At 39.6% G+C, this 108,260-nt stretch overlaps 4 protein-coding genes and 1 long non-coding RNA gene across 10 annotated transcripts; 2 read left to right on the forward strand and 3 right to left on the reverse strand.

Annotated features, from left to right (window-relative positions):
* Nucleotides 1–6,885: 6,885 nt before the first annotated feature.
* LOC124281895 lies at nt 6,886–10,147 on the forward strand. Its single transcript, XR_006899997.1, has 3 exons — nt 6,886–7,483; nt 8,117–8,192; nt 9,963–10,147. It is a non-coding gene; the product is annotated as an uncharacterized LOC124281895 (long non-coding RNA).
* Nucleotides 10,148–27,077: 16,930 nt separating this feature from the next.
* On the reverse strand, nt 27,078–72,925 carry LOC124281843 (protein XRP2-like). 2 transcript variants are annotated; one of them, XM_046717841.1, is made up of 9 exons: nt 72,732–72,925; nt 42,684–42,801; nt 41,949–42,040; nt 41,281–41,453; nt 37,722–37,825; nt 30,526–30,654; nt 29,616–29,696; nt 29,202–29,301; nt 27,078–27,918 (listed from the first exon to the last, which is right to left on the reverse strand). In XM_046717841.1, exons 1-9 carry the CDS (start codon nt 72,812–72,814, stop codon nt 27,743–27,745), a joined length of 1,056 nt encoding a protein of 351 aa, XP_046573797.1. In that variant the 5' UTR covers nt 72,815–72,925; the 3' UTR covers nt 27,078–27,742. The 2 variants fall into 2 exon arrangements, with proteins under 2 accessions (XP_046573797.1, XP_046573796.1); XM_046717840.1 differs by lacking the exon at nt 72,732–72,925 and adding an exon at nt 58,132–59,027.
* Nucleotides 72,926–77,246: 4,321 nt separating this feature from the next.
* Nucleotides 77,247–78,632, reverse strand: LOC124281880. The gene is made up of 3 exons (XM_046717896.1): nt 78,528–78,632; nt 78,120–78,207; nt 77,247–77,494 (listed from the first exon to the last, which is right to left on the reverse strand). The coding sequence occupies exons 1-3, from the start codon at nt 78,630–78,632 to the stop codon at nt 77,277–77,279; spliced, it is 411 nt and encodes a 136-aa protein (XP_046573852.1). The 3' UTR covers nt 77,247–77,276.
* Nucleotides 78,633–78,643: 11 nt separating this feature from the next.
* Nucleotides 78,644–91,145, forward strand: LOC124281844. Of its 5 annotated transcripts, none has more exons than XM_046717845.1 (7): nt 78,644–78,705; nt 85,531–86,217; nt 86,694–86,796; nt 87,553–87,728; nt 89,581–89,733; nt 90,432–90,554; nt 90,994–91,145. In XM_046717845.1, exons 2-7 carry the CDS (start codon nt 85,556–85,558, stop codon nt 91,127–91,129), a joined length of 1,353 nt encoding a protein of 450 aa, XP_046573801.1. In that variant the 5' UTR covers nt 78,644–78,705; nt 85,531–85,555; the 3' UTR covers nt 91,130–91,145. The 5 variants fall into 5 exon arrangements, with proteins under 5 accessions (XP_046573801.1, XP_046573798.1, XP_046573800.1 ...); XM_046717842.1 differs by lacking the exon at nt 78,644–78,705 and adding an exon at nt 84,435–84,609; XM_046717844.1 differs by lacking the exon at nt 78,644–78,705 and adding an exon at nt 84,435–84,597.
* Nucleotides 91,146–92,483: 1,338 nt separating this feature from the next.
* On the reverse strand, nt 92,484–97,726 carry LOC124281845. The gene is made up of 6 exons (XM_046717848.1): nt 97,504–97,726; nt 96,803–96,991; nt 96,265–96,432; nt 95,471–95,691; nt 94,441–94,557; nt 92,484–93,410 (listed from the first exon to the last, which is right to left on the reverse strand). Exons 1-6 carry the CDS (start codon nt 97,615–97,617, stop codon nt 93,221–93,223), a joined length of 999 nt encoding a protein of 332 aa, XP_046573804.1. The 5' UTR covers nt 97,618–97,726; the 3' UTR covers nt 92,484–93,220.
* Nucleotides 97,727–108,260: the final 10,534 nt, after the last annotated feature.

A 108,260-nucleotide genomic window follows, 5' to 3' on the forward strand; every position in this document is an offset into this window, starting at 1 on the left:
CGGGTTTGATTAGTTTGTCCAATGTTTGCAATCATGTGTATGCTAAATTGTTTTAGCAGCTTAAACGTCATGTCTACCAGAGTTATTGTATATATTTATTGATTTTCTGGAATCGACAATCCGACCGTCTACTGACGGCAAAGAATTATTACAAATGTCATATTCCCCACGTTGCCACAGAGCGGCAAGGTCACGTCACCCTTCCAAGGGAGATAACTCTATACAGTGAGTTATTACGAGGTGGTTGTCATAGACTGAATTTTGTGAAAAGGGGAGGGGTTGAATAATTATAAGCATGAATTGAAAATGTCTTCCGAATAAATATGCAACGAATCAGTGGTTTGCTTGTTTAAAGAAGCAATCAATATTTTTAATGTGTTTTGCCTGTTTCGTATCCTGTAACTATGCAATATTTAGTGATCAAGACGTTATTTTTGTATTTCTACACTATACATACTTAGACCACACTGTTGATATGTGACTTCCATGTGTATATACAGCAGTGTTACCAGCATAGTGTATTTACAATGTAAATATGAAACCATGTACGGTTGCAACTTAAACAGACTTTACTATTCTGAGAATTGCAGGTCAGGCAATGACTAGTTCTTTTATCATCTTGCAGGATAATTATTGAAATTGAAAGAGCACTCTCATAGCATATCTATAATCTTCCCATATAAAACAGTATACCGTATTTCCTCTTTCAAAAGCGAATAAACGCCAGGTGGTTTGTTTATGCGGGGATTATCACTGTTGGTATGTTTACGATTTAGCTACTGGGGAGAAGGTTGAAAGAAATATTCACCAGGGCGTTCAGTGGAGGAAATATGGTATTTGATTCACAAGTGCCTATAAGATGGCGTGGTCGTGTGCTCAAAGCTCAGGTCACAAATCGGTGAAGTTAAGCAGCGTCGAGCTCGGAGAGTCCTTGGATGGGTGACCGTGTTTGGCAGCTTGACTCCTGAGAATTTCTAGGACTTGAGTCCTGCCCCACAACGAAGCACATGGACACATGTGGTCTCACCTTAGGTAAGTGAGTTTGTTCAAAATTGTCTCTGTTCACCCAGCAGGAAAATGGGTACCCGGTGGAAAAAGTCATATGACTATAACCTTCTAGCGCCTAACAGGCAGCTTGGGTTATCCGGGGTAATAATGTGCTGTGCCTTGATTGTTAGCGCTATGAGCATACCTAGAGTTTGGCGCTATATAAATGGACACATTATTATTATTAAGATGCGGATAGTGGATTTTGAATGACCGATGGATGCACACAATGACCAAGTCATGAACTACATGAACTACATGACTGGTTCACCCGAACTCACACTTTCACGATAGGTAAACCATAGGTAAACCTGAAAGTACAGATAATGACTGTAAATAGAATGTATTTTATCATACCCAAATACAAGACCTGTACAAAAAAACTAATACAACCCTACCAGCCCGAGAATTGATTGATATATTGTGTAGTATGTATAGTATATTCTGAAATTTAGTCAGAATAACCGCCATCGTGCGTTATGTTATATAAGTAACTGTATATGTTGGATTTTTCTGATATGAGCGAGTGAGAGACATTATTGAAAATGTATGTTGCATTTTGTTGTTGACGTATAGTGTGAAAATGTGATGTGTTGTTATTGTTATTCTTTAATAAACATTGTGAGTTCTATAAAGTGTATGTTTGTTGTTTATCAACGTTAACCATGAATATCAACACCTCAGGCACTCACTCACTCACTTACTCTGGCCCGTATTACCAGAATGTTGTTTGTCGGCAAATTTGTGCTGATCGCTCATTTAGTGTTCAGGCGGTGTGATAGCCTAGTGGTTAAAGCGTTCGCTCGTCATACCGAAGACCCGGGTTCGATTCCCCACATGGGTACAATTTGTGAAGCCCTTTTCTGGCGTCCCCACCGCCGTGATATTGCTAGAAAATTGCTAAAAGCGGCGTAAAACTATACTCACTCACACACTGTAAGATGCCATCAACGGGATTGGGTGGTCAGGCTTGCAGATGTGATTGTATGTAATCGTATCTAAGTTTAGATCGATGCTCATGGATTCCCCACATGGGCACAATGTGTGAAGCCAATTTCTGGTATCCCCCGCCGTGATATTGCTGGAATATTGCCAAAAGCGGCGTAAACCTAAACTCAGTCAGTCAGTCAGTCGATGCTCACGATGTCAACCACTGGATTTCTGTTCAAGTATATTATTAATGGCCTCTGTCATACAGCTGGCATGACGCTGATTATAGCTATGAAACGATGAACAAAGCAAACATGGCATACAGTGATATCTCAAAACGACGAAAATTGTAAGAAATCTCACTCACTCTACTTAAAAGAAATGTGACCTTTATCTAGCGTGTGGAGCGATCTGTCAATAGCCTACCACACTAGCAAGTGGGGCGTTGAAGACTCAGTGTGTTAGAGAAATAGTCTTTGAGTAAGATTGTTTGAGAAACATGATTCCTGGTTATGTGAACAAGTTCACACCGGGCCGTCACGAGACATTGTAGGACGCTTCGATATGTCGTCAAATCAGGATTACATTCATAACATAGCTGAACGAGGATAATTACGACGACTCTAGTCCTAGAGTAATAGAACTCCGTTGAGACTTATCTTATATTCACCATAAATTAAATACATCACAAATTGAAAAATGGATATCATTAATTCGATTGTAAGATATGACAATATGAATTATTGACGCCACTATATATTTGAATTTATCATAAATTAGTCAGTACTTTTTTCCTACAATGGAACACATAGTGAAACGGCGCCTCAGGTGAGGATTTTCTGCAATAACAATGATATCCACATTCGGGACCCACTCGTGTTATTCCGGGAAAAGTCCACTTGGCAGTTACGGAAAGGGCCGAGTGGAGACGAATGGGATATCCACACCTAAGTGAGTGATTAAATTTAGTATGAAACGTGAGTGTTTGCGTTTCTTCTGTAACTGGTTCTCTTTATATTAGTTAAATCCCCCAAGCAGACAAAACGCATACGCCAGTGCGTGTGCGTGTATGTGCCTGCATGTTTGTCCTGAAACCCTTTGAAGTGGAATAATTGAATGTGACTCTTGATAAGTAGCAAATGGATGGAAGATACTTATGTCCAGGTATGAAGGCGTGAATCAAATTCAGACACTATTTTCGCAATGACGCATACCTTCAGATCTCACCACCACAACTTACCGCTTACAAATATCTTCTTTTTTTCTGTCATTCGCTGAAATCTATTTCCAAAATGCTATAAAGTGTTTTCATGTGAAGACAGCATATTTCTAAATGATAGTGTTGAATACCTCTGGATGCCGAGTAAATTTTCAAACGCACATATTTCATAAATTTTGGATGACAGATATGTTTTGCGAAAATTGCGCTACGCTGGATCTAACCCACACAATGCAACAAAGCAGAGACTGTGAATATTTAATTTTAAGATTGAAAATACTTGTGAATAAAAGACATATTTGAAACATATACAGTGCTGCTGTTCGAGATATGTCATGCGTACATTGACGAAAGTACTATGCGAAAGCTTTATTGATTTATTTATTATATTATTTTCTGTTTTGTGTTGTTGTTATTGTTGCTGATGTTTTATTGTTTATTATTTCTTGTATTATTTATTAACTCCGTTATAGTTAAATTGAACACTTATCAGATGCTTTGAAAACAGCGTAAATTGTCTAGAACATTCATAATTTATAATGTTTTTCGGCAGATGCATAAAAGCACAAAATTTAGTTTTTCTAACAGGGAGAACAACAAGCATAATAATACAGAAAATTTACAAAGTCGGTTTTGGATCAAATCATCTCCCAACTGACCCCGACAGCCGCGTAGCAAGCCAATTCTTTCGTGTTAACCCGATAGGTTGGAAAGCTCTTTATCTAGATAGTATTGAGGACTTGCCCAACCTTTTGAACAAAAATCATGTGTAAGCCCGGTCTTATTTTATAATGGTAGCGACGCCCCTGCGCGAGTCTACTTCTAACAATGACAAAAATCTACACAGCCACAGGAATGCAGATAGCTGCTTAAAACGCGTCACGTGACGTGTAGCGCAATGACGTCATAGAACAGGCCTCCGGGCGCCCATAACGTTTCTAAGGCCGCAGTGTCAACACATCATGGAACCGGCTTCGGAACCTGCGGAGGTTCTGCCCAATGAGGAATCGCCGGCGCCCACAAAGCTGAGCCGCAAGGAACGGGTATGTAAGCGTTCGTGTTTAAGTCTGTTTGGATAGTTTAGACAGAAGATTTAAACCGCGAAATATAAACCATTCTCGGTATAGTGAATCTCCGTAGTTTTAACCTGTGTGTGGCATGATCACAAGCAACTTGTGAAATTTGTTTTCCAAAAATTTAAATTTCGCATTATCTAATTTAGCAATTTGTTGAAGGTTTTGTCTTTTCAGCACAGAAGTGTAAAGAGTATGATGGTAAACAGTCGCATTTCAGGGACGACCTTAAAATATTTACTCTTCATTGTCAATCATTCCTGCTCGTTGTAATTACTGCAGTGTGTGAAACTTAAACATTGTTTATGCAACTGGGTGCTATTATCAACGTTTAGATTGTCATACATATTTCAGCAGACAAAATATGTGCCTTTTGTTACATGATATCAGTGTTGTGATAAACAAACAACTGTTTTGTTTGTGTAGAATAGAATTACTTTGTTGCTGGTTTTGTTATTTATTTTGATTAACTGTCTAGATTTGATGCCAGCACTGCTGTAAAGACCAACATAACGTCGTTGTGCTGAACAGTGTTGTGGTTGACCCCTGCCAGTCTGATATGAACTAACCTCGTTTGTTGTGCATGTCTGTTGTGTTGTGGTGAACCGATGACTTTGGTGATTGTCTTTGGGTCATCACTTGTTCTTTGAACTATGGATATGTTGTGCTACCAAAGACGTTTCACTTGGAAAGCACTGACTATTTCTTTTATAAACAAGTATTTCGTGCCTGATTGACAACCCCCTGTGACTAATGTTTAATATCAATTAGTTTATATGATAAAAGTGTGCTTATTATTGACAACACTCTACTTCGGCGTATTCCATAATGTATGTAGCGACCTATGCTTGTCGTTAAAGGCGGCTAACGGGATCGGGTGGTCACGCTCGCTGACTTGTTTGACACATGTCATCGTGTCCCAATTGTGTGAGATCGATGCTCATGCTGTTGATCACAGGCCGCCGCAATATAGCTGCAATATTGCTGAGTGCGGCGTTAAGCAACAAACCAACCAACCATAATGTATGCAGCACATTCCTTGTGGTTAAATCGTCCGCTCGTCATGCCGAAAACCTGGGTTCGATTCCCGACGTGGGTACAATGTGTGAAGCCAATTTCTGGTGTCCCCCGCCGTAATATTGCTGGAATATTACCAAAAGCGACTCATTCACCTAACTTTGTCCAACTTAATGAGAAAGGTCCACAGCGATGTCTCGAACTTTTAACAATGTAATGTGATAATTCTATCTAAAAAAATAATTGGTTTCAGAAGAAAAAGCTGAAAATAACCGGTTTTGTGTTTTGCTACAAAATATGAGGCGTTGGGAAAGAAAAAAATAACTGTTAGACGAGTAAACATTAGACAATCTGCCGATGGTTACAGTAGAGAGAGACGCCGTGGCTGTTACAACCAACTTGACTCCAGTAAACAATGACATGTTTATGTTCAAGGGACATAACATACTCTTCACTGTCACGACAGATGTGGTTACATCGTTATACATGAATACGTTTAATGCTTCCACTTTCAGCCCTAACACGTGTGTATACCCACAGCTTCGTGCAAACACTTGAATATGTTTGTTTGACTATTATATATAAACAGTAAAACTTGGGCTACGTTGCCACACACTCTGGTGTGCGCGTGCAGAGTGCAAGTGACATACTCGTTAAATTTAATTAATACCAATTATTGATTTAACCATGAGTAAAGTAAATACTATTAACTGCAAATTTAGTTTGTATATTTTTTCTGTTATACATCAGTGAAATTAAACTTACGACTGTTCTTATAAATGCTTCAGATTCAAAAATGCAATCATGATCATTTTGCATCTCTGGTGCTATTTAGGCGCGGTGGAGTAGCCTGATGGCTAAATCGTCCTCTCGTCACGCTGAAGACCCGGGTTCGATTCCCCAGATGGGTACAATGGGTGACGCACATTTCTGGTGTCCCCACCGTGATAATGCTGGAATATTGTTAAAAGCGGCGTAAAGTCATACTCACTCACCCTGGTGCTATTTTGACCTTTTTTGTTGGTTTATGAGCATTAATAAGAAAAAATACAATGTTTCGTCACGTAAAGAAACACTTGACCTCACAATGTGCTCAGGTGACAGCGCTGTTGGGGTAACCTCACTGGTGACCTCTCTGTTGGCCAGTGTTGGGTGACCTCATTGCGCAGTTACTCCTCGTGAAAGCATGTCCCATTGTGCAATGTCATAAAGTGGAACTGATTCAGATTCTTCAAAAGACAAAACTAAACTAAAATATATATTTAATCTAAAATTATGTAAATTCGTCATTACAGTGAACACTCTGCATCGATAAGGTTGCAGTCTGTGCCTATTACTTTTGGTACTGTCTTTGGTTATACTTAAATAACATTGGATAACGCTGGTTGAATCAGGGCACCCGAATTCTAATGACTAACTGCACGTTGTGACATCGTACGATAATAAATCTCCATCTCCATCTTCCCGCCTTTGAGGCTGTTCCTACAACATAACTACTGTTACTTTACCCTCGTGAAACTTCACACGGAAAATCAAAACAAAATGATGATAGTTTGTTCAGTAACTTTTTTATTTTGGAGACAAGCATTATGAAACTTTTCCCGAGTTGGTTTGATGTTTTCATTACATTCTGCGTTGAAATGAATGTTTGATCATGAACCGATATGAAGTTAGATTGTGATTCATCGGTATCATTTAAATCCAAACAGACTAGACACGTGTATTCAGGACAGAGCGTTTGGGACTATTATATGGATGCTTTAAGTAATAAATGATCATCAGATGACGTTTCCAACGTAAACGAAAAATAATGATTTCTGGAACCACCAACTGAATATCTTATATTTATGACATACCAGTACATATATATTGTTTTCGCCAAGTTTCCTGGAGGAATCATTAGGAAAGAAATGTTTCATTGCATACAGGTAATGTCTTTCCAATTTTCATATTGATTAAAACAACCCCCACCACATTGCTTGGGAATAATGTTTATCATTTCATAATTTTACACGTCAGTTTAAACATTCTGTAATTTTATATTTGTGTAATCAATGATGTCGCTATGTAATATATCGGTAGATCGTGCAATGCTTCAAGAACCTGGCCAACTGCCTGTTCCCATGGAGACTGAGGAGAGTCGTCCCCAAAAAGTCGGCATCTGAGTCTGACTACGAAAACGAGGAGGAGAAGGAGAGTAAGTCGGATACCTCACTTGTCATCAACCAATCCACCAATCCCTACACCTGCCTATCTTACCTCCTACACTCCAAACATCCCCCTGCACCTATCCGCCAAGCCCTCCATACTCCACACACACACACACGTACACTCACTCACTCACTCACGCACGTTCTCACTCACGCACACACTCACGCGACCATACACACGCACGCGCACAAAGACACACACACCTGCATACCCTGTCTCCTACACCTGTCAATTCTTCCTCCCACATCAGTCTACCCTTCCTCCTACACCTGCCCACCATGCCTCTACATCTGTCCACCCTGCTTCCTCCACCTGTCCACTCTGCCTCCTACACCTGTCCACCCTTCCTCCTACACCTGCCTACCCTTCCTCCTACACCTGTCCAACCTGCTTCCTACACCTGTCCGCTCTGCCTCCTACACCTGTCCACTCTTTCTCATACACCTGCCTACCCTTCCTCGTACACCTGTCCACCATGCCTGTACACCTGTACACCCTGCCTCCTACACCTGTCCACTCTGCTTCCTACACCTGTCCACCCTGCCCCTAGCAGTTGCATGAATCTATATCACCCTGACTGTGTTCGATCATTGTTGTTCCTTGTCTGTCTGTATTTCAGTCGTGGAGTCTGCTGTCGCCCTAGCTATCAAGGCATCCCTCACCTCGGAGCTGGATGACTTATTGTAAACATCCAGGTAATACCAATACACACCCTAAACTTCCAGGTAATATAAATACATTATCTTCACCTGGACAATACTCTCTAATATCAATACATCACCTTCACCTGGACAATACTCTCTAATATCAATACATCACCTTCACCTGGACAATACTCTCTAATATCAATACATCACCTTCACTTAGACAATACTCTCTAATATCAATACATCACCTGGACAATACTGTCTAATATCAATACATCACCTTTACCTGGACAATACATAGAGGATATTATATGAGTGCCCATGTCATACTATGTTTACGACACGAGTGCCTAAATGTTGGTATTTCCCGAGCGAGAGCGAGGGATATTCAGATATTTAGACATGAGTGTCGTAAACATAGTATGATATGGGCACGAATATAATATTCTGTTTATTGCCGAAGTCATCAAATTGAAGAAAATAAACCCACATCTCCCGCATGTAGAACGCAACGTCACAGAAGAAATGTGACGTCATAGCCTTGTTCATGATGTGTCACCATGACAAAGTGATATTTTGCCCTAGGGCATCGTATGAACAATATTAACCCCAATATGTTCGCCCTCGTAGGTAATAATCTCTAATACTAATAGATCACCTTCGCCTGAACAATACTCTCTGTATCAATACATCACCTTCACCTGGACAATACTCTCTAATATCAATACATCACCTTTACCTGGACAATACTCTCTAATATCAATACATCACCTTCACCTGGACAATACTATCTAATATCAATACATCACCTTCACCTGGACAATACTCTCTAATATCAATACATCACCTTTACCTGGACAATACTCTCTAATATCAATACATCACCTTCACCTGGACAATACTATCTAATATCAATACATCACCTTCGCCTGGACAATACTCTCTAATATCAATACATCACCTACACCTGGGCAGTACTCACTAATATCAATACATCACCTTTACCTGGACAATACTCTCTAATATCAATACTTCACCTTCACCTTGACAATACTCTCTAATATCAATACATCACCTTCACCTGGACAATACTCTCTAATATCAATACATCACCTTCGCCTGGACAATACTCTCTAATATCAATACATCACCTTCACCTGGACAATACTCTCTAATATCAATACATCACCTTCGCCTGGACAATACTCTATAATATCAATACATCACCTACCTGGCAGTACGCACTAATATCAATACTATCAATACTTCACCTTCACCTTGACAATACTCTCTAATATCAATACATCACCTTCACCTGGACAATACTCTCTAATATCAATACATCACCTTCGCCTGGACAATACTCTCTAATATCAATACATCACCTTCACCTGGACAATACTCTCTCATATCAATACATCACCTTTACCTGGACAATACTCTCTAATATCAATACATCACCTTCACCTGGACAATACTCTCTAATATCAATACATCACCTTCACCTGGACAATACTCTCTACTATCAATACATCAGCTTCACCTGGACAGTACTCTCTAATATCAATACATCAGCTTCACCTGGACAGTACTCTCTAATATCAATACATCACCTTTACCTGGACAATACTCTCTAATATCAATACATCACCTTTACCTGGACAATACTCTCTAATGTCAATACATCAGCTTCACCTTGACGATACACTCTAAACATCCAGGTAAAATATGTCTTTTCTCTGTTCTGACTGACATTTGCTTTCAATATTCCACAATTACATCCAGTTCTCTGTTTAAATATTGTTCTTTACTTTCCAGATTTTAACTTAATAAAGAGAGTTATTTGTACCTGAAGAATCAGGACCAGTGGGATGGATACAAGCAGCCAAGTTTGTGCTTGGTGCAACTATCTGTATCAAGAAGGATTGTATGATGTGTATTTGAAGTTGGAACTGCGTGAAGGATTGAAGGAGAGGTCATCAAAGATTACTGTCTTGCAAATGTTCTTGTGTTTGAGACATGAAATATGAACATTTTTGTTGACTTAATTTCATTATTTTTACCCATGGTATATCTCCATTATTTCATGGTGCATTTAGATTATGTGTGTGAACCTCCTCATGAACCTATTTTATGTAAGCAGTTAGAAATGTATAATATCTATAAGCCAAAAAGAATGTTAAATGTCATTAATAACCAAGGAAAGATTTAAACTGTTGTATATGATGTGCCAAAAAGAATGTTATATGTTGTTAAAAATCAAGGAGAGATTTAAACTGTTGTATATCATATTCCCAAAACAATGTTATATGTTGTTAAAAATCAAGGAAAGATTTAAACTGTTGTATATCATATGCCAAAAAGAATGTTATATGTTGTTAAAAATCAAGGAGAGATTTAAACTGTTGTATATCATATGCCAAAAACAATGTTATATGTTGTTAAAAATCAAGGAAAGATTTAAACTGTTGTATATCATATGCCAAAAACAATGTTATATGTTGTTAAAAACCAAGGAGAGATTTAAACTGTTGTATATCATATGCCAAAAACAATGTTATATGTTGTTAAAAATCAAGGAGAGATTTAAACTGTTGTATATCATATGCCAAAAACAATGTTATATGTTGTTAAAAATCAAGGAAAGATTTAAACTGTTGTATATCATATGCCAAAAACAATGTTATATGTTGTTAAAAACCAAGGAGAGATTTAAACTGTTGTATATCATATGCCAAAAAAAATATGTTGTTAAAAAACAATGTTATATGTTGTTAAAAATCAAGGAAAGATTTAAACTGTTGTATATTTATAAGCCAAAAACAATGTTACAGTATATGTTTTTGAAAACCAAGGAAAAATTCAAGCTTTTACAGAATTTTCATTTTACAATTTTCATGTCAGTATTGCACTTCTGCAGAAAAAGATTATTTATAAATCACTAAACAAATTAAATTTATAGTAATACCAAAAATGTTTTTGTTTTGATCATTTAGACAATGTTTCTGTTTAAGTTCCCTAAAGTTAAAAACGTCCCCCCAAAAATTTGCTGTTTTTGTAGGGAGCCAGTGGTATGAGCAATTTTTATGTGATGTACATATTATTTGCATGTATTTAAGTAAAATATTTCCACAGTTCATAATGTGTGACAGTCTATGTGCTCATGCGTAAATTTGAGTTTGAATACTGGCAGCATGCATTTGTTACATTTCCATTATGCAAATGAGGGAAAGTCAATATTTTGGAGCTTTTATGTGTACAATGCCAGTTTGCAAACATGTTCAATGTTTTGAAGATTGTTTTTGATTGCCTAAGGTTTTCCAAAGGTATTTCATTGGGATAATCAGCTGAGCATACACATTTTAAAAGCCCAAAATAACTTTAAATATTTAAAATCCTGTAAAAAATTCTTGTTTATTCAGGTTCCAAAAGAGAAGAAAATGAAACAAAAACATTTTATATATTTTGTGGTGGATTGTTGTTATTTCACAGGTGTAAATAGTAGGATTGTTGTTATTTCACTGGCGTAAATAGTAGGATTGTTGTTATTTCACAGGTGTAAATAGTAGGATTGTTGTTATTTTGCAGGTGTAAATAGTAGGATTGTTGTTAGTTCACAGTTGTAAATAGTAGGATTGTTGTTATTTCACAGGTGTAAATAGTAGGATTGCTGATGCTTATTATTTCTTCACAGATTGCTGATTTCACCGATTGTTGGTGACATCATGTTGGGGTATCCCAGAAATGACAAGAAGTCATTGTGATTGCCTAAGGTTGTAATTGACAACATTTTATGCATATTCATTTAACATACACAGCTAAATGCTAAATTTAACAATAAATTTGTCTAAAATCAAGGAAATTTTTAAACTTATGTTTGTAAATGGTATAAATATTTGTAAATATTTCAATATTTTATTTTTGTTTTCAATTTTTGTGTTTGAACTTAATAATTATGATTCTGTATAACCTACGCTTTTACTATTGAGCATGTTTCAGTTAAGTGCATATTATCATATTGAGTGTCTTTTGTTGTCAGAATGTGTGAGGAGTTAAACTGGAACGATTAACATCAGTGTGTTTTACCAGCTTCTACACTCATCTGCCAGATGTGTCAAAGAGTGTCAGCTTATTTCTGAAGTCAGCACACATGTAATTCATAATTGGCAGCATGTGTAAATTCTCAACTTTATTACTGCAGTATTAATTTGTTGTTATAGTCAGGACCAGATATCCATGTACGTGCAAGGCCGAGATCTTAGAATTCATAGGTTGTATGCACATTTAATATATACACGTCTATTTAGAACATTGTCTGCATTCATTTAGAGTTAATCGTCAGGACACTACTTGTACAAACTTAGGAATTTAAATATTTCTGTTTCATGTATAAATGTAAGTTAGTGATAGTAGGAGTGCTAATATATTACTGTGAATTTTCATCATAAAATGTTTTATGTTGCATGAACAGATTTTATGATCTGAAAATATATTTTTAAAATTCATGTTCAGTGTTTGTCTTGAATACGGTCTGACGGTTGGTCAGTTGGTTTGTGTCTGACATCATCAAAGCAACTGAGCATTTGTACCTAGTTTTTTCAAAAGTTATCCTTTCACCGACTGAATGAGTGAGTGAGTTTAGTTTTACGCCACACTCAGCAATATTCCAGCTATATGGCAGCAGTCTGTAAATAATCGAATCTGGAGCAGACAATACAGTGATCAACAGCATGAACATCGATCTACACAATTGGGATACGATGAAATGTGTCAACCCAGTCAGCGAGCTTGACCACCCGATCCCATTAGTCGCCTCTTATGACAAGCATGGGTTACTGAAGATCAATTCTAACCTGGACCTTCACGGGTCTGACTGAATGAGTGAACAGTACTTGAACAGTATATCAGTTAAATCAAAGGTATTTGGGTATTATGCACTCGCTTAGGTTGGGCATTACCTTTTATCAAGTTACAAATCACATTGTTAGAAACTATGCAAATTAGTTTTTATTTATCAAAATCAACAATTTCTATGGAATTCACCTCGTATGAGCATTTCTAGAATAACTTTGTCCATCCACTGTGAAATATTTCCTTAAAAACGCTGTCAGTAAAATCATTGTAACAAAGCGTCTGGTCAAGTCTAGTTTCAACTTGTTGGCGGTCAAACAAAAGTGCAAATATGTTGTTGTATTCATGGCAGTTAGGCATCTGCTAACCAGCTAACTTTATCGATAATAGATACACCTGATTATGATAGACCAACCAATCATAATCGAGTATCATTCACTGTACAATACAGTGTTTCCACAAACAGATATGGCACTGAATCATAATCATTGTGAAACTAGTTTTGAACCTGTGACCACAGGATTCTGGAATACTACAGAGCTAATGGGGGCACCTTAGTCGAAAGGGCCCTTTTAACACTTTGGTGAAACTTATGGGTGTTCTGCTGGAGGATGAAGAACCAAGATCGAGATGAATAATCAGGACAATCCTTGAACTTGAACAACCCGTTTGAAACAAGCAACTCGGTGGCTTGTGTCACATGCAAAGACTTTGTCTTACCTGACCCGTGAAGATCCGGGTTACAATTGGTCTTTAGCAGCCCATGCTTGTCATAAGAGGCAACTAACGGGATTGAGTGTTCAGGCTCGCTGATTTGGTTGACAACAAGTCATTGTATCCCAGTTGTGTAGATCAACGCTGTTGATCATTAGATTGTGTGTTCCAGACTCAATTATTTTCAAACCACCGCCCCTCATAGTTGGAATATTGCTGACTTTGGCTTATAACAACAAACAAACACACAGCAAACGAAAAACATTCCAACATTTGAAACATGTGTTTTATTGTTGTTGCAGTCAGAAAAGCATCATGAGATTACAGTACAATAAAACAAGCAAGTAAAGATTCAGGAATGCAACCTTGAAATGATAAACAATCTTCATGCTCTGACTAAAACTGTTTGACTGAGCTGTAATGGCCTCAGCCACATCCACAGTAACACAACACAGGCATCAAGTATGGACGGCTACTGATTAAGACATTGTAAAATCTAACATCAAAACTGTAAAACATAGACGTGGGAATCCACATATTATAAAATAAATAACATAAAAAAATAATTTTCTAAACGAATTGTATGAGTAAACAACGTGTTAGGACCAAGTTGGGACATCCAATACCAATACAAAGCTGACATGACAGTAAAATCAAAACATTCATTGCCAAACATTTTGCATTTCAATGACAATCTAGTATGTCTATAAACTTCAAGACGGCAAAATATACATAATGCAAAGCATTGACACTTGTTAAAGGGTTGATAGGTAAATTGAAAAATCACATCAGCAATGAAATGTTTCTCTCTCTCTGCCTGTGCATCTTAAAGATGTGAACAAATTCTATTTTGGATGATGAATATTTTTTTCGTATCTTCTGAAAATCCCAAATATCTAGGCTGTATTGTTCACTGTCGTAAATATGGACCACAAGTTAATAACAAGTCTTTATCTGGTTGTGTGATCATTTAAAAATCAGATACTGCTGATGCTGATGAGAAACATTATTATGATGGCCTGACACTAATTCATAGTTCACTTGTTTGGAACTGTTGCCCTGAAGAAGTATTTCTTGACAGTAGGATTTCATAAGATAAATGATGGTAGTAATGGGGCCATGACTAAAAATACCGGTATGAACATTCTCCACACATTTCTTTTGCACCAAATATTCCCTTCAAGATCTGAGGTCAGTACTTAAATTTACAACATAGACAAACTCTATAAAACATCAGAAACGGTATAACGGTCTGTTTTGACATACGGCCATAGACTTGCACAAGTCTCCAAGGGAAAAACTAATAGTTTAAATGATAATTTCTAAAACATAATAAAAAACAGACTGAGGTACTTTCTGCTTATCCAGACTTGCCTCTTTGAAGGATTGAATTACTATGGGTTCAGCATTCAGTACTAATACGGCCACAGCAAATTGTTTATTGGTTAATAAGGGATTTTTCCAGAGTAAAATTTGAGAACAGACCTTTGTTGAAAACACTTTTAAACTGAAAAAAATTAATGATTTGGTTTGGTATGTTAACCATTCATTTTCAAAACAAACATAGGGCTGAGTCTAATACTGCCATTTTCACCAGTTGTGTATTTGAAACAAGACACAAAACTACAAGAAAATGTGAAGAAGTGACCACCAGAGTGAGTGAGTGAGTATGGTTTTGTGCCACTTTAAGCAATATTCCAGAAATATCACGGCGGGGGACACCAGAAATGAGTTTCACACATTGCACCCATGTGGGGAATCGAAGCTGGGTCTTCGGCGTGACGAGCTAACACTTTAACCACTAGGCTACCCCACCGCCCCAGAAACCACCGGGACAGAGTGGGATTCTGAATCAATAACTAACTTGTTGTGGCTAAAAGTAACTGAGATATGAGTCCATTGTTAAAGATTCCTTCCTCCAAGCATTATCTTTCCATTCATCGTGACTGCGTCAAAGATGACAAAAACATAATGGTCATTTACAATAATGAGATGAATAAATACCTAGTACCTCATGTGTCAACTAGGAAAGACAAACACTTCACATAAACCCAATTTGTCACTGAAACACTGAAATCAACACAAAATGTTCTCAGTGATGGTTGATGCTACAGCACCTTCTATTAAACAGAACTCATCACAAGACATGGAAAATACAATGGGATCATGGCACTGACATTTTAATGTATTTTTGATGAACCAAGTGATTTGGCCGGATGTCTTCAACCAACACCATTAAACACAATGAAATCAAATTACTAATGAAATATTGTTTTGAATTTTTCAACCACTACTTTGTTGATTTGATACTTACAGCCCTTATCAAGACCTGAATGATTTTAGCAAAAACAACTGGAGCATAGCTGTAATTGCCACTTGATTAAATGGCTAGAAATATGAATTTGTTTATAGTATTTATGATACCTGATATGTAAGTTCCTGAAGGCTTACGACAGTTTTAAACCACAATGAAATTACACAATTACAAATTTATACAAAGAATGAGAATAAACATTGCATCCTTCAAGTATGTCTATACTTATGAGGATAAGTCATCTGCATTACAGTTAACAATATGTATGAGTGGCAACTTGACCAAGCTAAGATGTATTTCTGAAATGTAATTTCACAATTATCCTTATGAAAAATATAATCATAAGACAACCCATTTCATTAAAAATAATTAATGTGATATTTTTAAGCATTTGCTCATGATTCATACATATTATTTTATCTTCAAAGACACACTAAATTAGATAACTGATAATTCCTGTGCAGTTCTTATTGATAATTCAGTAAATATTCCAACAATTACTTTTCACGAATTTGTTCTGACACAATTACCTCCCTTACAGTTTATGAAACCAGAGTTATCTCCCTTCATTCACACAACCTGACCGAAGTAATCACTTCCACCATTATTCAATATACAGGACCATGATTGATTCAGCTCAGCTCATGTCCCAAAGACAACGTGAAATACTGTGACACATAAAAACATACAAATATATAACAAATTTGTATCTACAAGGCAAAAATGTACATCAAAATATGTACATATTCATACAAAACATTAGTAGAAAACACATCCGAAAAGCTTGCTATCTCTCAATTACAGCTTGCACACAAAAGCATATATACTTAGCTTTCAAATCACTCTTTGACCTTAGTATTAATGAATATTACCATCCTCTAAATGTTTTCTTAGAACCACAAATTCACAACAGATATTAACTGGAAAGTGTGTGGAAACTATGTACAACAAAATGGGTCATACATTCAAAACTCATATCAAGAGATGAGATTACAGTTTTAAAAACATTTTCAACAATTTCATACAAAATATTTTTATATTTGAAATTTGTAAAGTTTTAATCCTGCCTCGATCACTGAATTCTTTTATATTGCTACACTTTATCCATCATGACATGACAGATTTACTGTGGAAATTTGAAAGTCCTTAACTACATTTCAGTAGTATATGTAACAACAAAATGAACACACGAAATACAATCACTAGTGATGTTGGTAGAGACAGACAAACATAGAATGTGCATATTATACATTTCCTGTTATTTGCATTTCAAGGTTCAACAAATCATCTGTCATATCACATTCTCAAACTTGCACAGTTCAGTAATCATCATCCTCATAATCTTCACCTTCTTTGCATGGTGGCTGTTTACAAAGGGCTATGTAGTATTAGGCTGCTTCCGACATTACATTGGAGAAACAAAAGCTTTTCAGTATGTAAGTACATTCCTGATCGTTTACTTGAGCAGAATGAAAGGAACATATTTTACACCAAATTCCTGGTACTGAGTGAATGATTTAGGTTTTATTCTTTTTGAACTTTATTTCCCTCAAGCTGTCTGAGTTAGGAGGAATACTGGAGGATGTCCAGAAGTGATGCTGATTGTTGCAGGGGTTCCTGTTTACTATTGTATAGAAGCCAAGAAACCTGGTGAGGAGAGGCGAGGAGAAGTGTGGAGAAGTCAGGAAAGGCTAGAAGAGGTGGTGAGGGGAGGCAAGGAGAGGAAAAGCGGGGAGAGAGGAGGAGAGGTAAGGAAAAGCGAGGAGAGGACAGGAGAGGTGTTGAGGAGAGGTCAGGAAATGCAAGGAGACGTGAGGAGAGGCAAGGTGTGGAGCGGTGGCGAGGACAGGTGGAAGGAGGTTCAAGATCACATCCACGATTATTGCACTTTCATAGCCCCATGCATGTATGGTTGCGGCTTCAAGTACTCGTCCGGATTTATGCCAGTGCTGACAGAGACAAGGGTCTCAGGGGTATGGTCAAAATGAAAACAAGGGTCATGAACAGGGATGTTCTGGCACACCCACGATCACCAAACCCTGGCAAGACTTTGTGGAGACTTTGTTCATCATGGTTGAATTTCAGAAGTATGTATAAATGGTGTAGACAGTCAGCGCATCAATCCATTTCAGTAAATGAAAAGTTACAACTGTTACCATAATCTTCAAATTTAGAAGGAATTCTATATTTTGAGTGATCTGATGAAACCAGAGCCAATTGTTTCCTTTTTTCTCAGATTCATAAAGAAATAAGATGAAAATGTCTAAATAGAAAGAAGACACCCCAAGATCCCCCAGATAATATGAAGGACTTTTGAGTCTATTAAGCTTGATGGACAGATTGTCAAAGTATCATAGTTTTTTCCCCGAACATACTTTCTTGTGTTTGCGGATAATATACTACATACAAGACATTTGTGATAATGAAAGTTCAATCATGTTCAATCAAAATGAAATGAATAACATGCCTTTGAACCTCACGATGAGACCTAATCATGTTTCAAGATCATGCAAGTAACTGCGACTACAATAAACTATCTACAATTGTTGGAACGGATTCCTCCTTGTTTGTTAAGAACATCTCCAAATCTCTCAACTTGATCACAAACATCCTGTCTCAAAGTTGTTGTAGGAACAACACATCTAATAAGTCGACTTTCAAAGTCAGTCTCTTGCGAAACAACACCCTCCTTAACAGGCATTGCTAAAACAAAATATTTACCGGATCCCTTACAAGTGAAAAATGACCATTAGATTCACATGTTCTCAAACTCAAGTCCCTACCCAGCCAGCCTTGGCATTCAAATGGTAATCCCCAAAATATAAAGACCAAAACATTTTTTCTCCCCGACAGAAAAATAACTTTATTACTTCATCAAAATGTTTGTCGCATTTCAATATGACGGATGATGAACTACTTTCTTGAGAAAAGATCAAATGAATTGCAAGTGCTTCTAAGAGTTGTCATACTTAAACTCATCTTCCTGACCCCCAACCATCCTCTCTGAAACTAAACGTCAGCCTATAAGTTCAGCTATATTATCAACATGTCATTTTCATTACCTCTGTTCCATCATGTTTCTATACCACCACAGTACTTTACAAGAAAAATATCCACGCTTTCTCTTGTCCAAATATTCTCAAACCAGATTCCCTCAACTTATATGGCACTGTGTACAAATAGTAACATGAGTGTGAAGTATTTGTCATCTCCATGGCAACACACAAACGATGTTTCCTTGTCCACACATTATCGGATCAAGTGGCAGCAGTCTGCACAACACAAGGTCTGCTCCCAACCACACCAACACCATATCAACATATTTAACAATAACTTCTAAATGTTAAGTACAAAAAATGTAATTTTCTGAGTAAAATTGATATTTTATACTTATCCTGACTCATGCTCTTTTGCTTGTCCCCTTCCTCTTGCGAACATAGTGGAACACTTGTATCTCCTTAATTGAAGCTCCCTTCAATGTAAAATCACTAATTGGTACTCACCCACGAGTTACCTCCCCTGCCGTAAGCGCGGGAACAGGTGTCGCCACCCTCTGGCCTCATGCTTCACTCTCTCCTGATTTTGCGAGCCCAACACTTGAATTTACAGGGAAATCCAAAGTGTTATGTGGGAGGATGGGAGGGTTAACCTCATGAGTCAGGATAAGTATAAAATATCAATTTTACTCAGAAAATTACATATTTTTCCTTATCCTGACTCATGCTCTTTGTTTGTAGAATCCAATCGGAGAGGTGGTGGGTAAACAGAATACTTTGGATTAATTAGTGATTTAAGTAAGTGATATTGTAATAATTTCATGGGAACTTCATAAGGCATTGAGACTTAGGATATTTCCTTATAATAATCCATAAATATATACACTATAAGTGGGGTATTACCTTACTAATATACTGATATATCAATATATATATATAAACTGCTACTCTAACGAAGCTGTACACTGAATATAACTCAGTATGAGCTTAAGGTTGAATAACCTAAGCTAAATATGTACATAGCCCTAGAACTCCATGGAGTTATAAGCTAGTGAATATATGTATCATATATCTAATAATCTCGTAAGGTGAATATTAACGCCTACGAGGGACTGTCAATTGCTGAGCTGCAGGACCAAAGGACCGAAATGATGAATGCCAGAGACGCCCTCGGTGGTGATATCTCTGAGATAGTGATTAGCAAACACCATGTTAGATTTCCAAAAGCATCCTTCCATAATTGTATTCAATGAACAGTTACCATGAAGGGCGAGGGTGGATGCCAATGCCCTGATTTCATGGGGATTTGATGCTGTTGGAGGGTCCAGTCCTGCTGCCTTATAGGCGCGAAAATGACAGTTCTTATCCATATTGATATGGTGGTACGAGAGACTTCTGTCTGATTTGTAGGCTTATAACGGGATGAACAATCTTCTGAGCTTATCTTCGCCTTGTTTTGGAAATCGACGTGAAATAGATTATGAGAGCTCTCAGACTGGGCATAGAGATAAGTCCAATGTATCTTGAGATCCAAGAATTGAGGATAGCGCAGGGATGTGAAATAACCTGTCTGGTTGACCTGGTAGTTGATTTTAGCCATGAAATCCCATCTTAATCCCAGGTGCTTCGTCTTTTGATTTTCATCAAACTGTATCCTCTCATAATCTAGAGCATGAATTTCAGATATTCTGGCTGCCGTATTAGCTTATAACAGGAAGACTGTTTTCTGTGAGAGAAATTCAAACGCTGTCGATTCCAATGGTTCGTAATCCTCACTTGTGAGGTGTCAGAAAACTACATTCAGATCCTGCTGGGCGGAATTTCCGCTTTGGTCCTCCAATCGAAAGCACGTGAGTAAGGCCAGTAACTCTGGTGTTCTTGTTAATTTAACACCCGCTCTCATAGAAATCACAGAACTAAGCGCCGCAAGATATGTTGACAATGTCGAGCCTTTTAAATGTTTGTTTTGCCGTAGTAACACAAATAGTCTGCCACTTGAGGATGCGTGAGCATCTCTCGCTGTAAAACCCTTTTGTTTGTTGCATAATTTTCAAACTTTGCCACTTGTCATCGCATAAGTTACGCTGAGTATCGTATGGCAAGCGTGACCGCTTTTGCCGCCCTGGTAGAATATCCTCTCTTGTTTAAACACATTTTAATACAGTCCATAATGCGAAGTTTGAATACTTCTGGGTTTCTGTGCACCTGTTTGGTGTGAGGATGTATTAACAGGTTTGGCGCTTTGGGTAGTTCTAGTGCCGGGTTGACCGATATCTTGTATTAAGGCGGAAACTCACGCCTGGCCGGCCAATAGGGCTGACCAAAGTGAGTTGTAGGCTCTGCGCTTGGTTGATTTTCTGTAATACTAGAGGTATTATTGCTGGGGCTGAAACGCTGCACGCATTGAGGCCTTCCCATGAAATGCTTAGAGCGCCTGTTGCCCATGCTTGTGGGTCTGGCACTGGTGACACGAATGTCGGTAGTTGATTGTTGAACCTTGTGGCTTAATAGATCTACTAGCGGCGCCCTATTTGCTTGATTATCTGTGCAAATATCTCTGTATTGAGCATCCATTCTGTCGGGCGACGGTAGATGTGGCCGAGAGAGTGCGCCTGCTAGTATATTCCTGGTTCCGGGAATGTGGCATGCTTTGACATGTAGATTTAGATCTTGGATTAATTCGAACAGTTGAAAGGTTAAATTCAAAAGGTTCGGGCGATCTCGCTGAGCCTTGTCTGTTCACATAAAACGCCACTGTCGAAGTTGTCGGTATGTATCATCAGGTGCGCATTCTGTAGAATGTTGCTCCAATGTCTTATGGCTGATTACAGCTTTCATCTCTAATGCTTATGTGGAGTTTGCTTTCTAGCTGAGTCCATAACCCTGATGCCGTCCCCGTTGGAGAGATGAGCTCCCCAACCTTGGAGCGATCGCCTACATATAGATGGGTCTTGAATTCCTGCTCTGCTAAACAAATCCCTTCGCAGACATTCGATTTCTTTGTCCACCATAATAGATGAGGTCTGAGATGTATCGGTAGACTGAATGGTTGTAGGTCGCCGAGATGTGTATTGATCGAAGACCTGTAACGGACGTGAACTGTAATCTGCCTATGACTGTCAAGTCTTGGGCTGATGTTAGAAGACCTAGTAAGCTCTGCCATTGTCGGCGGTAGCGTGACAGTAGAGCTGGTGGAATGATCTGTTGGATCTTGAGCCAACGGTCTTCTGGTACGACTATACGGTTGAGATTGGTGATAAATCGGATTCCTAGGAATTGCAGATCTTGGCGATGGTACTAGGTCCGACTTGTGTAAGTTTACTAACCATCCCAGCTGTGTTAGTAGCTTTATGATGTAGTTTAACTGTAGTTTGAGATGCTGTGGATCTTGATCTACTTGTATCCCGCCGTCGAGGAAGAACGCACTGCATGAGCCCCCCTTGACGATGTAGATAGATAACAATCGGTTTCGCTATCCTCGTGAATAACCATGGGGCTGATGCTATTCCGAATGGGAGTACTTTCCACTGGTAATGTAACCCGCCTAGCGTAAACCGAAGGTATTTCCTGGATTCGGGATGTATTGGGATGTGCAGATAAGCATCTTGTAGATCTATACTGCCCATGTAGTCCATGGGGCTTAATCATCTGTCCGAAGGCGTAGATGTATCATAGTGAACCTGGGTGGTTTGTTTAAGTAAGTCTTGTTGAATAAGCTCATGTTGTAAATGAGTCTGTATTTCTCCTTGGAGTTCTTCTTGGGTACTAGGAAAACTGGGGAGTAGAAACCTGGTTCGATGTTTCCTTGCTCTCTATTACTTCTATGGCCTGCTTGGTTAGGAGTAATGTAACCTCTTTAACTTTAGTAGTTGTTGTGCCTCTACCCTCGAACTTGTGAGGGTTGACTGTTAGTGGAGGCTTGGCCTGTAGTGGGATACTAAATCTGCTGAAGAATGTTGGAGACATAGGTGTCTTGAAGTATTCCCCAGTTTTCCAGTGTAGTTGAAGACGCCCACCCACTTGTGACGGTTGTACTGGAACGCTGGGGTGGAAGACTCCAGTCGCTCAACCTGTCTTTCAGCCGCTTATAGTTGCGGGAACCTCTGGGTGTCCTGCCTCGCCCTGACCCTCCTCTATAGTTGCCATATGGGCTTACTTAAAAGAATCTCTTCCCCTGAACTGGCAATCTTCCTGTCTCTAGCTCTTTGTAGGCCCGTGAATTTAGATCTCCTGAGTATCTTTGTGAAGTCTGTCGAATGACACTGGCTAGCTTGGTCCATCGATTTAATCATCAGGACTTCTCTAGAATCCTAGGTGACTTCTTTGGAGACTGTGTCTATTCCTCCACCAAATATGGATGGGGAAGACCACGGGCTGTATATAGTGGAGCTGTAAAGTTCTCACCCCAGTTGCAGGAAGCTAGAGGCCTTGACGACGAAGCTAAGGTCAGTGCTGCTGAGACAGACGCCAGATGATCTGTTAAAAACTGCTGGTCCTTCTTTGCATCAGTAGGGCCGAGTAAATCATTCTGTCATCTTCAGAGGTCGTGGTTCAAATCTGGAGATAAGTGTCTCATTTATTGTTCTAGATCTATTTAGACCGAAGAACATACGCCTCGCCATGGTTTCTATCTGAACCAATTTCCGATCATCAATCTTGTAGTAATTTGTTCTTGGCATCGAGAGATCAGCTTATAGTTCTCATCGATGTTCTTGGCGCTTTGAAGAAGGGTTCCATATTATGCGTGGAGAACTTCTTACGCTGAAATTTGGCAGATGTGGCGCCTGAACCTTGTGTGGCTTTGTTAAATGCTGTATCTAGGTTCTGAGGTACCGCTAATCGGGTCGATTGGGGTAGTGTAATAGCATCTGCGCATCTTCTTTCATCAGATAAGTCTGCTCTTTATTGCCACTTTGGAAGGTGATGAGAGATCTAGATTATTGACCATCCAATATCTTATCTCTGCATCTGAGAAAATAATTCCTCCATCATCTTCCATTCCATCATCATAGATAAGAGGTTGTTGCTCTTCTGATGTAGGGCTGTGTGGCTCTATCTCTATATCGCTTGACGCTTTGTGGAGATCTAGTTGTAGGCTTATGTGCAGACCTGTGAGGTGATCGACGGGTGATCGGGCGAGGTGATCGCCTTGGTGATCTATATCGATAGGTTGATCTTCTTGGCGATCTATGAGGGGACTGATAGCTTCGCCGCTCTTGTGTAGTCCCTTGCTGATCTTTTAGATGAAGACGATCTGGGTTCAGGTGTCCTTCGCTAACGCTTCGCAAGCTTCAGATGCGTCCGTCCTGGGGAACGATGATATGACCTTCGCCAAGGCTTCATGCGGTGGTCTGGTGATCAGATTCCATATCTGAGTATGACGTTGAAGAAGGTGATGATTCTTCCCGCCGCTGAAGGCCTTCGCTGGCTGTACATCTGGGTCCTTCGTCGAGGTGGTCTCAGTGACTTCCTTCGCCGAAGGCTGCATTGTCGGGGCTGCTACGCTGACAGATGGTGCCCCCTGGGGTGCTGTTCACGCTTGGAGCCTTCGCCAAGGCTCGACCCTGGGATGGCTGCTTCTCCAGTCTATAGTGGCCTTCCATCATAATCATGATCTGTTTCATAAGATCGCTTTGGGATGATCTGCGACGAGTAGATGGTGCCCTTTCTGCTGTGTTAGCGGTGGGGCCCTCAGCCATCTCGCCTGACATCAGTGTAGAGGCATCAGGCTGCTTGTTGATCTCTGCTGACGCCACTGTCGCTGTCACTGGTCGCTTCTTGTGGCGTGATGTCGGTATGATGATCGGCTGGTCATCGAGAGGCCCAATTCTGCTGCTGGAACGATCTCGCCTGAGAAAGTTCTCGATGACTTCGTGATTTCCTTTGGAGGAAGACGCTGCCCCTGGGGGTACGGGTCTGCGCTGAGAAGACGCTGAGGCCCTCTTGGACTTTGTCTGCGATGACTGGATGTCTGGAGAGGCCGGTCGCTTCTTAGAGGTGACGGACTGCATCCCACGCCCCTCTTCCGATGGGGTCTCAAGCAGAACACCAGACGGGAGGGGATCACTCGACAGCAGTTGACTGGATGGGCAATCCGGACGACGCCATGTCTACACTCTAGTTTGGCGCGACCTATCTGCAACACGCCTCAAGACGCAAAGATGGTATTTATCAAAGGCAGAATTGGTTAAATTTATGCAGTAACTGCAACGCGAGTCAAACGCACAAGGCGTGAAGTACAACTAGGGCATACCACATGCGGATCCGCGAGCGAAAACGTATCTACAAATAGTACAGTTTTTCATCAATGTAAAACTAGCTGAACAATCACGAACTCACGTGAATAAACAGTAGAAATAATGATTAATTATTAACGCAAATAACTGAAGGATACTTTAGCTATACCTTTATAGTAAACTATAAAAAGGTAACTAACTAAGAAAAACCAAAGGATATAGTGTGTAAGGAGACACAGGCTCTCTCACATCCTGCTCACTGGGCGAAGAAGGAGAGAGTGAAGCATGAGGCCAGAGGGTGGCGACACCTGTTCCCGCGCTTACGGCAGGGGAGGTAACTCGTGGGTGAGTACCAATTAGTGATTTTACATTGAAGGGAGCTTCAATTAAGGAGATACAAGTGTTCCACTATGTTCGCAAGAGGAAGGGGACAAGCAAAAGAGCATGAGTCAGGATAAGGAAAAATATAATACCTACCAACTGGTTCACATTTAGAGAGTGAGTGAGTGAGTTGAAATTGAAATGCCACAACGGCTATATTTCAGCCATATAGCAACTCATACTTGGATATCAACACTGTTGTTTTAGTCCTTTACAGTCAACAAATAATTTTCAAGTAAAACACAATAAATAAATTAACATTGTTCCTTTCCCTGGTCACCAATACACCTGGGTTGGTATATATTATGAAACAAAACATTCAGTTGATGCTCAAATAATAATCAAGGATAATGCCCTACTCAAATTGAAAAAAAAACACCATATGGTCCTGTGCCAAGTCTAAACCCAGAATATATACTTTAAAATGATCAATGAAAGACATTAAATGACCTGCTTCAGCTTATTAAACACAAGTGAAAGTGAAATCTAAACATGGTACATGTTTCAATAAAAGTACACTGAAATATATTCATAATTTGGCAAGGTAATTTTATTTCCCTTTTGATTTACATTATTTACTGAAAAACTATTCAAATACTATAATCAGTAAATGATTAAATTACATATGGAAAAATATTAACATCATAAACAAATATTATAAAATTCATATCTCCCAATATAACCATCCATAAAATCACTTTACTTCATTGAATAAGAGTACAAAAAATATGTTGATCATCGGATGAAAATATTTCTTTGCTAAAAAGGTCCAGGCTACTATAATTACTTGTGTTAGCAGTTTACATCTACAAAATACCTGAAGACAGAAAAAAACAAAACCAAAAAGATAAAAATTCAATGACGAAAGGACAAAATATGATGAGAACTCTTAGACTCACAGAAAGTATTTAATAAAATAATGACGAGCATTCATGCAAATGTGTGAGTGAGTGAGTGAGTTGTGTAAAATGCTGCTATAAACAGAATTCCAGTTATATCACAGTGTGTCAGCTCAAGGTAGGAAGAAGGCCCAATGTTTACCACTTCGGTGCAACCCACAAGCATGAGTTTGGTGCTGACAAACCTCGAAACATTGGGGCAAACCACAATCATAGGTTCCTAGATGCTGTTGTACAAAACAACCTTAGAGCTACGACTACCTTAGATCTATGGTAAGGTGTGGTAGTTATGGTCACCTTAGTGCTAAGATCCCTTCGTACAACGGCTCCCTGGGATGCATCTCTGCACAGCAAACTGCAGCAGAACATGGCCATCCACACCCCTTCAAATCATTATTAATGAAAACAGATTTGTACATATGAACGACATTTAGACAAGACACAATTATCATTCCTACTGAAAATGTTTTTAAGTGAGTGAGTGAGTGAGTTTAGTTTTACGCTGCTTTTAGCAATATTTCAACAATTTTGTGGTGGGCAACATCAGAAATGAGCTTCACACATTGTATCCATGTGATTGTTCGAACCCAGATCCTCCGTGTGACGATCAAACGCACTTACTAGGCTACCCCATTGCCCCTAAGTGACAAGCGGATCTCTAAAACAAGTAATTAAACTGGTCTTGCCACATGATTGGACGACTGACAGTAAAGATCCCTTCCTTTCATGCTGTGCAGACTGACTGACTGTTCCGTAGGACACTAAAGTTGCCTTCACATGGCAAACTAATGTTTGACAACACATGTTGTTGAAATTTAAAAGTTCTCAAACTCACGTTATCACACGTCAAACACATGTTGTCAAACTTTCATGTCATTTGAGCGCCACGTCTCTATCGGTGCGGTCACGTGACAATTTCGTTGACTGCGATTGGTTGTTTCAGAACAACTCAAGTTTGACAACACCGAAAGTTTGATAGAAAAGTTGGGGAGAATAGAGACCGATCCTATTTCTCAACAACAGTTTGACAACTCTGAAATTGGTGTTGGTGGCGAGTTGTTGGAATATTCACACTCTCAAACTTGAGTTTGAGAACATCTGTTGTCAAACTTTAGTTTGCCGTGTGAAGGCAGCTTAACATTGACATGTGTCAGGCACTCAGTGTATTGGTTGATAATCTGAAGATGGGTGTTCAGGGATCAAGGGATCACATGCCCATCTGCATGTCAGCGAAGTTGTAGAAGTTGTCAATCTGCTGCAGCGCCGCGGAAAGGTTCTGGCTCACGAACACCAGTCCAGTCGTCCCCTTTGTAAGATCCACAACTGTGTCTTGGCAGTGTTTTATTGCACCGGTTCCATTATACTCCAGCCCAATCACAGGACCTGAAACAGTTTAAAAACACAGTAAGGACTGACATGAACATGAGTTTAACGTCTCAGTCAGCACTATCACAGGTCCTGAACCAGTTTACAAACACAGTAAGGACTGACACTATTATGAGTCTAATGCTTCAATCAGCACTATCACGGGTCCTGAACCAGTTAACAAACACAGTAAGAGCCGACATGATCATGAGTCTAATGCTTCAATCAGCACTATCACCGGTCCTGAACCAGTTTACAAACACAGTAAGAGCACAATCATGAGTCACAGTATCACCGTCCTGAACCAGTTTACAAAACACAGAAGAGCTGATGATCATGAGTCTAATGCTTCAATCAGCACTATCACCGGTCCTGAACCAGTTTACAAACACAGTAAGAGCTGACATGATCATGAGTCTAATGCTTCAATCAGCACTATCACAGGTCCTGAACCAGTTAACAAACACAGTAAGAGCTGACATGATCATGAGTCTAATGCTTCAATCAGCACTATCACAGGTCCTGAACCAGTTTACAAACACAGTAAGAGCTGACATGATCATGAGTCTAATGCTTCAATCAGCACTATCACAGGTCCTGAACCAGTTTACAAACACAGTAAGGACGGACACTATCATGAGTCTAATGCTTCAATCAGCACTATCACAGGTCCTGAACCAGTTTACAAACACAGTAAGGACTGACACTATCATGAGTTTAATGCATCAATCAGCACTATCACAGCTTACCATGTGAGCCTTTAAACACCAGTGTGGACTAGAAAAACTATGATCGATATAATGAGCAGCCTAAAATGATACCAACAATAAGCATAGTTAACCATTTTGGTGAAACACTGGATACAAGTACTGTGCTGACAACCTAGAATCATAATCAAGACAAATCTGTGAAACGTCACAGGCTTCTGTGACTCCATAAAGCAACTTGCAGCAGCGAAGATGACTGATCCAGTGAGTTTATGTTCTTGGTGCACCTGACCCGTGAAGATCCGGGTTCAACTTAAGTCTTCAGTAACCCATGCTTGTCGTAAGAGGCGACTAACTGGGTGGGGTGGTCAGTCTCGCTGACCTGGTTGACACGTCATTGTATCCCAACTGCGCAATACGATGCTCATGCTGTTGATCACTGGATTGTCTGGTCCAGACTCTATTATCTACAGACTACCGCCATATTATTGCTGAAATTTTGCTGAGTGCAGCATTCAATCAATCAATCCTGGTGCACCTAAGGGATGCAACTCTGCACTGAGAGTTGCTTCAAAGCTGCCCTGCTGTTCCTACCTTGTTGTACCGCTAATGAGTAGGAATCAGTGCCAAACACTCGTTGTGCGTCTGTAGCCTGCATAGAGACCTCCTTCGTCTGCATCAGGGAACAGTCCGGCTGAGGAAGGAACAAGCATTGAGAAATATCAGTTTTCAGTTTCACAAAAATCATATCCTTTCAGAGAGGTAATTCATGGTAAATTAACATTGTCAAGTGAATTTGATACACTTTGTATAATGTTAAGAAGCTTTTAGAAGATTGTTGCCATTAGTAACTGGGAAACATGAAAACAATTATACAAAACTCACACGATTATTCTTCATCGTCAAGTGAATTTGATATGCTTACTGTAATCTATAATGCTAAGCAGCATTTTGAAGATTGTTGCCATTAATAACAGGTAAATATGAAAACAATTATAGAAAACTCACATGATTATTCCTCATCGTTTCTATAAATGAGATTGCCCGGTCGTGTGAGCCTCCATCATTGAAGAATATAATGAGACAAGACTGGAACAGAGAGGTGAAACTATGAAACACTGTGTGAACCTCCATCATTGATGAAAATACTGACACATGACTGGAACAGAGAGATGAAAAACTGATCTCATATCTCCCATCTGTTGTGATAAGTAGACCTCAACACATCTGGTGCAGCCAAAGTATGCTCCGTGGTCAACCTACCTGAATTTCTATGGAGCTGTCCTCAAAGAGGCACTGTATCTCAATAACTGAAATAACAGATTTTACTAAGACTAGTGATATCACACACAAGATAATCAAGGTTGAGAGATCACATCACCAGGACATCTACATCACATTTTATCTTACCTCACACATAAATGTCGCTTTCTGATTGGCTGAGCGCTCATCTATTATTTTCAATGTACCCCGCTTACAAGCGAGGTACATTTCAATGTACCCTGCTGTCAATGGCAATTCATTTGGTACTTTGTGGTAGTAATTCTTTATCTCGAATTACATTGAATCACGTATGATGTACGGAAATTACAGATGTTTTGCGAATGCAAATCGATGGAAGGGAGATAACTCTAAATCTGTTCTTGTCAGCAAAATCTAGCGATGGATACAAAAAGATTTGTACCCGTGCTTAAAACAATTCAAAATTAACATTAAGGTGTTCGGTAAGATAATTACGTTGTTCACTGGTCCCTCGGGGCCCATGGGTTGATGTACCCATGCCCCCCTCGTGACCAGTGAACAACTTATAATGTATCAGGGAAAAAATCACTGCTTCACATATACAATTCAGGATCCCAACATTTGTGCAACAAAAACTTTCTGTTGGTAAAACTGTTGGTATATCTAGTTTTCACACCTCATCTGATTTTTTCCGCCGTGTGCCAAGTGTGTAAGGGACACAACTCTTCCTAGCATCATATGTGATCTGTAAAGAGGCAAACTCGTCCCCCGTTGGCAGTGGAACATAGTCCTCAATATTCACATCCTGAAGTAAATAAAGACATGACTAAACATTTATCACTCATGTCCCAAGCATTACAATGATCACATACATTATTATTTCCTCCTGTACCAAACAGTTGCTTCTTGATTTCAGTAACTAGGAATATTTTGGAAAAACATGTAATTTTCTGAATAAAATTGATATTTTATACTTATCCTGACTCATGCTTAATGCTTGTCTCCTTCCTCTTGCGAACATAGTGGAACACTTGTATCTCCTATTGAAGCTCCCTTCAATAAAGAACAGACGTAAATTCACTCCTACCAAGAGTTATCTCCCCCGCTGTTTAGGTGGGAAACTGTGGCGCCACCGTCCCCACATGCCTCACTCTCTCCTGATTATGAGCCCGACACTTGAATTTGCAGGGAAATCCAAAGTGTCTAGTGGGGAGGCTGGGTGGGCTTACCTCATGAGTCAGGATAAGTATAAAATATCAATTTTTCCTTATCCTGACTCATGCTTAATGCTTGTAGAATCCGACGGAAAAGGCGGCGGGCAAGCTACTTTGGATTTCATAGAAGTATCCTTACAAGTACTGGGTCATGTTGCTTATGCTAGTCTGTCCTAGACGTGCATATAGACTTAAAGTAAAACTCTCCAGAGTGTAGGCTTTGTAAGTCATGAGATAAAAGGGGCGAGACTCCGTCTCAGCGCCTTATGGGACTGTCAATTGTTGTGCTACAACAAGTGAGCCGAAATGGTGAATGTCAGAGCCGTCCTCAGTGGCGACGTCCCTTTCAGGTAGTGGTTGGCAAACATCCTGTCCCATTTCCAGAAGCAGCCCTCCATTATCGTACTGATAGAGCGATTCCCATGTAGAGCGAGCGTTGATGTCAGAGCTCTAATTGCATGTGGGTTGGAGACTCTTGGAGGAAAAAGGCCTGCTGCTTTGTAGGCCCGTAGTATGACAGTTCTGATCCAGCTTGAAATCTTAGTGCGGCAGACCTCCGTCTGTGTCGCTGTCTAGATCGAGATGGAAAGACACTTGAATTTCCGTCACCTGTACCTGGATCTTTGTTGGTAGACTGTGGTCCAAGGACTGATGATAGTGTTGGGACGTGGAACTGTCTGTCTGGATGACCTGACAGTTGATTCTTTGCTATGAAGTCCCATCTCAGTCCCATATGCACGATGTTATGATTATCATCAAATCGTGTTCTCTCGGAGTTCAGAGCATGGATTTCCGACATGCTTGCTGCTGTTACTAAGGTTATCAGGAACAGCGTCTTCTGCATCAAGAACTCGAATGATGTTCTCTGTAATGGTTCGTAGATCTCACTAGTGAGATGTCGTAGAATTACGTTGAGGTCCCAGGCCGGAGCTTTAAATCTCTGATGTTGGTCCTCCAAATAAAAGGGTGTAGTAAGGCCAGTAACTCTGGTACTTTAGTCAGTTGCACTCGTCCTCATGGCGATAACTGAGAACAATGCCGCTAGGTATGTTGAGAGTGTTAACCCTTTTAACCGCTTCCTTTGTCTAGGTGACAAAGGTAGTACGCCACTTGAGGATGTGTCACTATCATGGTAGTGAAGTCGATCCTCGAAATGTATCATTTGTCTCAAAGCGTCACTACTTGTCGCGTGAAGACTTGCGTAAAGCTAGTGTGACTGCTTTCGCTACCCTGGCGAAATATCCTCTCTTTGTTCAAGCATGCTTGATACAGTCCATACGTGGAGCCGGAACACCTCTGGGTTGCCGTGCGCCTGCTTTGTGTGAGGATGTACTAGTAGATTCGTCCACTCTGGTAGTTGCAGTTGAGGCAGTCCTAGGTCTTTTATGAGAATAGGGGACCATATTCTCGCTGGCCAAAAAGGCGTGCCCCAAGTAGTTGTGGGTCTCTCGCCTGACTGATTTCTGCAATACCCTTGGTATTAGAGCTGGTGGAGCAAATGCGTAAGCGTTTAATCCTAGCCAGGAGATGCTTAGCGTGTCCGTTGCCCAGGCCCGTGGATCTGGTATTGGTGAGACAAATGTTATCAGTTGACCCTTGTGGCGAAGAGGTCTATTAATGGTGCTACCATCTCTTGTATGATCTGCTTGAAGATCTCTGAATGTAGCATCCAGTCTGTTGAGAATGGCTACATTGGACAAGATAGTGCATCTGCTATCACATTCTTGATCTTGGAATGTGGCATACTCTGATGTGGACATTCAGGTTGACTGTTATGCTGACCAGTTGAAAGCAGAGGTCCAGAAGGTTCGCCGACTTTGTTGATCCTTCTGCAGATGTAGACCGTCACTGTGGAGGTGATTGTATGTACCGTCAGATGAGCATTCTTCAAAATGCTGATCCAGTGGAGTATGTCGTTTATCACTGCTTTCATTTCCAGCATGTGGAATTGTAGATCTACACTGCTATGGTCCATATCCCAGCTGACACATTGTTGTCGAGGTGTGCTCCCCAATCTTGGAGAGATGCGTCCACATAGAGATGCGTCTTGTACTCCCGCTCTGATAAATAGGTGCGTCTGCGACCCTCCTATCTCTGAGTCCACCATATTAAATATGGATTTAATCTGTCCGAGAGTCCGAAGGGGTCCGGATCGTCCAGTTGTACATTCACGAATATCTGTAGCGGGCGTAGTTGTAGACTCCCTTCGCGTGTCATGTCTTGTCCTGACGTGAAAAGAAACAACAGACTCAGCCACTTCGTAGTAATTACGGAGAAAGTAGTGCTTGAGATACAAAGACTTGTATCTATATCCTACAATCTTGAAACCCTTGCTGTGTCTGTAAGGGAAATGAAGCGATGTCTGACTCTGTGACTGCCATCGTTGAGAAGTCTATATATAGTCGTCTGGCTGCCGCAACCTTAGTCAGGCCAACATATGTTGCTGCAAGTCGTCTGAAGAATCGTCTTCAATGATGACAGGGGAGGTCTCTAACCCCATGAAGGCAGCCAAATCACTAAGGTCCCATCTAACTGGACTGTAATGGAGGCGTTCCTTTGTTTGCTGACATGTTGTTGTCACTTGTAACCCATTTCTTGACCTGTGAACTACGTCCGACCTCTGCGCAGGGCGTTGTCTCTCGTGGTCCAATCAAAATAAAGCATTTTGATTCCTTAGGCTAGCCGCGCTGTGACGTCATCGGTGTAGCAGGAAAAAGGTCCTTGTAGAATCTAGTGCCGCCGTTAATATCTGATCAATTGTCGGTCTTGTCTGTAGCCTTCCGAAGTTACACGAGTGACCACGTGTATCGAGGGTTGAATGGTAAACGCGCGAAATATTTCGCCGCGTTATACCGATGTGTGTAGGCTGTTTTCCTGGCTGCTGTGACTTTTACTTCAATCCTGAAGATAATGCCGTCGCCCTTTATACAGAGGATCAACTGAAATCTTCACGTTGTCAGCTTGTAGACTGCATACATCAATGAAGCGTCATAATTGTAGAATTAATGCTGAACTTCTTGTAAATTCTGCTCAGGGAATCGTTGACGAGTATGTATTTCCCTAGCCGTAGCAAGGCTGCTGTTGAACCCCGCCAGTGAGAATATCTGCAGATCTGTACGAAAGTGAAGATCTCTATATGGCCATACGTCTTCTCATGTAGATATATCAATCTATGTGAATCTTGGATTCCGTCTGAAGATCTGTGCCGGTGATGAATTCGGGACAAGAGTACCCCTCTTGAACTGTATTACATGTTCTTCAGTCTGTGTACCGACGACGATCTTTGCCTTCTAGGATGACGCTACCTCGTGTCCTGGTTGAATAACCTTGAAGATCTGCGTAGCGATCTGCGTTGTGCTAGGCGTCGTTGATGCCCTTGATGTAGGTAGTCGGTCTGAAGATCCTTTATTAGGTTCTTATCTGTTGACAGTCTCTGAAGATCGCGCCATCCTTCGCGCCAGTAATACTGCAAATATATGGCCTGTGCGAATGCCTTCGCGCAGGCTCGGTGATGGTATGTAGCGTTCTGTTGAGAATCTCAGTACTGCAGCGTCTCTGCGTTGTATATGGCCTGCGCGAATGCCTTCGCACAGGCTTGTTGACAGCCTGTAGCGTTCAGTTGAGTGTGCAAGTTCTTCGTGGAGACCTGCGCGGAGATGAGTAACTGTGAGTTCACGAATGTCTCGGCGAATCCCTCGACGATCTGCATGATGCGGAAGCTATCTTGGATACTGTATCTGAAGTCCTTCGCGAACGCTGATCAGCTGATTCCACATCTGGGGTAATGGCGACTAGTCCTTCGTGAATGCCTTCGAGAACGCTGATTGTCCGATTCTGTATCCACGGATGGGTGATTCCTCCTTCGCGAACGCTGAATATCTGATTCCGCATCTGGTGAATGACGACTGGTCCTTCGCGAACGCCTTCGCGAACGCTGACGTCCGATCCGGGGATGGATGAATCCTCCTTCGCGAATGCCTTTGCGAACGCTGATCATCTGATTCCGCATCTGGGGAATGGTGACTGGTCCTTCGCGAACACCTTCGCGAATGCTGGTCGTCCGATTCTGTATCCGGGGATGGCGATTCCTCCTTCGCGAACGCCTTCGCGAATGCTGATCGTCCGTGTCCGCCGCAGGGGATGGTTGAGTCGACCTTCGCGCAGGCTGGCCTGTAGTGTAGATCTGCTGCCAGATGTCACGATGATGGAGGGTCCCTCAGAGACGATGTCTGCGTTGGAACCTTCGCGAAGGCTCGGGAACTCGTTGTGGGCTGTGACTTCTTCTCCAGGCCGTAACGCTGCTCCATCATCTCCTGCATAAAGTCACCCGGGTTGAAGGTCTGAGGTGGTAGTAGCGCTGCCCTTTCTGTGGTGATAGCGACGTGACCCACAGGACGCTCATCTGTTGTCATCGTAGATACCTCGGGTACCGTGGAGATCTGCGCTGAAGTCACCGTCTTGTGATGAACCTCTGGGAAGACGATCGGTTGAACATTGGAGAGTCCCTGTACCGTCAACGGAACAATCTCGGCAGAGAAAGTCCTTGTAGTCTGCGCAGACGTCCCCGTAGAGTTGGTCATCATCTGAGGGGTGTGTAGCCTTCTCTGGGTAGAGGATGGCGTCTATTCATCATCTGCGATGATTGTAGAGCTGCCCTCTCTGCGTTGATAGCGATATGGTCCGGGGCTCGCTCATCTGTCGCCCTCGGACTGCGTGCTGTATCTCTGGGATGATCAGCAGCGGCTCATCATGAAGCCCTCTCTCTGCCATCGGGATGATGTCTGTGAGGCTTCATTCTGCGTAGAGGATGGTGTCTTCTTCTACGTCTGCGTTGAGGGGTTGTCCGATGTAGAAGCCAACGTCTTCGAAGTAAAGGCGGACAACATCCCACGCCCATCCTCCGAGGACACCTCCGGCAGGTCACTTGATGGTAGTAAGTCGTCTAACAGCAGTAGACAGCTCGTGAGGGACTCAGCCAGTTTATCCATGACTTGGAAAGTCACCTGGATAGTCGATAGTACGTCTAAGTACAGAGAAAAATTATTTATTAAATTGAATTTCAATTAAATGCTGATAAAGACTACAGCTATAGCTGGAAGTACATGTTGTTGTGCAGCTAGGGCACAATCAATGCGGGTCTGTAGCAGCAAACCTAACCTACAACGAAAATAGGTTATCATGAAATGTAAACAACTGAACAAACACGGACAATTCCGAGAATAAACAGTGTTAAATACGATTAAATATCAAACAATATTGTTGAAGGATACTAACTAAACCTCTATAAAAGTAGAATAGAGGAGAATAATTAAGTAATTAAAGGATATAGTGCCGTATAGAAGACACAGGCGCTCTCACAACCTGCCCACAGGGCGAAGAAGGAGAGAGTGAGGCATGTGGGGACGGTGGCGCCACAGTTTCCCACCTAAACAGCGGGGGAGATAACTCTTGGTAGGAGTGAATGTACGTCTGTTCTTTATTGAAGGGAGCTTCAATAGGAGATACAGGTGTTCCACTATGTTCGCAAGAGGAAGGAGACAAGCATTAAGCATGAGTCAGGATAAGGAAAAATTTACATTCTTTATCTGGTATTTTTGTCTTAATGCTATTTATCATAAAACATTTACTGTTCGCACTCAGCATCAAAATCATCTATACTATATGTACTCATACCATTGTAACACATTTTATTTCATTTTTAAAATATTATCAATAGCTTCAAAGCAAGCCTATATCAGCTTATGTGCTTATATGTGACCTTCTAAACTTGATTACGATCCAAGGGTTGAATAAGGTTTTAGCAATATCACAGCTAAATCACTGTGGGGACACCAGAGACTTGATATTGCAAATATGTGGGTAGCATAGAAACAAACTGGATTGGGTCACCCACTGGCCTACATCCCACCCCCTACCCTCTAACCCCCACCACCAGTATGGAAACAACCTGGATTGGGTCACCCACTGGCCTACATCTCACCCCCTACCCTCTAACCCCCACCACCAGTACGGAAACAAACTGGACTGGGTCACCCACTGGCCTACATCTCACCCCCTAACCCCCACCACCAATATGGAAACAAACAAGATTGGGTCACCCACTGGCCTACATCTCACCCCCTACCCTCTAACCCCCACCACCAGTATGGAAACAAACTGGACTGGGTCACCCACTGGCCTACATCTCACCCCCTAACCCCCACCACCAGTATGGAAACAAACTAGATTGGGTCACCCACTGGCCTACATCTCACCCCCTACCCTGTAAGTTCTAACACCCACCACCAGTATGGAAACAAACTGGATTGGGTCACCCACTGGCCTACATATCACCCCTAACCTCTAACCCCCACCACCAGTATGGAAACAAACTGGATTGGGTCACCCACTGGCCTACATCTCACCCCTAACCTCTAACCCCCACCACCAGTATGGAAACAAACTAGATTGGGTCACCCACTGGCCTACATCTCACCCCTAACCCCCACCACCAGTATGGAAACAAACTAGATTGAGTCACCCACTGGCCTACATCTCATCCCCTACCCTCTTACCCCCATCACCAGTATGGAAACAAACCGGACTGAATCACCCACTGGCCTACATCTCGCCTCGTCACAATAATGTCCCCATAATGCCAGGTTAAGCTGGTACTCACCTCTGCAAGGAGGGAGAAGTTTGTTTCCCCTGGGGCGGGAGTAAAGTCATGGATGTTGCCCCAGTTATTGTTGAACACTGTCCTCTCTGCCGCCTTCATCTGACCTGCAAACAGACATGGGGAGCCGTGAACTTGCAGGCTATACAGACGAAACATTTTTTGTCCTATTTGTTTGCTGTTCATGGCGTCAGTCTGTAAAAAATTGAGTCTGGACCTGACAATCCAGTGATCAACAGCATGAACATCGATCTACACAGTTGGAATATGATGACATGAGTCAACCAAATAAGCAAGTCTGACCACCCAATCCTGTTAGCTGACTCTTAAGACAAGCATGAGTTGCTGAAGACCAATTCTAACCTGGATCTTTACAGGTTAACTTTTGTACTATACTTGCATAAATGAAAAGTGACTGTAATAACTGAATTTCACATGGGATGCAAAATGTCAATTAGAATCATTCAAACCAATTCATTTGTAGCTATGGTGGCACGCACATAACAGATTACTATCACTCAGTCACTAAGAACAAAAATGTTCTACAGTCATCCCTCGCCATAAAGCGGGTCTTGAGGTTCATGGATGACCCCACGCGTTATTAGACACCCGCGTTATAGTAACGATTACATAACGCGGAACAAAGGCCAAGTAAAATCGTATTTTCCATGGACATAACAAAACTGCTATTTCGTGCATTGTGCCCAGTCATCGTATTGTTGGAGGTGAAACACAAACAAACTTTGTTAATGAAAATAGATGTATGTACATGAAACTTGCAATCAAACATCACAAGACATGATAATTCAATTGTTGTTCCTGTCATGCTACCTGTTAGTCAACTAAGATGGAAATAGCAATCAGCTGGGCACAGATCGATGTTTTGGTCCAATGTACCGGTGATTCAGTTAAAAACGATCCGAAAATATAACATCAAAGAATTTCTATTCCATTATCAGAATAATTTATATGTCAAGCAGTTATTCTAACAGAGATCTTATATATTGCTATCGTATAAGTATAATGCATGTTTTCTACGAACATATTTAACTAATAATTAGCACGTTGAGTTACCTGGCTGGATACATTTTACGTAGGAGACAGTTTGACAAGTCACCGCTGACTTCCCGTGGTACGTGCCACTTTGATTGTAAAAACAAAATGTTCGCAATTAATTGTCAAATATGAGTTAAATGAGTCAATAACGCGGGTCTTGGGGTCAATGGATGACAAGGCTGTAATCTGTTCGTGATTGTTGAGAAAAATGTGAAATTGGTGCTATTCGCGGTAGGCATGAAAACCGGACCCTCACGAATGTGGTAAGCGGGCGTTGTATGGAATGAGGTAATGCCATTTCACTCACGGTTTCTCCGTTGTTATTGTAAAAAGTTTTAATGAATGAAAATGGGATTGAATTTAATTGAATTTAAACCGCCGCAAATTATCAAATCAAATTTAAAAAGTAATGAAAGTGAAGGTCGTAATTTAAGATGAAGTTAAATGTAAACAAAAACATGACGAGTCAACCACTCTTGATATCTTGCTCTGTAGTTGTTCAAACGCAAAAATAGTTTCAAGACTCATTTTGACCTTGACATGAATGTCTTAATGTATGAAATAAGCAAAAATAGTAATAAAGAAATTGCTTATTACAAAACATTCAAGGGAAGTCTTGAAAGTCTATGAAAAAAATCCAGTGAACTGTTCTTGAGATATCTCGCTGACAATCTTAACATGCAGTTTAAGATGCTGAAATCTTCAAAGTGTCGCCATGACCTTGAAACTTATGTGAAGGTCACCAACATCGACTGGCCCTTGCACCTTCCCCAGATGAAGCTTGGTGTCAAATATGAAGAGTGTCCAGTGAATGGTTCTTGAGATATCTCGCTGACAATCTTTACATGCAGCTTAACATTCTGAAACCTTTAAAGTGTCGCTGTGACCTTGAAAATTAGGTGAAGGTCACCAAAATCGACTGGGCCCTGCGCCATCCCTCGATGAAGCTTGATGTCGAATATGAAGAAAATCCTGTGAACGGTTCTTGAGGTATCTCGCTGACAACTTAACATGCAGCTTAACATGCTGAAATCTGCAGAGAGTCGCCATGACCTTGAAAATTAGGTGAAGGTCACCAAAATCGACTAAACACGCGGCAAGGGATAATAAAATGTGTTTTCTGACATCATACATTCTCGGATGGCGGGGCCACGGAGCAATGGGAGCCACGGATTAACCCACGGTTTAACCGAATCCGCGGTATTGCGGGGGATGACTGTATGTCCATGATGTTGCGAAGATTAACACTTTCAACAAACATTAACATTACAGTTAAATTACAGAATTATACAGAGCAAGTCAGCCAGCAAAGGAGGTGCAGTAACGGGCTACACTTTTGTAAAATACAACTCACGTGAGTAAGTCAGTCAGTCAGTCAGTCAGTCAGTGAAGATATCTGGTCACATCGGCAGTGTTTCAGGCATATAGTGACCAAAACAAGTTATACATTCATGACACATAAACAGAGAATATAAAAACATGTTGAAGATCCATATTAAAAACAATAAGAAAATCACAGATACAGATGTAAAACCAGCATGTAAATCTAAAACCATAGACAATAGAACATATAAAACAAGCCACAAATCATCAACAACTGAAGGTAGATCACCATACTAAGGACCATGGGGTCTTACGGTGCGTTTGGAGATTGTGCTATTTATATATTTTAAAAAACATATTTATCAAAATTATTTAGACAATTCAATTACTTTCACAAAAATAATCACCAAATGACCCGGTCAAAAAGATCCTTCATTGTTTTTACACTGAAATATTCATCCCCTGTGATGGAAAAATCAATACAGGCAAGCAGGACGTGCTTGACGGTGAATATTTCATCACAAGGGAAACAGATTGAGAGGACCCTCGCCTTTGAACAGGTACTCATGAGTATATCTAGAATGACCAACACGACAATGTCCCATAAAAACTTCTTCAAATCTGAACTAACAACTCAAAGATCAATACAAAACAAGGAGACATGGACATCAATCTGTTCCTATTTGGTTCCTGTTTTTTAACTCCACCACAACATTCATGTTCTGAAAATACATACCACATTTGGTTTCCCTATCCATAACGGTTATTGAGAAAATCTGTTCCCATTGAGGATAATGTACACTAAGACAAGAAAGGCATGACAAGGGCCATAACTCCGTAACAAACTGTAACACAGTTTCCTTTTTCGAACTCCATCAAGGTATTCATGTCCTGAGAAAATTTGTCCCCATCATCTCTGATGGACAGATCGACAGAGCTCAGACCTATATCTCCCTCCCACTTCGTGGCAGGGATAATAATCAATACAATAAATCTGAGAAAAAATCAAATATTTAACATTTTTCAAATTATTTCAAAATTTGTGCCAAGTGAATCAATGGAAGCTAATAATCATTACAACCCACATGGGTAGAATGTATGAATATTGCTAAAAGGGACATAAAACTTGACTCCCTTCAGTCACTCACTTAGGACAACATACTCCTATGTTCCTCCAACTTACTGTCCAGCTGTGGGTAGGAGCACTGGAAACAGCCGAACTTGACATTGTTGGTGGACTCGATGATCGGCTGAGAGCCACAACACAGAAACATGTCTAATCGGCTGCAGTCTCGAGTCCGGAACTGCTGGCAAGCAACGATGGCTTTGACGTCTTTGCAGTCACGGAAAAACACACTGAAACCAAGATGTACTTTGAACAAAAGGGTGTAGATTAAATATCACGTTTTCCTAGAATAATGCCATTTTTAATAAAGCTAGTGAAGAAAGCTCAAACTTTTGGCATAATCATGATTATATACTGTGTTACTACTGTTGGCCATATTAGAAAGCTTGCATCTTTCACATCATGGACAGCACCTATATAGAATTAGCATATGGTGGTCATGTATTCTACTGACCAGATTTCAATCAGCGGTCCAAGCTTGAAGCACAAGGTGACTGAATGGAACTACAGATCAGACATGGCCTAGAATGCTACATCACACTCTGATGGCATGCTGTTGAAGCTCATTATGTCAACCACCATTTTGTGTTGTCCAGATTTGATATTTACAGGCTACTGTCAAAGAGCCAGAATATTGCTGAATGGAGCAACAAACAAACATAATTATTTATCCATGCTTTGTTACAAAGGAGAAAGCAGTTGGAGCTGACATGATTCCGACAAACCTTGTTTTGATTGGTCCAAGGAACATCCGGCAGTTTGTGCAGTCATCTATGGTTATAGTTGCAGAGTGGTCAAACACATAGATGTTACAGTCCTAAAAGAAATGTAGAAATGTACAAAACAACAGCAACAACATTAACGATGACAACAACATGGAAGATAATAATCATTATCACTTTCATAATTAGCAGCAGTGTTAAGTCATATTTAGAACATATTCCCCTGGGTTAAAACGCACCTAACATCCATGATACCTTATCACCTACCGATCATGGTGTCACAACAATGCAACAGTGTACTTTCCTACATTCTCAGCTGGTTAGCTTGGTAGAGTAATGGTATGAATACACAATGACATTTAGAAAGTGGTCAAATATAACAGGTTATATACTGGACAAAATAAGTTAGGGATATTGGTATTTTTATGATTGATATTTTATCAGTGTGTCATTGAATAAATAGATCATTATTCATAATTTCAAAAATTACATATATGCCTAACTATTTTTGTCCAGTATATTTGGGATTACTCTTTCTGGGATGTACATATTCTAGTACTTTTGTTGGAAATTCAAACAAAAAATATGACATATATTGTTAAGTTATGAGTTCAATTTTCTACTGAAATTGGTAATAAAGCAGCAATAACATAACCAATAAAACCAGCTACACCACTGCTGTCTGTAATCTTAACAAACCTTACACATAAGTTACCATGATAAACCTATGGTAGTTACCTCACAGTTCTGTATAACAAGCTGTTGCCCATTGACAGTTCCTGGCAACCGACTGACAGTCTCATTCTTCAAGTTCTCTATGATGAAGTCTTTCACATTCACCTTAGCTCGCACGTCCCTGAAAAAAGTCAGTGAGTTTAGTTTTTTGCTGCTTTTAGCAATATACCAGCAATATCGCGTGGAAGACACCACAAATGGGCTCCACACTTTGTACCCATGTGGGGAGTCGAACCCAGGTCTTCGCCGTGACAAGCCTTTAACCACAACGCTACCCCACAGCACCCCTGAAATACATAACCACAGATGTTATGTTTGTTTCTTGTATATAAGAATATCTATATCACGAGGGTCCATGATACATTGATGTATCGCCACAAGAGACGATATATCCCGATACTACTTGAATACTACCGTATATGACCGTCTATAAGACGACCCCATAGATAAGACGACCCCCAAACTTGACCCTTAAAATCAGTGTCAAAATGGTATGTTTCATGCATAAGTCGATCCCCCCCGATGGGGTCCTAATCGCGGCAAACACAGACAACTGGCAGTTACCAATAATTATAACTTTGGTCCACATTATTCAAAGAATTCACAGTCATATATATTGTGTCTACTCACGGATCGAAACGAAGTGTAGTTGACAGAAAATGCATAATATATTTTACTTCTCTAAATATCATATTTATTGTAGCAACAAACTGGCTTGCTTATTTTACCCCATTCAACAATCACTTAACTGATTACCGCTTTTTCCATTGACTGCTAGTTTACAGTAACATCGGTAAAATGTGTGGATTTAAATGGCTTCCTCGATTTTACCCCATTCCATGTGCTGCATAACTTCTGCTTACCACGTTCATGAAGGTCCGTATAACCTTAGTGTTGATTATATATATATTTTACATAAAAACTGTAATTAAAATTACACAATGCTAGGATATATTTCTTTGGGTTAAATAATAGTATTCTGTATTATATTTTACTGATGACTGCGTCAGAATTCATCCCGTTATATTATTGTGCATGTTTGAACTTGTTCGCTTGGAAACGTGTGCACAGCTGATGGCTATTTCCGGCTCAAATACACACGGTAATCTTAATCTTAATTAATTTATCGAACAAAAACTGTAACTAAAATTACACAATGCTAGGATATATTTCTTTGGGTTAAATATGTAATTTTCTGAGTAAAATTGATATTTTATACTTATCCTGACTCATGCTCTTTTGCTTGTCCCCTTCCTCTTGCGAACATAGTGGAACACTTGTATCTCCTTAATTGAAGCTCCCTTCAATGTAAAATCACTAATTGGTACTCACCCACGAGTTACCTCCCCTGCCGTAAGCTCGGGAACAGGTGTCGCCACCCTCTGGCCTCATGCTTCACTCTCTCCTGATTTTGCGAGCCCAACACTTGAATTTACAGGGAAATCCAAAGTGTTATGTGGGGAGGATGGGAGGGCTAACCTCATGAGTCAGGATAAGTATAAAATATCAATTTTACTCAGAAAATTACATATTTTTCCTTATCCTGACTCATGCTCTTTGCTTGTAGAATCCAATCGGAGAGGTGGTGGGTAAACAGAATACTTTGGATTAATTAGTGATTTAAGTAAGTGATATTGTAATAACCCCTCATGGAACTTCATAAGGCATTGAGACTTAGGATATTTCCTTATAATAATCCATAGATATATACACTATAAGGGGTATTACCTTACTAATATACTGATATATCAATATATATATATAAACTGCTACTCTAACGTAGCTGTACACTGAATATAACTCAGTATGAGCTTAAGGTTGAATAACCTAAGCTAAATATGTACATAGCCCTAGAACTCCATGGAGTTATAAGCTAGTGAATATATGTATCATATATCTAATAATCGCGGGGGTGAATATTAACGCTTCACGAGGGACTGTCAATTGCTGAGCGAGGACCAAAGGACCGAAATGATGAATGCCAGAGACGCCCTCGTGGTGATATCTCTGAGATAGTGATTAGCAAACACCATGTTAGATTTCCAAAAGCATCCTTCCATAATTGTATTCAATGAACAGTTACCATGAAGGGCTTAGGTGGATGCCAATGCCCTGATTTCATGGGGATTTGATGCTGTTGGAGGGTCCAGTCCTGCTGCCTTATAGGCTGTAAAATGACAGTTCTTATCCATATTGATATGGTGGTACGAGACTTCTGTCTGATTTGTAGGCTTATAACGGGATGAACAATCTTCTGAGCGATCTTCGCCTTGTTTTGGAACGACGTAAATAGATTATGAGAGCTCAGTACTGGGCATAGAGATAAGTCCAATGTATCTTGAGATCCAAGAATTGAGGATAGCGCAGGGATGTGAAATAACCTGTCTGGTTGACCTGGTAGTTGATTTTTAGCGATGAAATCCCATCTTAATCCCAGGTGCTGTCTTTTGATTTTCATCAAACTGTATCCTCTCATAATCTAGAGCATGAATTTCAGATATTCTGGCTGCCGTGGCTAGCTTATAACAGGAAGACTGTTTTCTGTGAGAGAAATTCAAACGCTAATCGATTCCAATGGTTCGTAATCCTCACTTGTGAGGTGTCGTAAAACTACATTCAGATCCCAAGCTGGGCGGGAATTTCCGCTTTGGTCCTCCAATCGAAAGCACGTAGTAAGGCCAGTAACTCTGGTGTTCTTGTTAATTTAACACCCGCTCTCATAGAAATCACAGAACTAAGCTGCAAGATATGTTGACAATGTCGAGCCTTTTAAATGTTTGTTTTGCCGTAAGTAACACAAATAGTCTGCCACTTGAGGATGCGTAGCATCTCTCGCTGTAAACCCTTGTTTGTTGCATAATTTTCAAACTTTGCCACTTGTCATCGCATAAGTTACGCTGAGTATCGTAAGGCAAGCGTGACCGCTTTTGCCGCCCTGGTAGAATATCCTCTTGTTTAAACACATTTTAATACAGTCCATACGTGAAGTTTGAATACTTCTGGGTTTCTGTGCACCTGTTTGGTGTGAGGATGTATTAACAGGTTTGGCGCTTGGGTAGTTCTAGTGCCGGTTGACCGATATCTTGTATTAAGGCGGAAACTGACGCTCTGGCCGACCAATAGGGTGACCAAAGTGAGTTGTAGGCTCTGCGTTTGGTTGATTTTCTGTAATACTAGAGGTATTATTGCTGGGGCGAAACGCGACGTCGCATTGAGGCCTTCCCATGAAATGCTTAGAGCGCCTGTTGTCCATGCTTGTGGGTCTGGCACTGGTGACACGAATGTCGGTAGTTGATTGTTGAACCTTGTGGCGAATAGATCTACTAGCGGCTCTATTTGCTTGATTATCTGTGCAAATATCTCTGTATTGAGCATCCATTCTGTCGGGCGACGGTAGATGTGGCGAGAGAGCGTCTGCTAGTATATTCCTGGCTCCGGGAATGTGGCATGCTTTGACATGTAGATTTAGATCTTGGATTAATTCAACAGTTGAAAGGTTAAATTCAAAAGGTTCGGCGATCTCGTTGAGCCTTGTCTGTTCACATAAAACGCCACTGTCGAAGTTGTCGGTATGTATCATCAGGTGCGCATTCTGTAGAATGTTGCTCCAATGTCTTATGGCGCTGATTACAGCTTTCATCTCTAATGCGCTTATGTGGAGTTTGCTTTCTAGCTGAGTCCATAACCCTGATGCCGTCGGTTGGAGAGATGAGCTCCCCAACCTTGGAGCTGACGCTGCCTACATATAGATGGGTCTTGAATTCCTGCTCTGCTAAACAAATCCCTTCGCGAGACATTCGATTTCTTTGTCCACCATAATAGATGAGGTCTGAGATGTATCGGTAGATTGAATGGTTGTAGGTCGCCGAGATGTGTATTGACGAAGACCTGTAACGGACGTAACTGTAATCTGCCTATGACTGTCAAGTCTTGGGCTGATGTTAGAAGACCTAGTAAGCTCTGCCATTGTCGAAGTGGTAGCGTGACAGTAGAGCTGGTGGAATGATCTGTTGGATCTTGAGCCAACGGTCTTCTGGTACCGACTATACGGTTGAGATTGGTGATAAATCGATTCCTAGGAATTGCAGATCTTGCGATGGTACTAGGTCCGACTTGTGTAAGTTTACTAACCATCCCAGCTGTGTTAGTAGCTTTATGATGTAGTTTAACTGTAGTTTGAGATGCTGTGGATCTTGATCTACTTGTATCCCGTCGTCGAGGAAGAACGCACTGCGCGTTAGCCCTTGACGATGTAGATAGATAACAATCGGGTTTCGTTATCCTCGTGAATAACCATGGGGCTGATGCTATTCGAATGGGAGTACTTTCCACTGGTAATGTAACCCGTCCTAGCGTAAACCGGCTGTATTTCCTGGATTCGGGATGTATTGGGATGTGCAGATAAGCATCTTGTAGATCTATACTGCCCATGTAGTCCATGGGGCTTAATCATCTGCCGTAGCTGCGTAGATGTATCATAGTGAACCTGGGTGGTTTGTTTAAGTAAGTCTTGTTGAATAAGCTCATGTTGTAAATGAGTCTGTATTTCTCCTTGGAGTTCTTCTTGGGTACTAGGAAAACTGGGGAGTAGAAACCTGGTTCGATGTTTCCTTTGCTCTATTACTTCTATGGCCTGCTTGGTTAGGAGTAATGTAACCGCCTCTCTTAACTTTAGTAGTTGTTGTGCCTCTACCTCAACTTGTGAGGGTTGACTGTTAGTGGAGGCTTGGCCTGTAGTGGGATACTGAAATCAGCGTTGAAGAATGTTGGAGACATAGGTGTCTTGAAGTATTCCCCAGTTTTCCCAGTGTAGTTGAAGACGCCCACCCACTTGTGACGGTTGTACTGGAACGGCTGGGGTGGAAGACTCCAGTCGTTCCGAACCTGTCTTTCAGCGTTTATAGTTATGGGAACCTCTGGGTGTCCTGCCTCGTCCTGACCCTCCTCTATAGTTGCCATATGGGCTTACGAAAAGAATCTCTTCCCCTGAACTGGCAATCTTCCTGTCTCTAGCTCTTTGTAGGCCCGTGAATTTAGATCTCCTGAGTATCTTTGTGAAGTCTGTCGAATGACACTGGCTAGCGTGTCCATCGATTTAATCATCAGGACTTCTCTAGAATCCTTGGTGACTTCTTTGGAGACTGTGTCTATTCCTCCGTCAAATATGGATGGGGAAGACCACGGGCTGTATATAGTGGAGCTGTAAAGTTCTCACCCCAGTTGCAGGAAGCTAGGAGGCCTTGACGACGAGCTAAGGTCAGTGCTGCTGAGACAGACGTCAGATGATCTGTTAAAACTGCTGGTCCTTCTTTTGCATCAGTAGGGCCTGGTAAATCATTCTGTCATCTTCAGAGGTCGGTTTCAAATCTGGAGATAAGTGTCTCATTTATTGTTCTAGATCTATTTAGACCGAAGAACATACGCCTGCGTCATGGTTTCTATCTGAACCAATTTCCTCATCATCAATCTTGTAGTACTTGTTCTTGGCATCGGAGATCAGCTTATAGTTCTCATCGATGTCTTGCTTTGAAGAAGGGTTCCATATTATGCGTGGAGAACTTCTTGGCGCTGAAATTTGGCAGATGTGGCGTCCTGAACCTTTGTGGCTTTGTTAAATGCTGTATCTAGGTTCTGAGGTACCGCCACGTTAATCGGGTCGATTGGGGTAGTGTAATAGCATCTGCGTCATCTTCTTTCATCAGATAAGTCTGCGCTTATTGCCACTCTTGGAAGGTGATGAGAGATCTAGATTATTGACCATCCAATATCTTATCTCTGCATCTGAGAAAATAATTCCTCCATCATCTTCCATTCCATCATCATAGATAAGAGGTTGTTGCTCTTCTGATGTAGGGCTGTGTGGCTCTATCTCTATATCGCTTGACGCTTGTGGAGATCTAGTTGTAGGCTTATGTGCAGACCTGTGAGGTGATCGACGTGGTGATCGGGCGCAGGTGATCGCCTTGGTGATCTATATCGATAGGTTGACCTTCTTGGCGATCTATGAGGGGACTGATAGCTTCGCAAGCTCTTGTGTAGTCCCTTGCTGATCTTTTAGATGAAGACGATCTGGGTTCAGGTGTTCGCGAACGCCGCTTCGCGGCTTCTTGCAGTCGTCGGTCCTGGGGAACGATGATATGACCTTCGCGAAGGCTTGGCGTGTGGTCTGGTGATCAGATTCCATATCTGAGTATGACGCCGGAAGGTGATGATTCTTCCGCGCTTTCATGCGAAGGCCTTCGCTGGCTGTACATCTGGGTCCTTCGTCGAGGTGGTCTGTGACTTCCTTCGCGAAGGCTGCATTGTCGTGGCTGCTACGCTGACAGATGGTGCCCTGGGGTGCTGTTCACGTTGGAGCCTTCGCTGGCTCGGACCCTGGGATGGCTGCTTCTCCAGTCTATAGTGGCCTTCCATCATAATCATGATCTGTTTCATAAGATCGCTTTGGGATGATCTGCGACGTAGTAGATGGTGCCCTTTCTGCTGTGTTAGCGGTGGGGCCCTCAGCGATCTCGTCCTGACATCAGTGTAGAGGCATCAGGCTGCTTGTTGATCTCTGCTGACGCCACTGTCGCTGTCACTGGTCGCTTCTTGTGGCGTATGTCGGGTATGATGATCGGCTGGTCATCGTAGAGGCCCAATTCTGCTGCTGGAACGATCTCGCCTCTGAGAAAGTTCTCGATGACTTCGTGAGATTTCCCTTTGGAGGAAGACGCTGCCCTGGGGGTAAGTGCGAAGTCTGCGTTGAGAAGACGTTGAGGCCCTCTTGGACTTTGTCTCGCGATGACTGGATGTCTGGAGAGGCCGGTCGCCTTAGAGGTGACGGACTGCATCCCACGTCCCTCTTCCGATGGGGTCTCAAGCAGAACACCAGACGGGGAGGGGATCACTTCGACAGCAGTTGACTGGATGGGCAATCCGACGTGATCGGCCATGTCTACACCTAGTTTGCGTGACCTATCTGCAACACGCCTCAAGACGCAAAGATGGTATTTATCAAAGGCAGAATTGGTTAAATTTATGCAGTAACTGCAACGTGAGTCAAACGCACAAGGCGTAGTACAACTAGGGCATACCACATGCGATCCGGATCGCGGAAAAACGTAATCTACAAATAGTACAGTTTTTCATCAATGTAAAACTAGCTGAACAATCACGAACTCACGTGAATAAACAGTAGAAATACGATTAATTATTAACGCAAATAACTGAAGGATACTAGCTATACCTTTATAGTAAACTATAAAAGGTAACTAACTAAGAAAAACCAAAGGATATAGTGTGTAAGGAGACACAGGCGCTCTCACATCCTGCTCACTGGGCGAAGAAGGAGAGAGTGAAGCATGAGGCCAGAGGGTGGCGACACCTGTTCCCGCGCTTACGGCAGGGGAGGTAACTCGTGGGTGAGTACCAATTAGTGATTTTACATTGAAGGGAGCTTCAATTAAGGAGATACAAGTGTTCCACTATGTTCGCAAGAGGAAGGGGACAAGCAAAAGAGCATGAGTCAGGATAAGGAAAAATAATAGTATTCTGTATTATATTTACTGATGACTGCGTCAGAATTCGTCCCGTTATATTATTGTTCATGTTTGAACTTGTTCGCTTGGAAACGTGTGCACAGCTGATTGCTATTTCCGGCTCAGATACACACGGTAATCTTAATCCCTGCAAATAATACAATGCCCAGCAAAAACAACTTATAACTTAAAAGGTAAATAATCTTGTCTAGTGATGTTTAGTTGCAAATTTGACGTCTCTACTGACAAAGTCGTCTTCTGTTGTTTGTTCACGCGAAGTGATACGATGTTGTTTTCTTACCACTGGAAAAAAGTTTGACGAAAGCGTAACCCATGGATAAGACGACCCCCTTCTACAGACTGCTTTTTTGGTCCTCAAAATTCGGCTTATAGACGGTTATATACGGTACTTAAAGTTGTAAGGAGTATTGCATTAGGTATAGGAAGGGGAGTCTCTTTGAAATTCGTGTTAAGTTTAAAAGCAAATTGGTCCTTATGCGATTTTGTTTGTATCTGTTATCTTTGTTGCACAAATGAGTTGGTGTGTAAGTGAAAGAATGTGAAAAATACCACTATTTATTAACAACTCTGAACGATTTCTTAGCTTTGTTGAGAAAGAGAACAAAGATGAGATCAAATTTAGAAAGCAGACTTAAGAGTTTCTTTCAGTGATTCTGAATTCTGACATAAATTACACTGAATTGCTTGTGAAAGCATTGGTGTAGGAACACAACTTCCCAAGGGAAACTTCATTTTCAAAGTTACTTATATTAGATCAAGGTATACTGAATGTTAGACTGTACTTTCTTAAGCATTAAATGATGAGATTTTATTAGATCAATAGCTACATAGGTGTGTGTGAATGTAACACAAGTTTTGCTGTATAACAAATAAAGTTTCAGTCATTTTATTTGTCATATTTGTTCTGTTTTTTAGAAATTTAACATATCGGGATACGTATCGTATCGCCACCATAATATTGTGATGATAACCATCTCGCAGATTCCTTGCCAATACTTTCATGATATATCGTCTCACCTCAGTAAACTGGTATTGGGATATATCGTCTCGCCACTTAAAGGTCACATGCAACGTAAAACACAACTTTGCAGATTCTGATACCTTTCGGTATGGACTCTAAATAACAAATGATCAAAAATGCAAATTCAGCTTATAAAGTTGAAAAATAACGGGATGAAAAAAGCCCCACGAAATCGGAGTTCAAACGATTCACTAAATTCACCCCAGCTAGGGTTAAAAGTGGTTTCAACAGCTCATGGCGCATGCACAGTGAATAGGTTTGCTCAGTTTGGAAGGGGATGTCCGGATTACATGTATAAGTTCGCGAGGAGGAGTAGTCTAATCTTGGTTGTGTACACAAACAAAAAGTAAACAATCTAAATAAAAGTACATAAAAGAACCTTGTTAAGGATCTAGATCTTCTCAGATATCTGTCAACCAGTGAGGTGTTCGACATTTCAAGACGGAAAACCTTACTGGCGGTGAGTACTCATAGTAGACTTTGATGTGAGGTATTTTTCTAAGGTTCTGTCGATATTTCACAGTCGCGAGCTTTTTATATGTTATGACAGTAGATTACCGATTTAACTGTTTAAATAATTTCATTTGACTATTTCACCACACATTCTTCTTACCTAGTCACTTTCTCAGTTCGGTACTTAACATCAACGTCATTATTTAGCATTGTCAGAATTTCTAACTGTGATATAGATATGCCTTTTCACAGAAAAAACTCCATGTCTGTTTTATTGACACTTATGTGTCTGTCTGCCTGTCTGCTAATGACAATATGCAATACACAACTTCGATCACTGACCACATGCAATTTGAACTTAACACCTATCAGGCTAACAAAACGCATTGATGTATGGCTCGTGCACCCGAGTTCTGTCTCTGTCACATTATGTAACAAGTGTAGAAGTGAGCACAGCTCACATACCCCCGCTTCCCACTTTGGGACATGGAAATGACTGATATTGATATATATAATGTGACAAGGATCAGCAGCTCACAAGACTTTCTCCTTGACTCTACTAAACTTTATATACATGTTAGATAATAGTTTTGCCATGTACTGATTACAGTAATAATTTATGGAAACATTATTTTTTTGTGTTTTCCGTGGAAACCTGACATACAATTGAACTTGACTGTCTCATGTTGCACACAATGAAGTGGACATAGATGAAGATTGTTATTTTTTAGCACATGGCATATCTGTGGGTCATGATTAACTTGTGTATTAAGTTTGGTGAACCTAGCATGTATAGTTTCGATGATATGCTGTGGCCAGGTAACCATCAAACACATTTTGCACCAAGTCATGTTTCCATGGAAACATCAACAAAACAAATTCTGAAAAAGATTTAAAATAGCAAAAGGCACATCAATGGGTAATGATGAACATGTGTGTGAAGTTTGGTGAACCTAGCATGTAAACTTTAATAGATATGCTCCGGACAAAACCATCAAACACATTTGGCACTAAGTCGTGTTTCCATGGAAACAGCAAAAAACAAAATTCTGAAAAAACTTTAAAATAGCAAAAGGCACATCAATGGGTAATGATTAACATGTGTGTGAAGTTTGGTGAACCTAGCATGTAAACTTTAAGAGATATGCTACGGACAAAGTTTCTGGACGGACGGACTGAATGAACGCTATATACCCCCCGTTACTTCGTAGTGGGGGTATAATTACATAATGTAAGGTGTGATACTTGTACACATGACATGTTATGATGTCTGTTGATTGCAAAATGTTATACACAAAAAATGAGCATGTATTAACAAAACCCAACATCTCTATACACACACACAGAGTGTATTAGCAAACAAACTAGCCAATGAAAGTTTTCGTTACGCTTAAGTGCACACCCACCCACTCTGACTGGGTTCGGTATCCCGGGTGCTTTGTTTCGAGGGAAGTAAACCCAAGTACAAAATATTGCACTTTTGATTTGCGATTGTACGCTTATAATTTTGTCTATTTGATTTTTCATAATCAGCAATGTATATTACATGTCATGAATAAGTGATAATTGTGTTTTAATTAAGTTCTTATTTTTGGTTGCACGTGAACTTTAAACACGATACACAGCTTTAGAAGTGATGCTATCCATCAACCACGTCAGCAAGCCATCCAGCCCCATCAGTGACCTCTTACAGCAAAGTATGGTTGAGTTTGTTGTTTAATAGACAAGAAAAATAGACAAAAAATATGAAAAAAATCAACAATTTACTGTTAGTTCAAAAACATGATGAAAATATAACTACTTTCCTACAACCATGATCAACATAATCAAAACGTTATTAATGGATCTGATCACCAGGATGTTTCCACTCAGAATACACAAAATGAACCATGTTTTTAGCAACGCACAACTTCCCATTAATAATATAGAACAAACTTTATGGATAACAACTTCTTTTTATTCGTGAGTGCGACGTTTCGATACAGATTCTTGTACCGTTGTCAAGCAGGAATTCCTGTTTGACAACGGTACAAGAATCTGTACCTGTCAAGCTGGAATTGTCAAGCAGGAATTTCTCAAACGGTACAAGAATCTGTATCGAAACGTTGCACTCACAAATAAAAAGAAGTTGTTATCCATAAAGTTTGTTCTATATTGTACTTCCCAACTTCTAAAATGCCACTCAAAGAAGTTTCCCATTAATATGATAAAATTTGGGCAGTTTTGACATCAACTTTCATTTGTCAAATTGGACCAGACAATCCAATGATCAACAGCATGAGCATCCATCTATGCAACTGGGATACAATGACATGACCAAGTCAGCAAGCCTGACCACCCGATCCCGTTTAGTCGCCTCTTACGACAAGCATGGATAACTGAAGATCAATTCTAACTCGGATCTTCACGGGTCACAAGATTATTGGAATTTAACAAAGTAAACTGTAAGCTAATGGTCATTCAGAAATGCAAAACCATTCAAATTCCATAGCCCCAGTTTGTTTGTACATGCAAGAGACAAGCACTACTACATATTAACAAAAATTCTGCATTTTCAGCCCTACAATCATTAAGATTCAAGGTCGTGATGGCTTTCCCCCGACTTTTTTGAGGATTTGACAATCATGCACATAAACACTTGAACAGCTTGAACAGATACCACAGTTACAATATAGGGTGAATCTTGCATGTCTTGAGTGAGTTTAGTTTTACGCCGCACTCAGCAATATTCCAGCTATATGGCAGTGGAGTGCATGTCTAGACAGACCCTCATCTTGTACAGAGGTTACTTTTTTCAGAGAAATCAATAGCAATGACAAGCACTTAGCAGGCTGCGTTATTACAACACAACACAACACAACACAACACAACACAACTGGAGCAGAACATCGAACATCTTAATCAACTCCTGTGCAAGGTTGATCATATTGATTGCTATCATTTGTCAATAACAATGTAAACATGATGAATGTTCTGGGAAATAACTACTGCAAATCAGTACATCATGTCTATCTGTGCTATAACAGACAAGTTCATTTACAATGTATGTATGGGATACTGTATTAGATTCTTGACAAGAAATACATAGGTCCTGATTCAAGGTAGCCATCCAGTCTTACAATACAGTGCACAAAACTGTTTCATTACCCCCATATTTCAGACTTTTGAAACTTGTGATTGGGGTCCCTTGGACAAATTAGACAATTGTCAAAAGACCCCATATGTCATGAGGCCAAAAAAAATAAATGTTGTGGTTCCGATTTCCTACATTTCAGAACTAGGGTAGGTAGGTAGGGGTTTGGGGTTTTTGGCAAAATATTTTTACATTACTCAGATTACTCATGTGTCAGAAAATAAATTTCATTTATTATGAGGTGAGTAAAATTGTTAGGCTCGGCGGGAATATTTAGGGTCGGTCGGGAAATCGGAACCACAAGCTTTTTTTTTTAGGCCTGATTGGTCATTTTGAGTGAGTGTGTGTGGTTTTGTGCTGCTTTTAGCAATTTTCAAGCAATATCACAGTGGGAGACACCAGAAATGGGCTTCACACACAATACCCATGTGGGGAGTCGAACCAAAGACTTTAGTGTGACTAGCCAACCACTAGGCTATCCAACCACCATGGTCAGTTTGAAAAAACATTATGATGTCATCATGGTCATAGTGCTTAACATATCATAATTTGACTTTCTTCTTCATTGTATAGCATGGAATATTTACAGGTGTCAGTTGCATGGAATTTTTACAGGTGTCAGTAGCATGGAATATTTACAGGTGTCGGTTGCATGGAATATTTAAAGGTGTTGGTTGCATGGAAAATTTACAGGTGTCAGTAGCATGGAATATTTACAGGTTTATTATTATTTATTATTATGATACTTATATAGCGCACATATCCAGGCAACTAGTGCTTGCTCAAGGCGCTGATATTTTTTCCCTCGATCATCGGATGTCAATCTCAATGGCACATCGTATTATCAATCTCAACTCCCTGGGGAGTATACGACTCTTGCAGCCACTAGTAGCATGGTATATTTACAGGTATCAGTAGCATGGTATATTTACAGGTGTCAGTAGCATGGAATATTTACAAGTATCAGTAGCATGGAATATTTACAGGTATCAGTAGCATGATATATTTACAGGTGTCAGTAGCATGGCATATTTACAGGTATCAGTAGCATGATATATTTACAAGTATCAGTAGCATGGAATATTTACAGGTATCAGTAGCATGGTATATTTACAGGTGTCAGTAGCATGGCATATTTACAGGTGTCAGTAGCATGGAATATTTACAGGTATCAGTAGCATGATATACAAGATATTATACTATTAAAGCTTGTGGCCACACCAAGAATGGCCACTCTGGGCATAAATCACTGGGGCTTCCAAGTACACGTATAACTCTGGGCGATTTATTCCCATAAACATTGATCCAACACTCAATTACTCTCCTATTTCATGACAAACTAAATACATAAACTGGCCTTCCTGAAAAGGAGGTTCTAGTAAAACCCACATACCTAACATAAACGCATACATGAAGTAATTTAGCTCGCATTTCATGAAATGATACACTCTTCAGATCGTGTTTACATACACTTATCAAGGACATTGTAAACATGGCAATGTACATGTGTTAGACTAGGTAAACAGAAGGGATCATGATCACTTAATTTCCCTAGAACAGTTAATAAATTTGTTGTCTTTACTGGATCAGCTAATCAGACTCAGTGATTTTTTTATGCAAGTAATTGTATCCACATTGTGTAGATCAATGCTTGTGATGACAGTCACTGAACTGTCTGGTCCAGACTCAATTATTTACAGACTGCCATCATATAGCTTGAATATTGCTGAAAACAGCAATAAACAAACAAAATCTAAAGGGGGTACAAACAATACACATGCAAAATGACAAGTACAAATAATGGTAAGCATATCTCACAAGCCTGTGACCTTACTCCAGAATAGGACCTCGCAATCAATTTGTGTCATCGTAAAAGACTATTGATTAGATTGCCTCCTACCCACGTTAAGCCAGTTGCATTTTTAATGCATCAGTCATGAAATATTAATGAGGCTGTTTGTAGACATATGAGAACTCTCTGGAGGGACAATGGAACAGTTTGTTGTCATAAAACTGTATTTGGTAGTTAAGAATATACAAAGTGTAATGAGATGTCATAGAGATGGTCACATCATGTCAAACATTGTTACAATGAGTGACTGAAGCATATTTAACACTTTTTAATAAAACCATGCTTAAAACTCTCCTGGATCTATTGTGAGCTTTACATCTTCAGCTTACAATTTCTGTGCCAATTTCTCAACAAAAGTTACAAAGCAAAACAGAAACATATCTTTTTATCTTGCATATTTGGTATGTAGAGACGTTAGATATAGCCTTAAATTTCTTGACTGACTGACTGACTGAGTTTGGTTTTACGCCGCTTTTAGCAATATTCCAGCAACATCACGGCGGGGGACACCAGAAATGGGCTTCACGCATTGTACCCATGTGGGGATTCGAACCCGGGTCTCCGGCGTGACGAGCCAACGCTTTAACCATTAGGCTACCCCAACACCCTAAATTTCTTGAACTGAAGCAACATGTATTATCACTGTTAACATGTCCAACAACAGAACTCATCGACAATGTTACATTAGTTTGTTTTGTCATTTCATGCCTCATACAAGAATATTTGTCTCAAAATCTTGTCTAAACAGTTCTTTAGAAGTTACAAAATGGTGAGACACAAATACAAACATACAAATAAATCTGCTGCCAACCCAAACATAACAGCCATATCATTCATTTAACAATGTTTTTACTGATTACAAAATTATACTTATATCATGTATATAGCTCACTTGTGAAAATATTACTTCCTTTCAACTAATTAATTCAGTTACATAAGCATGCTAAGTAAGAGAATCATTGGCAGAAATATGATACTTAAATCCTGATAATCCTGATAATAAATTAATATTCAGAATAATATTTATTACATTTATGTGGCAACGTGATTACTTACTCTCCTCATTATGCTTTTCTTGAGTCCTCAAGACCCAGACTACTTTCATTAGTGCTAAAACGTATTAGTGAGTAAGTGAGAGAGTTTGGTCTTACGCCGCTTTTAGCAATATTCCAGCAATATCACGGTGGGGGACACCAGAAATGGGTTTCACACATTGTACCCAGGTAGGGAATCAAACCCGGGTATTCAGCGTGATGAGTGAATCCTTTAACCACCAGGCTACCCCACCACCCCACTAAAATGTACTTAATCGTTCTTCAGTTGAACTTGTTTCTATATAAAAAACATGATAACTGAATAAATTGTGTCAAGCAAACACTTATCTGATTGGTCATTGGTTTATCACATGAATAACCATTACATATTCTACCATATGATAAAAAATATATTACCTGCTCAATTGACGACACCTTCTGCACTTGCGTTTTGTCATAACAGTACATGATTTATGAAATCCAAGCAGATGGCTGATACACTCCATAGTAAAAGGTTACTGAATTACACTGTAAACACCACCCTATCTCCAGCGATGAAAACAACAAACACACAGTTGAGTCTGTCTGCTCCTCATCGTCACTGTAAATATTTTCATCACTATGTTGGAAGGATAAATTTCAGCATATTATCCATGATTCATTGACATCCTTCATGAAACGAACTCAACCTGAACTTCAAATAATCATCAACATGAATTAAATTCCTTTTTCCAGTATCCAGTGTTTGCTTATAAATATTGACATCGCTATGACATCAATATCTGTGATATCAATTCATTACATCTCAAGCATGTCAGGAACTTAATACCCAACCATGTTTAATTGCCACATTTTCATATTTACTACGTTGATATGACATAAACGTAATTAAAGCACTTCCAAATGTTCAAAATGAGTACACCAGCAAATAAACCTGTACTAAAGTCATTGTACCAAGATAGCCTTCGGATACACGACCGATATGTTCAAACCTTATCCCGGAACAATCCACAACATCAAAGAACCCTTACATGCTTGTGGCTGCCCAAACACAATACAAATGAAAGTCGATTCGTATCCAGATCACTAATCACATGCAATCAACCATGGCTGACTTGTAATCCTGAACAGCTATCAGAGTTAGCAAACCAACTACATCTTCACAAAACACTCCTTGGGAAACTCTCTCACAAGAGTATCAGCCGGGCATCATGAAGCAAGACCTGATTATGACTGAGTCAACCAGACCTGGGTTGTGAAATATGAATTCCTGCTCTGTACATGCCGACTGCTAGATGACATGGAGCCAGGAGTAACAACATTCCTGTGGCACTTTCATATGGAAATAATCAATGTGGTATTGAACACCACGATGAATGGGAAAGGCCGCGAAAATTAAAATATTCTTTATTCATGACTGACCCTGCAAGAGTGGTTGAACTTAAGGGAGTAACTTCTAATCATGGGGGTGATTAGAAAACAATGTAATTTCAAAGGTGCAGATTGTTTTCTTTAACAATGTGCCAGGCTTACAATGCTGTAAATCTCTACAATTTTACTGCATAAAGATAGTTTGTCTGTCTACCTGTCACATGCACTGAATTAACCCTGGTTCACTAACATTCTAAAACTCATGAAATTGATTTATAATTCATAAGATGTTATCTTGTGGCCACAGGTCTATGGATAACGGCTGACAACGTTCCCACAATTTCACTGAAGAATAATACTCTCACTGTGTTCATCAAGTGAGTTGAGGTTGAAGCTGCTTAGTTAGAGTGAGTGAAAGTGTGATTTTCAGCTGCTTAAAGCTATATTCCTGCAATATTACAGTGCAGACATCAGAAATATGCTTCAAACATTTGATATATGTGGTGAATCAAACAGTCATGATCTGCAAACAACTTAACCAGTAGGCTACTTTGTCACCCTACATTGTTTGTCACCCTACATTGTTTGTCACCCTACATTGTTTGTCACCCTACATTGTTTGGCAGTGTTTCAGTCATATTCATTTGTCATGTCCATATTTTCATGAAGTGATGCAGGATTTCAAGTCTGCCACTTTGCTAAAACCACTGTCTCCGCTGGATTTGATTTTCTAGCAGTCAATTGGATCCCTTCATCATAAACCTAGGGCCACCCCCCGAAATATAAGAGCCCATTTTATAGCATTATAATACGAAATTTGTAAGTCAACAATCTGCACTGTCAGGTTTAAGAAGAAACACATACATGTATCTTCTAGAGTTTAGTGCACATCCATGTGAGTGAGTGAGTGAGTTTGGTTTTACGCCGCTTTTAGCAATATTCCAGCAATATCATGGCAGGGGAAACCAGACATGGGCTCACTCATTTTACCCATGTGGGGAATGGAACCCGGGTCTTCAGCGTGACGAGCAAACGCTTTAACCACTCCAAGGGATTCAGTATTTTGGAGAAAATTGTCTTAAGTATAATGCTCAGACAAAAAAACATCATATTCCTTCTTTGATTTCAAATATAAACAAACACAAAATAACAAACTTGGTCTAAACCAAATGGAAACTTGAGATAAAAATCACTAAAGTACTGTTGGAAATGCTAGAAAAATGCTTTTTAGCCTTAATACTTTGATAAAGGTGATAAATGTACTATGTTGTCAATATATCAACTCGCCTATAGTGTACCTATTTTTTTTTCCAATCGATTTAACATTCCCATGCATTTAAAGGGCAGTTTACAGGAGAGAATATGGTACCAAAACAACAACTTAAGATTTTTTCAGAGTTCAACAACAGAAATCTGAAATAGTCTTTACATTTATGCTAATAATACAGGTGGTGTAAAAATATGAATCAACGTTTTTCTTTAACAAATAAATGTTGAATGTTTGTGTTACTTTACTTAATTATCGTGTCTTTATTGAAGAAATATTAATATAAATGTTAAGATCTTGATAAATAAGTTTCCCGTCATGCATGCATATCTTTATCACAGCGTCCACTATGGCCAACTATTTGCAGTCAATTGTTGCAAAGGTTTATAAGTTTTTTGTGCTTGAAAAAGACAGAGGTAAACCTTTCATTAGTTTAGAAAGGGTTTATTACAGTACTTGTAGAGCTGTTGGTATGTCTTACCAACAAGTTTACAATATTGTAAACAAATCAGACAAGACAGGGACCGTCTCAAAACCAAAACCAGGACGTAAAACCATCCTTGACAACTTTGACAAGGGAGTACTTAGACGGGCGGTCTACAAACTTTAGGAGAAGAAGAATATATATATTCTAAAGAAGCTACACCAGTGACTTCGTTCAATCTTTGGCCAATGTTCACAACTAGATTAAACTGACCGAATTACATCCATATTTTTGCAATGAAATACACTTATTAAAACGTTGCACATTTCTAAAATCAATCAATCGATAAGATAACACAATGGATAGGATTCTTTCCAATGTACAGTAATTCGTATGTTTATTTCACAACAAACACACATACACAAATGCACAAATGATTTCCCACATAACCAATACGTATACTATACGTACACATATTCAACATTTTGCAGAAAACATCTATTGAGATGACCCCTCCCCCGAGCTTGTGCTCAGGTGTCAATTTCACCTGTCGATACCGTGCATGCTGATGACGTAACACAGGCAGTTAATGTTTGTATCAAATAACGTCCCACTACCCGTTATTTTTCTAAGCTTTTGGTATTTTCATCAGTAAAAACACATTTTAGGGCATGTCTCAAAATCTATTCCCTCGGTCTACATTAGGTAGATGTTTCTTAAAGTGATATTTGTTATTTAAGTAACTGTAATACCTCTGAATTTTAAATATAAGTCAAAAAGCATTTTTCTAGCATTTCCGACAGTACTTTAGACTTAGTGATTTACCATGTAAAATATATCCCCTGTTTTAACTGTCTTTAATGGAGAGTGAGTGAGTGAGTTGGGTTTTACACCGCTTTTAGCAATATTCAAGCAATATCACGGCGGGGGACACCAGAAATGGGCTTCACACATTGTGCCCATGTGGGGAATCGCTCTAAATTATGGAGAAGTTAAGAATCCCATATGTATTGACACACACATGCTTCTTTTAGCTGCATTCAATTCCCCAAATGGGTACATGTGAAGCCCATGGCCATTTCTGGTGTCTCCCGATGTGATATTGCTTGAATATTGCTAAAAACGGCATAAATTAAACTCACTCAGTCTTTAGTTGGAAAATTCAATGAAGATAATGCAAGTAATAATATGCAGGGCTCCAGATAAGGGCCATATCGGCGTATGTACGGATATGTATGGTATGTACGGGACATCAGAAATTGTACCTATGTGGGGAATCAAACTCGGGTATTCTGCATGAAAAGTGAAAGCTTTAACCACTAGGCTACCCCACCGCCCTCCACCCTATCCAAGTTGCTAAGGACCTGTACTGTTGTACTGCAGATACAGTGGCAGGTACTTTTAGTACAATATGACCCTGTTTCTCTTCCACATTTTCAAACATTGTGACCAACTTAATCAACTGTTCTGCATCATGTTTTGGAGTGTTTCTATTATTTCCCCATCTACCCAAACAATGGTTTCCAATTGCATAGATTGATGCTTATGCTGTTGATCACTGGATTGTCTGGTCCAGACTCGATTATTTACAGACTGCTGCCATATACAGCTGGAATATTGCTGAGTGCATCGTAAAACTAAACTCACTCACTCACCCAAACAAAAAATAACAAGAAGACAAAGTCATAATATCCCCCTCAACGGCAAAATAATCTTTATGAATATGTCTACTAGTTATGATTATGTCAAATGTTTTGGAGTGTACACAGCAAAGTGGAAGAAGAATATTGAAAGGTTTTTAAGATCTGCTCCAGAAAAGATCACTACCACCAAATTTAGTTGAAGCCTAACTTGTTGCCATGGACATGCAACAAGATGACATCCTCATAGTCACAGCCTAAGTCATGTTTCCATGGAAACCACAAAAATAAAATTCATATCTGGGTCTAACCCCCAAAAGGCACATCTTGTGTACCAAGTTTGGTTATGCTATCACGAATAGTTCAGGAGATATGCTTCGGACAAAGTGTGAGAGACGCACAGCCGGACACATGGATGCACGGACGGACGGAACTCGTTTCTATATCCCCAGCAACTTCATTTTTGGGGAGGATAACAAATCAGTCACCAAATGAATTTTCATAAAATAATACAGTAAGACCCCATATCAGGCTTATATAATCCTTAAACATTTTATAAACCAACACAGTTAGAAAGGTGGGTTTAGTTCCCTTGACTTTCCAGCCTTCCAAGAACTTGACCCTTCAACATTAAATCTTATTTGTTCACTTTAGCTGATACACTTGGTTTCCTATGCAAACATATACCATGATATACTGGGATGATAGCATAGAATAACATTGGTAACAGATGAATATCGTCTTTAACTCTCAAAGGTCACTGGTTTATTTGGCATGCTTGGTCAAACAATTTGTACTCAAAGTTTGGAGATATATGTGTTTCAGACCACTGCCCAGACTGATTGATTGTCATATACATTTGTAAACATTGCTCATTTCTATTTAAAAATATATGACAGATATGGGAGAACATGAAGAAATTCCAGTCACTTGATCAAATTCTTAAATTTCCTTGCTCCATGTAAGTAGCAAAGTTATTGTTATCACATCAAACTAACTGTTGTAACTATAACAACTGTGTTCATAATTTATAGCTAGGGGGGTGATGATGATTTATATGGAGAAGCATGAACAATGAAAAAATGACCCCCCTAAAGTTTATGTACAAAGAAAGTGACCCCCGTACATGTCATGTATAAAATAAATACCCCCACCCCACCCTGATAATTTTTTAATATTTTAATGGACAAAATTTCTGACCCCTCCTAGTACATGAGTACAAAATTGATGACCCCCCTACCTCCCCAGAACAAAATGGGTGACCCCCTTAAAATCATCACCACCCTCCCCAGCCAGAAATTATTAACAATCCCTTAAGTCATTATGACTTGGATCCCTAACTCTGTTAAACCAAACCAACAGCCACACATATCTGTTACCGTGGCCTAGCCAAGCAGTCTGGTTTCACATCCGAACAAAACACTTTTTATCATTTATGGATGTAAGTGAAAATCAATATGAGCTGCCATCAAGCCCAGTCTGAAAATACCTTCTTGTATAAACTGTAGCAAGCACCTGTCAAACTGGTTATATGACATGTGCTCTTTTGCATATCACTGTTACCACAGCAACACTAAACAAACATTCTCTCTGGACCACAAAACAAAGCCACCAACATATATAAACGACTAATGATGTCACAATGGGCTCTCTTCTCTGCAATATAAATAATATGCCTTATATTATCATTACCAAATAATCAAACATCAATGACATCACAATCAGTAACAATGATATCCAATATGATGGAAATCAATATGCCTATTTTAAAAACCCATTATCAGCCGGTATTAAGATTCAGGATTTCTTGGTGGTTGTGTTTGAGGGGATTTGAGTCATTAATGGTAATACAGTGTACAGAAAGCAACATCTTCATAAAGATGAATGTGATGTATGTTACAGATTGTGCTGAATATTGTCTACTATTTTAAACACTGAAAGCACTTTGAATATGAAATATTTCCTCTGACTATGTTACCACTGAATCCTAAAATGACTGTCTAAAATAAAAGCGGTCTTAAAGTTTATATATCTGATGAAACAAAATGTTACAAGGGTATGATATTACATTACCATTTTTACAAACTTTTTAGATTAGCTTTAACATGCATATTGATGATCATGTTGACATTATAACAACCTGATAATCATACATTGGCTTGATTGTTGTTTAAACTGCACTCAGCAATATTCCAGTGGTGGTCTGTAAATAATCAAGTCTGGACCAGACAGTCCAGTGATCAAAAGCATGAGCATCAATCTACGCAATTGGGATATGATGACATGGGTCAACCTAATCAGCAAGCCTGACCACCCAATCCTGTTCGTCGTCTCATACAACAAGCATGGGTTGCTGATTCTAACTCAGATCTTCACGGGTCAATAAGCATACAAATGTCCCAAGTTACTGTACAGTTTACTGTCTTTGCAAGTTGCAACATGTTATTGGAATAGAAAAAAAAATTATGTATGTTTGCACAAAAGCTACTAGGTAACTGTTTTTGTGTTCCGGTTTTAGTACTGCAAACCTAACAGCCATGACACTATCTTAGGTTTTCAACAGCTCTGAGATATGGTGTTACAGTGTATAATTGTCTAATGATAGCTTTATGATTATCTTAGCTCTGAGATCATTTTTGAAAATCTGTACGGGGCAAGCCCATGTTTTTATAATTTAATCAGCACTAAAGTGAAAAATATATTGATACATACTCAGCATACATAGATCACTAGTATGCTATGACCAATATTTTTCAAAAATACCGTGCTTAAACATCTATCACTGACCATGCTGACACCAACTGCCTGTTGATTATATACACTCTACAACTGAAAAACCTCAAAACAAAAATAAAACACTCAAAAATGTGTAAATAATTCAATCTAAAGAATGTCAAAAGCATTACAAGAATGCAATCTCAACAGGTAAAGAAAGATATATAAAAAAGAATATTCTACTGCAGCTATGCAGAATCATGGTCAAGGGGAGCTAACTCTTCTTCAAACAAATGAAAACAACGTAGCAAATAGCAATAAGTATTCTTTACTGCATAAAGACATCTTGATACAAAAAATTAACACACTTCAGCCATCTGTTACATAAAACATCTGAAAAGAATCCCTTATGTATTATGTATTATCTGACATGCTTATATCAGGGTTTTGCCTCAACTCATAAACATGTGTGTCCCAGGGAACTCCAGTTATTAGTTTTAAGGGTCCCTGCAGGCAATATAAGGGTCCTGTGAAGTAACTGTGTAGAGAACTGTATGTTTTGACAGTATCTTTAGAGCCTGGAATGAATCATTGATCATGTGGACTGATGGATGAAATGATGCATGTAACTGCTCTGAATGAAACAACCAAATACTTAGCAAAGTCATAGATGTGTTGCAGGTACAGTGAATAATATTGTGCATCCCTCTAGATGCAGTGAATTTTTTTTCTTAGTTCATTCTCTACACTTGTGCACAACAGACACACATTTCCCATTGCGTAAAACCCTGCTTATATGAATTAATATGATAAGCCACAATATTATTGACCATATTGTTATACTTTAAGCAGCAGAAAATATACTCACTCACTGGTTATTAATCTCTCAATCTGGATTATTTACAGACTGCTGTCACATAGCTGGAATAGTGCTGAGTATAGTGTTTAGTAACAAGCATACAAATCCATTATTTTCTCAGAAGCTTGTATAATAGAGACATTTGTATTACTGTCAGGTAGTCATATTGTATAAAGGTAATGTGTATCTCATGAATGGTAAACAAGCCCTAAAATACCAGGCTCATTTTTCTCAACAATCTCACAGCACTTTCTGTTATTTCAGTGAAAAACATTTTGTCTTTAAAAAACTGACAAATGGTTCATTTGACAATACATGGTTTTCTGAACATTCAAAAAAACTATTTGAAAAGCAAAACTGCCTTATAGAAAAATCCTCCATCCCAGTTGTACAGATCGGTGCTCATGCTGTTGATCACTGGACTGTCAGGTCCAGACTCAATTATTTACACTTTAGTTAAACAACAAACAACCAATCCTCGTGTTATCATAGGCTGAGCGTTACATACTCTGGGGCATGAGAGATAGCTGAAAACTTCTAAGCCAAACCATTATGGATTGCATTTAAGAGTTGCATGCCAGTAACTTTTCAACATAATCAAATTCGATATCCACACACTTGTGCCAACAATGTAGGAGTGACTGGATCCCTCCGCTGCAGATGTCTTCCCCTTGGAGATGTAAAATGCCTCTACTGCTAAAATGACATCAACATTTTATATTGTTTGCCATGCAAATGTTTCAAAGATTTTCAAAAAGGTGGAAATCTGGTGGTGTGAAATCTTTTAAATCTGGATGTTCCATGAGTTCAAAGTCACATTCGTGCAGACAAGGGTGAGTGAGTAAGTATGTTTTTACACTGATTTTTTCAATATTCCAGGAATATCAAAGTAGGAAACACCAGAATTGGGCTTCACACATTGTACCCGCGTGGGGGCATCAACCCGGGGCTTTGACGAGTCAAGCGAAAGCTTTAACCATTAGGCTACCACAACAATCCCTGTTTCCATTTGGAGGAGGAGGCATTAGATGCTTCAACTGCTTTTGTTGCTGTTTTGTAGCTGGCTGGTGATGGCAACCAAGACTCATCCATGGGTACATATTGTACAACAAAATCGGCAACATCTGCTTTAGAAATCTAAATATCTCCGGACAGATGAGGACCGAGGAGTATTTTTGACAGATGCCTATTGCACTTGCACATATGTTAATTTATCATGTATTTTGAGAACATTTTCCTTTGTGATTGTAGTTGAAGATCTTCCTAACCTTAGATCAGTTTCAAGTCACCACCTTTTAACAGTGGCAAGGATGGAGCATCAACCCAAAGTTGGAACCATGGCTGATGGAGTTTTCAGATTTTAGTTTGAGATAATAGATGTCAAGTTGGTGTCCAATTTTGTCGAATGTCACCAACACAGAATACCTAATTACTTTGAAGCCAGCAGAAATAATATAATTAACAAGCAAAAATATGTGAGCAAGGCTCACTTGTACCCCAGACCGTTACTCCAAGCTTCAGCCGAACTACAATTAAGAATTATTCTTGACAAAAATGTAAGTACAAAACTTTGCACAACACCTTTCCTATAAACAAAGAAGCCATTATACAAATCTGAAAACAATGCATTAAATTATTGTAAAGTCAATGGTTGAACAAATTTGATGTTGTACTTTTTCAGCCGAGTTCAAGGTATGTAATTTGTCATAATTCTTGATAAATCAAAAATATCAAACTAGAGCTGTGCACAGCACCTCTCCTGTAGATATGAAGTTATTGGTAGAACAAAAATCCCCTTAGGTTTCTTTAGGTTCAAATTATGTAAACTGATGCAACTGTTTTTAAAAACACACTTTGCACTGCACCTCTCCTTTTAAATAGACAAACAAGCTGTCTTCAAAATTTGAAAACATTTTGACCAATAGTTTTCAAGTTATTGGTTGTGCAAACGTTTGTAATTCATAATGTTAAAAACAAAATGTTTAAAATATCCTGATTATTCCTATTCAATATTTAGCACTGTACCTCTCCTTTGCACACAGAAGGTGGTGGCAAAATTTGAAAACAATCCAACCAATAGTTTTCAAGTTAGTGATTGAATAAAAAAATTCCTCGGACAGAGAGAATTCCTTGGTATAACTGCATACCACCTACCACTTTGCCATATGCCATGGTTAAAGGACAAAACAACACGGAAGTTCATTACAGGTGCAGAGTTTCACTTACATCATTGACCACAACACACAGTGCCAACAATGTACCAGGTCAGCACCACATGGCAGTCACTGTGCCCCGGAGCACCTAGCCTAACCAAAGCACAGCTTATCCAGGATCACTAAAGCAAGGCTCACTAGTCACCAGATTTCTATTTCTCTCTCTCTCTATCAATCCCAGTCTGGATTTAGTCAAATAATAGCCCAAGTAACAAGTCATACAAGGCAATGTCAAAAATCATCACAATATGAACAATGATAAAATGACACAGAAACAAAGCTGGTTCACACCATTTAGCATCGGCAAAAAATTCACAGTAATACTTGATCACAATAGAGATAGGGGCTTAAAATTAGCAAGCTTATCCATATTATCTGGGGATAAGGCTGTATTAACTCCACTTAACATGCTTAAATGAACAAAGCATTAATGTGATTCTACACAAATACATGACCTGCATAGAGGGTAATTTAACACATTGAAACAAATATAATTACAATGGTCCCGGTTTTTCCAGTTTGGTTACTACGGCAACAAATACCTACAACCTAAATTCTTTCAATACAGAGAAGTGCTTTTTCAGCTCCAGTGATTTTAGAATTTCAAATAAAGTCTCAAATAAACCAGTCCCTTATCATTTCTACCAGTCAACTTCTTCTCCATTTTAATAAAGATAAAAAACGACCATGTGTGTGTTTGTGTTTCATTTTATCATAAGAATAAAAGTATTAAATTACAATCGACATGAAATGTGAAATGACAGTAATTGTTGCATGTCAATCATCATATTACAGAACCGTAACCTAAATTCGTGGATAACCTTGATTTGTGGATCGCGCTAATTATCAAGCTATCTCGCAAATTAAGTCTTGTATGACGTCACAAAGTGGTACGTTTGATATACCCCCAATGCCACTCCTTGCTGACAAAAATGTTCCAAATCTCTGTGTTACATGTAAGTACACTAAATCTAATTGTCCTGCACAGAGATAAATTCATTAAATAGCCCAGGATCACTAATGCCACTAATACCAAACTTTATTTTTACAAAATGTCAAGTAAAAAAGATACCGTTAGCACCAACTTTCTCATATCTTGGCTGCCGTACATAGTGTTATATAGTAACCGACTATGTATTCCACGAAACAAGTTGACGTCACATTACCATAGCCATGGACATTCTTCTTTCCACTCGTTATTAAATTTTCTGGATTTTTTATTTATTTTGTTACACGGATGATTTGCTGGAATCTGAAGTTGATTCTTTCTCGCTAACACCTATTTTTCGTTTAGATCCTAAAAAAAACAGACAGTTTCAGCTGCTTTGAAGACCCCATTTTCAAACTGTAAACTTAGTTATCCATTTCCCTACTCTTAAGTTTATTTCCCTACTCTTAAGTTTATACTACTGGCCCCGATAGAGCATTGCTATCTGATACATTATAGCCTCATGCACAGACAAAATGTAGCGCAAATAGGGTTGTGCAACAAAGAGAAAATGACCAGTCTTCCTATATGCGAGCGAAGCGAGCAAAGGTTAGCAACATACTTCCCTCAGTTCGGTTCGAAAAATATTTTTAATACCAAAATACAATATCACCACCATCAAAGGTAGACACCCATTTCCTCACAGGGTTGTGCGCTCAGATTTCCAACCTCACATTTAATAATTACTCACGTAAAACATATTTAATTCAACATTTTAAGCGCCACTCGTGCCATAGCCTAGAATCAGAAGAAAACTGATGACTTACTAGTAGATGGAATCGATCCTAAAACCAAGATATAACTTAAGCTGAGAGCATGAACACGATGATGATTGTAAAGGGCCAAGAAGTGAGTGAGTGAGTACATTTTTATGCTGCTTTTAGCAATATTCCAGCAATATCACGTCAGGGGACACCAGAAATGGGCTCCACACATTGTACATATGTGGGGAATCAACCCTGTAATAAAACTGCTGCTTGGTTCCATGGAGGAAACTGTGCAAGCTGCCAATCTTGGGGAATCGTGCCGCCCTGTCTTTTCATCACTTTCACAACCAAAAAATCAGGTTTCATTTAAACTGTTGTTTATTGTGTCACGCTTGATGACATCTTCGGAGTGATGAGCGAACGCTTTAATCACTAGGCTACCCCACGACCCTAAAGGGCCAAGAAAGCAAGCACAGTTTAAAAAACCCCAATTAAGTATAGTTTAGCAAAGAACAATTAGTGACATATGTAATACATCTGTGCCTGGCTCACTGGTCTCTTTAGCATTTTCATTTCCACGGCAGCAAAAGCCAAACTTGTCAGTTACCAAGATTATTACACATCCTCAATTAACCTTCTATTTCACTACACATTTTTGCTAAAATATCAACTGATTAACAGAATGTTTATTACAAATGGAATTATATTTTCATTGAAAAGTGTGTCTGTTTGTCCAGGCAGCTGTACGATCCAAGGGTTTCCAATTAGAAAATAAGCACCTGAGGAAATGGCTTTGGCGGAAATTATGGACTGGGTAACAACAACAGGCAACACATACCATATATCATCATTTATGCCTCTCAACGGTCGCTAAGGAAGACATACTATTTCAGTTCTTTGCAAATGCTGAGTACTATAGATTACACTAGATCAAACTTATCAACCATGTCAAAATATGAAGGTCCAAAAACCTTTCTGACTAAACATTTTTTACCTAACACTCGTGGCAGATCCTTAACAATAACCAACAATGTCTGAAATCGACTGATGACCAGTGTCAACTAATAAATAATTATTAATGAATAGCATTACATCCTTAATAATAAGCAATCAAATTTATTGCAACAAATCTCAGTTCATTATAAAGTAGATACATATCCATGTTAATTAAAAGGTATATATCATGGTGATTGTGCAAAGATGTAGCATTTATTACCAAAACACCTACATTAAACTCACAAATGACAAATAGATTTTATGTTCAGCTACAGAAATCTGTTTTCAGCTTGGGCTACAATTCATAAATAATAAAATAATAAAGTGTGATGCAGGGATTTAGTCATTGACAGCCAAATTGTGAAAAAATTGTTATATTGCTCAATATTAGGATTTTTCTCTTTGTCCTTGTTTTCATTCATTTAGAAGTATCATAACTTTGTATTTTGTGATGTTGAATGTTCTAATATAAAATCATGCATGAAACCTCTTCCTATTTCTTGACACACACACACACACAAAACCAGGACATTTTTACTCCAGTTTATAGGGGGTGGCTATCGATATAGATCATAGAGATTGATAATCGTTAACTGAATATTGATCAGTTATCGATAAAAATCAGAGAAGTAATGCCAAAATTATTGGAATGAAATCAACATAGTTTACATCAGTTGTGAGTGATGACATATTTAGGTTTGGTTTACTTAACAAACAGGGGGAGAAACCTTTCAAAATTTCCCACGAGACCACACCAGTGAGTGGGCAATAATTAGTGGTCTTGTTTGTACTTCACTGGTCCATAATAACATTCGTATATTTACTTAACTATCAAAACAAAATTCACTGGTCACCAGGACCACTGCAAACATATCATTTAGTGGTCTTGATGAATTTTTGCTAGCCAGAGACCACAGGACCAGCATAAATTTGACACACTGACAAAACACTTCCTTAAACATAATTTAGAAGCATACCTAACTTTTTAACCAGCCTTACCATTTTTGGAATTTTTAATATCATTTGGTGATGAGACTAAAGGCCAAATATTGGCATCTGATCTCTGATGAATGTTATGTCAAAATATCAGGAAAGTACCTTCCTACTTATTCCTGAAATACAAGGCAGGCCACAGGCAAACCAACATCATGTTTAAGAATGGCCTAATCATTGCAAAAAATTATATTAATTTTCAAAACAACTCTTTCATGACAGCAATACTTGTATGAAGGAACACGGTCATGAACATGATGAAAGAATGTGTGTTGACTAGTTTAAAAATATGTAGGCAAAATAATAGAGACCATGTATGTGTTCAAAATTGAGTGATGTTTTCGGGTCCTAAGACAAGTACAGATTTGCTTACGTACTCACGTTGTAGTTCTTGAAACTAGCTTTAGATATTAAACTTTTAACATTATTTAACAGAACCCCATGAATTTCATGCTTACCGGTATAATTTTAAACACATGTGATTTTGTAAGCATTTTAGAAACAAATTTCTTACTAATTCAGAAATGGGCACCATAATCGTGTCGTACAAACAACGCAAATTACTAATGGGTGCATTAAAAAATCTGAGAAGAAACATGTCTGAATACTCATGGGAATTCAGAAGTGTTACGTTTTGTCTGTATCTATGCATCGATATGCTATTAATATTAGTCGTCACAAACACTGGTGATCTGTTCGACGGGGATAATCCAATAGTTATACATACCAGTTTAACAGTATCAGTTGTATTCAATAATTATGCCAAGTCAAACACGAGTTTAAACTCGCGTCGTGTTTTGACAGGTAGATATACACTGCAGACCCGCATGGAAACTGTACTTACCACGAATATTGCTTAGGTTTTGGAGGTTCATCTTCCTCTTCAAGAGGCTGTCTGCTACCAAATCGGGAAAAAATGCACCCCATGACTAAGTAGATGCATTCGGTTATCCCGATAGTGTGTAGTTTCAAAGCAAGCAGCCAAATCTCTTGCGACTCTCGGCTTACCCACTTTCTTACCACAACAAACTGACTGCTATTCAGCATCACAGCTGTACCGTGCTCGCCGGTTTTACTGCATTCTGATTGGTTGAAATAATACCGTACCAGCTGATTTTGCCAGCACCTGTTCTTTTTTGAAGTCATGCATGCATTCCTGTATTAGACTTTAATCTGCTCATTTCAGTGGAGTCTAGAGCACCATACTTAATGAATAATTGGATCCATAGGGTTAACGTTTCAGCGCTACATGGGCAAATTCACGTGAGGGTCACTCTATTTTTCTGTTGTCGACGTGAGAATCGTACTTAAAAAACAAAACGATTCTTCAAGGAGAGGTTAGGAGTGCAACTAATGTGATGATAGTGGTGACAAAATAGAAAGTTATTTGTTTTAGAGATCGAATAGTAGTCCGACTCAAGTTTGACTCAAGTAATGATAAAAAAAACAACCGTGTGTGTGCGTGCGTATGTGTTGTGTCTTTTACATCTCGGATAGCACTTGAATTTTTCTTTTTACTTTTTGACCATGTACTTAAATTTGCTCTCTACTTAGAACGTCTGATCCCAAGTATAACATAAGGTACATATGATCAGTTTCTGAACGTCATTGGCTATTCATATATGATAGATGTTAATAATTGATCTAACCACACGAAGAGCGAAAATAATAATAATATCAACCGCACTTATTTTAATGCTCATATCTAAACTGTTATTGGGCGTTAAAATGTCGAAAAGGCCAGCAAAAACCTTATAATTGGTTTGGACCATTAGGATTTTTTTCGATGTTCATTTTGACGTGTGATATTATTAATATTAACTTTCACAATAACGAATTGCCTAGGCGATGCCGCTTCTGTGTTAGAGTTGTGACCAAATGAAAAAAAAGCAACATTGTCTGTTGGGAGAGTCGGACAAATCATTGAATATATATCTAACTGCTCTGAACGAAATATGAACATTCTGTAGTTGCACTGTTAAAATCAGTATTTAATTTCCAGGTAACAGTGAGTGATGAAGATCTGATCTATCATGGCGAGTGGACCATCTTAACATGGGCGGAAGCCCGAAGTTATCTCAGACGTTTGCAACTGTAATTTAATCCAACAAGCATGGGTATAGAGCTGACATACCAAAGCTCGTAATCGATACAAATTTAGGATTCGACCACCGTCAACGGATCCCGGTACAACTACAGGACAAATTCCTTTGGTTTGTTGTTTAACGCCACTCAGCAATATTCCAGCTATATGGCGGCTGTCTGTCAATAATAGCCTGGAACAGTTCAGTTATTAACAGCATGAATACGATCTACGCAATTGGGATACGATGACATGTGTCAACCATTTCAGCGAGCCTGACCACCCGATCCCATTAGTCTCCTCTTACGACAAGAATGGCTGGCGGAAGACCAATTCTAAACCGGATCTTCACGAGTGGACACAATTCTTTTACCCACAGAATGGTTTGTCGAACAAATGTAACGATTTCTCAAAATGAGATTAAGAACAGTTTGTTTTAAAAATGGGGGCAAGTTTATTTATGTGTTGCCCTTTTTACATGTTTTCTTGATGACTTTGATTTCATAACTTATTATTGGGACTTAGGACATGTGGAAGACCCAGTGTGCCTCGTGGAAATGACACCATTACTGTGTCACTCGGTGAAATAAACACATGTTATCTGCAGTGTAGGAAAGATAGCCCGTCCCAACGTCCGAGACGGGTGAATTTTGTGGAGGACGGGTTAAAAAAATATCTAGTCCGTCCTCATGTCTGGTCAATTTTAGCAAACCAATGACATATATATAATTAATATAACCTTTTTGAATATTTACTGCCGAATGTGTTTTATTTATATTTGGAGGACAGGCTAGATTTTGGCAGGACTGGTTAAAAATTTGACCTGCCAGTCCTGTGGAGAGGCTAGAATTTCTACATCTTTCCTACACTGTTATCTGTCATGTCCTCTATTATATTCCCACAATCACAGACTGAAATTAACATCACAGAAGAACCACACGCAAGCACTTACCCATTGTAAAGCCAGGATAAATGTGATTATGTGTTGCCTCTGTTTGTGTCATTCCTGTATCCCATCCGAGAAAACGGTAAATTATGGCATCATTAATTCCATCCTTGGCCACACATGTATTTATGTAACAGGCTGTATATTTGCCAAGATGTCACCACAATATCATAAGTCACATATACAGACGGGCTTAAGGACGTATGAACCCATGTATGACTGTAGCTACAAATGAAGCCAACAATATATTGTTACTGGATGGTGATTTATGTGATTCGGTTATCATGAATAGCTGTGTTTTACACTTTACGCGTTGGCAGTCGGTCGGCGACTGATTTTGGCCTTGTAACGCTTGGATAATACTTAATAATTACTAGTTCCTTTTTTTAAATGTATCTTTTCTTTTGTCCGGTAGTTTATGCTATTTCGTGTATTCAGAAACATGGTTTTTCGTTATTTCGGGTAGAAATTGGTCTCCAGCAACCCATGCTTGTCGTTAGAGGCGACTAACGTTGACCAGGTGGTTAGGCAAGCTGACTTGGTTGACACATGTCATCGTATCCAAGCTGCGTAGATAGATGCTCATGCTGTTGATAACTTGATTGTCTGTCACCAGAAATGGCCTGCACACATTAAACCCATGTGGGGAATCGCACCCGGGCCTTCGACATGACAAGCGAACGCTTTAGCCACTCGGCTACCCCACCGCTAGACTAAGGCTTAGTCTCTGAATATATATAAGTTTGATAGTAACAAACAAGCCCATTTAAATTGAAAAGGAGCCCTAAGGAGACCAGAGATTCAGAACCTCAGGAAATCTAGACTTGCTTTGTTTAGGGCTTTAGCACTACAGGGAAGGCTAGGCTGTAGGGACATAATGTGGTTCAGGGACTGTGAGACAGACTACCCCACCGCCCCCTTGACGTTTAAAGAATGTGGATGTAGATTTACATAACTTATAAACATAAAGGCATATAAAGATGAAAGTTAATCATTAAAATATCTCCTGGCACAGTTGGCGCACTGACGACACACAACAAAAGTATTATGAAATAATGTAGGGTCACAGCTTGACCGGCCCTTTCATTCTACCGCTCCGCCATTTGTCATTATGGATTACTGATTGACGCCTCGGGCCCATCCCAGCTGCTTTGCAGATAAGTCAGCGATAAATATCCGTCCAGTTAAGACCTGTACTGTAGAATATTTATTAAATGTATTAGCCAATCAGTATGCAACGTGTTACATTCTAACGTCCACAATGGCATCTTACTTCTGTTATGTAAATTATCAGCATGTATATGAAACTGTATGTTTGTATGCCACCGGTGTGGTAGAGTAAGGGAGTTTAGTTTTACGCAGCTTTTAGCAACAGTCCAGCAATATCACGGCGGGAGACACCAGAAATGGGTTTCACACATTGTACCCATGGGGGGAATCGAACCCGGGCGAGTCTTCGGCGTGACGAGCGAACGCTTTAACCACTAGGCTACCCCACCTCCCCAGGTGTGGTAGAGACTCACGGGACTTGGGGACACTATACATATATTTCGGGACTCCGGCCGCGCTCTTGAAGGCTCTACGTACAGTGAGATGTCTCACGTTCGATTCCATATTCTCACAGTCTGTGACCTTTTTACGTTAGTATATTGACTAGAGTATACGTAGGCTAAATACTGGCAAAAGTAATAGTACAGAAATCTTCAAAATATATACATACAGTCTGTTTGGGTCAAAATGATACCGATGAATCACAATCTAACTCCAAATCGGTTCATGAGGAAACATTCATTTCAACGCAGAATGTCAGGAAAACATCAGACCAACTCTGGAAAAAAAGATCCATAACCTTTGTCTCCAAAATATAAACGTTACTTAACAAACTATCATCTTTTAATTTGTTTTGATTTTCCATGTGAGGTTTTACACACGGAAAATCAAAACAAAATTATGATAACTTTTAACATTTCTGTTAAATGAGGCCTACACCCTAAGCATAGTGACACTGTTTGTTTTACGTATATATTTAACATTTAATAAAGAAATGAATACATGTGGATTGTCAAATTAAATTGTTTTAAAAACTTGATAAAAGGAGCACAGGTAGTCTCTATAATAAAAATGACGAAATCTATAAACATGCAAAGAACTAATCATAGTTTTGTTTCATCTACAACAGTAATAGGTTTTAAGGAGAAACTACATTACCTGTTGAAAAACAGTACAACAGAAATGTTTCATATGAACAAATATGTGTGGAAACACAACGACAACACACAAACATGTCATATCATTTATTAAGATTTCATATTAATTCCGGCTTAGGTTTTGCCGGCAAGGAACTCTCCTCCATAGATCTTTTATATGGTTCTGGCGTGTCGGCATAACAACATGGCCGTCCAGACCGGTGGGCAATAAATGTTGGCGGCGGACCGACAGTCGTCGCACACGTGGTTGTTAGGGTCTGTCGGCGAGGGGATCAGGTCGTCCAGATGATAAGGCATGCACGAGGGAGGCTGGCCTGGGACAACATAAACTCCCCTGACGAGGAGGTCATCATTGGGAACTTTGTCAGGGTCTGAAACATGAAATTATGACGCAATTGGTATACTGTTGCATGTTTGAGGATTGGTTGGTTGGTTGGTTAACGCCGCACTCGGCAATATTCCAGGTTTATGGCGGCGGTCGGTAAATCATCGAGTCTGGACAAGACAGTCTAGTGATTAACAGCATAAGCATCAATCTACGCAATTGGGACACGATGACATGTGTCAACCAAGTCAGCAAGCCTGACCACCCGATCCCGTTAGTCCCCTATTACGACAAGCATGGGTTACTATAAAGACCAATTTAACCCGGATCGTCACGGGACACATGTTAGAGAAGATAGCTGATGTCTATCTTTTTTCTCTTCACCAAAAACAAAAAGTACACAAGGGGGTGGCATAGGAAACATTTAAAAGTGTGATTTTACACATCCACGTGGAGAATTGGCTCCCAATACCTTTATAAACCTTTTGTGTTTGTTCCATTTAAATTTTGTTGTAATTATTTTCTGTTTGATTTTGCTTCTTGTTTGTGTTTGTATTGTTATCTAGTTTGGTGAGGGGATGGCGTTGGTTATTTTATAAATTGAAAACCGAAAAACGTACATATTGATAAAAGCAAACCTGCTAGCTAAAAAATAAAAGCTGGGTACCTACCACGTAATGCCATCAGTTTCTTGATTTCGTGGGTTGCCATGGCCAAGAAGGGTAAGAGGAGCATCTTGGTTGTTGAAAACAATAATCCCTGGAACAAAATAGGGGAAAACTTGAAGAGGTGTAATTGTCTTAGTAGTGAACAAGAACTACAATGTTAAAGGATTTTCAAAAGGTCACTACACATTCTGTTATGAATCTAAAACGCACGTCCCTCGAAAGCATTTCGCATAATTTTCCTGATAGGAGCAGTTCAGTGAGCTTGGACTAACAACTACAAACTTATATGCTTTGTATTGACATGAAAATAGACTTTGGGCTATTTTTGTAATAAATTATATTTATTATTTACCATTTCTTTTCTAATTCATTTGTCCTGTTTGTAAAAGCAACTATTATGACTTTGCTTACCTTCGAAAGAAAAGACGTGTATTCAGATTTCCCACTTCTGACGACATCGATTGTCTTGGCTTGGACTGTGACGTAATAAACAACGCGACTTGACTGCGACAGCATAATGAGGGTCACGTGATTTAAACACCACTCCAACTTCGTGTATGTAGGCTATGTGATCGCTCGTGCGTCGAGGGTGAGATACATTTCTAAACGTGAATGTGAATATTATTCCGATCTACGATATGATTTTCTACAGACCGCTTTTCCAGCATTTATTTCCTTAAGAAACTTAACCTCAGAGGAACAATTTATATACATTTTTTATGCAAAATGGTAGTTTGGCCATTTCCCTAGCCGCATTTGTTACTGCTATGTGTAAGCGGAGAATGTTTCAATGAGTAGTCAAACTGGGAGTAGTCATAATGGGAAGATACCGTTTCAATTTGCATTGCAATGGTGCGCTTCTGACGCTTGTCACTGACTATATGGATTTGTTTGTTTTTTAAATCTTTTCATCCACAAAATTCAAAGCTTGATTCAGAATTGGGTTATGCATTTAAGGGGAATCAAAATCTCCAGGGCCTAGATTTTCGAAGATCTCTTAGCGCTAAGATAGTCGTATGTGCCATAGATTAACATTAACTTACGACTATTTTAGCGCTAAGAGAGCTTCGAATATCTAGGCCCAGGCTTTTACTCATCAACGGGTGTCAATTAGCGTCAGCCACCCAACAAATAACGTTTCGGACGAGCAGGGGAATGAATCATTGAAAACCTGGGGAATCACTTTCAATTCTCATATTTCGTCGGATTATGCTTACAAAACCATTTCCCCCTTGCAAATACGTGTATGTGTCACCTTGCAAATTCGTATATATGTGTGTAAATGTGTATGGACAGTTATGTAATCCATGGATACATGACATGTTTGATGGATAACAACTTCTTTTTATTCGTTAGTGTTATTTGTATGATACGAAAATAATACGTATAATCGCTGTATACTGAAGTACAAAGTTCTTGAAAGGCTTTAAGAAGTTGGACGAACATGAATACATGACACGCTTCTTTTTATTCATTATCACGATGTTTCTGAGATAATTCTTGCTCCTTCATCAGGTGAGTCACGAGCAACGAGCAAGAATTAGCTCTGAAACGTCGTGATAACGAATAAAAAGAAGATAGTCGTAAGTGCCATAGCTGAATTCTCTAAAGGGATACTGTGTACCTTTTTCAATGTGCATAATTTTGATGTTCGTCGTAAGCTTCACATTTTAGTTTTGTATACATTAATCAACAATAAAAACATACGTCAGTTTAGCTGTACCTCTCTAGTGTATATCCTTTGTTATGGAAGACACTGTAGGGGTGAAACGGTATATATACCGAACCGAAGGCAAAATACGGTTCGGTATACCGCAATGCAATCCAAAAAATCTGTATTTTCGGTTTTCGTACCGTCATTTCATAAACCTTTTTAAACCTTTTCTAAAATGTTTAGAAATTGAATCATTTGTCAAAATCTATGCGTTTCTGTTCTTTTCTGCATTATGATCATATCTCATATATCGAACCGAAACGGACCGAACCGGAGGCCTTGTATCGCAATCTGTACCGTACCGTGTAAGAGAATATACCGTTTCAACCATAGAAGACAGCTTCTCATTCTATGTATACGATCCTCCGATAGGTGTCGCTCAGCGCAGCGAGAATAACGCTGAACACAAGTAAAACCTGTCGAAAATATAATCCATAATCAGCCATTCGTATTCCGCGAAGGAACAACCGACTCATATTTAAAGATGGGGTTTTGTTTCCCTTTAAGGAACGCTGTTAACAGCGATGATTCCAGGGTATGCATTGTAGTAGACGAATGAGTAGGCTTATGGTTTGGCCACGATTTTAGCAATATCACGACCATATTGCGGCTCGGGAGACCGGAAATGTGCTCTGTACATTATAGAGAGTGAGTGACTTTAATTTTACGCCCTCCCCACTATGTATAGGTGATGACGTCAGTGAACTTAAATAGATACACGGTTAACATGGTTACCTCTCGGTAAACAAACTGCCTTACTTCCTCTAATCAGCGCCCTCATATCCGCACGCGTAGACCCTGTGTGATTCAGCAATATTCCAGCTATATGGCGGCAGTCTGTAAATAATCGAGTCTGGACCTGACAATCCATTGATCAACAGCATGAGCATCCATCTGCGCAATTGGGAACCGATGACATGTGTCAACCAAGCCAGCAAGCCTGACCACCCGATCCCGTTAGTCGCCTTTTACGACAAGCATGGGTTACTGAAGATCAATATTCTAACCCGGACCTTCACGGAACTATGTACATTATAACAATGTGGGAAATCGAACGAGTCATATTTTTCAGAACAGCCTCTTGGCTAAATAGCTCCATTTATTTTACATGAGAATATACATCCCAAGCATTCATCCATCACTTGTCGTGATACTCGATGCTCATTCTGTCAACCACTGGTCTGTGTTGTCAAGGCTCGATTACTTACAGACTCAGTTCGCCAAGGCCATACCCATTTGATTTACCAAAGTGGTAAAATCTTGCCATTCATCAAACGTGAAGGTAACATGCTGTGGTGAAATTATAGAAACATTGATTATAATGCGATTAGGGGCGATGGGGGTACCTTATTGATTAAAGTGTTCGCTCGTCACGCCGAAGACCCGGGTTCGATTCCCCGTGTGGGTACAACGTGTGGAGTCCATTTCTGGTGTCCCCCGTCGTTTTATTGCTGGAATATTGCTAAAAGCGATGTAAAAACCATTTTCATTCACTCACTCACTATTGCGCGATGAAAGGTTTTGCATGGTCAGTCACTCAGTCCCACAAGGGCGTGTCACGCTTAGAAACAGCGTTAGAAAGACATATAGGTATATAGACCCTACCCTAGTACTATATAAAAGATTCCTTTTATATAGTACTAGGGTAGGGTCTATATACCTATATGTCCTTCTAACGCTGTTTCTAAGCGTAACACGCCCCTGTGCTCAGTCCAGCAAGGACTTAGGGCCAGAATAGGTGTCCTTGACCCCAGTGCCTGTCTCACGAGATGTAGATGGTCACTAAATGTGACAGGGTTGATCGTTTGTCATAGGACTCCCCGAATCGTCAATCATGACGTCAACCTCTAGGTTGCCTGGTCCGGACTCGATTATTTAAATGCTGTCGCGACGTAGCCTAAATATTGTCGACTGCAGCGTCAAACGACTTTCGGACACTAACGAAATGTCGGAACTTTGCTTTGTCATGTGTCACCAGGGGCTTGAATTATCGATGCCCAAAACATTGATCGTTTCTCGGGGTTGACAAGGTCAGCAAGAAACGAATTAATTTAGAAAAAGAAAACATAAAAATGACATGCATTGACTTTATTTTTTTCTCAATGATGTCGGTATCACCTTGTCCCATCTAACGTGACAGTTGAGATAACCGTAGTTCCTCTAATAAGCACTAGCGTCCAGATTTATACAGACGATATGTAACAAAATACATGTATGTGCTGTTTTAGGTGTGCTCGCGTTGCCTGCTAAATTAGATGCATGGTTGAGTGTACTTAGAGGCAACATGGGTGTATGAACCATCCACACAAATTTTACTGCGCGATCTTCTATACTCTTAAAATAATGTGAGGGAACCTGAACTTTCAATTTGGATAGGAAGTATAAGCGTTAACAAACTTTTCAAAGACAGATATCTTATGACTGCACCACCATTTCTCTTTATCGCCACCCCTAAACACAATGCATGGGATCTACGCATGCAGATATGAGGGCGCTGATTAGAGGAAGTAAGGCAGTTTGTTTACCGAGAGGTAACCATGTTAACCGTGTGTCTATTTAAGTTCACTGACGTCATCACCTATACAATGGGAGGCGGGGGTGGTTTCCATTAAATATGGCAGTGGAGAGAGAGAGGTTAATTGCATAGTTGTGGCTTCTAAAGGTCAATGTTTTGTTTACTGTCAAGTGTAATCGATTTCAATGACCACAAGAAGACTTTCTTGTTTATATCCGGCTGAGTCACAGAAAATACAACAAATAAATAAGGAACATTAACTGAGATTTCTAAATTTGTTTACCCCGAAGTGATTCCAATTCGAAACAGATTCCCAGTAACCCGTTCTAATCGTTAGATGCGACCTCGTGAATGGGGTGGTCCAGGGATTCTATAGTGAGAGTGTGAGTGAGTTTAGTTTTACGCCGCTATTAGCAATATTCCAGCAATATATACAGATTCCCAGGTAGTGAGGCTCGGTGACACGGTGTCATCGTAACCTAACTGTGTGAACAGTTTCTCATGATATCTATCAGGGGTTTGTTTCGTCCAGATTCTGTTATTTACACGTAGCCATCATATAGTTGAAATATCTTTGTAACGGGGTTAGAAACAACAAATAAATGTAAAAATAAGTTAATTACTGAATATTACACATTTTATCAATTAAAACACAACACACGAAACAGATGCGAATAAACATACATTGTAAAAGCGTGGAAATCACCGTATAAAATGAAAAAAGCATCTGCCCTGTATGTTCTGAGTGTCTATAGATATATAATGAAGGTGTATTCCATTTATATCAGAGTGTCAACTTAGTTTATACAGAAGCCGTCCCAGGACGCCCCTCCAAATCCATGTCCGATGCTCGTGGTATTGACAACTGGATTGTCTGGCCCAGACAAAACCAAATCCACAAAATTAAAACTAACTGTGACCATAAACAATACGTATAAACGGAAAAAAAACATGATATGGACTTACGAAGTGTATTGATCAGTCTGATCCCGTGAGTACACGCCAGAAAAGGCCGTTTTATGGCACACAAGCGTTCAAACCAGGACTCGTCATTCCTGTTGTTCATCTCATATCTGACTTGAAAACCCCAAGAAATTTCAACATATTTTGCTTTAAAAAACAAGACAGTTATTGCTCGGGATGCATTTAATTCGAAATTTAAAATAGTTAAATTTCACTTACTTAAGACACCTTTAGAAATCCTAATGTTTCAGTTCAGTAGTAGAAGATACGATTATAATTATGATTAATGTAGATGATGATGATGATGATGATGATGATGAAAAAATCATCATCATATACCAACTGCATTCATCGATGCTCGTGATGTCAAACACTGGATTGTCTGGTCCAGTCTCGGATATTTACAGACTGCCTCAGCAACATATCTCTATGATCTAGAATATTGCAGTAAGTGCAGCCAAAAAAACTTGTCGTAACGAACAAACGGCACATTTGCCTGGTTGAGATGGATCCCAATTGCGCACGATGCTACCTGTTGATGGATATCAAGGTTTGTCCTCATGGCTGAGTCCTCAGACAACATGTCTCTAATAACCGCGAATAAAGCAGACAAACAAAATGAAACACAAAATAAGCAAAAGGATATTTTGTTCTGTTGTATATCCACCGTCCCTGTTACATCACATTCATTACATCCAGTTTCTGTTATAAAAAAGACTTATAAAGTTTCAAACAGTGGAAATGACCCTGAAAATGCCTGACAATACGTTTTAACAGGAAGAGAAACAACACAGACAATATTTTTGTTGTTCGTATCGTTTTTCAGATTGCGCTACGAGTTCAACTTCATGTCAACATTACACTGTGTGGTATTGTTGACATGAAGTTGACTGACGCCTCTGCTATTGTGGCCTGGCCATTGCTGCCAGTACATTTGGCAGTACATTTGGCTGTACATTTACCAGTACATTGGCATGTGCAGTACCTCAACACGTATGCGGTATAGTTATTCTTTTAAAACCATAACAAAGCGATAATGACTGAAAACAACATTTGCTCATTCTAATTGTGATTCGAACCTGAAATGGTTAGCTGCATAGGTGGTTTATTACGTTCTACAATAGCCTGTCTAAGTTACCTCCCTTGCAAGGGCGATTTCCATTGCACAATGTCCAAAATGTTGCACTGATGTGAGCAACGTCCAGGCAAACTACACGGACAATACACTTATCAGTTTGTGTACAGATGTGAGAAGTTGTGCTGAGGTTTTCTGATTGTCTTCTTATTCGGTGAACATATATGTAACTATCTTCTATATTATAACCATTTCCGGGTTGCTTTTATGAGCGCTTAAGTTAATTTCGTCCAGCCCTATTCTTTTCGTTTATGAAAGAGAATGTGTCTATAACTTTTTAGAACATGTCAGTTAGAAATATTAAATTCTAAAATGTTTTGGATTTGTAGTTACTATGTATTGAGAGTGTAAACTTTATTTTGTATGCAGAATGTTGTTCTTCTTCACGGGTACCCACGCTACTACCGGCACCTAAAACAAAGCATGAAAGAATATAGTTTAAGTCCATTTTGTTCTAATCTATGATTCACATATTTTTATAATCAGTGAAGACGGTGAATCGAATTTGACAGGACTTGACAAGTTGTAAGTTACAATCTCTATCAGGGACTGGTGTTACCTACTCCCTTATCTCTCTACAATTATCATCTCATGAACTTACATACACTGCAAACCGTGAAGATCCGGGTTAGATCAAATTGGTCTTCAGCAACTTGCTTGTCATATAAGAGACAACTAACAGGATCAGATGGTCAGACTCACTGACTTGGTTGACACATGTCATCGTATCCAAATTACGTAGATTGATGATCATGCTGTTGATCTGTAAATAATCAAGTCTGGACCAGATAATCCAGTGATCAGCAGCATGAGCTTCTTTCTATGCAATGGGAAACATTCCTGGAGTTGCGCCCTCTTGCCCGCTTGGAGCGCTGCGGTAGTTACGGTTCAAGAGTAGCTGTCACTCTGATATTGGCATATAGGCCTATTAGCCAAGTCTAAACTCCAGCCAAGTCAGCGAGCCTGACCACTCGATCCTGTAAGTCGCCTCTTATTGAGGAAGCAATATTTCTATTTGTTTACAATATTTTCTCATTCAGCAACAATTTATGTGTTTTCAGCTTCCTGACACCATTTGTTTGCTCAGTCCTACAGGTGCCAACTTTCTCCTGATGGCTGAGACCAAGAATCCTGAAACTAGGTACTTCATTGCTAAATGTGCCAACATCGCATCTCTGAAGAAGTGCTGTGTTTCTGGCATCTGGGCCTGTAGAGACAGAACCACCTCTCAAGAACAGCCAAGAACCGTTCTATCTCAAGGCCTCCAAGAGGGTCACGTGGTGTTGATATTCAGTGTGAACAACTGCCATGGTTGGCATGGTTACTGTGAAATGATTGACAGACCTGGGGACTATGACCCAGATCACAAAGATGAGAAAGGCCAAGTGGATGGAGAATCAGGGGAGACAATTCAGTGGCATTATTTTCGAGTTGTATGGAAATGTTTATTTGTGAGTGAATTCAGTGACCAGTGTGTTCCGTTTAGGGAAACTGAGTTCATGCTTCCAGATGGTACCTCTGTAAATAAGTCAAGAAACTGGCAAGAGGTATCACCAAGTATTGGTGAGAAAATGTGCCATCTTATTGAAAAATTATACAGTGAATTGACTTCGAAACGTAAACAAAAAGAGGATGAAAAGCATGCTCAACTTCCACCTCCCTTCCTGGCATTAGATGACAGTGGGAGTGTGAAGGACTATTGGGCGAGTGTTGTTGAGAAGGTTGAGAGGGAGCTGGGCAGAGTTCATTTAGCATGTCCATTTGGAAGTCAGAGGTACGTGATATTTTGCTTTTGTGAAGGGAAATTTGACAGATTATGCTTTGGGAAGAGAAATTTGAGAATGAAATGACCTCTAAAACGCTTTACCACTGAAGCTGGTTAGCTGTACACTCAAGATACTGCTTGTTACTGTTTGCAAAATGATCAACTTGGTACAATGATTTTGGTTGATAAACAAAATATCACCATTGTGTCTTTTGATATCAAATATATCAATAATCAATGACAAAAGTTGAAACCTCCTTACAAGCCACAGAGTACTAGTATTAAACTTTAATCGACCCATGATGATATATTTCATGTCAACACACATTTTTTAAGAAAGTATCTGCTTTCAAAATGTAATATTTACAAGCTCTACCTTTCTGCTTACCACTAAAGAAAGTGCTAAATGTAGTACTATGTATCATAACACTTACTCACTCACTTTAGTGCAGGGTAATCTTTTGTTTTATCATTCTTCCCTTCAGATACAACCTGGATGGGCCCGAGAGTGACATTGATGTATTTATTGTGTATCAGGCTGACACTGCCAGCATCCTGGGCTTCAGGCCTCCAAAACAGACAATCAAGGTGGATGGCCAGTGACATGTCCAGGGTTATTTCCATAAGACACTTTTAAGGCTGAAGTAATTGTGTCACACCAGCAATCATGGTGCTAAATTTCATGTAAATTCTATAGTTTTACATTGATATAAACCATATCACATTGCTAACGGGATCGAATGGTCAGTTTGGCTGACGTGGTTCACACATGTCATCGATTCCCAATTGCACAGATCAATGCTTATGCTGTTGATCACTGGATTGTCTGGTCCAGACTCAATTATTTACAGACCACCGCCATATAGCTGGAATATTGCTGAGTGTGGTGTAAAACTATACTCGCTCACTCACTTGTTAGACAGGACCCATTTCTGTATCATTGGTTGGCTTCATCTTCTGAAGTACCAATATGTAATAATGGCATTTTTGCACAGTATGTTTGGGCCCAAAGTGTTGTCCAGCAAATTGTTTCTGGGACCTTTGGGCTTTCTAAACTGAATTATTTATTTTCACCTATGATCTGTGAACACAATGGCTAAAGGATATGAACTAAAGTGGTTCTCAGTGGGATTGTCAAAATGAGCATCAGTCAAAAGATGATTATTTCTGGTTTGTAACCATGGCAACAAAGTTAAGTCATGTGTAGACAACCCTTCCATTAAATCTGGACAGTCTTTAGTCATTCAAATTTACATTTCTCATCCTGAAAGAAATCAGTCTAACTGCATGTTTTAAATGACCAGCACACTGAAATGTTATAAAAATGTTCTTGACATGTTTCAGAACAGTGATAGAGAGCGATGTGACTACACGATTCTTGAGCTGCACCGGTACTGTGAGCTGCTGTGTGGAGGCGACCCACGGTGTGTGGAGACCCTGTACCTCCACCAGTCTACCATCATCCACAGCTCCACACAGTGGCGGCAACTCACTCAACTGGCTCCACTCATGCTGACAAGGTCAGTCACAGATTCATCTACAGGAACAGTCCATGTCCCTGAACCATATTCTTTCTCTTCCACCAGAGGCGGTGGGGTAGCCTAGTGGTTAAAGCATTGGCTCTGGTCCCATTCCTCACGTGGGTACAATGCGTAAAGCCCATTTCTGGTGTCGCCCTCTGTGATATTGTTGGAATAATGCCTTAAAGCGGCGTAAAACTGAACTCACTCACTCACTCTAGATCTTCCATCAAGCCCTTTCATTAATCGTTCCTTAAAACAGTCTTAGCCCTATGATTATCATAAGACTATGTCAACACACTGGAGTTAGGACCACCTTAGCACTAAGATTGATTTGTGGAATGGGTCCCAGATCTGCCACAGTTTCAGGATGAACGTGCCATCTCACTTGGGGCTTCTTTTCAGTTTAATTGGAGTTGGTCTGGTCCATCTGACAAAGGTTTTTTTCAGAGAATTAATAAAACAAATATTAATGTTTTGGCATTTGATTTGGTTTTCATAGACAATATTTAAGGATATCATAAAGGAGTCTCATCTAAAAGGGTCTTTTGCTGAACAAGTCATCTCAATTATTTATTTTACTATGATTTTAAATTTGATGACTGGTGCTCTTGCAAAATGGTGAATAATATGTATTAAAATGTTTATTCTAACAAAAATGCAATCAGTTTGATATATTTTTGTAATCATTCTTCTGTGATAGTGTGACATACCAATTTGTGTTTCATATATTTAGCAGCAGTACTAATCTGAACATTGGAAGTTGTTAAAAGGACAACCAGGATACCAAGTACAAATAAGTAATGTTTATTTGCTTAACTTTCTGTCAGTCCTTCAGCCAGAATTTTTTTGAGTGTTGCCAATTGGCATCTTAACTACTAACATGTGTACCAATGCAGTTGAGACTTATGCCATTCATGGTAACCATGGTATAGAAGACCTGTGGATTATATTAAATGTTGCGCCAATGGGCTCTCTAGCATTGAAAAAAAGTGCCATTGCATATTTTTTAGTGTGAATGGCACAATGGCGCAATGGCTCTTGCCTGGCTGAAGCACTGTTCTGTCCATATAGACCAACAGGGACTTGTAACGCTAAAAAATGCCATCAAGGTATAGTCTGTTTGATTTCATTTGAGATCTATGAATTGCTCACTAACACAAACAGTAATAAATGCAACAAAATCAAACTTTGCACAGTCACATGAAATCAATAGACCAACTCTGATGGCTTGTCTCATAATTTTGTACACCCGAATAAAAAAGTTGTTTAACACACAGTCAGTATTTTGTTGTCAAATTTCAATTTCACACGAACAACTCGCACACCAAACTGTTCTACCAGCAAGTGGTCCCCCCTTGTAAGAAATAGCGAAATGTGACAACAAATTAATGATCGTGTGTTAAACAACTGTTTTATTCGGTTGTCAAAAATTTTGAGACAAACCATGAGAGTTGGTCTGTTGATTTCATGTGACTGTGCAAAGTTTGATTTTGTTGCATTTATTAGATTTTGTGTTTGTGAGCAATTCATCGGTCTCAAATGAAGTCAAACAGACTATATGTACTGTCACTAACGGGGTCTCAGCACTATATAGAAGGAAAGGGATGTAACGAGGTCAACACACCAAGTTCGTTTCAGGGCGAATTCAACAATGCTCACTGTATTTATCCCATTTAAAGTATGCACACATTTCAAGCCAATAGATTTAGCTAAAAAACAAGACATACAGCACATACAAGCCCCTGTGTATAGACCTTTACTTCCCATCCCTAATCTTCAATGTTTTAAAATATTTTTCCTTTTTCTGATTTACCTATTGTTTTTATTATATATTCTTTACCACATGTAGACAATGTCTGGACAAGTATTTGCGAGATGCTCAGGGGTCAAATGGGGTTAAACAGTACAGGAAGTGGTGCGATGAAAACCCAGGTTGCAGCGACCTTCCAGCTAAAATCAACAAGCTCTGTTACATCATCATCAGACTGCTTCAGAATGCAAGGTATTATATTAAGGAGTATACTTCTGTTGATGAACATGATATTGGTAGTTGTTCTTGTAGTGCTGACAATAAATTGTAGCAGCAGTAACATCAACAGCATCATCTACCCGTGAAGGTCCGGGTTAGAATGATCCTTCAGTAACCCATGCTTGTCGTAAGAGGCGACTAACAGGATCGGGTGGTCAGGCTCTCTGGCTTGGTTGACACATGTCATCAGTTCCCAATTGCGCAGATCGATGCTCATGCTGTTGATCACTGGATTGTCTGGTCCGGATTAGATTATTTACAGACCGCCGCCATATAGCTGGAATATTGCTGAGTGCGGCATAAAACTAAACTCACTCACTCACTCCCATCTATCATCATCATCATCATCTCGAAACAGAGATAGGTTATCGCTTGAAGCCTAAATGCTTAATCGGTTAATGCTATTCATTGACAACCATAAGGCCTTTCAAAGGATTCATATCCTTTTTGAAAGTGTTTCAGTGTTATGAGAATACAATGTACATGGGTACAGTTGTTCAGGCAGAGACATATCAGAGTAAATAATCTGATTTCATTGAGATTTTAGTCATTTGTAGTATATTATCATATTTTTAGTTATCTGAAAAACTAAATGGATTTAGAATGATTTCAATTCTGATTGCCTTGAGTCTCAGTTTGGAGTAAAGTCAATCTTAAATCAATCTTGTCAGAGATGTGGTCAAGAAGGGGCCAGTCCATGTCTTCCGTGAAGAGGGGAGTGAGGAAAGGAGTGTCATCTTGTCTGTCCGCCGGGGGGAACTTACAGCCAGCCAGGTGTGGCAGAATATACTCAGGTAAGGCAGTCGAGTAGGGTTTGTAAATACATGTATATTTAAAAAAACATATATATATATACAATGTATATAGAAAAACTGAAAGATTTTATTATGTAAATTTCAGTGTACCAAAGTTGGAATATTTGCTAAGGCATAAACAGCTCTTCCCGATTTCAAAATGAAAGATGTCCATTGTCGTCAGCATGTTAAAACACAATTTCTATCATGGCTGTTTTCTCAAAGCAGGAAATAAAATTTTCATAGGTCAGATGTACTAGATATATGTGTGTAATGCCACCCCTATCCAAAAGAATCTGCAATGAAACCCAACTTACTGACTCATCTGTAGGTATTGTTGCCAAGTTTGGGGACAATATTATCATGCAGAGGCAGGTAATTAGTTGTGAGTACTGATGATTTTATGATTAATTTAATACAGTCTAATAATGTTTTTCAGCCTACAGAAAGAAATAGAATACGATCAGAATGATCTCACCACAGACAGTCCAGCATCTTCACTTGAGAAATGGCTTCTTCAGCAGAGATACTGTAATTTTACTGAGAAATTCCCTTTGCCCAAAAATAACGAATAAGGGGTGATAATGAGGTAAAATCATTTCTAGATATTATGACATTTTTATTTTGTAAATGTCATCCATAGGTGTTGATACAAACCATTTTTTTATGTCATGATGTCATAACTTGTTCACAAAAGTTTGAGAACCATCTGATGTGAAGTGTGTTTACATCCAGTGTTAATTGTATCCATACAGAATCCATATCAGAAAACAGGCACAGACCCACTATCTCATACTTGTTGTGAAAGCCTTTGAAAGTATTGCTGTTTAATGCTGCACAGAGCAATATACTTGTAATGCTGGTTCTAAACTTTCAGCTCACTTCAGCCTTAGTTTCAAGTTTTGCATGAGTTGCCAAGCTGACCCAAATCAATGAATATGCCAACACGACCTACCCATACTTGTACAGTGTACCACATAACCACACAGTCTGCAAAAGGCACAGGAACCTAGAATGAACACTGTGCTACTATGTACTTCTATTGCAAGAACATGTTGACTGGTAATGCAAAGCTTGTCAAACCTGTCTCTCACCTCCAATCAGTGTTCGCAATAACTGCCGGACCAGAGGCCCAGTGCTGGTTGTTATTGTATCGGGCCGGCAGTTTCAAATATTTGGAGGCCCTTGTGGCCTTCAGTAAATTATCTGCTAGGGTTTTTTGACTGGAATCTTTCCCATATTTTTTCTTTATTAATGTTTGGGAATCATCCATGATCCATCATGTTACAAGAACTTACAGGTTTACTTCCTGGTATTTCAGGATTGTCAACATCAGTCTTTAACAAATAAAAACTTTGCTGTGTGTCATAGGCTTCGCTAATTGATTTTGTATTGCAAACACTGCCTCCAATCCCACCTTCTCAAACAGCTTTAGTTAGTGAGTGACTGAAGATGAGCCCAAAGCAAGAGATCACTAATGTTGAGAAGGAGCCACATTGATGTAACCCACAACTTGGGTGTGCTGACAAACCAATATTCATAGTCTGGTCACATCCAACCCACAGTCAGGAGCATTCATGGCAAACTTGTACCATACCCAAACAAGGGCCCAACCAAACCCTGTAGGTTAAGAGAGGATACAAGTAGTAATTAAATAACATGAAATCTTGCGGAAAAGGGATATAACTCTTCACCCTGAAATGTTCCATCTTGAGTGAGTGAGTTTAGTTTTACGCCGCACTCAGCAATATTCCAGCTAGTCTGTAAAGAATCGGATCTGGACCAGACAATCCAGGAATCAACAGCATGAACATCGTTCTACGCAATTGGGATATGATGACGTGTGAACCCAGTCAGCGAGCTGTTCCATCTTGAACAAGAAACTATTAATGCCCCATCACTCACTAAAAAAACACAAACTCACACTGGAATTCATAAATATATATATTTACAATAGCATGAGTCAGATGAGACTGTTCTTTATCACACACGCATATTCTCATTTTATTACAGAATATTTACATTTCTATGTGCAGTATCTTCAGTATATGTACATACCCACATGATGAGAAGTGCTGGTATCAATTAAATGATACTTAGTCTGTTATTATTTCCCCTTATTTGTGTTCATCATAATTCTTCTATGCATTTATTTTCAAGCCAGTGAAAATGGCAGATATTACCATCTGTGACAGAGGTACTGATGAAGAACATCATTTTCTCAGTTTCACTCAAAAACGAAAACAGCAATAACTGTTATTTCACATGAATATGGTTAACAAGCCATGTGCATATATTATGCCATTTACAGTTTTACAAATTATGATGTATGTAATTGATAATCTGAATAAATGTGTAAAATGTAATTTCTATAAAATGTTTCAAAGTACAAATATATATGTAACAAGTGATAAAACTGATGTACAAAACAGTGTACAATACAAGGTGTAAATTTACTGCAAAATCAGCAGAATTAGACGTCTGACACTTTACAAGAGAATTCAAATCTGTTGTTTTACAGGTTGAATTAAATCCCAAACATTTCAGTCCTCCCAAATGTAAACCTGCAAAAGTTTATCCCATATTGACAATTGCCACGCAAACATAGCTCTGAAAAAACAACAACATCCAAACTGGTTGTTTCACATCTTGCACATGTCCAAACATTACACAATGACTGGTTTCTTGCTGCCAACATTCTGATATTCTGTGTTGTACATCTTGGGTGCGGTCATAACAGACTTGGTGCCGGCATTAGGGAGGGTGAAGGGCGTGTCAACTGGGCAGTAGAAGTTCTCCCTCATCCGAACATGTGATGGACGTATGTACAAGTCTGAGTATTCAGTCTTCAAGCCCCTGGTCAGTGAAAAAGATAAACATTACATCTCTGCCTCTGTTAGTATCACCTGGGTTGGTTCTACAAAGTGATCTTATCGCTAAAATGATGGCACACACATACTTAAAGGCACAATGTCACACATTTTCAACAATATTTGGCCTATATTTTATATATAGGGGGCATATGCACTCATTTTAGCTTCCTATTGATACAATGAAAGACTTATTATCCCTTAACCTCTGACTTGCCTTTCATGGTGTGGCGTTCAAGACTTCGTGATTGGAGACAATCATTGACCATTCGCATGGCGATAGATTGAAACTTTCGACAGGCTCATGTTATGGCGGATCAGTGGCGCGTCTCTACAGTTTCCAAACAGACAACTAAGTCGATGTAACTTGCCATTTGTGGTATGTAACACCATTGAAAGACTCTCCATTACGACTTGCCTGAATTCGATAATTGAAACTTCGAAGGCTTAACAGTTTCAAACAGACAACACTTGCCATTTGTGGTATGTAAACCATTTCTCCGTGCCAACGCGGTGTTGTCGGTGTTTGCCCAACTGGTTTCAATCACTAGTGGTGCGTAGGATATTTCGTAAAGAGCGCTCCAAGGGACATAACTCTATGGGGTTTGCTTGACATAATGTTCAGCTGGTTGAGGGCGCGAGAGTCGATTTAATGCAACGTTGCATTAATTCATTCAAACTTTATAATTAAATATTATAATCAATATTGTTATACATAATTATTTTTTGAATAAATAATATGGTAGCTTCCCTGAGGGCTGATAGTTAGTATTATTGCGAGAAATGCATTCCCTTTTTTAGAGACGTGTGGTGTGACATTGTGCCTTTAATTATTGACCTCATGCCAAGATTACACAGCAGATTACACTGATGGAAACTATGCTAGTGCACTTCAAGTACAATTTGTACCATTTCCAGACTTTATCAATTGTCATTTGAATTAAACACATGCTTAACACATTTGGAAACCACTTGTTGAAGCTTTGACTCTGTGTGAATGATATACAGGTACTTACGAGTGAGGTACTGGCACCATTGCTTTGGGCTGGCGTGGGATCTTTGTAGCTGTAGGGAACATCATGGTGTCTCTCATTGGGAGGGGCTCTCGTGGTACAGAATCTTTAGGGAATGGACTGGAAGAAAAGTCAGTGTTGTGAAAATGTGTCTGTATGTCATATATTTATTTTATACATAAGTATGTTAAGCCATTTACTGATCTGTTTGTACAAATGGTGTGCATTACCCATATTTTATATGCTGCTTGGATCCAAAACTACATAAACAGTGTGATATTCCAGTATTGTTTAACAAACCCATTACTTGTTACTTCAATGTTCTACACTTATTAATGTAATTTCAGAAATTACTCAGTGTTTCTTTCCTAATTTAACAAATTATAATTCAAATGAGTGAGTTACCGGTAAGTTTAACACAGTGCTTCAACAGTATTTCAGTAATCATGTTGCAGTATGTCAGTGCACTGGAGAACTCAGTGTTTGTTGTTAGTAACAAAGGACCTTGTAAGGTAAACATAGCAGCTACAAGATAAATGGTCACTACCAGGGTGATAGTACTATATAAAAGGGTCCTTTCATATAGAATTATGACACTGGTAATGACATCATGCAACTTTCATGTTGTACTATGACACTGATACTGGCCATCTATTTAGCAATATTCCAGAATATCAATGCTACACCAGAAATGGGCTTAATTGTACTACCAAATACTGGCCAGTATCTTGAATTGTGGGGCAAAAAGATGTATGTTTTACCGATACATACACATTTGGTGCTGACAAACGAAAGTTCATAATCTGACTGAATCTTTCATTCAAACTGACAAGCAGCAACTCCTGACTTCAAAGGGACATAACTCTGCATACAAATTACAATGCCTGAGGCACTCGGGTTCTTGTTTCCCTTGATAATGCATCTATAATCTCAACCTTCATCAAAATAAAATCAAAACATAAAATAACATTTTAACAAAACCGTTTTTTTGTTTATACTGTTTTGGATGAGTATATCCATCACCAGAACTCACTTGTGTTTGAGACCATGGCCCCAGGATTTTGGCATGTCCTCACACTGCCAAGTTGTTGCTATGTCTTTCTTGGGATATTTCTTGAGCTCATCAGGTTTGAACGAACGATGATCTTTCTGAGTGGTGGATAAGTAGGGGTCAAGCAGGGACAGCACACCCTTGTCTCGGACGTAGAATGGCTTGCCCTGGAGCTTGGGATTTTGTGTAGTTGCACGGCCATACTGAAAGAGAAATTTACAAAAATAATTTAGGTGAGCTGCCTGTGTGAAGAGACTGTAGCATGACTGACAGTGTTATACTTCTGGCTATAGACAAAAGAAAGTTCTGATTGTTGAAGTAATTTTCAATCTGAAGAAAAGGACATCCAGTTATTTAATATCATGACTTCAGTAAAGGAAGGAAAAGAATTCTGGTGAGGTAATTCTGAGCATGTATAAACATTTTATTAATACTTTAATTCTAAGAACATGAGAAAACCTTGTCATCAAACCATTTGTTATTTTGTTTATTAAGCTATAGTAAGAATGCTTTATGTATAATAAACGAATGGTTATCAAAAGAACTTGATTTTATTTTCACACTGATTTGTCTACATAAACTGTTTTGGCAGCTTTTCTCTTAGTATTACAAAAGCAATGACTGTCAACTGTATTGCCCAAACACTGTTTATTTCGAACTTCAAACTTTGCTAGGAGTATCAACATTTTATTGATGAGTGGTGATATATTTGACACCAAAAACAGCAGGGTGATACTCTATTTGTCATCAAAACTTATTCTTCACATAAGACAAACCTTTGAAGGCCCCTCCTTATGATGATCTTGTAGAATAAAGTTTTGGGGTCCAGCAAAATCTTCAAAGTGGTATTTCTCCCTGATACCAGAGGCAGCACAGAACTTATCCTGGGTCTCACTCTGCTGGTTTCCCATGGTGAGGGGTCTCCGCCATCCACCCTTGCCCAGCTGAAAGATTGAGAAATAAGGTTGCTAATTTACATGCAGGACTATGAAGAATGTATATATTGACAACGAAGAACTGATGTCTAACATATCAAATACCATTCAATAATTTCATGTAACAACCTGATCAGTGACATTCATTTTAACAAACATATATTTTTCAATTACTTCAGTAGAAATAACAGTTGCTTCCATAACCTTTTTTGTAAGCATTTGTGCCGGGGCAATAAAATTTGGAAGCCATATATCACTTGTGCATATCACTTACCAAAATGGCAGAAGGTGTCCAGGTGTATAATTAATTATACATTCTCACATAACTCTATTTTCTGTTACTTAATAAATATATTCTATGAATGTGAAGTGTTCTAACCTTCTCAGCAACATCCTTGACATAATTCACTTTCCAGTGTCCTGGAGCTTTATTGTGAACAGTGTTGGCAAACATCCCTCCAGGGTATTTTCTGTCATGTGCATTTCCATAAGTTGTCTGGAATATTTGATCTCTTGTGATTTCATCTGGTTTTGCAAGGTCTGATGGTAATGGTTCTCTCAACTGTGTCTGCAAACATATAACATACTGGTACAGATATAGCAACATTAGTTTTTTGGCAGTTAATACAAAAAGACATTTTGAAATTGACAGTTAGGGAGTGGTCATTTTTAAAGGGGTTGTGGCTAGTGGGAATTAGGCCGGGATGAGAGTAGCTAGCCAATTGTCATTTATCTCAAGTAAAATCAATGCCACATCACTACTGGCACACCAGTGGAACAAGTAATGAGTTCCTGCAATCCCTGAGGTTTTCTACCAGTATTACAATATTTGGAATTGTTCGCTAGGATAGTGTGCCTTTTGCGCTTAATCTTGAAGCACTGCAGACGTTATTATTTATTATCACTTTGTCTTATAAAGTACCCTAATGCACATTTTCTATGGTATATAATAAAGATAGGAACACATTTCGTGCATCTACCCATTACGTCCATGGTATAGTCATACCATACCATCATATCTTTGGCTAATCATACAATAATTTGACCTATTTTGACAGTTGTATGATTATAAAGGGTTACCTGAAATTCAGAATTGGGAAAATAATATCCCGGCCTGTAATGATGGCCAACACCTGCGCTCGTTTCATGCCAATCTTGTCGCCTCTCACTATTCACTTCCTTGAACTCGCTCATTTTTCTGGTATATTTGTCTTCCTTCCAATGAGATAGTGTTCCGTTTACATTGACTGCTCTTTAGATACAACACAGTCGCTCCATGTACAACTCTTCCTTGGCAACGATGTAAACACGAAGGCATTGTGGGTAACCTTCGGAAAACTTCGGACAAACACGCAGGGATTACAAAGCTCTATTACAGCACGTACAACCGTCACAAAGATCTCTTATGAATTACACTGAAGTTGGTCGCTGTGTGGAGTTACGCGCCCCCAATCGTTTAAACTGGTTTTCTGACCTGAACGTTATTGTAGGAAATTCAAAAGGGGAAAGGGACCCAGTTTATTCGCATTTGGCATTCCGAGACTTAAAATATATTGTAAAAAATCCGAATGATTATAAGGTAAGTAACTCTACTTATCTAATCTTTTACCGCCGACCGCTAAAAATGTACGCAAAATGCTAGTATTTCTATTTTATACATAGCTCACCGGAATAAAATGGTCAAGTGAGTTTGGGGTATGGCAAACAGAAAACAAAGCTATAGGGCAAAAGGGCAGCACTTACTACTGACTTCTCCCCGAAGACTGGATTGACAGTAGTGAAAGCAGGTAATTGAAAGATTTAATTTAAAGCAACACACATTCCCCAAACACTTTCCAATGCTTCTGTGAGAAATATCTAACGACAGTGGTCTCATTTTTATAAATGTCTACTGCCTAAGATATCACCAATACGTGCTTCAGGTTTGTTGAAAGACACACTTTATAGTTAGTAACTGGTGGGTGCTGATATTTTGTTGGTTGGTTGGTTGGTTATTTAACGCCGCAGCAATATTCTAGCTAAGATACATAGCGTTCACTGATTATGAACAGCGTTCGTCAGTGAACGCTATGTATCTTAGCTACAATATTCTAGCTATATGGCCTCGATCTGTAAATTATTAGGTCCGGATAAAGCCCATTTATGGTGTCCCCCGCCGTAATATTGCTGGAATATTGCTAAAAGCAAGCAGCGTAAAGCCCAACTCACTCTCTCGATCACTCACTCAAGTCTGTACCAGGCATCCAGTGATCAACAGCATGAGCATCTACCTACGCAACTGGGAATCAATGTCAAGTCAGGGAGCCTGACCTCCCGATCCCGTTTGTCGCGTCTTACAAGAAGTTTGGGTTGCTGAAGATCAATTCTAACCCCGATCTTCACGGGTATGATATTTTGTTGGGATACGTAAAGTTCCACAGTACCACAACGAAACACTGAGTGTCCTTCGTGGCCATTAAATCACGAAAGTATCTTCTTGCTCCAAAACTGGAAAATGCTGGCAACACCGTGCTGCTTTAATAGCTGAACATTTCACAACACAACGTATTCGGAATATATTCGGAGCAACAGTACCTTCGCGATATTTTCCACAGAATCAAATATACTCAAAGGCAAAAGTTATTGTGATTGGCTTGAAGTTAGATATGTGAATTAACAACATTTATTTTTATGAGACGTTTTGAATATTGCAAGAAAATAATTTCCACAATAGGACTACAAATGGCACATTTTAAACTTTTCTGGAGGACACATGCTAATGAGGTCACAGTGAGAGAACGGTCAAAATTAAATTCACAGTCAATAACCTGTATGTCCTCAATGACCGTGGAAGCATGTTTGACACATGCGCCTCATAGAGCCAATCAAACGTCGCAAGAAGTCTTGTGGAATGGCATTTCGTATCTGTGGAAGCACCTGGCAGAGTTCCGAGAGTGACTGGGGGATTTGACCAAGGTCTCAAGCAAAGGTATACGCCCAGCACTCGTTATCCCACCCCAAAGCATCACTCCACCGCCACAAACGGTCGGCCTCAAGGACACATTTCCTAACAACGCTCACCAAGTCGCCATCTGCGCTGTGCAAGAGTGAGTGAGTTTAGTTCTACGCCGCACTCAGCAATATTCCATCTATACTCATGGTAAAAAGTTAAGCAACACCTGTTAACTATGATGAATAACTGACGAAATGTGTTTTGTTGAGCCAAACAATTGTTACTGAAATGTAGCACCATCAATAACTCTCCACGAAACATGCACAATGTTCACGATCATGCACGAGATTTCCATGTGTTTGCATCACGTGGGAGCCAACGTCATTAACATGGTTTTGTCACTTGTAATTTGAAATTGAAACTGATATTCAGAAACATCAGAATGGCCCAGCTGTTAGATGGAAAATTGTTGGCATGCGTGATGCTGGTATGCCCTTACGTCAAATTGGAGTTGCTGTTAACCTCCATTACAGTGTAATGAGCAGACTACTTTCAAAGTACAGAAATACTGGTGATGTTGAGGATAGACCCAGATCTGGTCGTCCGAGGAAGACCACTGCCAGGGGAGACCGTTATCTACTGGGCTTGGCTCGAAGAAATTCCTTTCAAATCAACTCAACTCAACTCAACAATGGCAACAAGTGACTGGTGGAACTCGGGAAACGGTGAACAAACGTCTCGTTTCCGGTGGTTTGAGGGCAAGACGGCTCCTCAAGCGTCCTCGTTTACTCCCTCACCACAAGCAAGCTCGTTTGGAATGGGCCCGTCAACGACGTCGTTGGAACCTGCAAAGATGGCGTCGTATCATATGGACGGACGAATCCCATTTCAATCTTCACGTTGCTGATGGTCGCTTGCGCGTCATAAGGACTGTTGGAGACAGATTGAACCCCAGATGTGTTCTGCCAACTGTTGTTGGTGGTGGGGGATCTGTAATGGTTTGGGCTGGCTTCACGTATGACCATAAAGTTGACATCAAAGTTGTTCAGGGATCAATGACAGGTCAAAAGTACCTCAATGACGTCATTAACAATACAATTATGTCTTCATTCATGCCAGTCCAAACAGACACTGAATCCTCCAAGACGACAATGCACGTCCTCACCGCACAGGCATTGTACAGGACGCCAAAAATCAGCTTGGAATTGAATCTTTGGAATGGCCCAGTGTCAGTCCAGACCTCAACCCCATAGAACATGTTTGTGATGAGATTGGCCGCAATATTACCAGACGTGACAATCCTGTTGACAACTTGAATCAGCTCAGAAACGTCATAGTCCATTAATGGAACAATTTGCCAATGCAATCTCTTAAAAGGTTCGTTCGGTCAATGTCCAACAGGTGTGCATCTGTCATCAAACACAGAGGAGGATACACTGAATACTGATTGCTTCCTGTACTCTTAAACAGTGCTCGAGACAGTCAACTGTTTGTTCCTTGCACCATTTCTCTTTATTCCTTTCAAACGTAAATCTTTCCTTCACATCGATTCCAAACATGTACAGTGATGAAATTTGTTGTTTTTCACTTACATTTTGTTGTGCTCTCAATAAACACAATCACGTTAGTAAATGTTGTCTTTTGTCTCATACTTCGGTTTCATTGTCATTTCCTTCGTGTAGGATACAAAAACCAAGCATGCCAAAAGTCTCCACCCAGCTACAATAAATACTATTTGTGTCATCATTTATCAAAATATGGGTGTTGCTTAACTTTTTACCATGAGTATATATGGCGGCGGTGTGTAAATAATCGAGTCTGGACCAGACAATCCAGTGGTCAACAGCATGAGCATCGATCTGCGCAATTGGGAAGCGATGCGCTGTGCTAGAGGAGTCTGGACGAGAAGAGAACATGTCTCCACTCAGGTGCTCCCCAACGCAGATCTCGGCACTACTACAGTTGTAGGCGTTGGTGACGTAATGTCAACATTTGTCGTCTGGACTTCTTGTATCCCGTGTGCAACCAGACGCCGGCGATTGGTCCTTCGCGACATCCTGTTGACACCAGGAACTGTTCGGGCTGACAGTATGGCTGGGTTGAATCTTTGGTGCAAATGGGTGGTTCGAATCCAACGATCGTTGCGTGGCGTGGTTACAGTTGGACGGCCACTTTGGGGACGGTTTGCAACGACGGCCGTTTGTTGGTAACGTCTCCACAAGCGGCATATTGTGTTCATGTGCACGTTAAACTGTTGTGAAACGTTGCGCTGGGATTATCCGGTTTCAAGCATTCTAATGGCTCTCCATCCTTACTTTTCAGTTGGCCGTGGCATAGAGAAATGCAAGCAGATTCTTCCAAATCTGTGTTTTTCGGACCCATCGACGTTTAAACAATAACAATGGTTCGAGGTTTAGAGACACACTTTTTAAAGGGCATGTTTTGTATTTTACTTCTTGAAAGCACGACAAACGCATACAAAACAAAGACTAGCGACAGGGCCCTGTTTGGGTTATGGATTAAGTGTATTATAAAGAATATTAAAATGCGTTATAAACATTTTCTCCTTTATATAAAGAAATGTGTTGATCACACTAGTGAGTGAGTGAGTTAAGTTTTACGCCGTACTCAGCAATATTCCAGCTATATGGCGGCGGTCTGTAAATAATCACATCTGGACCAGACAATCCAGTGATCAACAGCATGAGCACGATCTACGCTATTGGGATACATGACGTGTCAACCAAGTCAGCGAGCTTGATCACAAGAAATTTTGCCTTTGAGTATATAATAACCATACTGGTATAGATGGTGGGATCGGATAAGAGATTCTCCCTGATCATGCGACCAACATTTTGGTCAGCTCCTAACTCGTGGCTGGGGGTTAAAAGAGGTGAAAAGTATAGGACCGGGATCATCTTGGGCTTTCTCCTGTGTTCAGACTGTCGTAAAACACAGCTCACTCACTTGAACTCTTCACGTGGTCAAAATCACGACAAGCGTCAAAACTCCCCTTTTTGTTGTATCAAGCACGTGTTGTAATCAGTCAACGTGTTTGACAGAAAGAACCATACAAGTTGAACTAAAAGAAAACACAGTATGGTCGTACCACCATCATCGATCAGAAATGTATGTGTGTGTGTGTTGTTGTTGTTGTTGTTGTTTGTTCTGTTTTGTTTGGCTTTTTCTTTTTTTCCCCTTTTTACTGTTGTTATTCCTTCGTTTGGGGGTTTATTCTTTTTTGGGGTTGGTGGCAAGCTTGTATTTAATCTTTAAAATAATACATTGTCTTCGAAACCAAAAACTGTAAGGAAAAAATACTGCTCACCATATATTATATACTAGCCACATAAAGAAACTGTGCATTGTCAAAATATTATCCCAGTTGATAAGTACGATAACAATGTCAAAGGTACATATAAACTTTAATGGAGGGATCATGAGACCATAACAAGTCGGGAGAATTTCAATTGAAAAGTCAATCACAATGACGTCCCGAATCCACAAGCGGGACAGGGGTCAAACGACCATGTCACAAGCTCAATAACGGGTATGTCCACCATCGGCATTGAGAACAGCAGTGCATCGACGACGCATAGAGCCTATCAAACGTGCAAGGAAGGCTTGTGGGATGTCACGCCAGATTCTCTCAAGTTCTGTTGCAAGGTCAAGGACGTTATCTGGCGGATGAGGAAGACGGCGTAGACGTCGATCCATCTCGTCCCAAACATACTCTATCGGGGAGAGATCCGGTGAATTTGCAGACTAAGGCAGTAAGTCAACGTTGTGGTGTTGCAAGAAATCCATAGCAACCCTTGCCGTATGAGGGCGGGCATTGTCCTGTTGGAATGATAACCCAGGGCCATGTCGTTGCAGAAAAGGAATTGCCACAGGTCGAAGAATCTGATCCCTGTAGCCCACACCAGTTAAGTTGCCCTGAACAATCACCAAAGGAGTTCTTTGGCGTGCTGTTATTCCACCCCAAATCATCACGGAACCACCACCAAAGCGATTCCTCTCCAAGACACAGGCCTGTGCATAACGTTCTCCCACGCGTCTATAGGCACGTTGACGTCCATCACTATGGGAAATGTTAAACCTGGACTCATCTGTAAAAACAACATTTCTCAAACCAAAACAAGGGTCTGCGGACATGATTTCGGCACCACATTCGGCGAGCTTGTCGATGACGTTGTGTCTGGATAGGCCGTATGGCGGGACGTCGTGGTCTGATCCCGTGATGACGTAAACGTTGTCGAACTGTGTTGGGGTGGATACGGCGAAGTCCTGGGATGGTTCGGGCAGTCATCACTGTAGTCTGAAACCTGTGGCGAAGATGGGTCACCCTTATCCATCTGTTCTGTCTTGGCGTTGTTACACGTGGGCGTTAGGAACGTGGCCGATCGATGACGTCATTTGTGTTCTGGAAGCGTCTCACCAGTGCAGAAATGGTGTTCCGGTGGCAGTGGAAATGTGCAGCCACTTGTCGTTGAGACATTCCCCCACGGACCATCCCAATGGCCTAATGACGTTGTACAGACGTGAGCCTTGGCATGCTATGTGTTTCAATAGCCGTTTAATATTTTGAACGATCGCAAGGGCAGGGGTTGAGCTTTCCAAAGTGACAGTATTGTTTGGCATTCATTTGCTCTGTTTCTCTTTCCCGGAATGCACGTGCAACAACGTATTGCACGTCTCAAGGACGAACCCACTGACGTCACGGAACGTGGCACGTTCATGCATGTTGGATACACGTCACTAATCTCTGAATTTAAATCCTTATGTGTCTACACAGGTTTGATAAATGTAGATTTTAAATTTTTGTATGCAGCTTCTTTATGTGCCTAGTATATAACCAGAATATATAAAATGTATGTGCGCGCACCCACACGAACGCACAGGTCTCAAAGTCTTGGTGTAATTTCTTTTTAACATTTTTTCAACATTAGACCCATATAAAATATGTACTTCGCACGAAAGCAATAACCAGTACTCCCTGATAACGCAGCGGTGGGGTAGCCTAGTGGTTAAAGGGTTGGCTCGTCACGCCGAAGACCCGGGTTCGATTCCCCACATGGGTACAATGTGTGAAGCCCATTTCTGGTGTCCCCCGTCGTGAAATTGACAGACAGACAGACAGAATTTATTCAATTTTTAAGGCCTCAGGCCCATACAACATACATAAGAGTTTGGGTAAAGATTTATGCATGCACAATAACAGTTACATTGAAAAATATTAATAATGCGGTGTTAATTGTGTAGCTTTAAGACATTACTGAGATATTTTCCGATTTGTTTAATAGTCTTTATGTTTTCGGTAGACATCAGGTTTATGAAGTGGTTGAGTGTCGGTGGATAGCTGTTATGAGGGAAGCAGAGTTGTCGTTCTTGGCTGTACTTGTCACAGACCATCATTACATGATATTCATCCTCAATAAGAGATATATTATTAGTATAGCAATAGGTGCACAGTCTTTCTTCACGTGGGGTATTGGAGTGTCGCCCAGTTTCTATGGCTAGTCTGAAGTTGTTGCATCTAAATCTTGCAATGGCTATTTTATAATATAATGGTATTTCAGGTGAAAGCAGATATTTTTCAGCATTCAGTAGTGACTTGTACTGTGAGTAATAATTGCATTTGGAAGATTCTGAAAGAGATAAGTGCCAGTTCTGAGTCAGACAGTCTTGTAATCTTTGTTTAAAACTATATATAAAAGCTTTTGTATCCCCAATGTCCTGGCTTATCCACACAAAGCCAAATCCATATTGAAAGAGTAGAGCCCTGATGTGAGTAGCCCATGTCATCTTCCCACAATCATCCAAGGACTTGAGCATGAGATATGCTTGCTGTGGTTGTCTGGTACTCTCCATATGAATAAGCCTGCACCAGTAGCTGACTACTCTACACATGTAGTAATACTGCAGTGGGGTTCTGCCACACTCACCCAGAACCATGTTGTTATTAGTGTTCTTGTTCAGCCTCAGATATTTTCTACAGAATTTGAATTGAACCTGTTCAATGACTTTACAATAGTTAGATCCCCATATTTCCGCACCATAGCATAATATAGGAGTTATCATACTATCAAATATTCTAAACAGTTCCTTTAAGTCTACATATCCAAAAGTTTGCTGAAATCTGTTGAGTGAAAATAGAGCTTTAGTGGCTTGTGCTGCTTGGCATAGCTGAGTTTTTGTCCATGATAATTTCGGTGTGAACAATGTTCCAAGATATTTATAAACATTTACAGTTTTGATTTGTTGACCTTTGAAATACCACTTTTCATAGTTTCTGAGAGGGCCTCCTTTCCTGAAAACAATTATCTTTGTCTTGTTCAGGTTTAACTTCATTCCTGTGGCATCACAAAATTCTTCAACTACATTTATTTTTTTTCTGTAACTGATTGGCAGAATCTGAAACAGCTGAAACATCATCTGCATACATGAGGCCAACAATATCTGGAGAGTCAGTTCTTAAGAATATACCTCTTCCACCAGTTTCTTCCATTCTTGTAATAAGCTGATTAATGAAGATTATGAATATCTGTGGGCTTACTATACATCCTTGTCGGGTTCCAACATTGCAATTAAAATAATTTGAAAGACCGTGGTCAGTCCTGATGCAAGCCGATAGGTTAGAATACATTGATACAATAAAGTTAAAAAAATCACCCTTAATTCCAATTTGTTGAAGACTTCGGAACAGGACATCATGGTTTACACAGTCAAATGCCTTGGAGAAATCGATAAAGAGGCAGTAAAGTCTACCTCTCTTCTTCACAAGATATTTCTGAATCATGGCTTGCAGTGTAAATATATGATCTATGGTGGAATATGTAGGCCTAAATCCAGCTTGAGACTCAGATATAATGTTATTGTCATCACACCACTGTTTGAGCCTGTTATTTATCACACTTGTCAGAACTTTGCACAATGAATCAATGAGAGATATTCCCCTATAGTTATTGGGGTCAGTTAGACTTCCAGATTTATGGAGAGGACATATAACACTCTTTCCCCAGGCTGGTGGAAATGACTTGTTAGTAAACATTTTATTGAATAGTTTTGTCAGCATTGGTGTTATATAATCTCTTGTTGATATGAAGAATTCATTCACTATTCCATCAGGTCCAGGTGATTTATTGTGTTTCAGATTCTTAATACATTTATGGATCTCATCCTCTGTAAAAGGTCTGTTCAAATCTTCATTACATATTTCACAGGGTTCCCATGAAACATCTGACTGTTCATTGTGAGTGTTAGCAATATTTTCAGGTATGTAAATGTTCAATAAATCATGAAAATGATCAAACCACTGTTTTGTAGGAATATGTTGAGTTGTAGTGTTTACACTCTTATGTTTCTTCAATAATTTCCAGAATTGCTTTGGCTTAGATTTTGCTTCTGAAAGTAAATTTCTCTGCTTCTCAAAATAACCTGATTTTTGTTTGCATATAACTGTTTAAACTGTTTCCTTTTCATTCTGTAGATGTTGATATCATGTCCACAGTCTCTGATTTCCTTAATGCTGCATATTTCAGGTGTTTAAGGTGTTCTAGGTCCTCATCCCACCAGGGGCTGCTGCTTATCAGTGAATGAATATTTCTTGTATAGCTTAACACAATCATTACCCGGCTCTGTGATAGAGATTAACAATATTCTCAATTGCATCATCAACATTTGAGTCTATTAATGAGAAGATTTGATCACATTTTTCAAGAAAGGCCTCTTGAAATTTCTTGAGAAAAAAAGTGCACTGTTTTCTTCACACCAAGTAAATTTCAACCATTTCTCAACTGGCACGCCTTGATTTTTAGGCAGAAATTGATCATTGAGAGGCGGATTGTCGGTTGCCTTTGAGGTTTCATCACGCTCATTGAAGTTGAGAGTACAACACAAAGGGAAGTGACATGAATCATCTCTATCAAGAACCTCAAAATGGCTTATATGTGGGAAAAGATCAGTGGATGCTAACATATAATCCACAATGCTTGATCCATTATGTTTGACACATGTGAAGTTACCATCAATATCACCAGATAAGCGACCATTTAGGGTGTGAATACCAAATATTGAGCATAGTTCAGCAAGTTTTCTTCCATAATTGTTATATTTATCATTATCTCTGGTACATCTTGGTAGGTCAAAGTTATCACTAGGATAGTCATCACTGTTTTCTTGTATGTAAGCAAGGTTATCATGAGGTATGTAATCGAGAAAGTTGCTCATTCTAGCATTAAGATCTCCAGATAAAAGATAGTGATGGTCATTATGTGAGCTCACAATTGTTTCAAGATACATAGCTAAGCGATCCATACCATCGTAGTCCAATGCCTGGAAGACAGGCGAATTTTCAGGTGAAATGTAGGTGAAGATTAGAATGGTATCTTTTATAAAACCAAGTTCTGTTGTTCTAAAGAGAAGCACGATCGTATCCCTCGAATGAACTAAACAAGCTTTGATAATGTTACTTTCCACTAGCCATTCATGTACAAACACTGTGACACCCCGCTATATCTACCAAGAGTTTTAGCCTTGGGTCTAACACAGTTATATGATCTAAAACCGGAGAAAGTTTTCAAAATCTTGTTCACTTCTCACAAAGGATTCACAAAAGGCAATGATGTGAAATAATGGAGCAATACAGTTTAAGACCAGTACATTCAGAAGAACTTACATATTTATATAGTCCCTCTATATTCCAGGATAGGATACTTACGACCACGATTGGCGACCATCTTTTCATTCGCGTTCTTTGTTTACATGTGGAGTGCTCTCCCTTGGATTAGTGTTACTTCGGGTCCAGATGTAAACAAACTCACGTGGTTATCTCCTGTCATCACGTTGCTCCAAGATCGACCGCTAGCTTGGCTAATGCCTTGTCGATCTGATATGCACACATTCT

Source organism: Haliotis rubra, unplaced genomic scaffold (assembly GCF_003918875.1).
Source record: "Haliotis rubra isolate DU_JTF1 unplaced genomic scaffold, ASM391887v1 Scf29, whole genome shotgun sequence".
NCBI classification, from domain to species: domain Eukaryota; kingdom Metazoa; phylum Mollusca; class Gastropoda; order Lepetellida; family Haliotidae; genus Haliotis; species Haliotis rubra.

Excerpts from the sequence above, each read along its gene's own strand:
- LOC124281843 (XM_046717840.1), bottom strand. The coding sequence starts at position 58,220 with ATGGAGTGTATCAGCCATCTGCTTGGATTTCATAAATCATGTACTGTT. Across the intron at positions 42,041-42,683 it reads TTGTTATACAGAACTGTGAG|GACTGTAACATCTATGTGTT; the intron begins GTAACTACCATA and ends CATTTCTTTTAG. Across the intron at positions 29,697-30,525 it reads GGCGGAAAAAATCAGATGAG|TCTTGTCTCATTATATTCTT; the intron begins GTGTGAAAACTA and ends TCTCTGTTCCAG.
- LOC124281880 (XM_046717896.1), bottom strand. The coding sequence starts at position 78,632 with ATGCTGTCGCAGTCAAGTCGCGTTGTTTATTACGTCACAGTCCAAGCC. Across the intron at positions 78,208-78,527 it reads ACACGTCTTTTCTTTCGAAG|GGATTATTGTTTTCAACAAC; the intron begins GTAAGCAAAGTC and ends ATTTTGTTCCAG. Across the intron at positions 77,495-78,119 it reads GAAACTGATGGCATTACGTG|ACCCTGACAAAGTTCCCAAT; the intron begins GTAGGTACCCAG and ends TTCATGTTTCAG.
- LOC124281844 (XM_046717845.1), top strand. The coding sequence starts at position 85,556 with ATGGCTGAGACCAAGAATCCTGAAACTAGGTACTTCATTGCTAAATGT. Across the intron at positions 87,729-89,580 it reads GCTCCACTCATGCTGACAAG|ACAATGTCTGGACAAGTATT; the intron begins GTCAGTCACAGA and ends TACCACATGTAG. Across the intron at positions 90,555-90,993 it reads GTGTGGCAGAATATACTCAG|CCTACAGAAAGAAATAGAAT; the intron begins GTAAGGCAGTCG and ends AATGTTTTTCAG.
- LOC124281845 (XM_046717848.1), bottom strand. The coding sequence starts at position 97,617 with ATGAGCGAGTTCAAGGAAGTGAATAGTGAGAGGCGACAAGATTGGCAT. Across the intron at positions 96,992-97,503 it reads TTCCCAATTCTGAATTTCAG|ACACAGTTGAGAGAACCATT; the intron begins GTAACCCTTTAT and ends ATATGTTTGCAG. Across the intron at positions 96,433-96,802 it reads TCAAGGATGTTGCTGAGAAG|CTGGGCAAGGGTGGATGGCG; the intron begins GTTAGAACACTT and ends TCAATCTTTCAG.